We start from the raw sequence: 144,179 nt of genomic DNA, 5'->3' as shown, positions 1-144,179 counted from the left end.
CTGCACACTGGATCCAATTAACCTACCAACATATGCATCTGTAGGATGTGGCAAGAAGCCATAATATCCAGTGGAGGCACGTACTGGAAGAATGTGCAAACTGCATGCAGGATACACCCAAGGTCTGAACCAGATCCTCGGCAAATGAAGCAAAATCTTTGAAAGATTATTAGACAGAGAAAGTTGGTGGATAAGCCAGGCGTGGCCAGCACAATGAGCTAATCTCTAAGTATCAATGCTAACCATTTGGCTTTACATAAAAATTAGTAAGACATTGTTTTAAACGTGTGTTCATTATGGTTGGTGGTCGTCTGCCTCGAAGGGCAATGGGTGATGTTCATCATTATCACAAGCCTGAGCACAAGGTATGGAAATGCTGAGATGCCCAGTTGTCAAGATCCCTCTCTCGGCCTCACCAGTGTAGTCCAAAGAAAAGTTTATGAAGCAGTACGTTTGGCACCAGTTTGGCTGCAGGAGCTGCCGGAAGGATGTGCAATGATGTCCAGCCACCTTAGGGGCTCCATTCTTGTCTGGGTTTACTCCTGTAGGCTTTGTCTCTCCTGAGGCTGCCCACAAATGTATCGGATATCAGGTTCACAAGCACCAGGATGAATCCACACACTGGTGGGCCCGCGTGCTATGTGTGCAGTGGCTAGACCTCCTCCCTGTCCTCTGTAGTTCAGCTTGAGTCTGAAAGGAGATCAGTTCCCGTGTGTTGCCAGCGAGGAGGCACTACAAGAGGCTTGATGTTGGAGAGACTATGTACTGGCAGGGAGAGACTTACACACTCAGCTTTCCTTTTCACAAGACTGCTAGCCAGCGGTGGAAGTTGAAACAAGAGCCACAATTATTACCCACTACACTACCACACAAGATGCATGACAGCAGCCATTTTGATACCATGTTCACTATAACGTAGGGATTGTAGTGATGATTTGCAGTGGACTGAAAAGCTTGAGAATGTAGATAGTAAGGAAGAGGATGTGCTGGAGCTTTTGGAAAGCATCAAGTTGGATAAGTCACTGGCACCGGACGAGATGTACCCCAGGCTATTGTGGGAAGCGAGGGAGGAGATTGCTGAGCCTCTGGTGATGATCTTTGCATCATCAATGAGGACGGGAGAGGTTCCGGAGGATTGGAGGGTTGCGGATGTTGCTCCCTTATACAAGAAAGGGAGTAAGGATAGCCCAAGAAATTATAGACCAGTGAGTCTTACTTCAGTAGTTGACAAGTTGATGGGGAAGATCCTGAGAGGCAGGATTTATCAATGTTTGGAGAGGCATAATATGATTAGGGCAGCATGGCTTTGTCAAAGGTAGGTCTTGCCTTACAAGCCTGATTGAACCTTTTTGAGGATGTGACTAAACACATTGATGAAGGTAGAGCTGTAGATGTAGTGCATATGGATTTTAGCAAGGCATTTGACAAGGTACCACATGCAAGGCTTATTGAGAAAGTAAGGAGACATGGGATCCAAGGGGACATTGCTTTGTGGATCCAGAACTGGCTTGCCCACAAAAGGGAAAGAGTGGTTGTAGACGGGTCATACTCTGCATGGAGGCCGGTGACCAGTGGTGTGCCTCAGGGATCTGTTCTGGGACCACTACTCTTTGTGATTTTAATAAATGACCTGGATGAGGAAGTGGAAGGATGGGTTAGTATATTTGCTGATGACACAAAGGTTGGGGGTGTTGTGGACAGTGTGGAGGGCTGTCAGAAGTTACAGCGGGACATTGATAGGATGTAAAACTGGGCTGAGAAGTGGCAGGTGGAGTTCAACCCAGATAAGTGTGAGGTCGTTCATTTTGGTAGGTCAAATATGATGGCAGAATATAGCATTAATGGTAAGACCCTTGGCAGTGTGGAGGATCAGAGGGATCTGGGGGTCTGAGTCCATAAGATGCTCAAAGCTGCTGCGCAGGTTGACCGCGTGGTTAAGAAGTCATAGGGTGCATTGGCCTTCATTAATCTTGGGATTGAGTTTAAGAGCCGAGAGGTAATGTTGCAGCTATAAAGGACCCTGGTCAGACCCCACTTGGAATACTGTGCTCAATTCTGGTCGCCTCACTACAAGAAGGTCATGGAAACCATAGAAAGGGTGCAGAAGAGATTTACAAGGATGTTACCTGGATTGGGGAACATGCCTTATGAGAATAAGTTGAGTGAACTCGGCCTTTTCTCCTTGGAGCGATGAAGATTGAGAGGTGACCTGATAGAGGTGTACGAGATAATGAGAGGCATTGATCGTGTTGATAGTCAGAGGCTTTTTCCCAGGGCTGAAATGGCTAACACGAGAGGACATAGTTTTAAGGTGCTTGGCAGTAGGTATAGTGGAGATGTCAGGGGTAAGTTTTTTACGCAGAGCGTGGTGAATGCGTGGAATGGGCTGCTGTCGGTAGTGGTGGAGGCGGAAACTATAGGGTCTTTTAAGAGACTCCTGGATGGTACATGGATCTTAGAAAAATGGAGGGCTGTGGGTAAGCCTAGGTAGTTCTAAGGTAAGGACAAATTTGGCACAGCTTTGTGGGCCGAAGGGCCTGTATTGTGCTGTAGGTTTTCTATGTTTCTATGTTTCCATGTTTCTATACGGTCATTTAAAACCGATTAGCCCATTTCTGTTCTTGCAAGATCCGCAGTCAATGCATGGCTGATGTTGGTAACCCTGCGAAAGGAGGTGGGAGAAAGGCAGATAGTGTGCTGTAAACACAGTGAATCTGAGTAACTTCTGCAACCTAAATTCATAATCTCCATTTCTAAACTTCTCTGCTTCCCTCTTCTCCTTTTAAACACTGAAATATTAGTCAAATATAGGAATATCTCTCTCATTGACCTTATGCACATGTTGTTACATTACATGCCTTATGTCATACTATGCATAAGATGCCTTAAGATACAAATTGTTGCTCTTGCAAGACTCTGATTTTAAAACATTTAGTTGTTTAAAACAGATTGTTGACAAAATTAGATTAAAGATTTAAAACTTTAAAAATTCCAAAAGTATTTGTTGGTAGTTCTGCTAATGTGACTGGCAAAACTCCAACCTGTGTGTGTGTGTGTGTGTGTGTGTGTGTGTGTGTGTGTGTGTGTGTGTGCGCGCGCGTGTAACAGCATATGTTAACCAACAGTAGTGTGCAAAACTCTTAAGCATATATACAGTATATAGTACGGTGCTGCAGACCAACTGCAGAAGTATTGAGGCCATGATCACCCAGCGTCAGCTGTAGTACTGGGCACGTGATAAGAATGCCCCCATGTCGGCTACCCCGCAGAGTGTTATACGGCCAGCTACATCATGGTCGACGCTCAGCTGGAGGGCCGAAGAAGCGCTATAAGGATCAGATGAAGAATGCTTTATGGTGCAAGATCAGACCCGAGGACCTGGAGGACGTTGCTGCCGACTGTACCACATGACGACAGCTGTGTAGGGATGGGGTTCATATTCTGCAGATGGAAAGAACAACCAGAAGACAGCAGAAGAGAGCCAGGAGAAATGCAGCCATGGTTGCCACCACTACCATCACTGCCACCACCTACTACATATACATGTCCCACCTGCAATAGAGCTTGTGGGTCCAGGTTAGGACTGTATAGTCATCAAAGATCTCACCATTAAAGGAGGGGACGTCGTCGTCAGATTTCGATAGACAACCGAAGAAGACTGCTGCAAAAAAAAACAAATTTCATGAAATATGTGAATGATGATAAACCTGATTCTGAGGAGGGTCTGTATTGTGGACTGAGAGTGGGAAGGGAGCAGAGAGAGGGGAGGGAGAGGGAAGCAACAGAGAGGCGTTTTGTAATGACCAACAAACTAATTGTTTCTAATCAAATGACTCTGCCTGGTGTCTCAGGGCTGGGTGTGACTACACTCGTGCCACCCCCCGCCTAACCACTGGTACTCCTCTGCCACCTGTTCCGCACCCCTCCTACAATGCTCCACCCTCACCATTCCCAACATCCTTTTTTCCCGTCAGATTTACACACTCACTCTTCACGCCACATTGACAGATGTAGTACTGTACAAAAGTCTTAGATACCCCAGCTATATATAAGTGCCTAAGACTTTTGCATGGTAAGTTTCTGCAAAGGCGTCTTGAGAAACATTTGTAACATTCATTCACAAAGACCAAACCAGCAAAGTACAAGAGACCTGAGATATTAAAAAGTCTTCAGGATAAGATTGTGGTCTGTTTTTTTGTGAATGAATAATTAATATTAAGACATCAAACATTAGCATGTGCACATTTTAGGTTGTAGCCCTAGGCAGTCTGTGTGGGATATAGTCTAAACATCTGAGTACTGGTTTATAACTATCAGCTACCCACAGCAGTACATCGTAAATAGTTGTGACTATGTTATAACACCCAAATGCACAGTCTGGGACACTCTACAGCACACTCCAAGATCACAAACACAAATTAAAGGGCAATGGTTTTCATCAAGTATAGGTGGCTTAAATAGTGAGTAAGTGAGTACTTGCTTTATTGCATCCTTGAGTTGAATGTATGCATCCCTCACTTTAAACACACAGACATTGCAACGAATGGAAATAGGGTGAGGAGAGGTGAGTGTGAAATGAAATGATAGCTGGACAAAAAAATGGGCAGATAGACATGCAGAGACAAGTAGCAACTTATGACTCTTGTCAGCTAGAATGATTTTTTGCAGTGAATTTTGTCAATGTACATAGCTGAGTTAAGAATTTTCTATTCATATACTTTTAAGCATAGGCAAATAGATGTAAAGGGATTTCTAGGAACAGAATTGTACTCAGCCTAACCCTAAGGGCAATGGCTCCTACTATAACAGTGCAATTTCCAAATAGCTTCCTTCAGTAATGTCACTAGGTGCCAAGTGGTGTAAGGCTAGAGACAGCTCTGTGCAAGGCTCTGATGTATAATATTTGCCACATTCATCTCACACAGGACCTCACAGTCAATAAACATGGGAAACCTCATTCTGCCTGGGCCGAGGATTAAGGGTCAAAGCCTTGTCCAGTTCCTAATTCTGTTGTTAATGGCTGTTTCTTGTTGGCTGCTAATACTAATGAACACTCTGTTCTGAGACCTACTTTATCATATGAGACGCTCTTGGGATCAATCACATCTCCATTGGCTTGGAGTGGAATGAGCAGCATGTGAGGTCAGAACAGTACAAGCACAATCACAACCACTGCTGCCATTGATTAACCAACCGTGTGGGCAAGTGAGACAAATGATCCATCATAAAATCAATATGGAACATTTATATTGCCAGCAAAAGCTGCACCAAGTACTTGCATTTATATAACACCTTTGACATTGTAAAATATACCGAAGCAACTCGGAGGAATAGGGTCTAAGTGAAAAATGACACTAAGGCAAAAAAGGAATAGATTTTAGCGTGAATGACCAAAAGCTTGGTCAAAACAGCACAGACAGGGGTAGAAAGGTTTAGGAAGAGAGTTTCAGAGCTTGGACTCTTTAGTAAAGAGACATGAGCCAGGGTAGGATAGGGTGGGAGGAATGGACATTAAGATTTGGCAAGAGGCTGGAAATGGAGACTGGGTTTCGAAAATAATAACAGAAATCTGGCATGTGCATTCTTCATTCACTGTTCAATCTCGTAATCCAGCTAAATTTACATTTATCCAGCTCCCTGCTGATTATTTGGCCGTGAACATGTATACATCTATCTAGTTTTACCTAATGATTCATTCAATCTGTAGTGTAAGGATTATGTTGTCTGTCTGTTAACCCAGAGACAGCAGTGCCCTCTGTTGATCAGCAGAAAGCCTCTTATGTGTCAAGGTCAAAGGGTTCAGATGATTGTACAGTCATCAATAGAACTATCTAATTATTTGAAGTAACAAGAACACTTTATAATATCTGCAAAACGCAAGTGAGTATTGCTGAGACAGCTCAACACATTCATGGAAACCAGCCTTTGTCCACATGTCTCACTGCCAAAATAATCAAAGACCTCACTCAACTAGACATTTATTTTCTCCCCCCTTCCTACCAGTTGTCAGGGTAGAGTAGCAGTCAGCATAACACTTTACATGCCAGGAGTTCAATACCAGCTGCTGCCTTTAAAGAGTTTGCACGTTCTCCCAGTGAACACGTGGATTTCCACCAGGTGCTCCTGTTTCATTCCCATTCCAAACTTCAAAAGCTGAAAGTCAAAGTTCAAAGTAAATTTTATTATCAGAGTTCATGTATGTCACCACATACAACCCTGGGATTTATTTTCCTGCAGGCATACTCAGCAAATCTATAGAACAGAAACTATAGCAGGATCTATGAAAGATCAACCAGAGGACAACAAACTGTGCAAATATAAATAAATAATGAGAGCATGAAATAACAGGATAGAGAGTCCCTCGAATGAGATAATTGGTTGTGAGAACATCTTAATGGATGAACAAGTGAGTGTAGTTATCCTCTTTTGTTCAAGAACTTGATGGTTGATGGGTAGTAACTGATCCTGAACCTGGTGGTGTGAGTCTTGAGGTTCTTGCACCTTCTATCTGATGGCAGCAGCGAGAAAAGAGCTTGGGCTAGATGGTGAGGATCTTTGATGATATTGTTGCTTTCTTATGACTGTATTTCATGTAGATGTGCTCAGTGGTTAGGAGAGCTTTACCCATGATGTACTGAGCCTAATCCACTGCCTTTTGTAGGATTTTCCATTGAAAGGCATTGGTGTTTCCATACCAGGCCATGATGCAGCCAGTCAATGCACTTTCCATGACACGCCTATAAAAGTTTTATATATCATGCCGAATCTTCACAATCTCCTAAGGAAGTAGAGGTCCTGCCCTGCCTGCTATGTGCTGGGTCCAGGGCAGATGCTCTGAAATGGTAAGACTTAGGAATTTAAAGTTGCTAACCATCTCTACTTCTGATCCTCCAATGATGACTGGCTCTCCTGAAGTCTACAATCAGAAGTAGTACGGTTGGAGTTCGGGTTGGTATGTTATGGGCATGCTATGTTGGTGCTGGAAGCATGACGACACTTATAGGCTGCCCCTGCACAATCCTCATCCGTGCTGGTGGTTGACACAAGTGATGCAGTTCACTGTATGTTTCCATGTTTTAATGTTCATGTGACAAATAAAAGCTATTTCAAGAGGGGAGGGAAGAGAAATGTAGCTGTAATTGGGAAAAGATACAATTCTCTTTTGTAAGAATTGAGAGTCCCAAAAGATGTGTTGTCTAACTGGTGCCCAGCTTTGTGGTATTTCTTCAGACCTGCTGAGGAGTTTGGAATGGGAGTGGTAAGATCCAGTTGTCATGGTTACTGTGGGTACCAATGATATAGAAACAATAAGGAAAGAGATTCTGCTGAGGGACTTTGAGGAGCTAGGGACTAAATTGTAATGCAGAATCAAAAAGGTAAGAATCTCTGGATTATTAACTGAGCCACATGCAGATATAACCATATTACAGCACGGAAACAGGCCATCTCGGTCCTTCTAGTCTGTGCCGAATGCTTACTTTCATCTAGTCCCAACTACCTGCACTCAGCCCATAACCTTCCATTCCTTTCCTGTCCATATACCTGTCCAATTTTTTTTTAAATGACAAAATCGAACCTGCCTCTACCGCTTCTACTGGAAGCTCGTTCCACACAACTGCCACTCTCTGAGTAAAGAAGTTCCCCCTCGTCTTACCTCTAAACTTTTGCCCCTTAACTCTGAACTCGTCCTTTTGTTTGAATCTCCCCTACTCTCAATGGGAAAAGCCTATCCACATCAACTGGATCTATCCCCCTCATAATTTTAAAAACCTCTATCAAGTCCCCCCTCAACCTTCTACACTCCAAAGAATGAAGACCCATATAACCATATAACCATATAACAATTACAGCACTGAAACAGGCCATCTCAGCCCTTTTAGTCCATGCCGAACTCCTACTCTCACCTAGTCCCACGGACCTGCACTCAGCCCATAACCCTCCATTCCTTTCCTGTCCATATATCTATCCAGTTTAACTTTAAATGACAACATCGAACCTGCCTCAACCACTTCTGCTGGAAGCTCATTCCACACAGCTACCACTCTCTGAGTAAAGAAGTTCCCCCTCATGTTACCCCTAAACTTTTGCCCTTTAACTCTCAACTCATGTCCTCTTGTTTGAATCTCCCCCACTCTCAATGGAAAAAGCCTATCCAAGTCAACTCTATCTATCCCCCTCATAAATTTAAATACCTCTATCAAATCCCCCCTCAACCTCCTACGTTCCAAAGAATAAAGACCTAACTTGTTCAACCTAACTATGTAACTTAGGAGATGAAACCCAGGTAACATTCTAGTAAACCTTCTCTGTACTCTCTCTATTTTGTTGACATCTTTCCTATAATTCGATGACCAGAACTGTACACAATACTCCAGATTTGGCCTTACCAATGCCTTGTACAATTTCAACATTATATCCCAACTCCTATACTCAATCAACACACATAAAAGTTGCTGGTGAACGCAGCAGGCCAGGCAGCATCTCTAGGAAGAGGTGCAGTCGACGTTTCAGGCCGAGACCCTTCGTCAGGACTAACTGAAGGAAGAGTGAGTAAGGGAATTGAAAGTTGGAGGAGGAGGGGGAGATACTATACTCAATGCTCTGATTTATAAAGACCAGCATACCAAAAGCTTTCTTCACCACCCTATCCACATGAGATTCCACCTTCAGGGAACTATGCACCATTATTCCTAGATCCCTCTGTTCTACAGCGTTCTTCAATGCTTTACCATTTACCATGTATGTCCTATTTTGATTAGTCCTACCAAAATGTAGCACCTCACATTTTTCAGCATTAAACTCCATCTGCCATCTTTCAGCCCACTCTTCCAACCGGCCTAAATCTCTCTGCAAGTTTTGAAAACCTGCTTCACTATCCACAACGTCACCTATCTTAGTATCATCTGCATACTTACTCACCCAGTATACCACCCCATCGTCCTCTCCGTCCCGAACTCTACGCTTCCCCCTCCTCCCGCTCTGCCTTGTCCCGACCCACGTTCACTCTCTCTCCCCTCTTGCCTCACCCTCCCCGTCCACTGTCCCTCTTCCTCTCCCTCCCCCCCTTTAATTCACCCTCCCTTCCTCCGTTTCGCTCACTGCCCTCTCTTCCCACCTCGTCCCAACTCTTCTTCTCCCTTCTCTAGCTCTCTCCCCACCCCTCCAATCCCTACCCTGCCCTCCCCTCATTCGCCAGCTCACCCTCGTCAACCTCGCTGAACCCTCCCCTTTCTCCGCTGCCCCCCCGCCCTCTCCCCTCGTCCCGACGACGACGACACCCACCCCCTGACACCGAGGGATCAGAAACGAGATTTTTAAAAATTATTATTATTATTAGCGAGAACCCACGTGTTCACTCACCGGGAGACGGGGGGGGGGGCGGGTTGTGGTGGCCGGTGGGGTGGGGGACAGAGAGCGAGAGAGAGAGAGAGAGAGAGAGAGAGAGAGAGAGAGAGAGAGAGAGAGAGAGAGAGAAAGAGGGAGGGAGAGAAAGAAAAGGGACACACAGTCCGCAGGAGCAGGGGAGAGAGGGGTGGTGAGTGAGTGGTAGGGTGGGGTCAAGTGTGTTAAATAAGTGTCTGCCAAAGAGCCCAGTCGTCCCAGCTCGTCGTCAAGGCCCGTCGTGGGGGGGTGGGAGGGAGGAAACGACGGGGAAGTGAGAGGGTGGAGAGAGGGAGGGAGGGGAGGAGGAGAGGCTGGTTCAGAGGGGGCCGCAGAGGGTGGGTGGGGAGGGAGGACTTCCGTCGACGGGCCTCGCAGTCGCCCCACCCCCTGCCTCTCTCTCTCGGTCCAGAAGGGCCCCGCGGGTGGGTGGGAGTGGAGAGGAGTGGGGGGGGGGAGTGGGGCCTCAGCGGGAGGGGTGATCCGGGCCACTGGAATGACTGGCAGCAGGTTGACAGCCAACGTCTTGCTCAACCTTTCTCTGTAACTTAGGAGATGAAACCCAGGCAACATCTTAGTCTCCTCTGTACTCTCTCTATTTTGTTGACGTATTTCCCATAATTTGGTGACCAGAAACTGTACACAATACTGCAAATCTGGCCTCAACAATGCCTTGTACAATTTTAACATTACATCCCAACTGGCGCAGGGTTAATAAAATAACGGAGCCAAGAAACTTGCTCAAAGGCTAGTATGGGAAGAGTGAACATGAAATCATGGGACATCTGCATCATTATTGGGGAAGGGGAGAGCTGTTCCGATGTGACAGGCTCCACCTGAATCATGCTAGGACCAGAATCCTGATGATTTGCATAGCCAGGACTGTGGATAGGACTTAAGTAGTAAGCGGGGCGGGGGGGGGGAGGGGTTAACTGCTTGGAAAAGTAAGAATAAGGTGAAGGGTGCAGAGAGATAAAGGAAGATAATTGTAGGGGTTGGCATTGTTGAGGAAGCAGTGAGTTTGCAGAAGGACTTGGGCAGATTAGGAGAAAGCAAAGAAGGGGCAGATTGAATTTAATGTAGGTAAGTGTATGGTCATACACTTTGGTAGAAGGAATAAAGGAGTAGAATACTTTCTAAATAGGGAGAAAACTCACAAGTCAGAGCTGCAAAGGGACTGCTAGTGCAGGATTCCCTGAAGGTTAATCTGCAGGATGAGTCAGCAGTAAAGAAAATAAATGCAATGTTAGCATTCATTTCAAGAAGACTAGAATATAAAAACAAGGATATAATGATAAGGCTTGATAAGGCATTGGTCAGACTGCACTTGGAGTATTGTGAGCAGTTTTGGGCCCCTTATCTAAGAAAAGATGTGCTGATATTGGAGATAGTGCAGAGGAGGTTCACAAGAATAATCCTGAAATGAAAGGGTTAACATATAAGTATAAGAACATAAGAAATAGGAGCAGAAGTCGGCCATTTGGTCCATTGAGCCTGCTCAGCCATTCAATAAGATCATTGCTAATCAGTCCATGGACTCATCTCCATCTATCTGCCTTTACCCCATAACCTTTAATTCCATTACTATGCAAAAATCTATCCAACCTTCTCTGAAACATATTTACTGAGGTAGCTTCCATTGCTTCATTGGGTGGAGAATTCCACAGGTTCACCACTCTCTGGGAAAAGCAGTTCCTCCTCATCTCCATCCTAAATCTATTCCCCAAATTTTGTGGCTATGTCCCCTAGTTCTAGACTCACCTACCAGTGGAAACAACTTTCCTGCCTCTATCTTATCTATCCCTTTCATAATTTTTGTACGTTTCTATACGATCGCTTCTCATTCTTCTGAATTCCAGCAAGTACAGTCTCAGGCGACTCAATCTCTCCTCATAGTCTAACCCGCTCATCTCTGGAATCAACCTGGTGAACCTCCTCTGCACCACCTCCAAAGTCAGTATATCCTTTCTCAAGTAAGGAGACCAGAACTGCACACAGTACTCCAGGTGCGGCCTCACCAGTACCCTGTACAGTTGCAGCATAAGCTCCCTGCTGTTGAAATCAATCCTTCTAGCAATGAAGGCCAACATTCCATTTGCCTTCTTGATAACCTGCTGCCCCTGCAAACCAACCTTTTGTGATTCATGCACAAGCACTCCCAAGTCCCTCTGCACAGCAGCTTGCTGCAACTTTTTACCATTTAAATAATAATCTGTTCTTTAATTTTTCCTTCAGAAGTGCATTTACCACTTACCAACATTGTATTTCATTTGCCAGACCCTTGCCCACTCACTTAACCTACCCGTATCTCTCTGCAGTCTCTCCGTATCTTCTGCACAATTTGCTCTTCCACTCAATTTAGTATATTCAGCAAACTTAGAAACACTACAGTTGGTCCCCTCTTCCAGACTGTTAATGTATGTGGTGAACAGTTGTGGGCCCAGCACCGACCCCTGCGGCACACTGCTCTCCACTGATTGTCAACCAGAGTAACACACATGTATCCCAACTCTCTGCTTTCTATTGGTTAACCAATCCTCTATCCATGCTAATACATCACCCCCAACTCTCTGCATCCTTATCTTATGGGTAAGTATTGTATGTGGCACCTTATCGAACGCCTCCTGGAAATCCAAGTAAATAATGTCCAGCTGTGTTCCCCTCTATCCACTGCGCTCATTATATTCTCAAAGAACTCCAGTAAGTTTGTCAAACAGGATCTGCCTTTGCTGAATCCATGCAGCATCTGCCTGATGGATCCATTTCTTTCCAGATGTCTCGCTGTTTGGGTTGGGGATGTTGTGGATAGTGTGGAGGGCTGTCGGAGGTTACAGCGGGACATCAATAGGATGCAAAACTGGACTGAGAAGTAGCAGATGGAGTTCAACCCAGATAAGTGTGAAGTGGTTCATTTTGGTAGGTCAAATATGATGGCAGAATGGTAAGATCCTTGGCAGTGTGGAGGATCAGAAGGATCTTGGGGTCGGAGTCCATAGGACACTCAAAGCTGCTGCTCAGGTTGACTGTATGGTTAACAAGGCATACGGTTCATTGGCCTTCATCAACCTTGGGATTGAGTTTAGGAGCCAAGGGGTAATGTTACAGCTGTATAGGACCTTGATGAGACCTCACCTGGAGTATTGTGATCCGTTCTGGTCACCTCACTCCAGGAAGGGTGTGGAAACTAGAAAGGGTGCAGAGGTTATTTACAAGGATGTTGACTAGATTGGGGGGCATGCCCTATGAGAATAGCTCCTCTCATATCCCTTTTGCCAGTCAACTTTCCAGCTCTTAGCTCCATCCCTCCCCCTCTTGTCTTCTATTATTTCGGATCTCCCCCTTCCCCTCCCACTTTCAAATCTCTTACTATCACTTCTTTCAGTTAGTCCTGACGAAGGGTCTCGGCCTGAAACGTCGACTGTACCTCTTCCTAAAGATGCTGCCTGGCCTGCTGCATTCACCGGCAATTTTTATGTGTGTTGCTTGAAATTCCAGCATCTGCAGATTTCCTTGTGTCTGCCTTTTGCCAACATCCTTTTTTAAACAGTGGCATGACATTCACCGTCTTCCAATCTGCCAGGACCTGCTCACAATCCAAAGAATTTTGGTAAATTATCATGAAAGCATCTACGATAACCTCTGCCATTTCTTTCAGTACCCTGGGATGCATTCCATCAGGACCAGGGGACTTGTTTATCTTGAGACCCACAAGTTTGTTCTTTAGTGATAACTATTGTATCGATGTCCTCACCTCCCATCACATCCATATCATCTCTCTTTGGCATGTTAGCTGTGTCCTCCACCATGAAAACTGACACAAAATAGTCATTTAAAGCCTCGGCCATTTCCTCATTACCCAATATATACAGTGGGCTAGTCCTTCTTGTCCTCCAAAGGACCTTCATTCATCTTAGCCATCCTTTTCCACTTTATATAATTATAAAAACATTTACTATCCATTTTTATACTTTGTGCTAGCTTATTTTCATAATCTAGCTTCCCTTTCTTTATTGCTCACTTGGTGGCACTTTGTTGCTTTTTAAAGTTTTCCCATCTTCCAGTTTCCCACTACTCTTGGTGACTTTGTATGCATGAGCTTTTAGTTTGATGCCTTCTTTTATTTCCTTAGTTATCCAAGGCTGGCTCTCCCTGCCCTTACTGTCCCTGCTTTTAACTGGAATATACTTTTGTTCAGAACCATGAAAAATTTCTTTGAAAGTCTTCCACTGCTCCTCAACTGTCCCACCATATAGCCTGTGTTCCCAGTCTACACTAGCTAAATCCTCCCTCATCCCATTGTAGTCTCCATTGTTTAGGCATAATACACTGGTTTTAGATTGAACTATTGCACCCTCCATTTGTATAAGAAATTCAATCATACTGTGATCACTTTTTCCAAGAGGATCCCTAACTACAAGATCACTAATTTTACCTGTCTCATTGCACAGGACCAGATCTAAGATAACATGTTCCCTTGTAGGTTCACTAACATGCTGTTCAAGAAAGTCATCATGGATGCATTCTATGAAATCTTCCTCAAGACTGCCTCGAACAACTTGATTCACCCAATCTATGTACAAGTTAAAGTCCCCTATGATAACTGCTGTTCCATTCTTACATGCCTCAGATATGTCTCTGGTGGCTGATAGACAACTCCCACAAGTGTTTTTTTCCCATTACTGTTCCGAAACTCCACCCAGATGGATTCAACATTCTGCTCCTTAGATCTTATATCATCTCTCACTATTGCCCTGATCTCATCCTTAATTAAGAGCACTAGCTCACCTCCCTTACCTTCCTGCCTGCCTTTCCATATTACCTGATATCCTTTGATAGTTAATACCTATTTGTACTGATTTCAGCCATAAGTTCACTGACATTGTTTCAAATACTTCGGGCATTCAAGTAAAGTGCCCTGACACTCATTGTGCTTTTAAAATCTTCTAATCCTTTACTCTTTTGTAGTTGATTTTTCTTCACTCCACTCTTATTTTTCTCTTTTTTATCTTTTGCTTTTTCTTTATGTTTATCCATACTTTTCTTTGTTATGTTATCCATACTTCTCCAATCTGTTGAAACCACCCCCCTAATATTTAGTTTAAAGCCCTATTCACAGCCCTAGTTATGCGATTCACTAGGATCCAGGTCCCATCACAGTTCAGGTGGAGCCTGTCCCATTGGTACATCTCCCTCCTTCCCCAATTGTGGTGCCAATTTCCCATGAAATCAAACCCACTTCTCCCACACCAATCCTTGAGTTACACATTTAACTGTCATATATGAGGCTGCTTCACAAGATAAGAGCCCAAAGTATTACATGAAAGGTACTAGTATGGATAGAATATTGGCTGACTGGCAGGACACAAAGAGTAGGAATAAAGGGGGCTATTCTGATTGGTGCCAGTGACTAGTGGTGTACCACAGGGGTCGGTGTTTAAACTGTTTCTTTTCATGTTATATGTCAATGGTCAGGATGATGGTATTAATGGCTTTGTAGCCAAGTTTGCAGATAATACAAGGATAGGTATAGATAATAAAAGGACAGGTAGTTTGAGGAAGCAGGGAGTCTGTAGAAGGACTTGGGCTTGACAGGGGTCAGCATGGCTTTGTCAAAGGCCTTACGAACCTGATTGAGTTTTTTGAAGATGTGACTAAACACATTGATGAAGGTAGAGCCGTAGATGTAGTGCATATGGATTTCAGCAAGGCATTTGATAAGGTACCCCATGCAAGGCTTATTGAAAAAGTAAGGAGGCACGGGATCCAAGGGGACATTGCTTTGTGGATCCAAAACTGGATTGCCCACAGAAGGCAGAGAGTGGTTGTAGATGGGTCATGTTCTGCATGGAGTCCGGTGACCAGTGGTGTGCCTCAGGGATCTGTTCTGGGACCACTACTCTTTGTGATTTTTATAAATGACCTGGATGAGGAAGTGGAGGGATGGGTTAGTAAATGTGCTGATAACACAAAGGTTGGGGGTGTTGTGAATAGTGTGGAGGGCTCTCAGAGTTGATAGGATGCAAAACTGGGCTGAGAAGTGGCAGATGGAGTTCAGCCCAGATAAGTGTGAGGTGGTTCACTTTGGTAGGTCAAATATGATGGCAGAATATAGCATTAATGGCAAGACTCCTGGCAGTGTGCAGGATCAGAGGGATCTTGGGGTCAAGTCCATAGGACACACAAAGCTGCTACACAGAACTGACTCTGTGGTTAAGAAGGCATATGGTGCATTGGCCTTCATCAATCGTGGGATTGAGTTTAGGAGCCGAGAGGTAATATTGCAGCTATATAAGGCCCTGGTCAGACCCCACTTAGAGTACTGTGCACAATTCTGGTCGCCTCACTACAGGGGTGTGGAAACCGTAGAAAAAGTGCAGAGGAGATTTTCAAGGATGTTGCCTGGATTGGGAAGCATGCCTTATGAGAATAGGTTGAGTGAACTTGGCCCTTTCTCCTTGGAGTGATGGAGGATGAGAGATGACCTGTTAGAGGTGTACAAGATAATGAGAGGCATTGATTGTATGGATAGTCAGAGGTTTTTTTTCCCAGGGCTGAAATGGCTAGCAAGAGAGGGCATAGTTTTAAGGTGCTTGGAAGTAGGTATAGTGAAGATGTCAGGGGTAAGTTTTTTACGCAGAGAGTGGTGAGTATGTGGAATGGGCTGCCAGTGGCAGTAGTGGAGACGGATATGATAGGGTTTTTTAAGAGACTCCTGGATGGGTACATGGAGCTTAGAAAAATAGAGGGATATGGGTAAGCCTAGTTAGTTCTAAAGTATGGACATGTTTGGCCCAGCTTTGTGGGCCAAAGGGCCTGTATTGTGCTGTAGGTTTTCTATGTTTCTATGTTTCTAGTTTAGGAAAATGAACGAAGAAGTGGCAGATGGTATATAGTGTATAGAAAACACAAGAAAGTCTGCAGAAACTATAAGTCTACAGCAATGCACATAAAATACTGGAGAAACTCAGCAAGTCAGGCAGCACCTGTGGAAATTCAATGTTTCAGGCTGAGACTCTTCTTCTGGACTGGAAAGGAAGGAGGAAGATGCCAGAATAAAATGTGAGGTTGGGGGGAGGAGAATAGCTACAAGGTGAAAGGTGAAACCAGGTAGGTAAGAAAGCTAAGAATGAAACTGATAAGAGAAGAGATTAGACCCTGGGAGAAAGTAAGGAGGAGGGGACCCAAGACGAGGTGATAGGGAGGTGAGAAGAGTTAGGATGCCAGAGTGAGGAATAGAAGAAGAGCAGAGGCAGAGGGACTTTTTTTACTGGAAGGAGAGATTGATATTCATGCCATCAGGTTGGAGGTTACTCAGACAGAAAGTGTTGCTCCTCCACACTGAGGGTGGCCTCATCATGGCACAAGAGGAGGCCACAGACCAACATGTTGGAATGGGAATGGGAATTGAATTAAAGTGTTTGTTCGCTGAAAAGTTCTGCTTTCAGCAGGTGGAGCGGAGATTTTTGACGAAGCTGTTCCCCAACTTATGTCAGGTCTCACCAATGTAGAGGAGGCCACATCAGGAGCACCAGACACAATAGCCAACTCTAGCAGATTTGTAGGTGAGATGTTGCTTCAGCTGAAAGGATAGTTTGGGGCCCTGAGTAGAGTTGAGGAAGGAGGTGAATGGGCAGATGTAGCAATTTGGCTGTTTGCTGGATATGTGCCAGGACAGAGATTAGTAGTGAGGGATGAATTAACAAAGGAATCACAGAGGCAGTGATCCTTGCAGATAGTTGCGGGGGTGGGGGGGGGAAACGGCAGCAGTCATGGAGGATGATGCGATGAATGCAGAGGACCATTTGGTGGTAAGTAAAGACAAGAGGAACTCCATCACTGTTAAGGAAGATGGGGTGAGTGCAGATTTTTGGGAAATGGAGGAGACTAGACAACAGGGTGACCCGTTGGGGCACCCTTTGAGAGAAGGGTAGTGCAGTCTGATGTGACCAGAATGAACATTAAATTTTCCTGAATGCTATTGGTATCACTTTGCTTTGGAAATTGAAGAAGAAAACCTCAGTTAATTAAAGAAGAACGATGCATAGCAAAGCAAATATAGCTCCTTCATGTTTAATGAAGGACACTTTTGATGGCATCATTTCTGGTTGATCTGCCACGCTTGTGCCTCTTGCTGTCATTCTGGAGATGTGCAGTCCTTTCATCTGCCATCTCTTCATCTCTTCTGCTGTTTATTGTTTGTCTCTGATCTTGGAGACGTGCATTTCTCTGCTCCTTTGTCTCTTCTTCGCTCCTCCTTCTGTGCCTGGTTTTATCATTCTGGAGACATGCAGCTGTTTTATACCCTGTCTCTTCAACTCTTCTGCTGTTTGTTCTTTGTCTCTGATCTTGGAGACATGCATTTCTCAGCTTCTTTATCTCTTCCTCTGTCCTCCTTCTGTGCCAGCTTTTGTCATTTTGGAGATGTGCATACTTCCCCTCCTTTGTCTCTTCTTCTCTCATCTTTTTTTGTCCTAACTCTTTGATCCTGGGGTTGTGCAGCCCTGGTCTCATCCGATTCTTGTTCTCTCCCTCTCTTTGCTGCTTCCTGACGATGTCTGGCATCATCTCTTGACCATAATATCCCCCTTCTCTTTCCAAGTGGCATAATTAAGCTGACCATAATTTTTTATCCTAATGCTGGATAGAAGATACGAAGCAGTAACACCAAAGCCTCCAGGATGCTAATTATTCTTGATGATGTGGTTGGCGCTCTCCTAAATGGACGTGATATAGTCACCACAGTCCTTTGACTACAGCAAAGGGTTTGATGGGTATCGCGAAGTATGTCATTGCAATAAAATTTAATTAACTCATATTGATGGGTGGCGGTTTGACCTGTCCCAATCCTGCACATGCTGATGGTGATTAACAGAAAGTGACTGCTCGAAATAGAGCTGCCCTGCCCTTTTGCTCCAGTTGGTTTCACTTCTGAGGTTGGCCGTGTGCATGCGTCTTGGTGTCGTGTCGCGGTTTCCATCATGGCTAACATCGGCTCTCGGGTGAAAGTGGGGCTATTGATTTTGGCAAGTGAGCAATTTTATACCAATATATAACCCTGAACTTTGCCCGCATTCTGTAAGTTAGCACATTTTAAGTTGATTTAGCCAAAAATAGTGCCGCTGTAGTGCATCGTTTGCGCGAATTGAAGGTCACAAACTGACAAACAGAGCATGAGAGTTTTAGTAGTATATAGATGTGGATGAGGACAGCATCAATAGTGGAGGAAGGGAAATCTCATTCTGTGAAGAAGAAGGACATCTCTGACATCCTGGAGATGAAAGCTGCATCCAGGAAACAAATGTGGTGGAGATGAAGGAACTGGCAAAAGGGAATAGCATTTTTACAGGAGACAGGATGGAAAGAGGTATAGTCAAGATAACTGTGGGAAGAAGTAGGTTTGTCGAAGATAGAGGTTGACAGTTTGTCTCTTGAAATGAAGACAGTGAGATCAAAAGGGAAGGAGGTGACAGAAATGGATGGAGTGAAGTGGATGAAATTGATGAGCTCAGCATGGGTGCATGAAGCAGCACCAATGCAGTCGTCAATGTAGTGGAGGAAGAGTAGGGAAGGCTTCAAACATGGACTGTTCTACAGAGCCAACGAAGAGGCAGGTACAGCTAGGCCCATGCAGGTGCCAATGGCTACCCCTCGAGTTTGGAGAAAGAGGGAGGAGCTGAGGTAAAATTTGTTGAGGAAGGGCCAGTTCTGCCAGTCGGAGGAGGTTGGTGGTGAAGGGGAACTGGCTGGGTTTTTTAGTGTGAAAGAAGCGGAAAGCATTAAAGCCTTCTTGATGGGGCATAGAAGAGTACAGGGACTGGATATCCTTGGTGAAAATGGTCAGAGCCAGGGAATTGAAAGTTTCTGAGGAGATTGGGAGCATAAGATGTGTTATGGATGGTGGTGGGAAGGGACTGAACTAAGGAAGACAGAATGAGGTTGAGGAACATTACAGTGTATAATGTCGACAAGTGTATGTTCATGCACCTTGTGGAAGGAATACAGGCAAAGACTTCTAACTGTGCAGAAAATTCAGAAATCAGAGGTGAAAAGGGACTTGGGAGTCTTCGTGCAGGATTCCTAAAGGTTAATTTGCAAGTTCAGGTGGTGATAAGGAAGGTTGTTAGCATTCGTTCTGAGAGTACTAAGATATAAAAGGAAGGATCTAGTGCTAGGGCTTTATAAAGCATTGGTCAGACCGCAGGTGGAATATAGTAAGCAGTTTTGGACCCCTTATCTAGGAACACATGTTGGCATTGGAGAGGATCCAGAAGAGGTTCATGAGGATGATCCCGGGAATGTAAGGATTAATATATGAGGAGAGTTTGATGGTTCTGGGCCTATACTCACTGGAATTTAGAGAATGAGTGGGGATCTAATTGAAACCCATTGAATATTGAAAGGCCTAGATATAGTGGATGTGGAGAGGGTGTTTCCCATAGTGGGGGAATCTAGGACCAGATGGTTGATAGGAACAGTCAACAGAAAAGTCCATTCTTCTGGTGAACCTACCACGCATCCCAATTGGAAAACAAACAGATTTGTTAACTAATTGTTTGATTTTTGAACACCCTTACCCTTTCATAAAACTTTGTCAACTCTATTTAATCGGGGAAGTCTCTATTAATAATGAATTCCAGCATTTCCTTTGCAACTTATCCTAGTGTGACCCTCTCTCCCATTTAAAAAAAACAGAAGTCTTCAATTTTAAAAGAATATTTGTTTCTGATTTCAGCTTGATTTTCCTGTTGGAGTACTTACAATAAATTTCTGGATATCATTTTTTGATCAGTCTTTGAGCATTTAATCTCTCTTGACCTATACTCGATGGAGTTCAGAAGGTTGAGGGAGATCTCACTGAAACCTATTGGGTATTAAATAGCTTGGACAGCACTGACATGGAGATGTTTAATAGAATTTAAAATCCAAAGTCGCACACAGCCTCAGAATAAAGGGATATCTGTTTATTACTGAGATAAGGAGAATTTCCTTCAGCCAGAGGTAGTTCATCTGTGGAATTTGTTTTGGACAGTGGGTTGTGGAGGGCGAGTCTTCGGGTGTATTTAAAGCAGAGATTGATAGGTTCCTGATTGGTAAAGATGTTAAGAATTGTGGGGAGAAGGGGAGAGAATGAGGTTGAAAAGAAGCAGCTACGACTGAATGGCAGGATAGGCATGATGGAAGAAAAGGCCTAATTCTGCTTTCATATCTTTCGGTTTTATGATCTCAAGGGACTATGGGCAGTCCTGAAGGGTGAACATTTCTCTGTAAGGAGAGCATTGTCAATAGTCAGCATATTGGAGAATAATCTGGGACAAACTACAGATTCAAAAATGGTCATATGGGATACATGTATATAACTTACACTCAGCTGACAATTTTCCTTGGTGCTTATTGTGCTTAGATTTTATTTGGTGAAGGAACTGATAATTTCCTTCTATTGCCACATAACTGAATACAAAGGACAATGAAGGTTTGATTACAGCTTGGGAGGTGTCTGTTTGATGTCAGGCAGAGTGGCACCTTGGTCACATCTGCAGTCAGCTTACTATGTGGTCTTGTCAGCCATTCCAAACAATGACAAAACAAAAAGCTCTAACAAAACCAGGAAGGGAATTTGGGAGAACATTGATCAGTCCTCACTGAGGGATCAGCAGTGGAAAGGGTGAACAGCTTCAAGTTCCTGACAGTCATCATCTCAGAAGATCTGTCCTGGTCCCAACACGTTATGTAATTACGAAGAAGGCATATCAGTGACTCTTCTTCATTAGGAGTTTGAGATTTGGTATATCAACCAAGAGACTTGCAAATTGTTATAAACTTATGGTGGAGAGATTTCTGATTGGTTGTATCACATCCCGGTTTGAAGCCTTCAATGTACAGAATCACAAGAGGTTGAAGACTGTCGTAGACTTAGCCATACTCCATCATACCCCTACACTTGCCACTATCAAGGACTTGTTCAAGAGGTAGCGCCTCAAGAAGGCAACATATATCACTAAGCACCCACCTCCTCTGCACACCCTCATCTTAATACTACTGTCTGAAAGGAGGTACAGGAGCCTGAGGAGCCATACTCACTGATTCAGAGACATTGTTTTCCCCTCTGCCATCATCTGAACAGCCCATTTACCCGTAAATACCACTTCAGTGCTCTGCTTTGCACCATTTATTTTTGTAATTTATAGCAATCTTTGCACTGTACTGCTGCCATGTAACAACAAATTTTACTTCATATCAGTGATAATAAACCTGGTTCTGATTCTAATTCTTTTACAAATTCTCTAGTTAATGGTGGTGACAATACAGAAATCCACTGATCAATAGCATAGAGTTTCTCACTATTTTCCAAAGATTAAATCTTGGCCCTGATGCTTAAAAGAGCAGGAAAAAGGATAGGTTACCTCTGCTTTGAGCTGTCGTTTCTGAGGTGATGTCACATATTAAATTCTTAGTAAACCATTTACGAGAGGAAAAAAAACACAACTTTATATTCAATTTGACAGTGACACAATTCAGTCTGAAACCAAAATTTTGAACATAAAATAAAGCCAATTACATAGACATGAAAAATTGAGAAATTAACTTAAAACTTTTCTAGTTTATAAACAATGGAAAACAAGAAAAAACATTCATAACTCTCAATGAATGACATTTCTTTAGGGCATAAAATCTGAGTGAACAAATGTGGCTCACTGAAGAGATTTGAGATGGTATTAGATTAAAGGATGAAACGTATATACTGCAGTTGTCAAGCAGAGCAGTAAGCCTGAAGAATGGACACTTTTTAGTTGTTTGCCATTTATGACAGAAGAAATAGATAATGTTAACATAGAATCTGATAGCCACAAAAAGAAGTGCAAATAACTTTGCAAGATAAATTATAAAATAAAAATAAAATTTGAGTTCTTTGGGATAGAGGCATGAAAAAGCGTAATGTGGATTAATGAAAAGGTTGATGTATTAAGTGAATGTTTTGTTGCTGACTTCACTGTAGAAAACATCATTCCAGATGACACAAATCCAGAAACTGAGAGAAATCCAAACATCAAATTAGGACAGGAAATTCATGAAGTTATAAAGATGCCGCCCTGGCCACATGGTTCGAGTTATAAGGAGAGTTTGGAGAAAGTTTGGTTGTTTTCTCTGGAGTTGTTAGATTATAAGATTATGATAGACATTGATAGGACAGTAAATCAACATCTTTTTCACAGGGTAGAAATGTGAAATGTTAGAGGGCATTCATTTAAGGTGAGGGGGGAAAGGTTAAATTAGATGTGAGAGGCAAGATTTTTACACTGAAAGGAATAGGCTGAAACAGGTTGCTGGGAGGATTGGTGGAAGTAGATACAAAGGAGACATTTAAGAGGCTGTTAGACATTCACATGAATATGCAAGAAATGGAGGGATGGAGTCACGAACAGGCAGAAGAGATTTAGTTAAATTAGGCATCATGTTTGGTGCAGACATTTTGGACCGTAGGGCCTGTTCTATATTCTTTGTTCTAAGCATTCCCAAAGTAAAAATCCTGGAGCTATGAAGGGTCCTGGAGTGGACAAATCCCTCGGACCTAAGAACCATATGGTAGATTTCTAAAGGAAATCTTAAAGGAATTGGCTGCAAACTTAATAAAACACTAACATATTCATCAAACAGGATTTCCCTTTGATAAATCCATGTTTACTCTGCCCATTCCCTATTAATATTTCCAAATTCCTTGTACCACTTCCTTAATTCTAAATTTTAACATCTATACATATCAGGTTAACTAGTCAGAAGATCCCTATTTTTTTCTCTTCCTTCATTTATAAGTAGAGTGGTTACGTAGGATAAAGACGGTAAGACATAGATTACTCTAACCAGAGGGCATGCATTCTGTGAAAGGATTAAAGATTACAAGGGAGTTGTGAAAGATTTGTTTTATTCAGAGAGTGCTTGAAATCTGGAACACACTGCCTGAGTCCTGACGAAAGGTCTCAGCCCGAAATGTTATCTGTACCTCTTCCTATAGATGCTGCCTGTCCTGCTGCGTTCACCAGCATTTTTTATGTGTGTTGCTTGAATTTCCAGCATCTGCAGATTTCCTCGTTTTCACCTCACACTTATCTGGGTTGAACTCCATCTGCCACTTCTCAGCCCAGTTTTGCATCCTGTCAACTCTGACAGCCCTCCACACTATCCACAACACCTCCAACCTTTGTGTCATCAGCAAATGTACTAACCCATCCCTCCAATTCCTCATCTAGGACATTTATAAAATCATGAAGAGTAGGGGTCCCAGAACAGATCCCTGAGGCACACCACTGTTCACCAACCTCCATGCAGAACATGATGCCTCTACAACCACTCCTTGCCTTCTGTGGGCAAGCCAGTTCTGGACCCACAAAGCAATGTCCCCTTGGATCCCATGCCTCCTTACTTTCTCAATAAGCCTTGAATGGGGTACCTTGTCAAATGCCTTGCTAAAATCCTTATACAAAGCCATTAATACCATTATCCTGACCATTGACATATAACATGAAAAAAACAGTCTAAACACTGACCCCTATGGTACACCACTAGTCACTGGCAGCCAATCAGAATAGCCCCCTTTATTCCCACTCCTCGTATCCTGCCAGTCAGCCAATATTCTATCCATACTCGTACCTTTCATATAATACTGTGGGCTCTTATCTTGTGAAGCAGACTCATATATGACAGTTTGTTAAACGTGTGGCTCAAGGATTGGTGTGGGAGAAGTGGGTTTGAATTCATGGGAAATTGGCACCAGTATTGTGGAAGAAGAGAGATCCACTGAACCGTGATGGGACCTGGATCCTAGCGATTCTTCTTCTTCTCTCTTCACATCCTCAAAAAATTCAATCAGGCTCATAAGGCACGACCTGCCTTTCACAAAGCCATGTTGACTATTCCTAATCATATTATGCCTCTCCAAATGTTCATAAATCCTGCCTCTCAGGATCTTCTCCATCAACTTACCAACCACTGAAGTAAGACTCACTGGTCTATAATTCCCTGGGCTATCTCTACTCCCTTTCTTGAATAAGGGAACAACATCCACCCTCCAATCCCCCGGAACCTCTCGCGTCCTTATTGATGATGCAAAGATCATCGCCAGAGGCTCAGCAATATCCTCCCTCACTTCCCACAGTAGCCTGGGGTACATCCCATCTGGTTCTGGTGACTTATCCAACTTGATGCTTTCCAAAAGCTCCAGCACATCCTCTTTCTTAATATCTACATGCTCAAGCTTTTCAGTCCACTGCAAGTCATCCATACAATTGCCAAGATTCTTTTCCATAGTGAATACTGAAGCAAAGCATTAAGTACCTCTGCTGTCTCCTCTGGTTCCATACACGCTTTTCCACTGTCACACTTGATTGGTCCTATTCTCTCACGTCTTATCCTCTTGCTCTTAACATATTTGTAGAATGCCTTGGGGTTTTCTTTAATCCTGCCCGCCAAGGCCTTCTCATGGCCCCTTCTGGCTCTCCTAATTTACTTCTTAAGTTCTTTCCTACTAGCCTTATAATCTTTTAGATCTCTAACATTACCTAGCTCTCTGAACCTTTTGTAAGCTTTTCTTCTCGACTAGATTTATTACAGCCTTTGTACACCATGGTTCCTGTATCCTACCATAACTTCCCTGTCTCATTAGAACGAACCTGTGCAGAGCTCCACACATATATCGCCTTACTCCAATTAAATGTTTGCCTAACTTGTCTGTTTCTATCCCTCTCCAATGCTATGGTAAAGGAGATAGAATTGTGATCACTATCTCCAAAATGCTCTCCCCCGAGAGACCTGACACTTGACCAGGTTCATTTCCCAATACCAGATCACCTCTTGTAGGCTTATCTACATATTGTGTCAAGAAACCTTCCTGAACACACCTAACAAACTTCAATCCATCTAAATCCTTCAGTCTAGGGAGATGCCAATCAATATTTGGGAAATTAAAATCTCCCACCACCACAATCCTGTTATTACTACACCTTTGCAGAATCTGTCTCCCTTTCTGCTCCTTGATGTCCCTGTTACTATTGGGTGGTCTATAAAAAACACCCAGGAGAGTTATTGACCCCTTCCTTATTCCTTGTTCCAACTTTGCCCAAGGATACCTATCAATGAATGTCTATTGTTTGTTAGTATAGCCTGTAATAGGACTGGAGTTGTGAGTGTAAAGTATCTTCCTCCACATTCCACAATGAAAGGAGACAAGGATCTAGAAAAGACCTGTAGGAATGGATGTGATCACATTGGAGGCAATGCAGAAGAGATTAACCAAGATATTGCCTGTATTGGAGAACTTGCATTATGGGAAGAGATTAAAAAATTTGGGCTTGTTTTCCTTGGAAACCTGGAGTATGGGATGATCATCCAGGTTCCTCCTTCAACTTCATTAGAAAGTCCTGGGTCAATACCAAAAATCAAAACTTGAACGTCAGTCGGAAGTCTGGAAGCCAAGGCCCAATGGCCAAAGCCTGAGTTTACAGGTCTGCTGGGGATGGTTGAAGACAAATATATATAGTCTGCAAGTCCACTGCAGTTTGGAGGCTGGAGGTTGAGACCGGAGGTGGTTCATCATGGGGTTAGACGAGTGTGTGTATGTGTGTGGCTAGAAGGGAGGAATGGGATTTGTTTTACTGTTATTGCTTGTTGTGTTCAGTTCTGTTGTGTTCTATGTTGCTCTGCCAAGCACTGTTGGCATGCTATGTTGGCACTGGAATGTGTGACAATACCTGCAAATATTGCGAACACAAATGACATATTTCATTGTGTGTTTCAATGTACATGGAATATGAAACATAGAACATAGAACAGTACAGCGCGGTACAGGCCCTTCGGCCCACAATGTTGTACCGACCCTTAAACCCTGCCTTCGATATAGCTCCCCACTTTAAATTCCTCCATATGCCTGTCTAGTAGTCTCTTAAATTTCACTAGAGTATCTGCCTCCACCACTGACTCAGGCAGTGCATTCCACGCACCAACCACTCTCTGTGTTAAAAACCTTCCTCTAATATCCCCCTTGAACTTCCCACCCCTTACCTTAAAGCCATGCCCTCTTGTACTGAGCAGTGGTGCCCTGTGGAAGGGGTGCTGGCTGTCCATGCTATCTATTCCTCTTAATATCTTGTACACCTCTGTCATGTCTCCTCTCATCCTCCTTCTCTCCAGAGAGTAAAGCCCTAGCTCCCTTAATCCCTGATCATAATGCATACTCTCTAAACCAGGCAGCACCCTGGTAAATCTCCTCTGTACCCTTTCCAATGCTTCCACATCCTTCCTATAGTGAGGTGACCAGAACTGGACACAGTACTCCAAGTGTGGCCGAACCAGAGTTTTATCGAGCTACATCATTACCCTGCAACTCTTTTAAACTCTATCCTTCGAATTATGAAAGCTAACACTCCATAAGCTTTCTTAACTACCCTATCTACCTGTGAGACAACTTTCAGGGATCTGTGGACATGTACCCCAAGATCCCTCTTCTCCTCCACACTTCCAAATATCCTGCCATTTACTTTGTACTCTGCCTTGGAATTTGTCCTTCCAAAGTGTACCACCTCACACTTCTCCTGGCTGAACTCCATCTGCCACTCCTCAGCCCACTTCTGCATCCTATCAATGTCTGTCTGCAATCTTCGACAATCCTCTACACTATCCACAACACCATCAACTTTTGTGTTGTCTGCAAACTTGCCAACCCACCCTTCTACCCCAACATCCAGGTTGTTAATAAAAATCATGAAAAGTAGAGGTCCCAGAACTGATCCTTGTGGGACACCACTAGTCACAACCCTCCGGTCCGAATGTACTCCCTCCATTACGACTCTCTGCTTTCTGCAGGCAAGCCAATTCTGAATCCACCTGGCCAAACTTTCCTGGATCCCATGCCTTCTGACTTTCTGAATAAGTCTACAGTGTGGAACCTTGTCAAATGCCTTACTAAAATCCATGTAGATCACATCCACTGCACTACCCTCATCTATATGCCTGATCACCTCCTCAAAGAACTCTATCAGGCTTGTTAGAGATGATCTGCCCTTCACAAAGCCATGCTGACTGTCCCTGATCAGACCATGATTCTCTAAATGCCCATAGATCCTATCTCTAAGAATCCTTTCCAACAGATTTCCCACCACAGATGTAAGGCGTACTGGTCTATAATTACCCGGACTACCCCTACTACCTTTTTTGAACAAGTGGACAACATTCGCCTCCTTCCAATCCTCTGGTACCATTCCCGTGGACAATGAGGACATAAAGATCCTCGCTAGAGGCTCAGCAATCTCGTCCCTCACCTCACGGAGCAGCCTGGGGAATATTCCATCAGGCCCCAGGGACTTATCAGTCCTAATGTATTTTAACAACTCTAATACCTCCTCTCCCTTACTATCAACATGCTCCAGAACGTCAACCTCACTCATATTGTCCTCACCGTCATCAAGTTCCTTCTCATTGGTGAATACCGAAGAGAAGTATTCATTGAGGGCCTCACTCACTTCCATAGCCTCCAGGCACATCTTCTCACCTTTATCTTAATCGATCCTACCTTCACTCCTGTCAGCCTTTTGTTCTTCTTATAATTGATCTATGCCTTGGGGTTTTCCTTTACCCTACTCGCCAAGGCCTTCTCATGCCCCCTTCTTGCTCTCCTCAGCCCCTTCTTGCTCTTCTCAGCACCTTCTTAAGCTCCTTTCTTGCTACCCTATACTCCTCAATAGACCCATCTTATCCTTGCTTCTTAAACCTCATGTATACTACCTTCTTCCACCTGACTAGATTTTCCACCTCACTTGTCACCCATGGTTCCTTCACCCTACCATTCTTTATCTTCCTCACCGGGGCAAATTTATCCCTAACATCCTGCAAGAGATCCCTAAACATTGACCATATGTCCATAGTACATTTCCCTGCATCCCAATTCACACCCACATGTTCTAGCCTTATAGTCTCATAATTTGCCCTTCCCTAATGAAAAATTTTCCTTTCCTCTCTGGTTCTATCCTTTTCCACGATCATCTTAAAGGCCAGGGAGCGGTGGTCACTGTCCCCCAGATGCTCCCCCACTGAGAGATCTGTGACCTGACCCGGTTCGTTACCTAATACTAGATCTAGTATGGCATTCCCCCAGTCGGCCTGTCAACATACTGTGACAGGAATCCGTCCTGGACACACTTAACAAACTCTGCCCTGTCTAAACCATTGGAACAATTCAGGTGCCAATCAATATTAGGGAAGTAAAGTCACCCATGATAACAACCCTGTTATTTTTGCACCTTTCCAAAATCTGCCTCCCAATCTGCTCCTCTGTATCTCTGCTGCTACCAGGGGGCCTGTAGAATACCCCCAACAGAGTAACCGCTCCCTTCCTGTTCCTGACTTCTGCCCACACTGACTCAAAAGAGGATCTTGCTATGTTACCCTTTCTGCAGTTGCAATAGTATCCCTGACTAGTAATGCCACCCCCCCTCCCCTTTTCCCCCCTCTCTATCCCTTTCAAAGCACTGAAACCCAGGAATATTGAGAATCCATTCCTGCCCTCGTGCCAGCTAAGTCTCTGTAATGGCCACTACATCATAATTCCATGTATGGATCCAAGCTCTCAGTTCATCACCTTTGTTCCTGATGCTTCTTGCATTGAAGTACACACACTTCAGCTCTTCTACCTTACTACCTTTACATCCTTTATTCTGTTTCTCTTTCCTCAAAGCTTCTTTATATGTTAGATCTGACTTTACTCCATGCACTATGCTTGCATTTCTCGCATGACCTTTATCCTCCTCCATCTCACTATCTGCCCTAACACTCTGGTTCCCCTCCCCTTGCAAATAAATACATGAATCTGATTCAGATTCATATAAAATTTTGAGAAGCTTTATAATGAAAGCAAGGCAGTGCTTTCTTAGAAATTTGCGAAGACTTGGCATGGCATCTAAACTTTGACAAACTTCTATAGATGTGTAGTGGAGAGTATGTTGACTGGCTGCATCACAGCCTGGTATGGAAACACCAAAGCCTTTGAATGGAAAATCCTACTAAAAGTAGTGGATCTGGCCCAGTCCAACATGCATAAAGCCCTCTCAACCACTGAGCACAACTACACTGAGTGCTGTTGCAGGAAAGCAGCGTCCATCATCATGAAAGGACCCCTGCTATCCAGTCCACACTCTCTTCTCACTGCTGCTATCAGAAAGAAGTAACATGAACCTCAGAATCCACACTACCAGGTTCAGGAACAATTGTTACTCCTCAACATCCAGGTGCTTAATGCAGAGGGGATAACTTCACTCAACTTCACTTGCCCCATCACTAAACTTATGGACTCATTTTCAAGGACTTTAAATTTCTTGTTCTTGATATTTATAGTTTATTTATGTATGTATATATGTATTCATTTATTAACTTTATCTTATTTTTGTATTTGCACAGTTTGCTGTCTTTTGCACACTGGTTATTTTCCATCCTGCTAGGCATGTTCTTCCATTGATTCTATTGTGTTTCTTGGATATACTGTGCATACCTGCAAGAAAGCAGATCTCAGGGTTGTATTTGGTGACATATCTGTACTTCAATAATTAATATACTTTGAAGAGGACATAGGTTCAAGATGAGAGGAAGGAGTTTGAAAGGAAATGGTATTTAAATAATCAAGGAATAGAAGAACATAGTCCTAATGTGGAAAGGTGCAGTTGGTTTCGATGGGCGAAATAGATCGGCAAAGGTATTGTGGCTGAAGGGCCTGTTTCAGAGCTGTACAACTATATGATTGTAATACTCTCTAGAGAAGCATAAGGTTAAGTTCTGGGGTGTAGTATGTCAGTGTCATGGTCCGGTCCGTGAAGTCCGGATTCCGGTTCACGGTCCGGTCCATTGCTCCTTATTCCAAGTTTTCTGGTTTTCTCTTTTTTCTGTTGGGTACTGTAATTGAGCCAGGTGATTCATATTTTGGGCTGCCTACATAAATAACTCCTTGATTCAGCTTCAGTTACTGGATTGCTCCTGTCCAAACCTCCTGTCTGTATCCCTTCTCTGCCCCTTCCTCCTGAACCCTCGCCTCGCCTGGCCTCGTCTGAAGCCTTGCCTCGCCTTGCTTTGTCCGAAACCTTGCCTCACTTTGCCTTGTCTGAAGCCCTGCCTCGTCTGAAGCCTCGTCCTGCCTCGACTTGCCTCGCCTCACCTTGTCGGAAGCCTTGCCTCGCCTCTCCTCACCGGAAGACTTGCCTCGCCTCGTCTGAAGCATTGCATCTCCTAGCCTCGCCTGAAGCCTCACCTGAAGCCTCGCCTCGCACCTCACCTGAAGCTTCGCCTTGCCTCATCTGAAGCCTCGCATCTCTTCGCCTCACTGGAAGCCTCACCTCGCCGGAAGCCTCACCTGAAGCCTTGCCTCACCTGAAGCCTGGCCTCACCTTAAGTCTTGCCTCGCCTCGCCTGAAACCTCGTCCGAAGCCTCACCTCGCCTAGTCCGAAGACTCGCCTCGCCTCATCTGAAGCTTCGCCTCACCTGAAGCCTCTCCTCGCCTCGTCAGAGGCCTCGCCTGAAGCCTCGCCTCGCCTCTCCTCGCCTTGCCGGAAGCCTTGCCTCGCCTGAAGCCTCGCCTCACCTCGCCTCATCGGAGGCCTCGCCTTTCCTCACCTTGCCTCATTGGAGGCCTTGCCTCACCCCGTCTGGAGCCTGGCCTCGCATGGAGCCTTGCCTGGCCTCGTCGGAGGCCTCGCATGGAGCCTCGCCTGGCTTCCCCTCGCCTCGCCTCGTCGGAGGCCTCGCCAGAAGCCTCACCTCGCCAGAAGCCTCGCCCTGCCTGAAACCTCGCCTCGCCCTGCCTGGAGCCTCGCCTCTCCTCGACTCACCTCGCATCCCCTCGCCTCGCCTGAAGCCTCGCCTTGCCTCGACTCGCCTCACCTGAAGCCTCGCCCTGCCTCGACTCACCTCGCCTGTAACCCTTGCTTGCACCGCTGTTAAGTTCACCTGCTGGAACAAGATAAGGAGCTGTCTATCATTGTTTTGAATTATCTCTGTGTCCACGCCTTCAGTAGGTTAGTCCGGCCGTTTGCCGCTACCTAGTGTTGGGGACTGTCTCGTCGTGTTCAGCATTCTGTTTATGAGTCCCGGCCCTACATCCTGTTCCCAAGGAGGGTCCCGGCTCTGCGTTCCATGTTCCTGCGTTCCTGTCTCCCCCTCAACTGAGCCTCTGCGTTCCTATCTCCCCCTCGACCGAAGCTCTGTGTTCCTGTCTCTCCCTCGACCGAGGCTCTGTGTTCCTGTCTGTCCCTCGACCGAAGCTCTGCGTTCCTGTCTCTCCCTCGACCGAGGCTCTGTGTTCCTGTCTCTCCCTCGACCGAGGCTCTGCGTTCCTGTCTCTCCCTCGACCGAGGCTCTGCGTTCCCGTCTCCCCCTCGACCGAAGCTCTGCGTTCCTGTCTCTCCCTCGACCGAAGCTCTGCGTTCCTGTCTCTCCCTCGACTGAGGCTCTGCGTTCCCGTCTGCCCCTCGACCAAAGCTCTGCGTTCCTGTCTCCCCCTCGACCGAGGCTCTGCGTTCCTGTTCTCCCTCGACCGAGGATCTGTGTTCCTGTCTCTCCCTCGACCGAGGCTCTGCGTTCCTGTCTCCCCCTCGACCGAAGCTCTGCGTTCCTGTCTCTCCCTCGACCGAGGCTCTGCGTTCCCGTCTCCCCCTCGACCGAAGCTGTGTTCCTGTCTCTCCCTCGACCGAGGCTCTGCGTTCCTGTCTCTCCCTCGACTGAGGCTCTGCGTTCCCGTCTCCCCCTCGACCGAAGCTGTGTTCCTGTCTCCCCCTCGACCGAAGCTCTGCGTTCCCGTCTCCCCCTCGACCGAAGCTCTGCGTTCCTGTCTCTCCCTCGACCGAGGCTCTGTGTTCCTGTCTCTCCCTTGACCGAGGCTCTGCGTTCCTGTTCTCTCTCGACCGAGGCTCTGTGTTCCTATTCTCCCTCGACCGAAGCTCTGCGTTCCTGTCTCTCCCTCGACCGAGGCTCTGCGTTCCCGTCTCCCCCTCGACCGAAGCTGTGTTCCTGTCTCCCCCTCGACCGAAGCTCTGCGTTCCTGTCTCTCCCTCGACTGAGGCTCTGCGTTCCCGTCTGCCCCTCGACCAAAGCTCTGCGTTCCTGTCTCCCCCTCGACCGAGGCTCTGCGTTCCTGTTCTCCCTCGACCGAGGATCTGTGTTCCTGTCTCTCCCTCGACCGAGGCTCTGCGTTCCTGTCTCCCCCTCGACCGAAGCTCTGCGTTCCTGTCTCTCCCTCGACCGAGGCTCTGCGTTCCCGTCTCCCCCTCGACCGAAGCTGTGTTCCTGTCTCTCCCTCGACCGAGGCTGTGTTCCTGTCTCTCCCTCGACCGAGGCTCTGCGTTCCTGTCTCTCCCTCGACCGAGGCTCTGCGTTCCCGTCTCCCCCTCGACCGAAGCTCTGCGTTCCTGTCTCCCCCTCGACCGAAGCTCTGCGTTCCCGTCTCCCCCTCGACCGAAGCTCTGCGTTCCTGTCTCTCCCTCGACCGAGGCTCTGTGTTCCTGTCTCTCCCTCGACCGAGGCTCTGCATTCCTGCCTCTCCCTTGACCAAGGCTCTGCGTTCCTGTCTCTCCCTCGACCGAGGCTCTGCGTTCCCGTCTCCCCCTCGACCGAAGCTCTGCGTTCCTGTCTCTCCCTCGACCGAGGCTCTGTGTTCCTGTCTCTCCCTCGACCGAGGCTCTGCGTTCCTGTTCTCCCTCGACCGAGGCTCTGCGTTCCTGTCTCTCCCTCGACCGAGGCTCTGCGTTCCTGTCTCCTCCTCGACCGAGGCTCTGCGTTCCTGTCTCCCCCTCGACCGAGGCTCTGCGTTCCTGTCTCTCCCTCGACCGAGGCTCTGCGTTCCCGTCTCCCCCTCGACCGAAGCTGTGTTCCTGTCTCCCCCTCGACCGAAGCTCTGCGTTCCCGTCTCCCCCTCGACCGAAGCTCTGCGTTCCTGTCTCTCCCTCGACCGAGGCTCTGTGTTCCTGTCTCTCCCTTGACCGAGGCTCTGCGTTCCTGTTCTCCCTCGACCGAGGCTCTGTGTTCCTATTCTCCCTCGATCGAAGCTCTGCGTTCCTGTCTCTCCCTCGACCGAGGCTCTGCGTTCCCGTCTCCCCCTCGACCGAAGCTGTGTTCCTGTCTCCCCCTCGACCGAAGCTCTGCGATCCTGTCTCTCCCTCGACCGAGGCTCTGTGTTCCTGTCTCTCCCTCGACCGAGGCTCTGCATTCCTGCCTCTCCCTTGACCAAGGCTCTGCGTTCCTGTCTCTCCCTCGACCGAGGCTCTGCGTTCCCGTCTCCCCCTCGACCGAAGCTCTGCGTTCCCGTCTCTCCCTCGACCGAGGCTCTGTGTTCCTGTCTCTCCCTCGACCGAGGCTCTGCGTTCCTGTTCTCCCTCGACCGAGGCTCTGCGTTCCTGTCTCTCCCTCGACCGAGGCTCTGCGTTCCTGTCTCCCCCTCGACCGAGGCTCTGCGTTCCTGTCTCCCCCTCGACCGAGGCTGTGCGTTCCTGTCTCTCCCTCGACCGAGGCTCTGCGTTCCGGTCTCCCTTGACTGAGGCTCTGCATTCCTGCCTCTCCCTTGACCGAGGCTCTGCGTTCCTGTCTCTCCCTCGACCGAGGCTCTGTGTTCCTATTCTCCCTCGACCGAGGCTCTGCGTTCCTGTCTCTTCCTCGACCGAGTCTCTGTGTTCCTGTCTCTCCCTCAACCGAGGCTCTGCGTTCCCGTCTCTCCCTCGACCGAGACTCTGTGTTCCTATTCTCCCTCGACCGAGGCTCTGCATTCCTGTCTCTCCCTCGACCAAGTCAAGGCTTCCGGCTTTGTGTTCCGAGGTTCCTGTTTCCCAAGACCATGTCATGTCTTTGCCTAGTTCCGGAGTCCGAGCCCGAGTCAAGACCTAGGTTCTGGGTCCTTGTCCAGTCTCTGGCTCGGAGTCCGAACCCAAGCCTCATCATGTCCTCGCCTCGAGGAACCCAAGCCTCATCATGTCCTTGCCTCGAGGAACGCAAGCCTTGTCATGTCCTTGCCTCGAGGAACCCAAGCCACGTCCCGTCTAGTAGCCACATCATGTCCTTGCCTAGATCTGGGGTCCGAGCCCAAGTCAAGACCCAGGTTTCGGGTCCTTGTCCAGTCTCTGGCTTGGAGTCCTTGTCCAGGTTCCAAGTTCCCAGTTCCTTGTCCAGGTCCCGCTTTCCTAGTCATCTCCTAGTCTGTGTTCATGTCCCAGCTGCTAGTCTGCATCCAGTCACGTCCCTAACTCTAGTCCTGTCCTGTTCCTAGTACTTCAGTGTCTGTGTCTTGCATTTGGGTCTGCTCCCAGTGTCCCACTTTATGACAGTCAGGATCTTCAGTGGAAATAAGCCTCGGGCACTGGGTGACTTTTGTGACATTCTGATATAGATGGTGCTGGCTAGGTAGGATGAGAGGAAAAGTTAGTGTCGAGGTATACAAGCAGGCTGAGGTCAAGAAGGTAGTTTGCTGTTAATTGAACTCAAAAGTGTAAACCTCCTTAATGAAATGATTGACCTCAAATCCTTAGCAGAAAAGATCTGCCCACTCTTTCTACAATCTCTTTTTAACAAACTCAAAGGTAGGCTTCATTCTCAATTTCTGTATGTGTGGTTCATTCATTCAGGGATTGGAATGCACAAAAAATTGGTGTCGGCAGATGTGGAGAGCAGAAGGAGGGCTCGGAGATCAAAGTCATGGGAACTTTTTCAACTGGTGAATTATGCAGGGTCGGTGGGCAATGGGATTGGCTAGACTGGCCAAACCAATTTCAGCGAGTAAGATATTTGCCATCGAATGAGGGTTTGAGGAAGAGACAAAATGTGAAGTTATATCCATGTCCAAACAATGAGCAAAATTGTGGAGGGAGTAGTTGTTGGGAGTGAGGGAGAGTTCCATTTATCACTATGGATGCAATATGGGCTTAGATAAAAATTGGCCACTCACTTGGGAGGAATGAAAAGTTTTGGGTGAGGATGAGAAATGAGATAACTGGAACTGGTTCAAAAATAAAGAATACGTGGCCTCAGTTGGGGGTAGTATATAGTGGGTATTAATTAATCTCTGTGTGAACAGCATTGTTTAATCATTCACAATTCTACAGGTCCATAGACAACGTACTGAGAGAGTTCCGCCAGAAACTACAGAAATAGAGTTAACTAATGAGGGGACCAAATCTATCATCATTGACACAAATAAATACTGATAGTTAGCAGCGTTACATGGGGACAATTAAGTTATTCATAAACTTTACCCTTCAAAGTTTATATTTAATTATGTTTGTGGAGATTCCCTGATCAAATTTTTGGTGGCATCCATACAGTATTGAAGTAACTAATTATGTTAAGCTTTTTGTCAACTGGTTGCATTATACAGACGTTAGATACAGATAAATGCAAATGCTGCTAAATTGATTGATTCTCAGAGGCATTTCCATTTCTTTTGAAAATGGATGTTGCAACCCACACATCAATTTTGCTTTATAATAGATAGACTCACTCTTTATAAACTGGTATGTTAAGGCCAGAGTTTTGGACTTCAGGATCAGAGACTAGGAATCTGGGCGAGGAAAGTTGACAGTTTTAATGTACACATTAAATTAGATTCTGGACTAATTCCTGAGGATTGGAGGGTGGCTAATGTAACCCCACTTTTTAAAAAAACAAGGAAGAGAGAAACCAGGGAATTATAGACGGGTTAGCCTAACGTCAGTGGTGGGGAAACTGCTGGAGTCAGTTATCAAAGATGTGATAACAGCACATTTGGAAAGCGGTGAAATCATCAGACAAAGTCAGCATGGATTTGTGAAAGGAAAATCATGTCTGACGAATCTCATAGAATTTTTCGAGGATGTAACTAGCAGAGTGGATAGGGGAGAACCAGTGGATGTGGTATATTTGGATTTTCGAAAGGCTTTTGACAAGGTCCCACACAGGAGAATAGTGTGCAAACTTAAAGCACATGGTATTGGGGGTAAGGTATTGATGTGGATAGAGAATTGGTTGGCAGACAGGAAGCAAAGAGTGGGAATAAACGGGACCTTTTCAGAATGGCAGGCAGTGACTAGTGGGGTACCGCAAGGCTCAGTGCTGGGACTCCAGTTGTTTACAATATATATTAATGACTTAGATGAGGGAATTAAATGCAGCATCTCCAAGTTTGCAGATGACACGAAGCTGGACGGTAGTGTTAGCTGTGAGTTGGATGCTAAGAGGATGCAGGGTGACTTGGATAGGTTAAGTGAGTGGGCAAATTCATGGCAGATGCAATTTAATGTGGATAAGTGTGAGGTTATCCACTTTGGTGGCAAAAACAGGAAAACAGATTATTATTTAAATGGTGGCCAATTAGGAAAAGGGGAGGTGCAATGAGACCTGGGTGTCATTATACACCAGTCATTGAAAGTGGGCATGCAGGTACAGCAGGCGGTGAAAAAGGCAAATGGTATGCTGGCATTTATAGCAAGAGGATTCGAGTACAGGAACAGGGAGTTACTACTGCAGTTGTACAAGGCCTTGGAGAGACCACACCTGGAGTATTGTGTGCAGTTTTGGTCCCCTAATCTGAGGAAAGACATCCTTGCCATAGAAGGAATACAAAGAAGGTTCACCAGATTGATTCCTGTGATGGCAGGACTTTCATATGAAGAAAGACTGGATGAACTGGGCTTGTACTCGTTGGAATTTAGAAGATTGAGGGGGGATCTTATTGAAACGTATAAAATCCTAAAGGGATTGGACAGGCTAGATGCAGGAAGATTGTTCCCGATGTTGGGGAAGTCTAGAACGAGGGGTCACAGTTTGAGGATAAAGGGGAAGCCTTTTAGGACCGAGATGAGGAAAAACTTCTTCACACAGAGAGTGGTGAATCTATGGAATTCTCTGCCACAGGAAACAGTTGAGCCCAGTTCATTGGCTATATTTGAGAGGGAATTAGATATGGCCCTTGTGGCTAAAGGGATCAGGGGGTATGGAGGGAAGGCTGGTACAGGGATCTGAGTTGGATGATCAGCCATGATCATACTGAATGGTGGTGCAGGCTCGAAGGGCCGAATGGCCTACTCCTGCACCTAGTTTCTATGTTTCTATGTTTCTCCATCATCCTGACCTCTGTGCACAGTTTTACCACATGTCATTCCCTAATGTGAAGCTTTGTTCCATGAGCAATAATTCATTAAATACCCATTGTTTCCAAAGGAGCAAAAGCCACGTGTAGTAGCAGCTTGTAACTTGATAGACAGAGATGATCACGCATACAGAATGATCATTCTTTTCTTGGACCATGATCCCATCATAAAAGAGACTCAATTACCCAGCATTTGAATGCTATGTTAAGTTAGGTTGACCAAGACTTGTGCACATCTAAAGCTTGCTTCTTGGACATCCAGTAATTGAACATGGATCTCAGATGACCAAAGAACAATTGATGGCTAGCAAGGAAGTCAAACAAGGAAAGAATGAGGGAAGAAGGAATGGTTTTCTTTACCGTTTAACTGAAAGCCACAACAATCTTTGTACTTCAACAGATTTTATAGTGCATTTTGACAAAGGGCTATTTATTGATGTTATTACAGAATGAGAAAATACAAACTCTCAGAAAAATTGAATTGGGCTAGGAGATGGAGTGTGGGAAGTTCAGTTTGTTGGAAGAGTGCACTAGAATTGGTACAGGCAACTAACTGACAAACATAACAAAATGAAAGGCTTTTAAGAAAATACAGCATATCAAATCAGTGTCAAGGCTTCATGTCTTCCCAGCATGCAAACTGTTATCCGAATGCTTCTATTACTTTTGCATTGAACTGAGGTTGCTTATTCACATTTGGGTGTCACATTAACAGTGAGTTGTTGGGTTAAAGCAGATTACATCAAGAGCTGATCTCTGAAATGACAGCTCATTGTGTAGCTAGGACACCATCACATTTGACTATTAATCTCCTGAGGTCTTGTGTGTGTGTGTGAAAGGCTCAGAACATGTTTGTGTTTGTTTTAAAATTGGAACCTCCAGAGAGTGACATGGTTTTTCCTGTTTGAAACATGTCCTTCAGAAAAATGCAGATCTGACCCAGGCTCATGACTAATCCAAGTATGAAGTTCCATTGCACCAAGATCCCTCCCATTTACTCTTCCTGCACCGAATCCCTGCTCCATAATGTTCAATAAACAGCTCTATCTGGCTTCAAATCACATTTCAGCTCTTCAATGTTTACTGGAAATCATTAGCATCACTTACATTTATTTACTTAAATGAATTGCATGAGCTTGACATGGAACCAAACTGTTGTAAACAATATCATAACGGACCCAGATTTTAGCTTTATCTTACACATGTACCATCTCTAAGACAGCTCACTCTGATGCAACAACAATGGGTCCAAAGTTACCCCTGCAATCACTGCAATATTTGAAACTCTCATCCATGTCTTGGTTACTTCAAGATTTGACTATTGTACCAGTAGCTCAGTTCAGTTCAGCAACACTATGAACACTTTGACCACTTTGTATAACAACAGACTTTGTTTTTATTTTGTTCTAATTGTGTTTTTCCTTGTAAAGATTGTATATTATGTTCAATTCATGTTTTTCTTGTGATCCTATATGCTGGCAAGCTTCTCGTTGTACATCTGTATACATGTACTTGTGCATCTAACAATAAAGTCAGCTTTGACTTTAAATTGGACAAATTGTCAAATTAACAGCTTGTAAGGGCATTGACAGGAACTGGAATTGCAGATGACAAGATAGAAACCACTTCTGTGATGGGAGTTAGAACTATAGAAGGTATCCCTTAAACTGTTTACAATTGTTTTATGTTAACTCCTGTTAACTGCTTTCCAATGTTGATATGTTCCCACCACCAATGGACTCTCTTTCAAGGACTATTCATCTCCTGTTGTCAATATTTATTGCTTATTTATTTCATACAATCATAGAAATCTGCTGCACATTACAAGCCCTTTGGCCCACACTGTTGTGCCAACCATGAAACCTACTCGAGAAACTGCCTAGAATTCCCCTACCGCATAGCCCTCTATTTTTCTAAGCTTCATGTACCTATCTAAGAGTCTCTTAAAAGACCCTTGTTTATTTATATTATTGTTTCTTCTTTTTGCTTTTTATCAGTTTGTTGTTTTCTGCACTCTGGTTGAAAGCCCAAATTGAGTGGTCATTTATTGATTCTGTTATAGTTACTATTCTATAGATTTCACAGTTTTACTGTATATGGTAACATATATGTACTTTGATAATAAAACTTACTTTGAAATACATGAAAGCAATAACTAAAACAATTTCATACTTTACGCCAAAGGAGAATTTGGCACATGTGCAACTGTACTCCTTCAGGAACAGCAAGGAGCAAGCAAAAAGTTGATTGAAGTAAAGACAGCATTGCAAAATCTGTATGTTCCTGTCGTTAGTCTGAGCAGAAAGTGTAGATTGCAAGTCAAAGCAACGTCACATAAAGGCCTTAACTAGGATAGCATACTGCTCAAGCTGATTGAGTAAAATCATTGTCATTCTCAGAATAGAGTGATTGATGTGGAAAGACCAAAAGATACAGAGGTGAACAGAATCAGAGGGGATAATTATGCCGAAGTCATCGGCACTGAGACATAATTTGAGGTAGCAACTGAGGGAGAGACACATTGAGCCAATTGAAAAGTACAAGTCTCGTTGGGAATGAGTTTTATCTGAGCCAATAAAAAGAAGGTGTAAGTACAGGATTGGCCATTGTTGGACTGAGAGGCTTGAGCTCAACAGACTTTGGCAAAAATAGTCTTGGGCAAGCAGAGGCTTGAAATATGTTTCCAGCATTTTTAAAAAATTTTCTTCATCTTTCGGTATGTAGCTAGTGAACTGAGAATAGGTCCAGAGTTAGTGATATGTTCTTTGTGTGAGATGTGGGAACTCTGGGAGCCATCAAGTCTCCCTAATAAGTATATCTGCATGAAATGCATCGAGCTGTAGCTCCTTAGAGACCGTGGAACTGGAGCTGCAGCTGGATGACCTTTGGCTTACACAGCAGAATGAGAAAGTGATTGATAGGAACTCCAGGGAGGCAGTCACTCCTAAATTGCAGGAAGAAGCTATCTAGGTGACTGTCAGGAGAGGGAAAGGGAATAAGCAGCCAGTGCAGAGTTGCCTTGTGGCCGTTCCCCTCAATAATAAGTTTGAGGTCTTCCCTTGGCCAGGGTTGAGCACGGATGTTGTGATACGCAAACCAAGGCAGTATGATACAGAGAGCAAGCTGTTGCCCATGTAGCAGGCTCCCCTTCTCCACACAGCTGATGATTCCAAAGGAACAGCCGAGGTTGATACAGCTTGGCACCATCGGTGTCGCAGGAGTTCCGATCAGAGTTGAATACAATGTAGGACTGCCTTAAGGATGCCAGCTCTAGACCTTCCCTTGGGTTTACTCCTGAAGCCTTCACCATGAGTCAGTATAGTCACAAGGCAGTGGAGGTTTGAGATCAGGGTTTTCCTTCTCCTAGATGAGCTGCAAACTATGACTGATGAGCCCTATCTGCCCAAAGTGCCCGGTTTTACGGTGCCAGTAAAGCTGCCTTTGCTCCTTCTTCTGTCAGTAGAAACCATGCTACTGGGCCTAGAAGCTAGGAGCTGGACTTGGTTTCAGAAGCTATTTGAGACACACACCATTGGGAGCATTTAATAGGTAGTGGGAGCTTCTCCCCATTACCACCCCCAGCTGTAACAACCTTAAAGAACCAATAATAAGTACACTGCTTTGGAAACTGTTGGCAGAAGGCATGGCCTACTGGAGGAAGCAGCAATGACTGGGTTTCTGGCATTAATTCTAACTCTGTGGCTCAAAAGGGAAGGGTGAGAAGAGGATGCAGTAGTGATAGGGGATTCCATAGTTAGAGGGGCAGATAGTGATCGGGGATTCCATAGAGGGGCAGATAGTGACATGGGATTCCATAGAGGGGCAGACAGTGACAGGGGATTCCATATTGGGGCAGATAGTGACAGGAGATTCCATATTGGGGCAGATAGTGATAGGGGATTCCATAGTTAGAGGGGCAGATAGTGATAGGGGATTCCATTGTTAGAGGAGCAGATAATCATCGGGGAATTCCATAGTTAGAGCTACAGATAAAGACAGGGGATTCCATAGAGGGGCGGATAGTGACAGGGGATTCCATACTGGGGCAGATGGTGATAGGTGATTCCATAGTTAAAGGGGCAAAAAGGAGATTCTGTAGACATGAGAAAGAAACTCGGATGGCAGTTTCCCTACCAAGTCCTCAGAATTCTAAAGGGGGAGTGGGTCAGCAGCCAGAGGTTCTGGGACGTATTGATACCAACAACATAGGTAGGAAAAGCGAGCAGGTCCTGAAGAGAGAATTCAGAGAGTTAGGTAGAAAGCTGAAAAGCGGGACAACCATGGTAGTAATCTCTTGATTGCTGTCTGTGCCATGTGGCAGTGAGGGTAAGAATAGGATGAGCTGGCAGAAAAATATGTGGCTGAGGAATATGGTGCAGGGGACAATGTTTCAGATTTCTGGATAATTTGATCTCTTCTGCGGATGATATGATCTATAGAAAAAGGGTGGGTTACACTTGAACCAAAGAGAGACCAATATCATTTTGCAAACACGAGGAAATCTGCAGATGCTTGAATTTCAAGCAACACACATAAAAGTTGCTGGTGAACGCAGCAGGCCAGGCAGCATCTATAGAAAGAGGTACAGTCGACGTTTCGGGCTGAGACCCTTCATCAGGACTAACTGAAAGAAGAGCTAGTAAGAGATTTGTAAGTGGGAGGGGGAGGGGGAGATCCAAAATGAAAGGAGAAGACAGGAGGGGGGGGCGGGATGGAGCTAAGAGCTGGACAGGTGATTGGCAAAAGGGATATTAGAGGATCATGGGACAGGAGGCCTAGGGAGAAAGAAGCGGGGAGGGGTGAAGCCCAGAGGATGGGCAAGGGACAGGGCAGTGGGAGAAAAAGGAGAGAGAGAAAAATAATATATATAAAATAAATATAAATAAATAAAATAAATAAATAACAGATGGGGTACGAGGGGGGAGGAGGGGCAATAACAGAAGTTAGAGATGTCAATGTTCATGCCATCAGGTTGGCGGCTACCCAGATGGAATATAAGGTGTTGTTCCTTCAACCTGAGTGTGGTTTCATCTTGACAGTAGGGGAGGCCATGGATAGACATATCAGAATGGGAATGGGACGTGGAATTAAAATGTGTGGCCACTGGGAGATCCTGCTTTCTCTGGCGGACAGAGCGTAGGTGTTCAGTGAAACAGTCTCCCAGTCCGCGCCGGGTCTCGCCAATATATAGAAGGCCGCATTGGGAGCACTGGACACAGCATATCACCCCAGCCAACTCACTGGTGAAGTGTTGCCTCTTCTGGAAGGACTGTCTGGGGCCCTGAATGCTAGTGAGGGAGGAAATGTAAGGGCATGTGTAGCACTTGTTCCGCTTACAAGGATAAGTGCCGGGAGGGAGATCGGTGGGGAGGGATGAATGGACAAGGGAGTCGTGCAATGATTTACCAATATTATTGTGGACAGGTTTGCTAGAGCAGTTGGGGAGGGTTTAAACTAATTTGGGAAAGGGATGGTAATCCGACTGATAGGGCTGAGGATGGGGCAGTCGGTATACAAGGAGTGAAACTGTGAGGAAGGACAGGCAGCTGACAGGGTAAAATTGCAGTCAGTGAGATGAGTTAAAGGTAACATGGGGGCGAAATCAAAAAGGATGAAAATACAGCACTAAAGATGTTATATTTGAATGCATACAGTATACGGGATATAGTCGAAGATCTTGTAGCGAAATTAGAGATTGGCAGGTTGTTGCGGGTCGTGGCTGAAAAAAGATCATAGTTGGGAGCTTAATATCCAAGGACAAACATTGTATCACAAAGAACAGGCAAGTAGGCAGAAGGGGTGTGGTGACACTGTTGATAAAAGATTAAATCAAATCCTTAGAAATTAGAAACATGGAAACATAGAAAACCTACAGCACAATACAGACCCTTCAGCCCACAAAGCTGTGCCGAACATGTCCTTACCTTAGAAATTACCTAGGGTTACCCATAGCCCTCTATTTTTCTAAGCTTCATGTACCTGTCCAGGAGTCTCTTAAAGACTCTATCGTACCCAACTCCACCACCGTCACTGGCAGCCTGTTCCATGCACTCACCATTCTCTGTGCAAAAAAACACTGAGTTCACTCAACCTATTCTCATAAGGCATGCTTCCCAATCCAGGCAACATCCTTGTAAATCTCCTCTAGAGCCTTTCTATAGTTTCCACATCTTTCCTGTAGTGAGGTGAACAGAACTGAGCACAGTACTCCAAGTGGAGTCTGACCAGGGTCCTATATAGCTGTAACATTACCTGTCGGCTCTTAAACTCAATCTCACAGTTGATGAAGGCCAATACACCATATGCCTTCTTAACCACACAGTCAACCTGCGCAGCAGCTTTGAGTGTCCTATGGACTCGGACCCCCAGATCTCTCTGATCCTCCACACTGCCAGGAGTCTTACCGTTAATACTATATTCTGCCATCATATTTGACCTACCAAAATGAACCACCTCACACTTATCTGGGTTGAACTCCATCTGCCACTTCTCAGCCCAGTTTTGCATCCTATCAATGTCCCATTGTAAGCTCTGACAGCCCTCCACACTATCCACAACACCTCCAACCTTTGTGTCATCAGCAAATTTACTAACCCATCCCTCCACTTCTTCGTCCAGGTCATTTACAAAAATCACAAACAGTAGCGGGTCCCAGAACAGATCCCTGAGGCACACCAATGATCACCAACCTCCATGCAGAATATGACCCGTCTACAACCACTCTTTGCCTTCTGTGGGCAAGCCAGTTCTGGACCCACAAAGCAATGTCCCCTTGGATCCCATGCCTCCTTACTTCCTCAATAAACCTCGCATGGGGTTACTTGTCAAATGCCTTGCTGAAATCCATATACACCACATCTACGGCTCTACCTTCATCAATGTATTTAGTCACATCCTCAAGAAATTCAATCAGGCTCGTAAGGCACGACATACCTTTCACAAAGCCATGTTGACTATTCCTAATCATATTATGCTTCTCCAAATGTTCATAAATCCTGCCTCTCAGGATCTTCTCCATCAACTTACCAACCACTGAAGTAAGTCTCACTGGTCTATAATTTCCTGGGCTATCTCTACTCCCTTTCTTGAATAATGGAACAACATCTGCAAACCTCCAATCCTCCAGAACGTCTGCTGTTCCCATTGGTGTTGCAAAGATCACTGGCAGAGGCTCAGCAATTTCCTCCCTTGCCTTCCTCAGTAGCCTGGGGTACATCTCGTCTGATCCCGGTGACTTATCCAACTTGATGCTTTCCTAAAGCTCCTGCACATCCTCTTTCTTAATATCTACATGCTCAACCTTTTCAGTCCGCTGTGAGTCATCCGTATAATGGCCAAGATCCTTTTCCATAGCGAATACTGGAGGAAAGTACTCATTAAGTACCTCTGCTATCACTGCAGGTTCCATACACACTTTCCCACTGTCACAGTTGATTGGTCCTATTCCCTCATGTCTTATACTCTTGCTCTTCAAATTGTTGACATAGGATTGGAAGATGAAAAAGCCTTGTGGGTGGAGTTAAGAAACTGCAAGGGTAGAAAGTCCCTGATGGGTGTTACAGTATACACAGACCTCTGAACAGTAGCCAGGATGTGGGATTCAAATCACAATGGGAGATAGAAAAGGCATGTATAAAGGGCAACATTATGATAGTTAAGGGCGATTTCATTATCAGGTAGTTTGAGAAAATCAGGTTGGTACTGGATCGGAACAGAAGGAATTTGTAGAATGTAGAACAGCATTTTGGATTGGGAGTTGATTAATGAATCAGATTTGATTAGAGAGTTCATTCCAGACATCCAGGCTCACCCCCATCTTCCTGCTGCCTTAACAGGAATAGAGTTCCTCTTGTCCTCTCCTACCACCCCATGTGTTGCTGCATCCAACACATCACTCTCTGAAACTGCCGCTGTCTTCAACAGGATCCTATCACCAAAAACATCTTTACTTATCCCACACCCCCCTTTTCACTTTCTGCTGGGATTCCTCCCCCCATGACCCCTTTGTGCCCTTCTCCATTCATCCCTTCCTACTAATGTCCCTCCCGGCATATATTCCTGCTACTGAGGGAAATATTACACCTGCCCACTCAGCTCCTCACTCAGCTCCATTCAGGGCCTAAACCGTCCTTGCAGGTGAGGCACCATTTCATGTGTTAAGGTCATCTATTGTATCCAGTGCTCCTGAAACGGCCCCATCTGCAATGCTGGGATCCAATGTAAATTGCTTTATTGAGCACCATCCGCTGAAAGTAAAGTTTCCTAATGGCCAAATATTTTAATTCTGATTCCCATTCCCATTCTGACATGTCAGTACATGGCCTCTTCTTCTGCCACAATGACAGCAACTACTCATATTCCTTCTAGGTAGCCTCTGACCTGCTGGCATGAACATCGATTTCTCTTTCTGGTATTTTCCTTCTTCTTTTTCTCTTCCTCTTCCCCTTCTCTCTTCTTCCATTCCCCATTCTGGCCTCTTACCTCTTCCCTACACCTGCCTATCACCTCCCCCTGAGGAGAAGAGGCCAGAGTGTCCTTTCTTCATTCCTTTTTCCCACGGTCCACTCTCCTCTCCTATCAGATTCCTTCTTCTCCAACTCTTTATCTTTCCCACCTACCTTTTTTCACCTATTATCTTTGAATTCTCCTCCTTCCGCTCTGCCACCATTTTATCCTAGGATTTTCCCCTTCCTTTCCAGTCCTGATAAATGATCTCAGGCCAAGACATCCACTGTTTATTCATTTTCATAGATGCTGTCACCATGCAGTTTGAGAGGGAGAAAGTAAAGTCAGATGTATCAGTATTCCAGTGAAGTAAGGGGAATTGCAGAGATATGAGAAAGGAGCTGAGCAAAGGTAATTGGAAGGGGACACCAGCAGGGACGATGGCAGACAGCAATGGCTGGAGATTTTGGGGGTAATTCTGATCTCCTGAAAGTTTCCTGCTTTTTCTATTCTCATTCCAGTCCATTCAGTCTTTGTTGATATTTGTAATCTTTAACGCTTGATATCCTAATTTCAACTCTCTAATATCTTGGAAAACATCAACAAAATGTCCTCAGTTTAAATCTCATGCTTCTTGTGTAATTATGTAATCCAGTTTAAGATGGCAGTGTTGAAACCTAGCAATTATTTATTGGTTGCAAACAAAACAAAAAAAACAACTAAGTACATTATTAATACCACTTTTTCTTGTAAAATTTATGGTAAACGATCACTGCAAACAATGGAGAGGTGAGCGAAGGCGAGGCTAAGCTGAAGAATGAAGCTTGTAGGTGCAAGGCGAAGTTGAGGTCGAGGCATGTTAGAAGCAAAGTCAGCTGAGTTCAAGACATATTCGAGGCCAAGAGCGGAGTGGAGGAGAGATAGAATCAGGAATAAGGTTTGATCGATCTAATTTCCAGTTGATCTGGAAAAGTTGGTTAAAAGGGGCAAGGGTCAAGGTAGGTCTGCAAAGTTTACTCAGCTCTGCACTGAACTGAGGCTGAGGCTGTGGCCTTCTCCAGATGCTCCAGGCTTTGTGTCCAAGGGGTCTGTGACTTTTACTCGGCTCTGCACTGAACCAAAGCTGTGCCCTGCTCCAGGTGCTCCAGGCTTTGAGTCTATGGACTCACTTTTGTTCTGATTTCTATTTGCTTACTCTAATTGCTTGCACAGTTTGTTTTTTTTCCCTCTTCGCATTTGGTGTTTGACGAACTTTTAATGAGTTCTTTTAGGTTTCTTTGCTTTATGGCTACCTATAAGGAGACGAATCTCAAGGTTGTATAATGTATACATACTTTGATAATAAATGTACTTTGAACTTTGAACTTAGGCTACAGGCCACAAAAGTGAAAAACAAAATGCTCCTTTATGGTCTGCATGTATAATGAATCCGAAATTCACTGCTTCTGAAAAGATCTTTGATTTTATGAGATGCAGCAACCGGTACAGGAGTAGAGGCAGAATAAAATGCTAACCAAAGTCTGAAGGCAGTTATCTTTCAGAGTCCAACATTAGAGTCAAGTTGTTTGAGGATTGAGTTACTTGAACTGTCATAATATCATTTACTTTTCATTTTCCAATTCCTCACCTCTTCTTTTCTTGCAAAAGACACTGCCACCATTGTGGAATATGGCTCTGCAGATCTCTGAATTGACCGAATAAATCACTCGCTCCTTATCCCATTCATTTGTTCAAAGCCCAGCTCTCACCTGGCAACTGCACGTGTGCTTTGTGTTAACTGTGAAAGTAAAGAGATCGGAAACACAATGATTTATTCTTCCTTCTGCGCCCAAAGGGTTACTGAATCCTATTGTGGCAGTCCTGGCTGAGTTCAGCTGATTCAGCAAGGACCTGGAGTTGTGACTGCTGAGTTTTGGGGCTGTGTAGTTTATTTTCATTGGAGCTGCGGTAAGGGTGTAGTGTTGCTGAAGTTGCATGTAAGTCAGATGTATATGTCTCAGAATAATACATCTTGCGCCTCTACCTATTTCATTATACAGTTAGACAGAAATAGCTAGGGAGGAAATATTGAGAGGGAGAATTCCATCATTAGTTTTAATATTTGGTTTTAAAGCATTTAGTTTGATTTTTGTGAACTTGAATGTGAATTTTATTTCCAGACTTTTATCTTTTAGGACCCTGACTCCATCTGTGCAGTTTTTTTTTATTTCAGGAAATTTACTGCTGTGGTTTGATCTGGATCCACACACGAGACTGAGAAGGCACCTTAACTGGATTGATAATCAGTGCAAGCTCAGCAAAGCTTGTTAAAACAAAAACCTCGGCTAAAAGCAGATTATTTTTAACTTATTGGATTTGCAAGACCGGCAATGCACTGTTGCAATGGGGAGAGGAAGGAGATTTAACAGTAAATTTCAAAACTTGATTAAGAATTTCAATGAAGACTGCAGTGTTTTGGTCAAAAAGCAGGGCAGTGGGACTAATTGATGCTCTATCAAAGCAGAGATGCAAAGGGCTGAATGGGTCCTTTTCCCTGCCACATATTCTGACAAGCACTGAGTGTTCAGTCCCATGTGGAATTAGTTGGCACTGCAAACTAGTGAGCCACCCTAAAAAGGTTTTCATTAAAATGCAGTAATATTGCAGGTGCAAGGCGAGTAATCCTTACTTTACCTGAACCACCTGCAAATTAGACTGGGGTCAACACCACAAAGTAAAATTTAAGCCGAGAAAAGACTATAATTGGAATGTGAAGTCTGAGCAGCTTGGACATTTAAAGAGTCCCCAGACACATTCCTACTGCTCTTTATTGAAGAATGATTCTGGTAGCTATGCAGAGTTTTTTTCTCTGTCTCCATTGGGTGAAGTTCTGTTGAGTACTGCACATTGAGTTCTGTGGCTTTGCAGTCCACAGTCCCACTTTATCACAGTGTCAGTTTATCGCCTAATTTAACCTCCAGTCCCATACAGCTAATTCTTTGTTTTACAGAACTTCTGTCACATTCATTTCACCCCATCCATCATTCTCTTTATAGAGGGAGTTGAAAACATAATTTTTTTTTATAATTTAATTTTAGGCACATTGCTTTCCTTGTGTGTTACTCTTTTTTGACATTGCTGTGATTTATGCCTTGCACCAACTTAACCCAAAAGGTGGTGCATGAAAGAGATTGAATGGTTTCAATGTGAATATTCAGTCAAAGAAAGGAGAGAAATGGTGCGAAGGGAGAGCAGCTCAAGTTGACTAGGAGTGTACTCTGAGTCTAAAAAAGAGGAAATTCTTTGTGCCAGATCAAGTAAGCTATCGTTATTTCTCATTCCTTGCATGTCTATCCAGCTTTTTAATCTTGATGCCTCTATTCACACACAAATCCTTTCCGGGTTCCTATTTTATCAAAGCTATTATGCTGATAAGTGCAATTTCTACATCTCTCACACAAATCTGTCCAAACTTTCATTCCTGATGTCTCAGCTTTGCTCCCTTCCTCTGCTTTTCTTTCCTTTATTTTCTCTTACTCATTTGCTCTGTGTTCCCTTCCCTCTTTCTCTCTTTTTTCTCTCCGTCACTCCCTGCCTGCATCTTACTCTCTCCCTCAACATCTTTTTTTCCAGCTCTCTCTCTCTTTCACTCTCTCATTCCCTCTCACACACACACACACACCCATCAGGTTTTCATCCACTAAGGGCGGTGGCTAGCTGGCTGAAGGTGATCATAGCAGTGACTTTCATGTGCAGTTAATGGAAAGAAACCTCTTAAGTTGGCACACATTTTTAAGGTGCTCACAAGTACTGCATCTCTGGCATCCTCTGACATATCATCCCCTTTCCAAGCCTCTCTTTCTCTCACACTATCGACTGTTTTAATATCCTCTATTTTTCTCTCTATCTATCTCTATTTGTATTTTTCTCATTCTCTTATTAACATTCTGTCCAATCTAACATTGCACATTTGTAAGTGAATGTCTTCACAACTGAATTTGAGAACTTCATTAGGTGTACCAGCTGCTCCCTAAGTACTGTTACGTTCTACAGATTTTGTGCTGTCCTGAGTGCCACCAGCACAAAATCTGTAGATGCTTTGTAGCTCCCTTCTGCAGAGTTACTTGTGAGTGGCCATTAGAAAACACCTTTTTATGTAAAGTTTTGAAATGTTCAACACTGATTTTTTGTAACAACTTTTCTCTTCATGTCAGTAGTTTGGGGTTAAGCTGATGCTTATCCTTTTTGACTTCAATAAAGTCTTTGACCCATCAGTGTACGGGATTACATAACATCCTCCTCACATTAAGCCATTGGCAAAAGTTATCTCTATTTAACTTTGGCCTCACACTAGAGTGTGAACCACGATCTACATTGGAGCCAAACTCAGTTAATGCTGATGCCCCAAATAGTTCCTCAGTTATTCACTCTGCAGTGCTGCATCTCACCTCCTGCTGCTGCTCCTGGATGGCAAGTTCTACTCGGGAAAGAAAGAAGGAATGGGACTGAGAGATTTTGTCCAAAGAATATATATCTATATAGGACCCTGGTCAGACCGCACTTGGAGTACTGTGCTCAGTTCTGGTCAGCTCACTACAGGAAGGACGTGGAAACCATAGAAAGGGTGCAGAGGAGATTTGCAAGGATGTTGCCTGGATTGGGGAGCATGCCTTATGAGAATAGGTTGAGTGAACTCAGCTTTTTCCCCTTGGGGTGACGGAGGATGAGAGGTGACCTGATAGAGGTGTACAAGATAATGAGAGGCGTTGATCGTGTGGATAGTCAGAGGCTTTTTCCCAGGGCTGAAATGGCTAACACGAGAGGGCACAGTTTTAAGGTGCTTGAAAGTAGATACAGAGGAGATGTCAGGGGTAAGTTTTTAGGCAGAGTGGTGAGTGCGTAGAATGGGCTGTCGGCGATGGTGGTGGAGGCAGATACAATAGGGTCTTTTAAGAGACTCTTGGATAGGTACATGGAGCTTAGAAAAATGGAGGGCTATGGATAACCCTAGGTAATATCTAAAGTAAGTACATGTTTGGCACAGCATTGTGGGCCGAAGGGCCTTATTGTGCTGTAGGTTTTCTATGTTTCTATGTTAATAGCACAAACAATGAAGCTAATTCTATGCTGCAATACATTATTATTCTATATACAGAGAGATTGCTACAATAGAGCCAATGGGTGTTTTCTGCAACTGTACCAATTCAGACCAGAGGTTAGTGATTTATATATTGAGATACAGTGTAGAATAGGGACTTCCAGTCCTTCAAACCATACTGCCCAGCAATCTCTGATTTAATTCTAACCTAATCACGGGACGTTTATAATGACCAATTAAGCTACCAACCGGTACCTTTTTGGACTGTAGGAGGAAACCACGATACCTGGAGAAAACCCAGTGGTCACAGGGAGAACGCATCAACTTCTTACAGACAGCACCGGGAATTGAAACCGGGTCGATGGCACAGTAGAAGTTAGTGCTAACCACTATGCTATTGTGCCACCCCGTCTGGGAAGTTCATATCAGCACGCACCATGGTCCAGAGACCCAGGGGTTGCTCATCCTCCATTCTCTATCTTCCTACCTCCCCATGATTACAGGACCCTTGCTGGTTGGTAGCTGGCTGTGAGAAGAACATTCCATGGACTGACCTGATTGACTGCATTCTTATACAAAGGAAGTTCACTATCCTAATAACAAGATCTGCTTTATCTGACAGGGTGGCATTTATTTTTGGAATGAATTGGATTGACTTTATTTCTTACATCCTTCAGATACAAGAGTAAAAATCTTTATGTTACGTCTCTGTCTAAATGTGCAATGTGCAAATTATAGTAATTTGTAATAAATAGTATGTACAGTAAGATATACAACAGAACAGTCAATATAGCTTAGAAATACAATTGTATCAGTGTGAATCAATCAGTCTGATGGCCTGGTGGAAGAAGCTGTCCTGGAGCCTGGTGTTCCTGGCTTTAATACTGTGGTACCATTTCCCAGATGGTAGCAGCTGGAACAGTTTGTGGTTGGGGTGACTTGGGTCCCAAAATAATCCTTTGGGCCCTTTTTATGCACCTGTCACCATTAATGTTCTGAATAGTAGGAAGTTCACATCTATAGATGCACTGGGCTGTCTGCACCACTTTCTGCAGAGTCCTGCGATTGACGGAAGTACAGTTCCCATACCGGGCAGTGATGCAACCAGTCAGGATGCTCTCAACTGTGCCGCTGTAGAAAGTCCTTAGCAATTGTGGGTCCATACCCAAACTCTTGAGGTGAAAGAGGTGCTGTTGTCCTTTTTTCCACCACATAGCCGGTATGTACAGACCAAGTGGTATCCTCAGTGATGTGTAAACCGAGGAACTTGAAGGAACTCCATTCTAGTAATAATGCTTGCCCTCTTAAATGCCTAGGACTTTCATAGGGGGTTATAATGTAATATTCATAACTGTTTCTCAGCTACATTGGCAGATAAATGTGCAGTAAAGCTGGGGACAAGACTCGAAATTGCATGCTATAACCCTAAAACTGGTCTTCAATCACCTAGACAGACATTCCGACATGGATAGGAAGGTAGGAAAAGGAGAAAAGGGAAGAACTCATGCAATCTAATGCTTAAAAACCTGGGGAGAGCAGGAGTTGGGAAAGAGTGAGAATTTCAAAGGTTTTGTAGACAGTATGGCCGATCTTAAACCAAAAACCTATTGGAGGAATCAGAATCAAATTCTGGTCTAATATCACTGGTATATGTTGTAAAACTAGTTGTTTTGTGGTGGCAGTACAGTACAATACATTAAAAAAACTATGAATTACAATTATACATGCAGAAATCTGAAGCTGTGCCTCCTTGATGGTAGCAATGAGAAGAGAGTACGTCCTGGGTGATGGGGGTCCTTAACGATGGATGCCATTTTTTTTTGAAGCATTGCCTTCTCAAAGTGTCCACGATGCTGAGGAGGCTAGTGCCCATGATGGAGCTGGCTGAGTTTGCAACCCTTTGTAGCTTTTACCAATCCTCTGCAGTGGTCCCTTCCTCACCAGGTGCTGATGCAACCAGCTAGAAAGCTCTCCACGATACATCAGCAGACATTTGCTAGAGTCTTTGATGACGTACCAAATCTCCTTATAGCTTTCTAAAACTCCTCAACTTAGCAGGTCAGACAGTTGCTGTAAAAGGAATTGGACAGTTGCTGTTCTGAATCTAGATGTCTTATCTTGAAGCAACACACATCAAAGTTGCTGGTGAACGCAGCAGGCCAGGCAGCATCTGTAGGAAGAGGTGCAGTCGACGTTTCAGGCCGAGACCCTTCGTCAGGACTAACTGAAGGAAGAGTGAGTAAGGGATTTGAGAGTTGGAGGGGGAGGGGGAGATCCAAAATGATAGGAGAAGACAGGAGGGGGATTGATAGAGCCAAGAGCTGGACAGGTGATAGGCAAAAGGGGATACGAGAGGATCATGGGACAGGAGGTCCGGGAAGAAAGACGGGGGGGGGACCCAGAGGATGGGCAAGAGGTATATTCAGAGGGACAGAGGGAGAAAAAGGAGAGTGAGAGAAAGAATGTGTGCATAAAAATAAGTAACAGATGGGGTACGAAGGGGAGGTCTAACTTCTCTAACTTCCGCTAAGGCCCCACCTGCCCCTCGTACCCCATCTGTTACTTATTTTTATGCACACATTCTTTCTCTCACTCTCCTTTTTCTCCCTCTGTCCCTCTGAATATACCTCTTGCCCATCCTCTGGGTCCCCCCCACCCCCCCTGTCTTTCTTCCCGGACCTCCTGTCCCATGATCCTCTCGTATCCCCTTTTGCTTATCACCTGTCCAGCTCTTGGCTCTATCCCTCCCCCTCCTGTCTTCTCCTATCATTTTGGATCTCCCCCTCCCCCTCCAACTTTCAAATCCCTTACTCACTCTTCCTTCAGTTAGTCCTGACGAAGGGTCTCGGCCTGAAACGTCGACTGCACCTCTTCCTACAGATGCTGCCTGGCCTGCTGCGTTCACCAGCAACTTTGATGTGTGTTGCTTGAATTTCCAGCATCTGCAGAATTCCTGTTGTTTGTGTCTTATCTTGAAGCTTTATTTGGAGACTTCCAAAGGTAGCCAGGGTAAAAGGTTAGATAAAGAGAAATGGGCAGAGACTCACACAGTGCACAAGCATCAGAGGGGTTGAATTTCAGCACTGAACATTTTTGAAGAACAGTTTTCCCGGTGTTGTAAATCCATCACTGGACAGAAAGCTACAATATGATGGAGAAAGTGAGCTAGTGAGTGAGAACGTAAGATTGAGAAAGAGAGGGGGAGAGGAGGCTGTGTGTGTGTGTGTGTGTGTGTGTTAATGTGTGTGTGAGAGAGAGGGAACTGCATTGATGATTATGTGTCTGAGAGAGTGTGAGTGAGAGAAAGGAGAGAGAAAGGACAAAGGAAAAGACAATGCGTGAAGGATTAAATGTGTGTTTGTCAGAGTGAGAGAAGAGAGTAAAGGACAGGGTCTGTGTATGTGAGTGTGTGTAAATGTGTACGCATTAGAGAGAGCACGTGTGAGAGGGAGAGGGAGAAAGGGATTCAGAAGAAATGTCTAAGAGTAAACTTGTAAAGTGAGAAAGTGATTCAGTGTGTAAAGATTTTATGTGAGTGTGCAGTGTTTGTGTCTGCGTGTAAGCAATCAGTAAGTAAGTGTGAACGGGGTGATACAAGTGAGAAGAGAAGAGCTGCTGTGAAAAAGTATTGCACTCAACCAGTCCTGAACGTCGCCTGCTAATGTGCTTCTAGGTTTAGTGAAATGGGAAGAAGATACCAGAAGTGCAATAAGTCTACTGACTTGTGGGAATCTCTGGCCCATGTCCAGTCAAAGTGGCGAAGACACCTTCAAGGTGGTATTGAGAACCTCATGTCCAAGCATTGGAAGGACCCAGAGGTCCTGCTGAAGTAGCAGAAGAAGTGACTACCTCCCGAACTACCCACTCAAATGACCAGTCAGTTATCTCCTGCCCAATTTGTAGAAGTGTCCGCCTATTGTCTTCAGTTCCCTCAGAATACAGAGTGGAAGCAAGTCCCGAGGCACTGTCTAAGAGGAAGAAGGTTTACTAATATCAGAGGGTGAGTTAACTGTGGGACTCTAGGGTGTATCAATCAGTCGGTAGTAGACGGAGGTGGGGGTAGGGTGGGTAGAATGCTGGTACAGTATTAAGTAAGGGTTGTTGAAGCAAATGCAGCATATGTGAGGCCAAAGCTTCTGCTCCAGAATAATAGAATTCCTTGGAAAATGCAATTAGCCAAAATGAATATTTTATTTGCAACATTTTGCTAATTCCAGTTTACAAAATGCAAATGGCAGCCTGCTTACTACGACTGCCATCTGTGTTTTTAGTGAGAGGGGAGGGAGTTATTATACCACCTACATTAATTATTTAAACCAGTCATTTAGGAATTGCATCTTCACTTGCTGATATTGTGAAATAAATACATTTTGAGTGAAACTGGTGTCACCAAAATATTAAGACAGCAGTGGATAAACAGATCATTTACATTCTGTTCCATTATTTTTAAAAGATGTAAACACAACCCAATTATCTCCTGCTTGCTGGTTTGCTAAAAAAAATAAAACGGCAGCCTTTGATTCAAGGCAAGATTTACTTCTGTGTTAAAATCTCAATTATCTTCAACTCTCTGGGTAATGAGTTCCCATTTAGTTTTCTGAGGTGAGATTACTGCCCGTCCACAGACACAGAGTACATTTCAGAGTAAATTGTCATGCTTCAAGTGGCCCTGGACTTATTTTGGAGTTCAGGTGTCTTTGTTAATTAAACTGCTAGCTGGCAAGCCAAACAGGCACAAGGGGCCAAAGAGCATCCTTTGCAACTCCCTCACTGATGATCTTTCATCAGTGCTCATAAGGACTAAAGAGCCAGATCTATTTTTACCTCTTACAGAACAAAGAGCATGCAAGAGCATAGCATAGAAACTGGCCCTTCAGTTTACCGTGGCTGTGCAGGCCATGATGCCAATTTAAACTAATCCCATTTCCTGCACCTGCTCCAGATCCTTCCTTTTCACGTGCTGTCTAAATACCTCGTAAACATTGTGATCATATGTATTTCCACCATTCCCCCAGCACCCACCACTCTGTGTAAAATCAACTTGTTCTGTACATGTTGCTGAGCCCGAGATAAAGTTTTTAAAAATGTTCTCAAATGTCCTAAGGACTTCCGTATAAATTAATTACTTTTAAATAAATATGCAAATGGCAGCAGATGGTGGAATCTGGAACAAAAGTGAACAGCAGGAAAACTCAAGCAACATACATCAAAGTTGCTGGTGAACGCAGCAGGCCAAGCAGCATCTATAGGAAGAGGCGCAGTCGACGTTTCAGGCCGAGACCCTTCGCCAGTCCTGACGAAGGGTCTCGGCCTGAAACGTCGACTGCGCCTCTTCCTATAGATGCTGCTTGGCCTGCTGCGTTCACCAGCAACTTTGATGTATGTTGCTTGAATTTCCAGCATCTGCAGAATTCCTGTTGTTTGAGCAGGAAAACTCAGCATTTGTGGGGAAAAGTGGACAGTTGACATTTTGCAATGAGACCCTTCCTCTACACTTCAAGAAGATCTAATCCAGAAGAAGTGTCTTGAGCCAAAACACTGACTGTCCATTTCTCTCCTGAGATGCTGCCAGACCCACTGAGCTTCCTGAGTAGTTCATAGCTTACTCTGAAATAAAGCCCTGGCAGTGGGATTACACACAATTTTGGATGGAAGACCACATGGACTGTTTTAGTGAGGTTGATCAAAGGAGAAATGGAGGACATTGAAGGACTACAGTGCTTCAGCTAGTAGAGCTGCAGGCTTCCAATGACCTAGATTCAATCTGGACCAACAATATGGTGTTTAAATTTGCATCCTGTGACTTGCCCTGGGTGCTCTGCTTTCTACCCACATTTTAAACTCATGTGGGTTGGTAGGTTGATGTGCAGGTGAGTATTTGAATTGATGGAAATGTAGGGAGAATTGGTCACTGGGTCAAAAACTGGAGGAATATGATTGCTGTGAGGGCTGGCATAGACTCAATGGGCCAAATGATCTTTTTCCATTTATGCAAATAGGCACTGTCTTTCATCAAAGTTGCTTGAATTTCCAGCATCTGCAGAATTCCTGTTGTTCACTGTCTTTCATGCTCGGAAGAGGAGGAGCTAGAAAAGATGGCACCTGCATTTTCTGCAGGCCCGGGTGACTTCTTCCAGTTCATCCACGAAACAGCTTATTCTTCGTCTCTTATGTCTTTGTTTTCAAGGTGGTTGGGGTTCTGTCAGACTTTGTGATCTACAGTTCAAACTGCAGTTCTTTGCAAGTGGTGGGGTTTCAGACCGGCTGTGCAGCCTGGTGCTTAGCTACCTCCAGCATGGCCTGGGAGCAGCCCTGTGGATGACTGGTTCCCCACCAATTTCACCTGCAGAAGCGTAATGGGAGAATGGAACATCAAAACAGCAGGCGGTGTGTGCTGCTGTCAGAAGAAGGCCCCTGTACTTGAGCTCTCTCTCTCTCTCTCTCTCTCTCTCTCTCTCTCTCTCTCTGTCTCATCTCTCTCTGTCTGTCTCTTTTCTCTCTCCTTCCTCTGTCTCTGTCTCTCTCCCTCTCTCGCTCCTCTCTGTTTGCCTGTCAGTCCCTGAGTTGGGGAGCTTGGAGAAGCGACGTGGAAGATTGTAACATTGGAACAGTGAGTTGCTGGTCTTTGCTCTCGTTGTTGCAGGGACAACCTCACTCTCTCTCTCAATGGAGAGAGGGAGAGGATATCTGAGATACCAAAGTGCTGGGTTATGGACTGGAGATTTTTGAAGGACTCTGGATCAAGGTCTCTTTGGGTGCTTTTGCTGTTGCTTGCCTGGTGGCGGGGGTGGGATGTGGGACGCGTGGTGGCGGGGGTGGGGTGTGGGACATATGGTGGCGGGGTGGTGTGGGACATATGGTGGCGGGGGTGGGGTGTGGGACGCGTGGTGGCGGGGGTGGGGGGTTGGGATGTGTGGTGGCGGGGGTGGAGGGGTGGGACGCGTGGTGGCGGGGGTGGGGGTGGGACGCGTGGTGGCGGATGTGGGGGTTGGGACATATGGTGGCGGGGGTGGGGTGTGGGAAGCGTGGTGGCGGGGGTGGGAGGTGGGACGCGTGGTGGCGGATGTGGGGGTTGGGACGTGTGGTGGCCGGGGTAGGGTTGGAACGCGTGGAGGTGGGGGTGGAGGGGTGGGACGCGTGGTGGCGGGTGTGGGACGCGTGGTGGCGGGGGTGGGACGCGTGGTGGCGGGGTGGGGGGTGTGGGACGCGTGGTGGCGAGGGTGGGGTGTGAGACGTGTGGTGGCGGGGTGGGGGGTGGGACGCGTGGTGGCAGGGGTGGGACGCGTGGTGGCGGGGCTGAGGGGGTGGCACGCATGGTGGCAGGGGTGGAGGGGTGGGATGCGTGGTGGCGGGGGTGGGAGGTGGGACACGTGGTGGCGGGGGTGGGGTGTGGGACGCGTGGTGGCGGGGGTGGAGGGGTGGGACGCGTGGTGGCGGGGTTGGAGGGGTGGGACGCGTGGTGGCGGGGGTCAGGGGTGTGAGACGCGTGGTGGCGGGGTGGGGGGGGGTGGGACGCGTGGTGGCGGGGGTGGGGTGTGGGACGCGTGGTAGCGGGGGTGGAGGGGTGGGACGCGTGGTGGCGGGGGTGGGAGGTGGGACACGTGGTGGCGGGGGTGGGGTGTGGGACGCGTGGTGGCGGGGCTGGGGGGTGGGACGCGTGGTGGCGGGGGTGGGGATGTGGGACGCGTGGTGGCGGGGGTGGGAGGTGGGACGTGTGGTGGCGGAGGTGGGGTGTGGGACGCGTGGTGGCGGGGGTGGGAGGTGGGACGCGTGGTGGCAGGGGTGGAGGGGTGGGAGGGGTGGGACGTGTGGTGGCGGGGGTGGGGTGTGGGACGCGTGGTGGCGGGGGTGGGGTGCGGGATGCCTGGTGGCGGGGGTGGAGGGGTGGGATGCGTGGTGGCGGGGGTGGGTTGTGGGGCGCGTGGTGGAGGGGTGGGACGCGTGGTGGCGGGGTGGGGTGTTGGACGCGTGGTGGCGGGGGTTGGAGGTGGGACGCGTGGTAGCAGGGGTGGAGGGGTGGGAGGTGTGGGACGCGTGGTGGCGGGGGTGGTGTGTGGTACGCGTGGTGGCGGGTGTGGGGTGTGGGACGCGTGGTGGCGGGGGTGTGAGGTGGGACGCGTGGTGGCGGGGTGGAGGGGTGGGACGCATGGTGGCGGGGGGGGGGTGTGGGACGCGTGGTGGCGGGGGTGTGGTGTGGGATGCGTGGTGGTGGGGGCGGAGGGGTGGAACGTGTGGTGGCGGGGGTGGGGTGTGGGACGCGTGGTGGCGGGGCTGTGGGGGTGGGACGCGTGGTGGCAGGGGTGGAGGGGTGGGACGTGTGGTGGCGGGGTGGGGTGTGGGACGCGTGGTGGTGGGGGTAGGGTGTGGGATGCCTGGTGGCGGGGGTGGAGGGGTGGGACGCGTGGTGGCGGGGGTGGAGGGGTGGGACGCCTGGTGGAGGGGGTGGAGGGGTGGGACGCGTGGTGGCGGGGGTGGGGTGTGGGACACCTGGTGGAGGGGGTGGAGGGATGGGACGCGTGGTGGCGGGGATGTGGTGTGGGACGCGTGGTGGCGGAGGTGGGGTGTGGGACGCGTGGTGGCGGGGGTGTAGGTGTGGGACGCGTGGTGGCGGGGGTGGGGTGTGGGGCGTGTGGTGGCAGGGGTGGAGGTGTGGGACGCGTGGTGGCGGGGGTGGGGTGTGGGGCGCGTGGTGGCGCGGGTGGTGTGTGGGACGCGTGGTGGCGGGGCTGTGGGGGTGGGACGCGTGGTGGCAGGGATGGAGGGGTGGGACGCGTGGTGGCGGGGGTGGGGTGTGGGGCGCGTGGTGGCGGGGGTGGGGTTTGGGGCGCGTGGTGGCGGGGGTGTAGGTGTGGGACGCGTGGTGGCGGGGGTGTAGGTGTGGGACGCGTGGTGGCAGGGGTGGAGGTGTGGGACGCGTGGTGGCGCGGGTGGTGTGTGGGACGCGTGGTGGCGGGGCTGTGGGGTGTGGGACACGTGGTGGTGGGGGTGTAGGTGTGGGACGCGTGGTGGCGGGGGTGGGGTGTGGGACACGTGGTGGTGGGGGTGGGGTGTGGGACGCGTGGTGGCGCGGGTGGTGTGTGGGACGCGTGGTGGCGGGGCTGTGGGGGTGGGACGCGTGGTGGCAGGGATGGAGGGGTGGGACGCGTGGTGGCAGGGGTGGAGGTGTGGGACGCGTGGTGGCGGGGGTGGGGTGTGGGGCGCGTGGTGGCGGGGGTGGGGTGTGGGGCGCGTGGTGGCGGGGGTGTAGGTGTGGGACGCGTGGTGGCAGGGGTGGAGGTGTGGGACGCGTGGTGGCGCGGGTGGTGTGTGGGACGCGTGGTGGCGGGGCTGTGGGGTGTGGGACACGTGGTGGTGGGGGTGGGGTGTGGGACGCGTGGTGGCGCGGGTGGTGTGTGGGACGCGTGGTGGCGGGGCTGTGGGGGTGGGACGCGTGGTGGCAGGGATGGAGGGGTGGGACGTGTGGTGGCAGGGGTGGAGGGGTGGGACGTGTGGTGGCGGGGGTGGAGGGGTGGGACGCCTGGTGGAGGGGGTGGAGGGGTGGGACGCGTGGTGGCGGGGGTAGGGTGTGGGATGCGTGGTGGCGGGGGTGGAGGGGTGGGACGCCTGGTGGAGGGGGTGGAGGGGTGGGACGCGTGGTGGTGGGGGTGGGGTGTGGGACGCCTGGTGGAGGGGGTCGTGGTGGCGGGGATGTGGTGTGGGATGCGTGGTGGCGGAGGTGGGGTGTGGGACGGGTGGTGGCGGGGGTGTAGGGGTGGGACGCGTGGTGGCGGGGGTGGGGTGTGGGGCGCGTGGTGGCAGGGGTGGAGGTGTGGGACGCGTGGTGGTGCGGGTGGTGTGTGGGACGCGTGGTGGCGGGGCTGTGGGGGTGGGACGCGTGGTGGCAGGGATGGAGGGGTGGGACGTGTGGTGGCGGGGGTGGGGTGTGGGACACGTGGTGGTGGGGGTGGGGTGTGGGATGCCTGGTGGCGGGGGTGGAGGTGTGGGACGCGTGGTGGCGGGGGTGGGGTGTGGGACGCCTGGTGGCGGGGGTGGAGGGGTGGAACGCGTGGTGGCGGGGGTGGGGTGTGGGACGCCTGGTGGCGGGGGTGGAGGGGTGGGACGCGTGGTGGCGGGGATGGGGTGTGGGACGCGTGGTGGCGGGGTGGGGGGGTGGGACGCGTGGTGGCGGGGGTGGATTGTGGGACGTGTGGTGGCGGGGGTGGGGGGTGGGACGCGTGGTGGCGGGGATGGGGTGTGGGACGCGTGGTGGCAGAGGTGGGGTGTGGGACACGTGGTGGCGGGGGTGTAGGTGTGGGACGCGTGGTGGCGGGGGTGGAGGGGTGGGACGCGTGGTGGCGGGGGTGGGGTGTGGGACGCCTGGTGGAGGGGGTGGGGGGGTGGGACGCGTGGTGGCGGGAGTGGGGGGGTGGGACGCGTGGTGGCGGGGGTGGGTTGTGGGACGCCTGGTGGAGGGGGTGGGGGGGTGGGACGCGTGGTGGCGGGAGTGGGGGGGTGGGACGCATGGTGCTTCTGCTGGCCCGAGTGGGGAGGAGGGTCGCTGCTGCCACTGTTTGTGCAATGGAAGGGTAGTGGGCCGGGGGAAGGGGTGGGGGTTTCTTCAGGATCCTGATATTTCTATCATTCATTCTTTGAGGTTTCTTACTTTCCGGATGTCGAGCGTATGAATTTCAGTTCGTACAATGTATACATTCCTGATATTAAATTGAACCATTTGAAGCTGTTGTTTCTAGTTCTGATATATCACCCGCAGAACAAGAGCCCAGATCTACTGGGGCACCCAGAATCAGGGTGGAAGGCATTAGTGTCACTACCACTGCAGGTTGCAGCGGTGTCTGAGTTCTTGTATCTCAGCTACACAAAAGCACAGCACTCCTCAAATTATATAGTGCAGTTCTGTAAATGGTGGCTGTCCTGTTTGAAGTCATTTTTTAAAATTGTACAATGAGGAGAAAACTGTGTTGGGTAGCTGAATTTTGAACTGAATTAAAAGTTGTCAGTGTTCTTACGAAGTTCCAGCCTTGGTGTTATTATCACATTCCTCCATTTGATAGACTCAGAGATTGGATTCCTTAATTTTTCGAGATCAACTTAAAATAGCAATGTCCTCAGGAGGAAGAACAGCATCTGGAAACAAGATTTAAAAAGCATATTGCTCTCCATTAAACCAGCTAAATAACACAAAATCATTTGTTTCTAATAGTAACTGTATCTGGTAATGTTAGAATTCAACCCTGGTGGACCACGAGGAAATAATTTGGGCCTCCAACACAATAAATTGAATAGGGACTTGATCTCGACTAAAAGCTGAAACTGCTCCAATTTAAGCAAGTTTTATATATTTATGTTTTGGCTTGTTCAGTCTACTGTTTATTTTTCAATTATCTTTCTATTTACTTTCCTCTGAACTATATCTCCAGGACTGAAAGGCATTTGGTTGCAGGGACATTATCCCAGATGGATGTGGAATATCCTATTTAGTCTAAGAAAATTAACCCTTGGCCTTTCATCTTCCAAATTTCCGCTGTTAAATGCAACACATCAAGGTAAAGGTTGTGTCGAGCTGCTGGAAGAGGTCTCCACAGTTCACTGGTTTGTAAGTCATCTTATTGTAAACAGTCTATTGGAAAACTGTTCCTACCATAATATACAGGGGAGTTTTTGCCAATCACACAGTGGGTTTTACAACAGCAGGAATACAATAGGGGACAGAGGGACAACTTAATCTTGGCTGCCTCCATTTTTGTTCACCCAACCACAAGCTTTCCCAAAATACAGAGTGGATCTAGACACATCAGCCAGACAAAATTAGACCAAAGAATGTTACCCTCTGTCCCTTTTCTCTCTCACCCTGATCTACCCAATCCCCATCATCCAGCTTTGCTTCTCTCCTCTCCTTATTTCATATACCCATAACCACACACACACCTCCCACTGTTCCCCAAATGAGAGAAAATATGCAGATGCTGGAAATCCAAGCAACACTCACAACACACAACACTGTTCCCCTCTGCCCTCTACATCTCCCTTACTTGCTTCCAAGCTCCACATTAATCTCCAAACAGATCCCATCACCTTCAGCCCTTTATTTCGACCAAACACCTCACAGCTGTCGATATTCCCGCTCTCCTCTTCTCTGCCTACCTTTCACCCCTCCTCATTAGAGTCTGCTTGTCACTTGCCAGTTCTGTTTCCATCTCTTCCTTTCATCTTTTATACTGGTTACATCTCCATCTATCTTTCAGTCCACATGCAAGGTCTCAGTCTGAAATATCAACTGTCCAGTTCTCTCCTGGTCCACTGAATTCCTCCAGTATCTATGTGTTGCTCCAGATTTGAATACCTGCAGTCCTTTCTGTCCTCAATGAATATGGGAAGTGAACTCATGGAGTCATAGAGAAGTACAGCACAGAATCAGGCCCTTCAGCCCATCTAGTCTATGCTGAAACCATTTAACCTGCCTACTCCCATCAACTTGCACGGGACCATAGCCCTCCATTCCCCTACTATCCATGTACTTATCCAAACTTCCCTTAAACGTTGAAATCGAGCTGGTAGGCACCACATGTGCTGACAGCTCTTTCCACGACCCTCTGAGTGAAGAATTTCCCCTCACGTTCCCCTTAAACTTTTCACTGTTCATTCTTAACCCTTGATCTCGAGTTGTAGTCCCACCCAACCTCAGTGGAAAACGCCTGCTTGCTTTTACCCTATCTATAACCCTCAAAATTTTGTATACCTCTATCAAATTTCCTCTCATTCTTCTATGTTCTAAGGAATACAGTCCTAACCTATTCAATATTTCCCTATAACTCAAGTTCTCCAGACCTGGCAATATCCTTGCAAATTTTCTCTGTAATCTCGCAACATTGTTTACATCTTTCCTGCAGATAGGTGACCAAAACTGCACACGATACTCCAAATTAGTCCCCACGAACGTCTTATACAACTTCAACATAACATCCCACCTCCTGTACTCAATACATTAATTCATGAAGGCCAATATGCCAGAAATTTTCTTTACAATGCTATCTAACTAACTTTTATGGCACTTTCAATGAATTATGGACCTGTATTCCCTGATCCCTTTGTTCTACCACACTCCTCAGTGCCCTACTGTTCACTGTGTAACACCTACATTGGTTGGTCCTATCAAAGTGCAACACCTTACACTTGTCTGCATTAAATTCCATCTGCCGTTTCTCGGCCCATTTTCCCAGCTGATACAGATCCCTAGGCAAACCGTGATAGCCTTCCTCACTGCCTGCTATACCCTCAAGCTTGGTGTCATTCTCAAATTTGCTGATGAAACTCAACCCACCGTCGAATGGTTATTGCCACACCAGTTTATTACACTTTGCACCATGACACAGTTGCTTCAGGAGAATCTTTAGAAAGCCAACTGAAGGTTCAGTCTGACAAAAGGTCCCTGTACCTGAAACACTGACTGTTTCCGCTTCCACTGATGCCACCTGATCTACCAGGTGTTTCCAGCATTTTCTCTCTTACTTTGAATTTTCGGGACCTGCAGTTTTTTTGGTTTTCTGAAGGTACTGCCTTTTAGGTGAGGTATTAAACCAAGTGAATCTAAGACTGGTGTAAGAATTTCAATTTGAGACTTGAACAAGAGAAATGATGCTCTGGCCAATGATTACCTCTCTAGCAACCACACCAAGAAAGATTGAGTAAACTGGGCCTCTTTTCTCCAATTTTTAAGAGTGTAAGTAACCTCATTGGGATATACAAAAGATTTTGAGGCCTGGATGAAGCACCCATGTAGTATGTATGTAGGCTCTCCCAGAGCAGCTATTGTAGTGAGCTCGGTAATCTTTATCAGTTCACCTCTGATGCAGTATTTACCTTTAACTTGTTCAAAGGGTTTAAGGTGTTTCTAAAATTATATAAATGCAATGTCATGGATAATCACAAAGCTCAAAATCCGCAGAGATGCTGTCAAATTCTTTAAGATGTGGGAAGGTCAGAACTATGGTATGCTATTGTGAACACATTACCAGGTCACTGTGTGGCAGCTGACTGTCGGCCCCCCACTGCTTTGCAACCAATAGTTGATGGTATTGAATTGGTGCCACATTTCATCCTTTGCCTGCTGAGGAGTGTGAAATGGAAACTGCGTATTCCGTCCAAGACAAAGTTGAGTTTATTGTCATGAATGCACAGGTGCAATGAAAAAACTTGCTTTCAACTCTGGCATAGCAGACACATAGCATCATATAAACAGAATTCATAGAGAAACATAAATTGTACACAAATTTTACATGAGCACAATAAGAACAAATCATTTTTAAGGCAAAGTCATCGAAGTTGTCATAGTATTGCTAAACTATAGTGATTAGGGTTGCACTGGTTGGTTGAAGGGAAGTAGCTGTTTCTGAACCTGGCAGTATGGTATTTTAGTCTTCTATTCCTCCTGCCCAGTGGTAACTGTGAGAAGATTGCACAGTTCAGATGGTGGGGATCATTGATGATGGATGATGCCTACTTGAGGCGATGCCTCCTGTAGTTACTATTGATATGAGGAGGGATGTGCCTATGATAGTTTGGGATGAGTCCACTACTCTCAGCAGCTTCTTTCATTCCTGTGCTTCCAAATTGGTGCACCAGATCATGATGCAACCAGTGACTGGGCCCAAGAGCAATGGAGATGAAGGGAGAAGTGGATGGAGACCCAGTGATGGGATGCTAGATGTGGTTGACACCATGAGACCATTGTTAGGTGATCAGGAATGGCAGGGGTGGAGGACACATTGGAGAGTGAGGTTCTGAGTCAATCAAGTGGTGAGTGAGTGTGAGACTGGTGGATGATAGGAGAGCTGGGCTGGTAATGGGTTCAAGACATACAAGGTAAGCCTGATAATTAGGGTCATTGCCAAAGAGTACAAAGAAACCATTGTTGTCTTTGAAATGATGAAGAATTATTGTATTTCTTTGCCAATTTTTTATGCTTTTCCAATGGTATTATTTTTCTGTATTAGATCTTCATTTTTCATTTATCCTGGCTTGTTACCATACCCAGCCTTTACACTGTCCATGCTGAGTCAGTCTGTAGACACTAAAAGCCTTCAGAACGGAGTTGGCTATCATCCAGTTAGTCTGAAGTTATGCACAGGCCAAACATGGTAAGAAGGCTGAAAAGCAGAATGTGAAATGGTGGAGCTGGGGGACAAACCCTATTATCAAGAGGATTTGGAATTGGTTAGTTCTGTTCGTTGATCTTTGAAAGTTTTGCATTTCTTTCCTTCTTTTATTCTGTCTCTCTCCTCACAATGAGCAACTGTGATGGGGACTATTCCATTGTTTACAGTAGACAGTAGCTTGGCCCAGACCCAGCTTGCCTGCAACTAGAGCACTGCATAAAGCAAAATGCCAGCTCTGTTGATGCAGGGCTTTGGCGGAACTTTAAGGAGAGGCACCAATAGATTTTCTATCCACAACCATACCCCTTCAAACCTGGCTGGAGTAAGGACTTCCACCCACTCCAGATATGAAGGTCAGGAAAGTGATTGACTTACGTTATGTTTTACTTAAACTCGAGGGAAACTTTATTGGGTACTGTACCTCCTGTAACAAATAAAGTGGCCATGAGTGTATATTTGTGATCTTCTGTTGCTGTAACCCATCCACTTCAACATTTTGTGAGTTCAAAGATGCCCTTCTGCACACAACTGTTGTAACCCATGGTTACCTTCCTGCCAGCTTGAATTAGTGTGGCCATTCTCCTCCGACCTCTCTCGTTAACAAGGTGCTTTTGACTACAGAACTGCCGCTCATTGGATGTTTTTTTTTTGTTTTTGCACTGTTCTCTGAAAACTCCAGAGACTGTTGTGCACGAAAAGCTCAGAAAACAGCAGTTTCTGAGATACTCAATTCACCCCATCTAGCATCAGCAATCATTGCACTGTCAAAGTCATTTCCATCGCATTTCTTCTTCATTCTGGTGTTTTGCCTGAACAACAACTGAACCTCTTGACCATGTCTTCAAGCTTTTATGCATGCTTTTTCTGCCACATGATTGATTGATCAGATATTTGTATTAACGAACAGGTGTACACTGTGATCCATCATTTTAGGATGATTTTAAATAAATATGTTTTATAAGAATATTTACAATTTTTTCAATTATTTGACTTAATATGAATTGTTTTTGCTTCTGACAGAAATATTTAGAAGCAGTTCCGAAGGCCTCACAATCCATCAAAGGCAACTGAGCAATTCTGAGACGAGACCTGAGAATCCATAAGCAGATGCCACCAGATCTCCGGGAAGCCTTTCAAGCATAATGTGGAGGAACAGAAAGAAGTATTGTAACACTCTGGTAAAGGTTTCACTGCTGACATGGTAGGGTATTTCATGTAATGGTCCTTCTGTGGAAGCAGTATTTGGGTTATGGTTAGAAATAATGGGTGCTTCGAAATGTGAGCCATCCAATCAGGGGAGAGGGGTTTCTTATTGTTGGCCTTTGTTCGGTGGGAGATGAAGAGATAAAATGTTTAAGCTCAGTGATAAGCTCTTTACACAAAGAGTGGTGGGTCTGTGGATGCCCTGCCAGGTGGGATGCTAGAGGCAGATACTTCAGGAGCTTTTAAGAAACTCTTCGGCACATGGATGATAGAAAAATGGAGGGTTACTCAGGAAGGAAGGGTTAGATTGAACTTATGGTAAGTTAAGAGGTCAACAAGACATCATAGGCTGAAGGGCCTGTACTGTGCTGTAGTGGTCTATAGTCTATGTTCTTATGGGTTAATAACTGAAAATCAATGTGAACTTGTTAAGGGCAACTTTGTCTTTAATATTCAAGATGGTACTGAGTGTCGGTCCCTGTCAAAGTCATGGCTCGGACAGTTGATTTTTAGCTGTTTGTAGGGATGGTTTTGGGGACAGAAAGGGTTGTTAGGGTTTAAGGACAGGGATATGGGGGAGTTAGAGGTCAGGACAGAGTCTAGGCCTTCGCTCCGTCTTCTGCTGTTGAAAGCCAGCAACGTGGATGCGTGATAAAATACACCAGTGGTCGGATGTCAGACAGCAGATGAGTGAGGATGAGGGTGGGTGGGGGCTGATGCATCCCTCCCTCCCCACCCACCCCCAGGTCAGCAGTCATCAGTGAGTTCTGGGATGAGAATTCTATCAGTGACAACATCCCCCCACCCCACCACAGGTATGTGAATTGTTGAGGTCGGACTTTGAGTGAGTAGTCTCAAGCACTTTACAAAGAGGGTGTGTGATGTGGAGTGCATAACTTGGATTTATTTTCACTGAGCTATATGCAGATACATGAGCACATCTTGAAAGTCTTGGCGGTCATCTGAAACTTAAAATACATTAGAAAATGAGAAGGATAATGCTAGACCAGCACATGAGCAGGTCAGTTTAATGAAGAGACAGTTTTATGTACAAAATAAAATTTATTCATAATAAAAAGTACTTACAAGAATAAACCATACAATGTATTTTTTACATTCAAAGTCAATTCTTTCAGTACTGTTCTATTACATTCTAACACATCCATACCACTGCTGTCACTTACGTGACCCCCTGGGGTCGTATTCTACTACAATAATTGAAGGGCTTCCTCCCCCAATCCGGCCCCTCCCTCTCCAGTAATAGAAGAACCCTATAGTGGTCCTTCCCCATAGAGGCCTGCGGTGGCTGTACCAAGCTTGAGTGAGTCCGTCAGCATGTATTCCTGCAGCCTGGATGTGCCAGTCAGCAGCAGTTCTCCATGCATATCTCAATGTGCTGGTCTACCGCCAGTTTTCGAGCAGACCAAAGGGCATCCTTCACTGGGTTGATAATCTGCCACTAGCACTTGATGTTCATCTGTGTGCGTGTCTCTCCCAGGGAAAGCTCATCGATCAGAGAGTCCTGTGTCACACAACGGCTCGGAATGAACTGTGACAGAGGCGCTTTTACCTTTCTCCACACCCTCTTTGCAAACCCATAGTCTGCAAAGAGCTGAGCTACCATCTCTTTTCCACTACAGTCATCCGGCCAGCACTGTGCTGTGAGAGTGATGCTCTGGGCATGCAGGAAGCATTTGACTGGGAGGGTCCATCTCACCATCAGCCTGGCAAGGTATTGGCATTTAATGAGCACACTTGCAAAAGATTAAGGAAACATAAGATTTACTTTGAAAGGATGAATGGGAAGAGGTAACATCTGCTGAATAGAGATTTTAAAATGAACATGTGAATGAGGGTGAAGGTGACAAAAAGAGGTAAGAGAGTGCTTAGAAATATGCTCAGGCCACTAAATCAGTCATTTAATAAGATTATGAGTGGTCTGTGACCTATAATAATTTCATTGACTCTTCTATATCCCTTAATACTTTTTATAATCAAAGCTTCATTAAACTCTATTTTAAAATTAGCAGTTAACCTATAGCTGATTGCTGTTTGCAGAAGTACACCCATGACTTCGATGAGACTCCGCATGTACAAATGGATTTTAACCTCCTTTCTGAAGGACCTGGCTCTGAATCTTGGTCTGGCTAGCTATTAGAAATGGTCTCCTCTTATCTATCCAATCAGAATTCCTTATTATCTTAAAATCCCTGCGGGATCAAATGCTTTATTAATGGAGGAGTAGAGTTATGGTAAAGCTTTCTAATTCACTGATTAGGCCTCAGCTGGCAGTTTGTTCAAGAGGTCAATGACCAGCTGCATAAAAGAAAGGACTTCCAGATCCTTAACTGTTTTCTGTGTGCACGCCCACTCTTCCTGTCCTAGTTCTCACGTTGTAACTGAATAGCTAAAAATCTTTTACTATGGAGTCACAAATATTTGTATGCAGTATGCAAAAGCTTTATCAGAAGCCAGATCACAGAACACGTTCAAATGCTTGTCTATAAACTAGACTTCTGTGAATCTGCAATGCTTATTTTGACATCATGTGCTAATAGCTCTACACAATCTAGCATTGCAAATGACACGTCATGTTTTGTAACTGCAAAACATAAAACCAAATTGAGAGTCTTGTTTTTACTTCTAGCGAGCCACACGCATACGGTGTGGTGGTGTGATGATGTATGCCATTCACATACTTTTATATGTAACCCACAATGAATTAATAAACAACAAAGAATGCTTAATTGAACAATATATTTACAATCACGAACAAGAGAAAATCTGCAAATGGTGGAGACTGCTTCGCCAAGCACCTACAAAAAAGCGGAATCTCCCAGTGGCCACCAATTTTAATTCCGCTTCCCATTCCTTTTCCAATATGTCTATCCATGGCCTCCTCCACCATCTTGATGAGACTACACTCAGGATGGAGGAACAACACCTTATATTCCATCTGGGAAGCCTCCAACCTGATGGCATGAACAATAATTTCTGGAACTTGCAGTAATGCCCGCCCCTACTTCACCATTCCCCACCCCCTTTTCTTTCTCTCATCTTATCTCCTTGCCTGCCCATTGCCTCTCTCTGGTACTCCTTCCCCCTCTTGTCTTTCTTCTATGGCCTTCTGTCCTCTTCTATCAGACTCCCTCTTTCTCACCCTGTATCTCTTTCACCTATCACTTTCCCAGCTCTTTACTTCATCCCTCTCCCTTCAGGTTTCACCTATCACCTTGCGTTTTTCTCTCCCCTCCTCCCACCCTTTAAATCTACTCCTCAGTTTTGTTTCTCCAGACCTGCCGAAGGATCACGACCCAAAACATCAGCTGAAATGCTGCCTGGCCTGATGAGTTCCCCCAGCATTTTGTGTGTATTGCTTGAATATATTTACAATATTATTCAAATACTGTATTACTGAAATATTAAAAACACAATACTTCTCACTTCTTAGCTATAAGTTCCAGCTCAGTATAGAATGCAACTCAATTTATATACACACAGTTACTACAGAGTGGGAAGATGTGGCATGGACAAAGCAGTGTGTGGTGACCTTCCAAAACACAAGGGAAATGGTGACTCCCGACACTCTACTCATATTTTGTTCCACAACGTCCAGTGAAGCTTGCCTGTATCACCTTGCCTTATGGCATAGGTGCCGTCATATCACATATTATGAGGGATGGAGGTGAACGCCCCATAGTTTTTACATCATGTTCCCTTACCGCAGCAGAGGAAAAATACGCACAGGTTGACAGAGAGTCATTGAGTCTGGTTTGGCATGTAAAACTTTTCAGCTAGTACTTGTATTGGAGAGAGTTTACCCTGATTACTGATCAACAAATAGTGGGGTCTATTATCAATCCACAGAAGGGTGTTCCACTGACAGCAGCAGCACAAATGCAGAGATGGGCTCTGTTTCTTAGACCATAAGACCATAAGACAAAGGAACAGAAGTCAGATATTTGGCCCATCGATTCTGCTCCACCATTTTATCATGAGCTGATCCATTCTCCCATTAGTCCCACTCCCCCACCTTCTCACCATAACCTTTGATGCCCTGGCTACTCAGATACCTATCAATCTCTGCTTTAAATACACCCAATGACTTGGCCTCCACTGCTGCCCGTGGTAACAAATTCCATAGATTCACCACCCTTTGGCTAAAAAAATTCCTTTGCATCTCTGTTGTAAATGGGCACCCTTCAATCCTTAAGTCATGCCCTCGCGTACTAGACTCCCCCAACATGGGAAACAACTTTGCCACATCCACTCTGTCCGTGCCTTTCAACATTCGAAATGTTTCTATGAGGTCTCCCCTCATTCTTCTAAACTGCAAGGAATGCAGTCCAGGAGTGGAAAAACATTCCTAATATGTTAACACTCTCATTCCCGGAATCATTCTAGTGAATCTTCTCTGTACCCTCGCCAACGTCAGCACATCCTTTCTTAAATAAAGAGACCAAAACTGCCCACAGTACTCCAAGTGAGGTCTCACCAGCGCCTTATAGAGCCTCAACATCACATCCCTGCTCCTATACTCTATTCTTCTAGAAATGAATGCCAAAATTGCATTCGCCTTCTTTACCACCGACTCAACCTAGAGGTTAACCTTAAGGGTAACCTGTACGAGGACTCCCAAGTCCTCTTGCATCTCAGAACTTTGAATTCTCTCCCCATTTAAATAGTAGTCAGCCCGTTTATTTCTTCTGCCAAAGTGTATAATCATACACTTTCCAACACTGTATTTCATTTGCCACTTCTTTGCCCATTCTTCCAATCTATCCAAGTCTCTCTGCAGACTCTCTGTTTCCTCAGCACTACCGGCCCCTCCGCCTATCTTCGTATCATCAGCAAACTAAGCCACAAAGGCATCTATTCCATAATCCAAATCATTGATATACAATGTAAAAAGAAGCGGCCCCAACACAGACCCCTGTGGAACACCACTGGTAACCAGCAGCCAACCAGAATAGGATCCCTTTATTCCCACTCTCTGTTTCCTGCCAATCAGCCAATGCTCTAACCACATATGTAAGTTTCCCATAATTCCATAGGCTCTTATCTTGTTAAGTAGCCTCATGTGTGGCACCTTGTCAAAGGTCTTCTGAAAATCCAAATATACAACATCCACTGCATCTCCCTTGTCTAGCCTACTTGTAATTTCCTCAAAAAATTGTAATAGGTTTGTCAGGCAGGATTTTCCTATAAGGAAACCATACTGAGTTCTGCCTATCTTGTCATATGCCTCCAGGTACTCTGTAACCTCATCCTTGACAATGGACTCCAACAACTTCCTAACCACCGATGTCAAGCTAACAGGCCTATAATTTCCTTTTTGCTTCCTTTCCCCCTTCTTAAATAGCGGAGTGACATTTGCAATCTGCCAGTCCTCCGGAACCATGCCAGAATCTATCGACTTTTGAAAGATCATCGCTAATGCCTCCGCAATCTCCACAGCTACTTCCTTCAGAACACGCGGGTGCATTCCATCTGGTCTGGGAGATTTATCTACCTTTAGACTATCCAGCTTCCTGAGTACTTTCTCTGTCGTAATTGTGACTGCGCACACTTCTCTTCCCTGCCACCCTTGAGTGTCTGGTATACTGCTGATGTCTTCCTCAGTGAAGACTGATGCAAAATACTTGTTCAGTTCCTCCACCATCTCCTTATCTCCCATTACAATTTCTCCAGCATCATTTTCTATTGGTCCTATATCTACTCTCACCTGTCTTTTACTCTTTATATACTTGAAAAAGCTTTTAGTATCCTCGTTGATATTATTTGCTAGCTTCCTTTCATAGTTCATCTTTTCCCTCTTAATGACCTTCTTAGTTTCCTTTTGTAAGCTTTTAAAAACTTCCCAATCCTTTGTCTTCCAATTAATTTTTGCTTCCTTGTATGTCCTCTCTTTTGATTTAATTTTGGCTTTGACTTCTCTTGTCAGCCACGGTTTCATCCTTGTCCCATTCAAAAATTTTTTTCTTTTTTGGATTATACCTTTCTTGCACCTTCGTCACTTCTCGCATAAACTCCAGCCACTGCTGCTCTGCTGTCCTTCCCACCAGTGTCCCTTTCCAGTCAACTTTGGCCAGTTCCTCTCTCATGCCACTATAATTTCCTTTACTCCACTGAAATACCGACACATCAGACTTCGGCTTCTCTTTTTCAAATTTCACAGTGAACTCAGTCATGTTATGATCACTGCCTTCTAAGGGTTCCTTCACCTCAATCTCTCTAATCACCTCTGGTTCATTACACAATACCCAATCCAGTACAGCTGATCCCCTAGTGGGCTCAACAACAAGCTGTTCTAAAAAGCCTTCTCGCAGACATTCTACAAATTCTCTCTCTTGAGATCCAGTGCCGACCTGATTTTCCCAATCCACTCGCATGTTAAAATCCCCCACAATTATCATAACACTGCCCTTCTGACAAGCCTTTTCTATTTCCTGTTATAATTTGTAGTCCACATCACTGCAGCTGTTTGGAGGCCTGTATATAACTGCCATCAGGGTCCTTTTACGCCTGCGATTTCTTAGCTCAACCCATAAAGATTCTGCACCTTCCGATCCTATGTCACCTCTTTCTAATGATTTAATATCATTAAATGATATTTAATGTGTCCTCTTGGAGGACACAATTGCAAGATTGAATTAAAGAGGATTCAATACATTATAGACATCCACGGCATAATATATTTTAAATTATCCCATTCAGGCCAAAAGATTTATTCACAGTGGAGGAGGTCTTACTCCTGTAGGAATATATTTTTCCTGACAAGGAGGTTGGGTGCACTCTGGTTAGCAGGTGAAACTTGCAGCTGTGAAACAAATCGCAGCTTTTGGGGCCCCTTCCATGGTGGTTGTAGGAATCAACTCTTGGACTGAAAGAAGTAGCTCTGACAGCTCTGAACATCTTCTCCAAGATGCTCTTGGCATCTTCTGGACATGGTGGCATCCTGAATAGTGCATGGGCAAGCTGCTCTATCTGCTAATTTACCTCAGGCCACCAGACAACACTTTGAGCCAAAACTTTCATTTTGGCCACCCCTAGATGACTGGTACGTACAGTAGCTCCTCCTACACTTTAGCTCTCAGCTTGAATGGTACAACAATTCTCAATCCCCACATAAGACAGCCTCTGTCAAGGGCAAGTTCATCCCAATGCTGGTAAAAATGGGGAACTGAGATTTCTGCTGCACATTACAGTCATTTGGTGAGGCCATGTAGACCTGAGACCGTGTAGGGACTTTTCTGGTATCCTTTTCTGTTGTCTCCGCTGTAATAGTGAGACTTCCGATTTGCATTAGGGAGAATGCGGCAAGAGGAGTGTTCTCTCTTGTAAATGTATCAGGTATTTCCATTACCAAGTGTAGACAGAACAATCCATTAGCATTTTCCTGGTTAGTTGTCCTCTTGAATTCAATCTTGTAATTGTGTCCTCCAAGAAACAGAGCCCATCTGTGTATTTGTGCCGCTGCTATCAGGTGAGATGTCACTGGATCATATTGTGTGAGTACAGTGTTGGGAGTCACCATTTCCTTTGTCTTTTCAAAGCCACCTCACACTACTTTGTCTATTGCCATTTCATCCTGATCTGTAGTAATGAGTTCAAGGGGCAGCCAGGTTTGGCGGGAATCTGTTACAGTAATTGACAAATCCTAAAAAGGACCACAACTACAACACATCCCCTGGCCTCGGGGCATCCACCACTGTTTGGATTTTCTCAGCACACATTTATAATGCTTGTGCATCAATAGTGTGAACACAGTAAGTGAAACTTGGTTTAAAGAATTCACACTTGCTGCATTGTGTCTGAGCCCATCATCTTCTAATATTTTTACCACTGTTTTGAGATTTTGGAGATATTCCTTGTCATCCTCACCTGTAACAATGATGTCATCCAGGTAACACTGAGTGCCTGGGCAACCATACAGCACCTGGTCCATAGCTTCCTGCCAGAGTGTAGGTGCAGATTCTACTCTGAAAATAAGCCTATTATAGTGATAAAACCCTTTGTGAGTGTTTATGGTGAGATACACTTCGAATTCTTCTTCCATCTCCATCTGTAGGTAGGCCTCAGCAGGGTCCACTTTGCTTAAGTGTTTTCCTCCAGAAAGGCTTGCAGTGATATCCTCTATCCTTGGTAGACGGTATTGATCTACTTTCAGTTCTGGGTTGATGGTGATATTAAAGTCACCACAGATCTGGGAAAATGCATTCTTCTTGGTGACTGGGACCACTGGGCCCAATTCAACCTTGGAAAGAATTCCTTCATTCTCCAAGCAATCTAGTTCACTGGCTACTTTATCACAATGGTAAACACAAAATAATCTGCAAATGCTGGGGTCAAAGCAACACTCACAACACACTGGAGGAGCTCAGCAGGTCGGGCAGCATCCGTGGAAAAGATCGGTCGACGTTTCGGGCCAGAACCCTTCGTCAGGACTGTAGAGGGAAGGGGCAGAGGCCCTATAAGGATGGTGAGGGGAGGGTGGGAAGGAGAAGGCTGGTAGGTTCCAGGTGAAAAACCAGTAAGGGGAAAGATAAAGGGGTGGGGGAGGGGAGGCAGGGAGGTGATAGGCAGGAAAGGTGAAGAAAGAATAGAGGAAAACACAATGGGTAGTAGAAGGAGGCGGAACCATGAGGGAGGTGATAGGCAGCTGAGGGAGGGGGGGCAGAGTGACATAGGGATAGGGGAAGGGAGGGGGAGGGAATTACCAGAAGTTGGAGAATTCTATGTTCATAAGAAGGGACTGGAGACTACCTAGACGGTATATGAGGTGTTGCTCCTCCAACCTGAGTTTAACCTCATCATGGCAGTAGAGCCGGCTGCCCAAGGATGGGAGCTCAACGTTCAGGGATATTCAATATTCAGGAGGGATAGACATGAAAGAAAAGGAGGTGGGGTGGTATTGCTGGTTAGAGAGGAGATTAATGCAATAGAAGGGAAGGACATTAGCTGGGAGGATGTGGAATCGATATGGGTAGAGCTGCATAACACTAAGGGGCAGAAAATGCTGGTGGGAGTTGTGTACAGGCCACCTAACAGTAGTAGTGAGGTTGGGGATGGCATTAAACAGGAAATTAGAAATGCGTGCGATAAAGGAACAGCAGTTATAATGAATAACTTCAATCTACATATAGACTTGGTGAACCAAATTGGTAAGGGTGCTGAGGAAGAGGATTTCTTGGAATGTATGCGTGGTAGTTTTCTGAACCAACATGTCGAGGAACCAACTAGAGAGCAGGACATTCTGGACTGGGTATTGAGCAATGAGGAAGGGTTAGTTAGCAATCTTGTCGTGCGAGGCCCCTTGGGTAAGGGTGATCATAATACGGTGGAATTCTTCATTAAGATGGAGAGTGATATAGTTAATTCAGAAACAAAGGTTCTGAACTTAAAGAAGGGTAACTTTGAAGGTATGAGATGTGAATTAGCTAAGATAGACTGGCAAATGATACTTAAAGGGTTGACAGTGGATATGCAAAGGCAAGCATTTAAAGATCGCATGGATGAACTACAACAATTGTTCATCCCAGTTTGGCAAAAGAATAAACCAGGGAAGGTAGTGCACCCGTGGCTGACAAGGGAAAATAGGGATAGTATCAATTCCAAAGAAGAAACATACAAATTAGTCAGAAAAAGCAGCACACCTGAGGACTGGGAGAAATTCAGAGTCCAGCAGAGGAGGACAAAGGGCTTAATTAGGAAAGGGAAAAAAGATTATGAGAGAAAGCTGGCAGGGAACATGAAAACTGACTGTAAAAAGAAAAAGAAAAAGATTGGTTAAGACAAATGGAGGTCCCTTACAGTCAGAAACAGGTGAATTGATCATGGGGAACAAGGACATGGCAGACCAATTGAATAACTATTTTGGTCCTGTCTTCACTAAAGAGGACATAAATATTATTCCGGAAATAGTAGGGGACCAAGGCTCCAGTGAGATGGAGGAACTGAGGGAAATACATGTTAGTAGGGAAGTGGTGTTGGGTAAATTGAAGGGATTGAAGGCAGATAAATCCCCAGGGCCAGATGGTCTGCATCCCAGAGTGCTTAAGGAAGTAGCTCAAGAAATAGTGGATGCATTAGTGATAATTTTTCAAAACTCTTTAGATTCTGGATTAGTTCCTGAGGATTGGAGGGTGGCTAATGTAACCCCACTTTTTAAAAAAGCAGGGAGAGAGAAACTGGGGAATTATAGACCGGTAAGCCTGACATGGGTGATGGGGAAAATGCTAGAGTCAGTTATTTTTAAGATGTGATAACAGCTGTGACAAGAATACACATAGATTACGATGTAGCTGTCCTGTGCTGGCACCAGTGGAATCAGCAGTTGGTCTGCCACCTGCTTCAGGAGAGAGAGAGGTAAGGAAAACAATGCAGCAGCATTTGGAGATGTGTAATGAAGGGAAGGAGAGCTGTCAAGAGCGACTCCTCCTTTGTACCCTGAACTGTTTGAAGTGATGGACAGGCGATACCCCAGCAGGGGGATAAAAAGGGATAGGTTCGCTAAGGCAGCACACACACGACACCCGAGGTAACAAGACCCTGGAAGCGATGCGTCTCTCACAAGTCGGTGGGAAGTACCGGGCCATAAACACACAGGGTGGAAAGGCACGATTGGCGGGAACCTGGTGTGTGTCCACCCTTGCCTGGGTGCCAGGTTCAGCGCAGGGAAACGATCGTATCTGGAAACGGAGGGGTCACGGTCGGTGACCTCAGATGACATCACAAAGGACTCGCCCGAAAGCTGACTGCGAAGGTCTGTCTGGAAACCTTGAATATTCATTCGTTTGCTTTCTCTCTCCTTCCCCCCGCTGTCCATAGCCACGGCAGTGATTACTGCGAACTGAACTGAACTAAATTGAACTGAACTTTGCGTCACTTTGAAACTGGTCATTTACCCCTAGACAACGATAGAGCTTGATTAATCCTGTTATCTTAATTCTGTATACATGTGTGTTTATCATTGCTGAACTGTTGCATTTATTATCCTTTTGATTAGAGTACTGTGTTGCTTGTTTCTTTAATAAAACTTTCTTAGTTCTAGTAATCCAGACTCCAACTGAGTGATCCATTTCTGCTGGTTTGGCAACCCAGTTACGGGGTACGTAACACAGCACTTTTGGAAAGCGGTAAAATCATTGGACAAAGTCAGCATGGATTTGTGAAAGTAATAGTCATAGAAATTTTTGGGGATGTAACTAGTAGAGTGGATAGGGGAGAACCAGTGCATGTGGTATATTTGGATTTTCAAAAGGCTTTTGACAAGGTCCCACACAGGAGATTAGTGTGCAAAATTAAAGTACACGGTATTGGAGGTATGGTATTGATGTGGATAGAGAATTGGTTGGCAGACAGGAAGCAAAGAATGGGAATAAACGGGACCTTTTCAGAATGGCAGGCAGTGACTAGTGGGGTACCGCAAGGCTCAGTGCTGGGACCCCAGTTGTTTACAATATATATTAATGACTTAGACGAGGGAATTAAATGCAGTATCTCCAAGTTTGCGGATGACATGAAGCTGGGCAGCAGTGTTAGCTGTGAGGAGGATGCTAAGAGGGTGCAGGGTAACTTAGATAGGTTGGGTGAGTGGGCAAATTCATGGCAGATGCAATTTAATGTGGATAAGTGTGAGGTTATCCACTTTGGTGGCAAGAACAGGAAAACAGATTATTATCTGAATGGTGGCCGATTAGGAAAAGGGGAGGTGCAATGAGACCTGGGTGTCATTGTACACCAGTCATTGAAAGTGGGCATGCAGGTACAGCAGGCGGTGAAAAAGGCGAATGGTATGCTGGCATTTATAGCAAGAGGATCCGAGTACAGGAGCAGGGAGGTACTACTGCAGTTGTACAAGGCCTTGGTGAGACCACACCAGGAGTACTGTGTGCAGTTTTGGTCCCCTAATCTGAGGAAAGACATCCTTGCCATAGAGGGGGTACAAAGAAGGTTCACCAGATTGATTCCTGGGATGGCAGGACTTTCATATGATGAAAGACTGGATCGACTAGGCTTATACTCTCTGGAATTTAGAAGATTGAAGGGGGATCTTATTGAAACGTATAGAATCCTAAAGGGATTGAACAGGCTAGATGTAGGAAGATTGTTCCTGATGTTGGGGAAGTCCAGAACGAGGGGTCACAGTTTGAGGATAAAGGGGAAGCCTTTTAGGACCGAGATTAGGAAAAACTACTTCACACAGAGAGTGGTGAATCTGTGGAATTCTCTGCCACAGGGAACAGTTGAGGCCAGTTCATTGGCTATATTTAAGAGGGAGTTAGATAAGGCCCTAGTGACTAAAGGGATCAGGGGGTATGGAGAGAAGGCAGGTATGGGGTTCTGAGTTGGATGATCAGCCATGATCGTACTGAATGGCGATGCAGGCTCAAAGGGCCGAATGGCCTACTCCTGCACCTATTTTCTATGTTTCTATGTTTTCTTCACCTTCCCTGCCTATCACCTCCCTGCCTCCCCTCCCCCACCCCTTTATCTTTCCCCTTACTGGTTTTTCACCTGGAACCTACCAGCCTTCCCCTTCCCACCCTCCCCCCACCTTCTTTATAGGTCCTCTGCCCCTTCCCCTTACAGTCCTGACGAAGGTTTCCAGCCCGAAACGTCAACCGATCTTTTCCACGGATGCTGCCCGACCTGCTGAGTTCCTCCAGCGTGTTGTGAGTGTTGCTTATCAGAATGGTATAAGGAACCGGAAATGCTTTGTAAAATTTAGGTGTGGCACTTACATTTAACACTATTTTACCCTTGATAAGTTTAGTTTTCCAAAGCCATTCTTGAAGACAGCTGTGGCATCATCCAGTGCCTTTCTTACTTCGCTTTCAGTTGACTCTGATGCAGGGGATGTGGCATCGAAATGGTGGATGGATCTTCAATCACACTGTAGTTTTCTCAGCTACTCATAACGTTGGCCCTCCTGTTTTTACCACAGACAAGTTCAATGTGGCTTGTTGGTTGTTGTATTTCACTGTTACAAATGTCATCCCGACAGTAGTTATCTTTTCTCTAGTATAAGTTCTTGGCTGGATATTTGCAGGCTTAAGTTTGGTTTCTAAAATTGTCATTCAAACTCATTTTGTGGAATGATTGTAACATCCGAGTCAATGTCCAATTCCATCTTAATTAATTTGCCATTCATTTCTGATATAAGCCCATTGCTTCTCTATTGTTAGTTTTCACATAGTAAATCTCAGGGATACTCAGTCCTGTGTCACGCTAATTGTTATCAGCTATTTCATCAGTAGCCTACAGATTAGTGCTCTTTTTGAAGCTGTAACTTGACTTTTAGTTGTTTGTTCTTTCCTGTGGAGTCCATTGATTTTTGTTTGCCCAACATACTCATTATATGTGTCATACTTTGTTGCATTTTCTGCAAGTTTTACCTTTTAATCCTGCCACAATGGTAATATAATTTGTTCGGCCAAGCTGATTCCTGTTTAGACGTTGTGATTTTGTTCACATGCACTTTCAATCCTGACTCCAATTCAGTTGCATCTCTATCTGCAATTTCAATTGATACAGCTATCTCAACTGCTCTTTTAAATGTAAGTTGTGCTACAGATAGGAGCCATTTTTGAATACTTTCTGGTAAGATTCCACAAATGAAATAATCTCTCAGCACATCATTAAGCCATTACTGAATTGACAATGCTCAGACAGCTTCTTCAATTCAGCAATGTAAACTGAAACTGACTCTCCTTCCTTTTAATTCTGTTTATGAAACCTAAAGTGGTTCTGCAGTCAACAATGGTTTGGTTGCACATGTTTCTGCACCTTCATGATATCAGCAAAGCTAGTTTGATTGGAGTAGTTAAACTCCTAAGCTCTGATTCTCTGCTGACTCGCTTATGGGTATCTGATAGTACCCACTCCTCAAGTCCAGCACACTGAACCACTTCACCCCTCTCAGGCATGCCAACATGTCCTTGATCCTCGGAACTGTGTATCGGTTGGGGACTGTGCGTTGGTTCAGTATCTGATACTGAACACACTTCCGTACCTTCCCATTTTTTTCCTCACCACCACTATTTGGAATGCATAGGAGCTCCTGGACAATGATGGTCCCACCTTCCTTCAGCTTCTGCAGATGCTGCCAAACATCCTCCAACTTGGCAGGTGCCAGTCGCCGTGACCTTTCTCTGAACGGGGTGTTCTCTGTCACCCTGATGATTTGGTGAGTGCTCTTGGAACAACCCACATCAAGCTCGTCAGTAGAAAAGACATCTTCCAGCTTCAACATCTTCTCTGTCAATCTTCTCTTCCAACCTCCAGGTATTGAGAAGTCACCAAAGTTGAATGACTTGGCTGTCAATTTTCCCTTTCCTGGGGAGGTTTTCTCCCCGCTTGTCTCACAGGAACACGAGATATCACCATCACTGGAAAAAGGTGCACCATCAGCATCCCCCATCTGAGAGTGACCTCTCTCCCTGAGGTGTTCCTGACACTCACTGTCATCCTGTTCACCTGTACAACTAAGGGCTTCTGCAGTTTGGGCCTCACCAGTACCCCAGCAGATAAGCATGACTCCTCTTCGTGGTCTTCCAGACCATCCACCAAGAGGGCCTCAGTATCAGACATTCTGGGAAATCAGTGGTTTCCCATCACTGCAGCTCTCCAGCTACTTCCCCAGGCCGTAACACAATTGGTTTGACTGAGTGTACGTTTATGCTCATCATTCAGCCTAGTGTGGGCACGCACTTCCTCAAAAGCAGCTCACAACACAGGGTGAATGGACAATGTTTTCAGAAAGTTCTCACCAACTTTCTCCTTGCAGGCACCCACTAGCCTCCTCACAATAGGAGTATTTGTTCCCACAAGAATTGAAGCGTTGCCCTTCTCAACCGGGTTCAGACAAACCAGGACTAATGTATCAAGTACCTCAACTACTCCGAAAACTCCAGCTTCAATGACAAGTAACCATCATACGGATAGTCATCCATACTAAAACCCCAGATCTCTAGCGCACCAAGTGGCATCAATGGTAGATTAGATTAGATTATGAGGACACTTAGTCCTCATTTATTGTCATTTAGAAATGCATGCATGAATTAAGAAATGATACAATGTTCCTCCAGAGTGATATCACAAAAAAAAACAAGACAAACCAAAGACTAACACTGACAAGACCACATAATTATAACATATAGTTACAGAAGTGAAAAGCAATACCATAATTTGATAAAGAACAAACCATGGGAACGGTTAAAAAAAAGTCTCAAAGTTCTGATCAACTCCCAATAGTCCCCGATAGCAGGCGGCAGAAGGGAGAAACTCTCTCTGCCATAAACCTCCAGGCACTGACAACTGTCAATGCATTGGAAGCACCCGACTATAGCAGAATCTGAGTCCGTCTGAAAACTTCGAGCCTCTGACCAGCCCTTCGACACCAAGCACCAAGCACTATCTCTGCTGAGTGCTTCGAACCCGTCCCGGCCCCTGAGCAACAAACAAAGCCGAAGATTCGGGGCCTTCCCCTCCTGAGATTCTGGATCCCACAGAAACAGCGGCAGCGAAAAAGGCATTTCAGAAGTTCCTCTAGATGTTCCTCCGTTCTCTCACGTCTGTCTCCATCAAATCAGCATTGTGCACGGCACCCTACTTGACAAATTACAGATATCATTCACTGGAGTGGCAGCGCATGCTGCATCGTGCCGCCATCTTCTCCTCCTCCTCCTAAACGTCTAAAACAATGCATCAAGTATTAGTTGTAAAACAAATGGTACAGCAGAGTAACCTGAGAACCAGTCTCAAGTATGGCTCTAGCATAAGTACCTTCGATCCATAGCAATACATTGGAGCTTGGCCCCACTAAGCCTTCAGGAATAGGATTTTTTGCTTTAGTGTGTTATTTGATATATTGACTGGAATGTGTTCCCTCTGAGACACCAGGCCGTTCCTTCACTGAGTCTCTGCTAAGTTTTCAGACGTTTCTCTCGGCTTAGGTACCTGGGGGCTCACTCTCCAAAGGTCTTCCCATCCTTCACAGTCCCACCTGAAGTGCCCCTCTTCACCACGGTTATAACAGATAATACTGGTCACTCCCCTCCTCACAGGACTGCATTTAACCACAGCCCTCTGCTTATTCTGTCACTTCAGTGGTCCGGTTGCCTGTTGGCTTTGTCATGCTTGGTGGCCTACAGTTCTGGGACTTCAAGGATCTCACTAATTCAGTAGCCGGACCTCTCAGACTCTCTAACAGTCACTACCTTTTCACATTGTTGCCACTCATCCAGCATCTGCGAGGTCTGCTCTGCTCAAGTTTCATATTTCTCCTCCTCCTCGGGGGTGGGCTTTTTCCCCCAAGAACATCCTCAGCTTACAATAACTGCAGGTGCAGGTGCACTTGACCATTCATTCACCAGGGAGGTAAGGGCTGATGCCAACTCAAAATTCTCACTCCTTTCTGGAGGACTCATTAGACCTTCCAGATCAGACCACTCCTTCCCTCACTCCGTAGAAACGAGAGCAATCTGACTTTAAAGTCTCCGCCCCTAGCTATGGGAAATTTGGCTTCTGATTCAGCACCCTCGCCTACAGTTATCTCTTTTTGGAAAGTTTGGGCAGCCTAAGGCACCCTCCCCCAACTCCCAGTGCCCCAATAGTACCAAGCAGATCCACTGCCATTACTTCAGTGCTAGTCTGAACTAAAACAAAGTCTTTGCTCACCACTTTGTCAAAACTCTGTTCCATGATTGTAACTGTTCCTAATGCTTTAGTGGTCTTAAAGTCCGAATTAACAATTCAGCTGGACTACGAAAGTCCACTCAACTCAATATATATGCATTAGTTACCGGTAACCCCCTGGATTCACACCACCACTCAACCCCTGTTATGTCCATAATCACCTATCTTAATCATTTTATCCTTCCTTCCAATTACCTTAAAATTATGCCCCTTGTATTAGCCATTTCTGCCCTGGGGAAAGTTTGATTAATGCCCCTTTTCATACAGTACACCTCTTTCAAGTTGCCTATCGTCCTCTTTCACTCCAAAGACAAAAACCATAGCTCACTCAGCCTGTCTTCGTAGGACATGCACAAGCTTCAAATACTACAGGTTGACAGAGTGGTGAAGAAGGCTTTCATCAGTCAGTGCTCTGAGAGTATGTTAGAATGTTGAAACTGTACAAGATGTTGGTGCGGTTGCATATGGAGTATTGTGTGCAGTTTTAGTTAGCCTGTTATAGAAAAGAAATTTAGCTGGAAAGAATGAAAAAAAACTAGGATATTGCTATGACTTAGGGAGAGGTTGGGGTGGTAAGGTCTCTATCCAGTAGAGAATACGAGAGTCAGGGGTAATCTCTTAGAGGTGTATAAAATCATGAGGGTCAGATAGGGTGAATGCACACAGATATTTTGGAGAGAAAGAGAATAAAAAATGAAGAGCATGGATTCAAGGAGAGAGATGAAAGATTTAAAAGGGACTTAAGGGGGAACTTCTTCACACAAAGAGTGACGCATATATAGAACAAGCTATGGAAGATGATATTGAGGCAGGTAGAATAATAACATTTATAATATATTTGAACAGGTACATAGATAGGAAAGCTTCAGAGGCATATAGGGAAAGTAAAAGACTAGTTTAGGCGACATCTAGGTCGACAAGTTGGTTTCTGTTCTGTGAGAAATTACCCTTCCTTTGTTGTCAGTCTGTCTGACCTGTGATGTCTGAAATTATCAGACTGCCGTTTGTAGAATGGGCATGTAAAATCCTTCACAATGCTGCTTCCTCTTTGATAATTAAAGAGTATGAGGTGATTGTGTAACAGCAGTTGGCACTGTTGTTACCTTACAGCTCCAGGGAACATTAGATTAGATTAGATTATGAGGACATGCAGTCCTCCTTTATTGTCATTTAGTAAAGCATGATATCACAGAAACACAGGACAGACCCAGACTGAAAAACTGAAAAAAACACGTAACTATAACATGTAGTTACGACAGTGCAACAATACCATAACTTGATGAAGAACAGGCCATGGGCACAGTAAAAAGTTCAAAGTCTCTCGAAAGTCCCACATCTCACGCAGACAGGAGAAGGAAGAAAACTCTCCCTGCCATGCCTGATCACTGTCCGACTCTGAGTCGTCTGAAAACTTCTAGCCTCTGACCAGCCCTCCGACACCGAGTACCGAGCACCATCTCTGCCAAACACTTCGACCCCAGCCTCGGTCGCCAGCAACAGGCAAAGCCGGGGATTTTGGGGCCTTCCCGCTGGAGATTCTCGATTGCACAGTAGCAGCGGCAGTGAACCGGGCATTTCAGAAGTTTCTCTAGATGTTCCTCTGTGCTTCTCACGTCTGTCTCCATCAAATCAGAATTGTGCATAGCATCCTACTTACAAATACGATATCATTTCACCAGAGAGCTGCGCGTGCTGTGTCGCGCCGCCATCTTCTCCTCCTGCCTCATGTTTCCTGCTGTCTCTGTGGAGTTTGCATGTTCTTCATGTGACCATGTGGGTTCCTCCAGGGTGTTCAGCTTGCTGGGAAATTAATTGTCCGTGGCAAATTGCCCCTTCATGCAGGTAAGTCGCAAAGTAATCCAAACTATCTTTTAAAGATCTTATGAAAGAGAATACGGCTAAGGGAAATGAGACTGATGGCATTGATCTGATGAGCCAAATTGATTCCTAAGTAAGTGACCTCTGCAATTTTCACACTCAGGTTCCTGAATAAACTTGGATGCATCCTATATGCTCTATTTGCTAGTTTTGTGTGTTCTACACTGAAATATTTTTCCATATTCTTTTATTTCATTTGATTTACCTCCCCTGCACTGGAATCATCTTCTTATTCAGGTAATACAAAATGCTCAATAATTTCTTTGGAAATTATCTTTGTCTCCATGAGTAGATTGTAATCCTTACTCTGTCCTTTTTTTCAACTTTATTTAAAATTTGTACATTTATAAAGGAATTGGGTGTTGCTCCATTACTTATACTCAGATGTTTATCTGCTTTCATGGTTCATTCCCCTGTGTTTTATTTTTTAATTTTATTCTCAACTGAAATATGAAGTTAACATTTATTAATATTTAATATATGAAATTAAAATTGTTGACGTTGAGATTGCAGACTTGCTTGTTGAATTAGAAAACTTCAGACATGATTCGAGATGAGAGATAATTGTTTCTACACAAACATTGTGGAATCAGGGATCACTGTCTCAAAATAAGACGCTGGCACAGTTGATGAGAATTTGTCAACAAATACACTCAAAAACCTCTACAGATGTACCTTGGAGAGCATTCTGACAGGCTGCATCACTGTCTGGTATGGGGGGACGGGTGGAAGAGGCTAATGCACAGGACCGAAAGAAGCTGCAGAGATTTGTAAATCTAGACAGCTCCATCTTGGGTACTAGCCTACAAAGTACCTGGGATATCTTCAAGAAGTGGTGTCTCAGAAAGGCAGCATCCATTATTAAAGACCCCTAGCACTCAGGGCATGCCCTTTTCTCACTGTTACCATCAGGTAGGAGATACAGAAGCCTGAAGGCACTCACTCAGCGATTCAGGAACAGCTTCTTCCCCTCTGCCATCCGATTCCTAAATGGACATTGAACCCTTGAACACTACCTTACTTTTTAAATACATATTATTTCTGTTTTTTGCATGATTTTTAATCTATTCAATATACATATACTGTAATTGATTTACTTATTATTATTTTCTTCTATGTCATGTATTGCATTGAACTGCTGCTGCTAAGTTACCAAATTTCACGACACATGCCGGTGATAATAGACTTGATTTTGAATTATAACCTTAAAATACTGAAACAATTAGAAGGTGTTTCTCTGGGAACAGATACAGAGTTCACATCTCAGATCAGGGACCTTGAGAGGAAATATCATCAGCCAAAAGACGGTGAACAAACTCTCTACCCTAGAGAACTCTGGAGAATCAGTCACCGAGTATATTTAATATAGGTACCATTATTTAGACTTTCAGATAGTCAAGAGAATTAAGGACATGAGGGTAGTTCAGGAAACTTGCAGTGAGCTTAAAAGAGCAGTTCGTAAGATGGGCGATTAGACGGTCAGGACTGAGAGCATACTTCTGTTTCTTTTTCTCATGGTTTCAAGTCAACTATACATTTACAATCAGGAGTAAATAGAAATTGTGACTCAAGAGATTGCAGATGCTGGAAAGCTGGAGAACACACTTAAGTCAGGCAGCATCCATGGATGGAAATGTACAGTCGATGTTTTCGGCAGAGACCTTTCATCAGGATAGGGGATTCTGTTGATTCACAAAACAATTCATGTTCTAATCAGCTTAACCATAAACTCAGGATCTCAGGGTCAGATCAGAACTAAATAAAAATTCCCTTGAATTTTATTGCAAATTTCATTTACATTAGAATTGCTTCTTAACTTAAAAGCAATGTTACATTAAAACGAATATTGAGCCATTGGAATGATGACAAATGTATCATTCGTATTTTCATTTATATTTATTCCTTTACTTTCATTGATATTTTGCTTTTGAATAAATGTAATAATCTCCAACATGCTGTTCACATTTAAAAAACATCCCGAGCTTTGACACAGTGGCAGAGCAGAAAGAGATTCCGCCACACAGCTTCAGTGAGGAAGGTTCAACCCCGACCTCGGCTGCCACCTGTATAGAATTTGCACATTCTCCCTGTGACCATGTAGGTTTCCATCAGGTGATCAGGATTCCTCCCATTTTCCAAAGGTTAATTAGCCCCTGTAGTTTTACCCCTCAGTATACAGAATGTGTGTGATAGTGGAATCAGAAAGGAGGTTTTGGGCACTTAACAGATTATACTAATGTACCAGATGTGGATGAATATTCAGAGAGCTGGCATAGATTCAATAGGATGAACAGGACTCCTTCTGTGTCATAAGATCATAAGAGGCAAGAATGGGTTGATAGATTCAAAATAAAAAATAGGAAATTGCATCAGGCATTAATTTAAATTTTCTAGTGTGAGCTCTGAGGCTGTGATATAAAACGTCCTAAAGCAAAAATTTCCATCAGGCAGATGGTTAGTAGAAATGAAGGACTCAAATCTGCTGGTTCAGTTTCTCAATCCTCTTATTCTAAATCTGGGACCGTGTACAATGATGAACAGGAATAGCTTTATGTCAAACCAGGCAAAACAAGGGTGTTAAAGGCTTGTAGGCAACTGGAAAATAGAGCTTGAAGGCAAGAGTGGATGCAAAAGATAATTACAGATTACAGGATGAATCCTGCTTGTTAAGGAATTTACATTCTTGTAAGTTTAACAATAAAATCATCGTATTTAGTGGAATTTATTATTTTTTATAGGACTTAAGCATTGCATTTTCTCTATTGTTACTAATCAAAAAGTACATGGATTCCAGATAATTGGGCCATTGGTTAATCGGGGCAGCTGCTCATTTGGGACAACTCTTAAAGAATAAAAACTAATTGAGAAAATAGCCAGGATTCCTTTGTTAATTTTGGACACTATGCCATTAAGTTGGGGGACAGGAGTCTGTTGCTGAACAGTTTCTGACTAGCGTCAGTTGTGTGCACTTGTGTGGCCCTTATACACTACACCGTGCTTAGGGAAACCAGTTTTTAAATAGTGGAGCAACTCAGCAGGCCAGGCAGCATCTACGGAAAAAAGTATCCAGCCAGGGTTTCAGGCCGAGACCCTCCATCAGGAGTGCAAGAAAAAAGTCAGGGCAAGAAGGTGGGGGGAGGGTAGGAAGAAGCTCAAGGTGGCAGGTGATAGGGTGAAACTGGGAGAGAGGGAGGGGTGAAGTAAAGAGCTGGGAAGCTGATAGGTGAAAGAGATAAAGGGCTGAAGAAGGGGGAATCAGATAGGAGAGGGTAGAAGACCATGGAAGAAAGGGAAGGGATGGAACACCAGAGGAAAGTGATGGGCAGGTAAGGAGAGAGGAAAACAAGAATGGGAATGTTGAAGGGAGGGCTAATTACCAGAAGTGCCCCTACATCATCTCTCTACTTTCTTGCTCTAACTTCTCATCTATTTTCCCAGTCCTGATGAAGGATTTTGGCCTAAAATGTTGACAGTTTACTTTTTTCCATAGATGCTGCCTGGCCTACTGAGCTCCCCCAGCATTTTGTGTGTGTGGCTTGGATTTCCAGCATCTGCAGATTTCCTCTAGTTTTTAAATAGTGTCAGTTTTGTCCTGGTTCTGTAATTTCAGAGGTAACTGATGATGTCTCCTACTGATGGGCAGGGAGGGGCCAGACACAGCTTCTATTAGAGCCGTTACTGGTGAAACAGCATGTTCAGTGTGAATAGGAATCAAGTTAATCAACTCCATAAAGTAAGAGATGTCCATACATATAATGGACCCTTTTAAAATATGGCTGTGTAGCTTGTGAGCTGGTGCATTCCTTTCGCCACTGAAAGGACTCAATTGTAAAACTGAGGATGTGCTGCTGAGCCTTTGTAAGTCTTGATCATACCATGTTTGGAATATTTCGAGCAACTTTCTGGCCCAATATCTAAGGAAAGATGCACTGGCACTCGAAAGGGATGAGAGAGGTTTCACAAGAATGAAACCAGGAATGAAAGGCTTAATATATGGTGAGCATTTGATGGCTTTGGACCTCTACTTGAATGATGGAGATGTTATTGAAAAGCACCAAATGAAGTGGACATGGAGAGAATATTTCCATCAGTTCAGGATCCAAGGGCAGAGCCTCAGAATAAAGTGATGTCCCTTTAAAACTGAAATGAGAAGGTACTTCTTCAACCAGAGGATGGTGTATTTGTGGAATTTGATGCCAAAGAAGGTTGTAGGGGCCAAGACATTGGACATATTTAAGGTAGAGATTGATAGGTGCTTGATTGATAAGGGGTTGAGTTACAGAGAGAAGGCAACAGAATGGGGTTGAGAGAAAAAAGAAATCAGCCATATCTGAATGGCAAGCAGACTTGAAGAGCTGAATGGTCTTGTGGTCTTAGCACCTTATTCATGGCTTCTTTGTGTCCCTGCTCATATTATTCTGGATGCTACTGGCTATAGGCCAAAGTATCTCTGGCGGGGTGGGGGTGGGGCGTTGTATTTCTTCAGAGGCATTGAGAACATTGTTGAATCTTTCCAGTGATCTGTTCCCATCATAAAATGGTGGTTACAGAGAGATGCAGCATGGAAAGTGAGTCTGGACTGACCACCAGCAATCCATTTACACTAATCCCATTCCCTCCACATGCCCACTCACTTACATACAGGGGGCAATAGACCGTGAGCAACAGCCCACCGACCTACAAACCTTGGGGTGTGGGAGGAAGCTGGAGAACCCAGAGGAAACACATGCAGTGACCGGTAAATAATGAAGTCTCCTCGGAGACAGACAGAGGTCAGAAGTGATCATTTGTCTCTGACACTGAGAGACTGTGGGACTACTAGCCACTGTGCTGCCACAGGAAAAGAGTAAAATGTCTGTTTCAGATTTCTGTTGTTGGGTGGATGGTCACCTGAGCCTAACTAATGACAGTGAGCTTGTCCTGGACGTTGAGGATCCTCAGTAATGGGGCCATTCTCTTGAGGCACTGCCTCTGGAAGATATCCCTGAAGGTGAAGAGTGTCATACCTATGATGGAGCTAAAATATCAACAATTCTTTTCCTCCCACAAATTCTGCTCGACACGCTGGCTTGTTCCAATAGATTGTTGCTCCACATTCTGTCTAGAGATTGCTGCACACCGTGGAGAGAGTATTAAAGGAACAACACACAGAGTCCCAATGCATGTTTCCCATAGGTGCCCCCTGAAGCTGCCTTCCATTGCATATTGGCTCCTTTCTTATCACAATATGAGAATCTACTACAGTGATAAAACTAAATGAATATAGCCCTAAATCTGGCTCGGTATGTGGTGAAATATAGAACATTAATACATTTTACTTTCTGCTGTTCATGTGGTCTGCCACTGGAGAGATTGAAGACTGTTCACTTAAACAAGGCAGAAATATCCAATTCAGGCCAGAAGAGCATATTATTATTACACTCTCAGGTTATACCATTGTATAAGTAGATATAGGGCACTGTGGGTCAGCACCCATAAAGATGACTTACATAAGCTGCATGTGAAACGACTCAGGGCTTTGAATCAGGTGAGGTACATGTAATTGATACAAAATTCAAACAGAGTCATTGGAGAAGCCTTCTGTGAATTTTAAAGCTGGATCAGGGACCATGTCCGTGTCTGGAAGAAACCCAGGTTGGCAGAACTAGGAACCAATGGGGAACCTTTATTCTAAACTGATTCAAAAAGAAATTATCCCATGAAAGAGGAAGGGAAAACTGATGAATTTAGTAATCAGCAAAATAGGCACGCAACACTTTGAAACCTTAGAGACACAGAGCCTGCAGATGACTGGAATCTGGGCAATAAACTATCTGCAGGAGGAACTCAGTGGATTGTGGGGTAAAGAATTGTCAAAATTCTGCTTCAGGACGTTGCAAACTTATTGCCATGAGCCACTGACGGGGAGCAGGTACTGCCTGCCTTTCTTAACCATAAATGGAGATCTTGTAACTTACATGATTATGTAATTTGTAAAATTAGAGTAACTTATTGAAGAAGTGGGACAAGGAGTTCTCAGTATTCTCAGGAGAGAGAGTGAGCAGCTAGATGTCGTGGTCCACGTGGGGACCAATGACATAGATAGGAGTAGGGATGAGGTCCTGAAGAAGGAATATAGGGAGTTAGGAAAGAAGTTAAAAAGCAGGACCTCAAGGGTGGTAATCTCGGGATTGCTGCCTGTGCCACAAGACAGAGAGGGTAGGGAAAGGAAGTTATGGCAGATGAATGCGTGGGTGAAGAGTTGGTGCAGGGGGCAGGGGTTCAGATTTCTGGATCTCTTTTGGGTAAGGTTTGACCTGTACAAAAAGGACAGGCTGCACCTGAACTGGAAAGGGACCGATATCCTGGCGGGCAGGTTTGCTAGAGCTGTTGGAGAGCATTTAAACTAGTTTGGCAGGGGCGTGGGAATCAGAATGTGAGTTCAGAGATTAGGGTAGAAGGACAAGGGCATGATGCTATGTGTTCTGAGTTGGTGAGGAAGGACAAGCAAGGGACAAAACATAAATGTAGCCAGTTGGAGGGGTTGAAATGTGTTTATTTCAATGCTAGGAGTATTAGGAATAAAGGGGATGAACTTAGAACATAGATCAGTACAGTACGTGGAACTACGATTTTGTGGCCACTAAGGAAACTTAACTGGAGGAAGGGCAGGATTGGCTGATGCAGGTACCGGGGTTTAGGTGTTTTAAGAGGAATAGGATGGGAGGTAGAAAAGGGGTGGGGGGTGTAGCATTACTGGTCAGGGATAGTATCATGGCTATAGAAAGGGAGGACGCTGCAAAGGGAGTGTCCACTGAGTCGGTGTGGGTGGCAGTCAGAAATAGGAAGGGATCAATCACTATGCTGGGAGTAGTCTATAGGCCCCCAAATAGCCCTCGGGACACCGAGGAGCAGATTAGCAGGCAGACTTTAAAATGGTGCAGGAAATACAGGGTTATAGTTATGGGTGATTTCAACTTCCCTCATATTGACTGGCATCTCCTGACTGCAAGGGGGATAGATGGGGGCTGAATTGGTCAGGTGTGTTCAAGAAGGATTCCTGACACAGTATGTGGACTGGCCAACGAGAGGAGAGGCCATACTGGATCTCGTTCTGAGTAATGAACCTGGTCAGGTGGCAGACCTCTTGGTGGGGGAGCATTTTGGTGAGAATGACCACAACTCCCTTAGCTTCAGCATAGCTATGGAAAAAGATGAAAACAGACAAAATGGGAAAGTGCTTAACTGGTGAAGGGCTAACTATGAAGGGATGAGGCAGGAACTAGCTAGAGTAAATTGGAAACAGATGTTCAAGGGTGAAAGTACAGAAGTAGTGTGGAGGAAGTTTCGAAACCACTTGTGCTGGGCTCAGGATAGGTTTGTCCCACTGAGACAAGGAAAAAATGATAGGAAAAGGGAACCTTGGCTGATGAAACACATGAGGCAACTCATCAAGAGGAAGAAGGAAGCATATGTTAGATAAAAGAAGCAGGAAGCAGGAGGGACTCATGAGAAATATAGGGTAACCAGGAAGGAGCTTAAGAAAGGATTTAGGAGAGCTCGAAGGGGCCACGAGCAGGCCTTGTCATGTAGGATTAAGGAGAACCCCAAGGTGTTCTGTGCGTATGTGAAGACCAGAAGGATGACAAGAAAGAAGGTGGGGCCGCTAAAGGATAAAGAAGGCAACATGTGCCTGGAGGCGGAGGAGGTTGGAGCAGACCTAAATGAACACTTTGCTTCAGTATTCGCAAGTGAAAAGGACCTTGATCAGGGTGAGGTCGAAATAGAACAGGCCTGTGTGCTGGACAATGTGGAGATTGAGGAAGAAGAAGTGTTGGATTTTCTTAAAAACATCGAGATTGATAAGTCCCCAGGGCCAGACGTGATATACCCAGGTTGCTGTGGGAAGTGAGAGAAGAGATCGCTGGAGCAGCAGCTATGATCTTTGAATCCTCTTTGGCTGCAGGGGAAGTGCTGGAGGATTGGAGAATGGCAAATGTAATTCCCTTGTTTAAAAAAGGTAATAGGGAGAATCCTGGGAACCATAGACAGATGAGTCTTACGTCAGTGGTCTGCAAACTATTGGAAAGGATTCTTAAGGATAGGATCTATGAGCATTTGGAGAAGTACAGTCTACTCAAGGATAGTCAACATGGCTTTGTGAAGGGAAGGTTGTGCCTCATGAGCCTAATTGATTTTTTTGAAGAGGTAACAAAAGAAATTGATGAGGGTAGGGTGGTAGATGTGGTCTACATGGATTTTAGCAAAGCATTTGACAAGGTCCCCCACAAGAGACTCATCCAGAAACCTTGGCTGTTTGGATAAAAAATTGGCTTACAGGAAGAAAGCAGAGGGTAGTTATGGAAGGAAAGTATTCTGCCTGCAGGTCGGTGACTAGTGGAGTGCTGCAAGGATCTGTCCTGGGACCCCTGCTCTTTGTGATTTTTATAAATGACCTGGATGAAGAGGCGGAAGGATGGGTGAGTAAGTTTGCGGATGACATGAAGATTGGAGGAACTGTGGATGGAGCTGTAGGTTGTCGAAGGTTACAAGAGAATAGACAGAGTTGGGCGGAAAAGTGGCAGATGGAGTTCAATCCGGATAAGTGTGAGGTGATGCATTTTGGAAGGACGAACCAGAAGGCTGAGTACAGGGGTAATGTTTGTTATTTAAGAGTGTGGATGAACAAAGGGACCTTGGGGTTCAAATCCATACATCCCTCAAGGTCGCTGCACAGGTTGATAGAATAGTTAAGAAGGCCTATGGGACGCTAGGCTTCATTAATAGGGGGATTGAGTTCAAGAGTAGAAAGGTCATGTTGCAAATCTACAAATCTCTTGTGAGACCACACTTAGAGTACTGTGTTCAGTTCTGGTCACCTCATTATAGGAAGGATATGGAAGCTACGGAGAGGGTGCAGAGGAGATTTACCAGGATGTTGCCTAGATTGGAAAACAAGTCTTATGAGGCAAGGTTAGCAGAGCTGGGACTTTTCTCTTTGGAGCGGAGAAGCATGAGAGGAGACTTCATAGAGGTCTACAAGATTATGAGAGGCATAGATAGGGTGGATAGTCAGTACCCGTTTTGCATGGCACGAATAGCAAACACCAGAGGGCATATGTACAAAGTTAAGGGAGGGAAGTTTAGGGGGGACATCAGGGGTAAGTTTTTTTACACAGAGGGTTGTGGATGCCTGGAATGACCTGCCTGGGATGGTGGTGGAGGCTAAAACATTAGGGGTATTTAAGAGCCTCTTGGACAGGCACATGGATGAAAGAAAAATAGAGGGTTACGGGGTAGTGTGGGTTTAGTACTTTTCTTAAGGAATATATGGGTCAGCACAACATCGAGGGCCGAAAGGCCTGTACTGTGCTGTAGTATTCTAGTGTCTAAGGCTTGTGTCTGTATCACATATTGGTAGCTGCCTGTCATTTTGAATGAGGTGACATAGTTACAAGATTATGGACCAGTTAGTCACAATCAAGGCATATAGAAATTCCTTCTTGCAGAGGCTGGTTGTAGAGATTGCGTCTCTGGGGACATTTAAAGGGCAAGTAGGTACACCTTTGGAAAACAGGAAAGTGAAGGCTGCAGGGAACTGGCACAGAAGAGGAGATAAAGCCTGGGCCAGAACAGCCATGACCGCATTGAATGGTGGGGCAGGATGGATGGGCTGAGTGGCCTACTCTTCCAAGTTTCTTGTTTTCTGATGTGATCATCAGATCTCCAGAAGGATGAATTTTACTTACGTGAGAAACAAGCATTTTTCAAGATTTCAAGAAAAGTGATCAGTTAATCTGCCTTTGCACATATATGAACATCATTATGTAACTAAAATCATACTTACTTGAAAGTATTTAAAATTATCAGAAGCCTAAAACAAGAATACAACTTAATATGCTCAAGAAAATTGTAATAAAGATGTTAATTTAATACAGTATAGGAAATTTTTACAACAGCACTGGAATACTAGAGCAAAGAACCTGCTTCATCTATTTTAGTTCTAATTTTTTTGAAGATTCTTTTAAAAAACATTCATACTCTTCCACAGGGAGACCAAGGTGTCGCTGTCCTGGAACTTTCTCTTCCACTTGGGCTGCAAAACACAACCTTCTGAAACAGAGGCAGAAGCGTGACTCGTCCATGCCTGGGAACAAGTCCTCTACATTTATAAAACAAATAACCATTAATTACTGTTCTTTTTAAAATACCATCTGAATTTGGATAGGTGATTAGAGGGGTGGGTCTTAGAGGGATATGTGTGGAACACAGGAAGTTGGGATTAGCTGGGTGGGCGCTGGTCAGAATGGACATGTAAAGCTGAAGGAACCATATCTATATTGTATTGCTCTTTGACTCTGTGACTCTAATGTCAAGTCAAGTTTATTGTCATGTGCCCAAGTGTGGTGAGGTATAAGTACAATGAAAATCTTGCATCAGTATCTCAGGCACAGAGATTCAGACAATGCACAGACATAAATGACACATGAACTATACCAACCAATGAAGAGAAAAATAAGTATAAAACAAAATATTAGTGAAAAGAAAACAGAATCAGAGTATGGCAGTGCAAGAGGTAATCCATGTTGCCCTATTGCTGAGGTAGGGTTAGTGTTGTGCAAGTCAGTTCAAGAACCTGATGGTAGCTGAAAGTAGCTGTTCCTGATGGTGGTGGTGTGGGACTTCAGGATTCTGTACCTCTCACTTGGCAAATGTTTCGAATGGGCCAAAAAAAAATGGAAACAGTTTGCAAATCTGTAGCAGTATTTTTTGATAAATTCATTTCAGAACTCTCACACAATTCAATAAGTTTCTAAAAAAATTGACATATTCACTTCATTCTTTAATCATTGTAGCACTGAAAAGTGAAAAACTGTGCCAGTATTTGTAATTAATAGTCCCTGGCTAACCACTTTAGAGACATGGTGGAAGTAATGAAATTATTTAGATGGCCTCCAATCCCTTCCGAGACTTACCAGTTTAATATAATTACTAAAATATTCTGCCTTTTGGCGAGATTCATTGTTCCTTTTGGTTGCCATCAGTAAGAAAAGGTCTGATTTTTTTTTACAGATTTCCCAAAATACAGGAATGTTTCTGTAAGGGAGCGATTGTGAACAGCTGCCCAAGTTTTTTGCTTATATGGAAAAGACAGGTAAAGTAAATGCTAACATATTCAGATTAGCAATTGGAACTCTGGCGTGAACTGGTACCCAGCCACATTTCCAGGAAGCAGAATTTTGAGGCAGCTTGCTTTAATTTAAAAAGAGACACATAATGCTTTTCAATTCCTTGATAATTACACACTATATTAACAGTAAAGATTATACAAGAATGTGCTATATGATATTCCAATTGACCTTCATATCTCAATTTTCTTAAGTACCTCTTTATCTTCCAATTGACTACATCAGAAAAATTCAATGGTGCGTGATATTTATGGAATATGAAAGTTATCAATTTAAAGGTTCCCCTCATGAGTCCAGCTGCTGCCATTTGTTTTTTCAGTGTGGGTATTATCAACTTGCCCTGTTAATACTTTTGCTTTTAGATCGGCTGATTTTAACTTTGAGTTCCAACATATAACTAAAGCTGCTGAGCCGACACAGCCCACTTAACTAAAATGTTCTTTTGTTTGAAGAGCAGTAATGCCCCAAATAAATTGCCTCAAAATATATGGTCTGCATGATTAATAATACCAATGAAGTTCGGAAATTTCAGATTGTGAATGATAGCCACAATAGCCAAAACAATAGTGATCACTGTCATTCAAATTGATTCATTCATCTGTACACCACAGGAAGGAACTATTCAGTCCATTGGACAAGATACTAGTTGTTTGATACTGCTATTCAAGGATTTCCCTTCATTCATAGTAGTACGATTATCTTCTTTCCACATGAACATACATAATAAAAGCATCATAGTGGTGACAGTTTTATTACACCCACTGCAGAGTGACATGGAGTCAGACAGCCATACAGACCCCTTGCCCCAAATCAACTAGATGCCCATCTGAGCCAGTCCAATTTGCCCATGTTTGATCCATAACCCTCTAAACTCTTCTTATCCACGTATCTGTCTAAATTATCTTTTATGTTTGATGAAAAGAAAGAATAGCTGCTCAGGCAAAGACCACATCCTGGGTCCATTAAAACCTTAAAAAATTTAAAATGAATTTATTACTTGGACCAAAAATTTTCTTCAAAAGTTGGGAGTGATACTTCTGCTGTATTATTAGTAAACTTCTCGTCATGGCACCATCTCAATCAAAACCTGAGAGACCTTCCCTCGATTCACTCACAGGCCCTCACTTAAATGAGCAGTGCTCAGCATTCCCAACATGTCAGTTCCTATTGATTTGATTTCCCTACCTGCAAACATATCCATGGTCTTTCCACAAAGGGGGGTGGGGGGGGGGGAGAAGATGGCAGCGCGTGCAGCCGCTCGGAATGATATCGTATTTGTGAAGTAGGATGCCGTGCACAATCTTGATTTGATGGAGACAGACGTGAAGAAGCACCGAGGAACATCTGGAGCAACTTCTGAAATGCCTGCTTCGCTGCCACTGCTACTGTGTGGTCAAGAATCTCCGGAGGGGAAGGCCCCAAATCCTCGGCTTTGCCTATTGCCTGTTGCCAGGGCCAGGGTCGAAGCGCTCGGCAGAGATGGTGCTCGGTGCTCAGCGTCGGAGGGCTGGTTAGAGGCTCAAAGTTTTCGGACAACTCAGAGTCGGACTGTGGTTGGGTGCTTCCAGGATGCTGCATTGGCAAGTTTGCGGCGCTGGAAGCTCATGGCAGGTAGTTTCTCCCTTCAACTGTTTGTGTGAGATGATGGGACTTTTGAGAGACTGTGAGACTTTTTTATGTACCCATGGTCTGTTCTTCATCAAATTACGGTATTGTTTTGCACTGTTGTAACTATATGTTATAATTATGTGGTTTTCGTCAGTTTTTTTAGTCTTGGTCTGACTTGTGTTTCTCTGATATCATTCTGGAGCAATAAATTGTATCATTTCTTAATGCATGCATTACTAAATGACAATAAAAGAGGACTGCGTGTCCTCATAATCTAAAAAAAGTAGATCCCATGACGAGGGTCTGTCTCGAAGTTTGCTCGACATTCTAAGATGCAAAGACATGGTATGGTCAGTGTCTCATTGGCATTGGCTCAATGTGCCAAAAAGATCTCAATTTGTGCTGTATCTTTGACTTCAGTGAATCATTATGAATTGCAATGATTGCCTTTTGGTTGGTGACTAGCACTCCTTGCCCAAGGTCCTAAAGTCAATGCTGATGCTAGTGACCTAGACATTATTCTTTGATGCAAACATTATGATGTCAAGTTCTCTCCCCTGGTTCCTCTACAGTAAGCCCCTGCCAGAATCTTGGGTGCAACCTTGTCTTCTGTCAACAATATCATTGGCTTTAACGATGTTTCCACATCTTCAGCATTCAATGACTTTTAACACAGACTATTAAGATTAAAGCAAATGATTTAAAAATATGAAAATAACTAAAAGCACTTGGAAATAATTCATAATGTTAATGCAAAGTAAGCCAGCTTCTATAATTATAGCCCACATTATCCATTGAAATTAGTGCAAGATCTTTGATGCAGTCTTGGTAAGACCAGACTTTATGCTATATGCCTTGAATTTTATAGCTTGTGGGTGTAAGTTTAGGAATTGTTTTTTGCTATTTATTCATTTTCAGGAGCTGGGCATTGCTGGTAAGGCCATTATTTGTTGCTCATCCCTAATTGCCCATAAGAAGGTATAGTGAACCACAGTCTTGATATGCTGCCCTCCTTATAATGAATGCATTCTCATAGTCCTGTTGAGGGAGGAGTTCCAGGATTAGGCCCAGTGATGAAGAAGGACTAATCATATATATTTCCAAATCAGATTTGGAGGGGATTCTGCAGGTCCTGTTTATCTGCTGCTCTGGTTCTTCTTAGTAAAGGACTAGGCAAGTAATACTGAGTACCTGCAGTTCATTTTGTAGATAGTTCACATTGTTGCCACTCTTTGGAGGAGCTGAATACTTAGGTGGTTGATGCAAGCAGTCCAAATGGGCTGCTTTTTGCTGGATGATATTGGGCATTTTGAGAGTTGTTGGAGCTGTACTCTTCCAGGTAAGTGGAAATTGTTCAAAGGTGAGTCACCCATCCACTGACCTGCTTTCATAACCAGGGTATTTAATGGGATGGTCCAGTTGAGTTTCTTTTACATTGGTGACCCCCATGGTACTGATGATGTGTGATTGGTGATGGGAATGCCAATGGATGTCAGGGATAAGTTGCTAGACTTTTGTTAGAGGTGCTTATTGTCCCGTATGTTCCTGGTATGGCTGTTATCTGCCACTTATTAGTCCATGCCTGAATGCTGTCCATAGCTTGTGACATGTAGGCAGAGATATTTCATTACTGACTGAAAAGTTGCATGTGGAGTTGAACATTGTGCAATTATTGAGCATCCCTAGTTTCATCTTATAATGAGGATAGCTAAAGATAGTTAAACCTTGGACACTCCCCTGAGGATCTTCTTCAGTGAAATCCTGGGGCTGATATGACTGATCTTGAACAACCACAAGCATCTGTCTTTGTGTGAGTATGATTCCAGTCATTATTTTTCTCATCGATTTCAGTTTTATCCAGACTCCAAAGTGTCACAGTCAGTCAAGTGTTGTCATTGGCTGTTACTCTTACCTCTGGCATTTGGTTCACTGGTCTATGACCCAGGCTGTGATAATATCTGAAATTGTGGTCCTGGTGAGACACAAACTCAATGACTTGAGCATGTGATTATCAGTGAGTGTTGTTTGCTTGCACCGATGATGACAATTTCCATTACTTTGCTGATGATTGCCAGTAGACTGATGAGAAGATAATCAGCCAAATTGGATTTTCTCTGCTTTATTCTGGGCAGAACATATTTGGGCAACTGTCCCCATTGCTGGGTAGGGGCCAGTGTTGTAATTGGACTGGAATGGTTTGGCACAGTTAACGCAAGACACATATCTGATCCCAGATCCATTATTGTATCCAGGGTACAGTCACTTCTTGATATGATGTGCAGTGAACTCAACTGGCTGAAGCTTGGACTTCATAACTTTGGAGGTCTCAGAAGCAGGCCAGAGTGGGTCACATAATCAGCACTTCTAGCTGAACACAAGTATGAATGCTTCAGCCTTGTCGCCAGCACTCACATGCTTGACTTTGTAACTATAACTCTACAAGCAGAAGTACCACCAGATATTCAGGTTTGATCTTGACCTCTGGTGCTGTTGGTGTGGCGTTTGTACACTTTCCCTATGATGGACTTGGTTTCTCTCATACCCCAAAGTGCAATTTGTAAACTCATTGTATATTGAAGGGGATGGGAAAGGTGAACAAAGGAAAAAGAAAGTCAGGCAGGTGGCTGGGTGTGTGTCGGAAGAGGGCAGCAGAGTATGGATTGACTGAAATTAGAAAAATCCATGTTGATGGTTTTGCGTCCATCAGTCTTAAGCTTGGTATTCAGGCTTTCATTGGATTACCTTTAAAGTGTACTCATGATAATTATTCAAGTAAATTAATTTATTATCAGGAAATGTCGCATAAACATTAATGAAAGGACGGAGCAGGTGAGCTGTTTCCCTGATTATTAGTTGAGTGAGTGATGTTGGTAAGGAGATTGCATGTTCAGCTTTCACATCCAGGTCTCTCATGTAACGCAGTACCCAGGAAGAGGCACGCCCAGTGAAGTGTCAGTCAAGATTCTGGTTTCTAACAAAGAAAAATTTGATCCAAGCCGTTACATAAGGACATTGGGAAGGCCTGTGTTTTTGCAGTGAGGAAGAGAAAGCATTAATTATACTAACTATTAAATAATTGAGAAACGTCACAACAATCAGAAGTTAAAACTGGCAGTTACTTGAGGAAAGTCCATGGTCATAAACCAAAATCCGTTTAAAATTTTAATGAGTACCTCTTCCATTCAGCTGCCTTTCACATTCAGGGGAGGGTGAGTTTCTGCCAATAGTGTTGCTTCCTTGCAGCTCATACACAAGGACAGAAGATATGCAGTAGGAATAGAATGAGGCCATTTGTCCCATCCAGTCTGCTCCATCGTGGCAGATTTAATATTTCTCAACCCCAGTCTCCTGCTTTCTCCCTTTAACTTTTGATGCTCTGACCAATCAAGAACCTATCAAACTCCACTTTAAATATACCCAAAGTTTTGACCTCCACAACTGTCCGTGGCAATGAATTCCACAGATTCACTGCACCCTGGCTAAAGAAATTCCTCTGCATCTCTGTTTTAAATATATGTCCCTCTATTCTGATGTTATGCCCTCTTGTCCTAGACACGCCACTACAGAAAGCATCCTGTCCACATCCACTATGTCTAAGCCTTTCAATATTCAATAGGCTTCAATGGGATCACCTGTCATTTTTCTAAGCTCCATCAAGTACAGGTCCAGAGCCATCATACATTAAATCTTTCATTCCCAGTATCATTCTCGTGAACCTTCTCTGGACCCCCTCCAAAGTCAGCACATCTTTTATTAGATAAGTTGCCTAAAACCGCTCACAATATTCCACGTGTGGTGTGACCAATGCCTTATAACATCGGTCCCCAACCACCGGGCCGCGGACTGGTACCGGGCCACAAAGCATGTGCTACCGGGCCGAGAGGAAACGATATGATTTGGCAATATGAGTCAGCTGCACCTTTCCTCATTCCTTGTCACGCCCACTGTTGAACTTGAATGCACGCGAGGTCATTACGCGCATGTCATCCATGTCAGCGCGGGAAGAAGATCAACTCCTCGAGCTTGCAAATGACGGTGGGCTGAAAAGTATGTTTGACATAACATCTCTGCCAGCATTCTGGATCAAAGTCAAAGCTAAATATCCTGAGATAGCCATGAAAGCACTGAAAACGTTGCTTCCATTTCCAACATATCTCTGCAATGAATGCAACGAAAACTAAATTGCGGAACAGACTGGACATAAGGAACCCACTTAGAGTATCGCTGTCTCCCATCACTCCTCGATAGGACCGTCTTGTTGCAGGAAAACAAGTATTCAGCCCAGGGCTCCCACTCATTCAGTGATATTGGTGCGTTGCAATGATTTTATGTGTTCATACGGGGAAAATATGCGCTGTGTGTTTAATATCCAAATGTTACTTAAAATGTTATGATGCTATTGACTTATAAGTGACTTATAAAACCATATAACAATTACAGCACGGAAACAGGCCATATCTGCCCTTCTAGTCCGTGCCGAACGCTACTCTCACCTCGTCCCACTGACCTGCACTCAGCCCATAACCCTCCAATCCTTTCCTGTCCATATACCTATCCATTTTTCCTTTAAATGATAATATCAAAGCTGCCTCTATCACATCTACTGGAAGTTCGTTCAACACTTACTTCAAGTTCCCCTGATAATTGACTTATCACTATATCCGTGCGAGGAAAATATGCGCTGTGTGTTTAATATTAAATTCGTTAGATAAACCCTTTTAGAAATTAAATTGAGTGCATTAGCTACGTATCACCTATATTCCGGTCGTGATTAACAATCCCCGCCTACCCCGCCGGAACAGAATCGCCAAAAATGAATTGTGGAAAAAATCAGCACGTACATGCATGCGCACCAGTGCCCGCGCAAGGCTTCATGGTCATGGTAGTCTTTCTTGGGGTAAACACAACGTATTTGACTGCTACTCTTGTCCGTTGGCAACCCTACCCACCCCCGGTAGGCCAGTACGCAAGAATATTGTCAATATTAAACCAGTCCACAGTGCAAAAAAGGTTGGGGATTCCTGCCTTATAAAGCCTCAGCGTTGAATCCTTGCTTTTATGTTCTAGTCCCCTTGAAATGAATGCTAACATTGCATTTGCCTTCCTCGCCACCCACTCAGCCTGCAAGTTAGCTTTCAGGGAACCCTGCACAAGTCCATTAGCACCTCTGATTTTTGAATTTTCTTGTAGATAATAAAATAGTCTATGTCTTTCTTTCTTCTACCAAAGTGCATGACCATATACTTCCTACAATATTGTGGCGAGCATTTGGTCCATAATGACAGACGATGAAGCACGTACAACCGTTTTATTTTGATAGACACAAAACTGACCCAGAGAGAGAACAGCTCAATTTCATACTGACGGGATAGGTGACAAACACACACCCCGGTTACAGTTAGGGTGACCTGCAAATACACAAACAAATAACTGTATAACCCAAGCTAAAATGTAACAATAAGTGAACTGGAACTTCCCACCATAATCCCTCAAAAGTATTTTAAAACAAGAACAATAAACAGTGCTGGGTTATTAGAAATGCAGGGGCCTGCTGTCAATCATGCCCGCTACCCCAGCGTCACACTGCCCCACCTGAGGGTTCAATCGTCCTCAGCAACCCCAGAGTCCATAACAAAGTCCAAAAGTCCCGCTGAGGGCTCGTTGCTGCGGCCTGGGGCACTGGGAAGTGCTGGAGCCTGCTGTTTGTGTGAGGCAAGAGACAGGGCACCTGGAGTGTCACTGCCTTCCTCCAGCCTCGCCAAAAGCCGACAAGGTGCCAGCCAGTCCTGGGGCAGCATAATTGCCTTCCATCGCTCAGGCAACCACATCAGAGATGTAGTCGAGCACTTCACAAGCCCCTACAAGTGGCTCCCTGCCTGGGGGATAGTCCCTTCTTCCAGGAGGAGCAGTAAACCATACTGGAGCCCCCACCCTGTACTGCTTCACTGGCGGCTCAACCCCCCCCCTAGGATGTGCACGAACAGATCCACATCCCGCTTGTGCCCAGGCCAGCAGATGCGTTTGCGCAGCCTGCCTAACGTCTTCGCATCTCTGAGATGGCCAGCCGCCACTGGCCTGTGTACGGACCGCAGTACGGTGGCGTGGAGCTCCCGCGGGACCACCAGCTACAAGAGATGCCTGTCATCGTTGGACAGCTGCCTCCACCGGAGCAGCAACCTACTGCTCACCTTCAGCGTTCCCCACTGTGAGTACAGGGCTTTGGTCTCTGGGCCTAGGGCGGAGACCCCTGCCCACTCCGGCCGTCATCCCACACAGCCATTCCCTTATCAGGGCCAGCACAGAGTCGCTCACCTGCTCGCAGCACAGCTGTCCGTGGTCCGTAGTGGGGAGGCCGTCGCTGGCATCGTTTGCCCGTGGTTCGGGTGTGCTGTACTCTGCCGCGGGTTGCTGTGAGACCGGCGGTGGCTGTTGCTCCGCCATGCCTTCCCCTTCCCCCGGAGTGTCACAATACATTCCTTTTGCCACTTCTGGGCCTCTTCTCCAAATCTGTCTTAAGTACTTCTGCAGAGTCCCTGTGTCCTCAACACTAGGTGTATAGGTGTATAAGATGATGAGAGGCATTGATCGTGTGGATAGTCAGAGGCTTTTTCCCAGAACTGAAATGGCTAGCATGAGAGGGCAGAGCTTTAAGGTGCTTGGAAGTAGGTACAGAGGGGATGTCAGAGGTAAGTTTTGTTATGCAGAGCGTGGTGAGTGCGTGGAATGGGCTGCCGGCGACTGTGTGGAGGTAGATTTGATAGGGTCTTTTAAGAGACTCCTGGACAGGTGCATAGAGCTTAGAAAAATAGAGGGCTATGGGTAACCCTAGGTAATTTCTCAGGTAAGGACATGTTCTGCACAGCTTTGTGGGCCAAAGGCCCTGTATTCTGCTGTAGGTTTTCTATGTTTCTACTACCTGCCCCTCCACCTATCTTTTTATCATTCACAAAGTTGGCCAGAAAGCCATCATCAAATCCATCATTCAAATCACTAGCATATAATATAAAAAGAATCCCTTCTAATACTGACCCCTGCAGAACACCATTTGCTAACCACTAAAGGTTCCCTTTATTCATGCTCTTTGCTTTCTGCCAGTCTATACATTCTAGTAGCTTTCCTGTAATAGCATGAGCTCTTACCTTGTTAAGCAGCCATGTGTGACACTTTGTAAACTGCCTTCTGGAAATCCTGGTTTCCTTCTTCTACCTGGTTTGTTATTTCCTTGAAGAATTCAAATAAGTTTATCAGGTTTCCCTTAAAGGAATCTGACTTTGGCCTATTTTATCAAGTGCCTTCAAGTACCCTGTAACCTCATCCTTGATAAAGGACTCCAACTTCTTCCCATCCATTGAAGTCAGGCTAACAGGCCTATAAATTTCTTTCTCTACCTCCCTCCATTCTTAAAGACTGGAGTAACTTCTGCAGTTTTCCAGTCTTCAGAAACCATTCTAGAATCTGGTGATTCTTGAAAACTCACTACTAATGACTTCACATTTTCCTCAGCTACCTCTTTCAGAACATGGGGGGTGGTGTGGTCCATCTGGTCCAGGTGACTTATCTACCTGCAGACCTCTCAGCTTCCCAAACATCTTCTCAGTAATAGCAACAACAGTCACTGCTGTCCCTGACACTCGAATTTCTGGAATATTGGTCGTGCTTGCCACAGTGAAGACTGACACAATATACTTACTGTTCATCCGTCATTTCTTTGTTTCCTATTACTACCTCTCCAGCACTATTTTCCAATGGCCTGATATCCACTCTCACCTCTCTCTTATTCTTTATATATCTGAAAAGAAGTTCAGATATTTCATTTTTTCTCTCCTTATGGTTTTTTAGTAACCAATCCTCTAACCTCCCACTAATTTTTGCTATATTATGTGCCCACTCTTCTGTTTTTATGCAATCTTTGACTTACCTTGTCATCATGGTTGCATCACCCTCCCTTTAGAATACTTCTTCATCTTTGGGATGTATCTATCCTGTGCCTTCCAACTTGCTCCCAGAAACTCCAGCTGTTCATTCTGCTCATGTCCCCTTCCAATGAACTTTGGCCAACTCCTCTCTCATGCCTCTGTAATTTCCATTACTCCACTATAATACTGATACATCTGACTTTAGCTTCTGTCATTTAATGATCACTGCCTCCTAAGTGTTCCTTTACCTTAAGTTCCCTAACAAATCTGCTTCATTGCACAACACTCAGTTCTGAATTGCCTTTTCCCTAGTAGGCTCAACCACAAGTTGCTCTAAAATGCCATCTCGTAGGCATTCTACAGATTTGCTTGCCCTCAGCATCAACCTGATTTCTCCAATCTACCTGCATATTGAAATCCTGCATGACTAACATAAAATTGTCCTTCTTACATGCCTTTTCTATCTCCCATTGTAATATGTATCCACATGCTGGCTACTGTTCAGAGGCCCGTATATAACTCCCATTAGGGGTTTCTTTTCTTTTAACCCTTGCTGTTTCTTAACGCTACCCACATGGATTCTACATCTTCAGATGATATGTTACCTCTTTCTATGGCTCTGATTTCACTTTTTACGAATCCACCCCTTCTACTTGCCTATCCTTTTGATATAACATGTATTCTTGGGTGCTACGCTCATAAATAAGATCTTTTTTCAGCCACATTGTTTATCTCCTGATATTGAGCAGTCACAGTTCCAGTGCCTGCCATAACAGGCCCAAGATAGGATATCCAAAGGCAAATGACTTGCATCCTGTTTGATTTTGCCAGTAACTCCAAGATCCAGGTTGAAAGTGGGAGCGAATCTTATCCAATTTGCCTGGATGTTGTAGCAATGTTCAAGAAGCACATACCACCCTGGAGAAAACAATGTACCATGGATAAAGGATATACAATGCTGAGATTTCATGAAGTTATTTGATCAAATATCTGCATCAAATCCTAGACTGTAATGTTCAAGCTCATGGTGTAGGAAGTAGCCTATTGCAATTTATAAAATTTATAAAGGTGACTCAGTTGATGACATCAAATATTGTTGACATTTTTTAATTATACAAAGATAGGCTAAGAGAAAATTAAAAAGTTTCGGAGGAATATTGATAGGTTACATGAGTGGCAAAAATATAAGCTGGGAAGCAGCTGGATTATTCATTTTGACTCTCATCAGGCCATAGTTCCCACGTACGTTAAACTTAGCAAGTTCATTGGAAATGTTGTTGTAACACAATGTAACATTTAAAAATAAAATGTATTAATAGTGTGTTAGTGTTAATAATATTGAATAGCCAAAGCCTGCCAATCTGGCATCATAACTCTGAATCATCAGTTTTATTGTGGTAATCAGTGAAAGCCAATGAATGCTGGTCTTACCAGGACTACCCACATCCCATCCAATATCCACATCCAGAAACTTTGGGGGAATGCAGCATTAATTTTATGACTGACTGTTTTATTCATTATGATGGAACATCAGTACACCTTTTGGTTTTCAAATCAGCCCAGTACTTCACTATAGATCTGAAAGAGTGCTACACTGCTAAAGGTGTAATCTTCAAGAGGAGAGTTAAATCTAGCCCCCGCCTGTCTCTCAGGGAGCTGTAATCAATCCACTGACACCTCATCAATGAAGAACAGGGAGTTCTGCCTAGGTAAAGCTTTATCCAGTATTGCCAAGTAAATTAATAAACAAGACTATTTGATCATTAACTCCATGTGGTATTTGAGACCAACCTGGATACTAAATGCCACATTTTTCTTTCATTATAATGAGGTTTACAATTTTTAAAGAATCATTAATATGTTGTAAAGCACTTTTGGGAGTTCCTGAATTTGTTGAAAGCAGCACTTAGATGCCTTTCTTTTCCTTACAAATTGAACTAAAAGCAGTACAATCATTACAATAATTCAGATTCACTGGACTGTTGCCTTAATGTTGCCTGTATTGAAGGAGTTCAGTTATGAGGAGTGTGGATAGACTGGGCTTGTTTTCCTTGGAGCGAAGGTGGTTGAGCGTTGATACAGGTATATAAAATAAGAAAGTGCACAGGTAGTCTGAAACATTTTCCCATGTTAGAGGTATCAGAAGCAAAAGGCAAAGGTTTAAGGTGACAGTCGGGAGTTTGAAAGGGGAACTGAGGGGAATGTTTTCTTACACAGAGGGTCGATGATATCCAGAACTCATTAGAGGCGGTGGTGCAATCAGTTAAAATGACTAAATATGAGATGTTTAGACAGACGCCTAAATTAGCAAGGCATATGGACCTAATAAATTCACGTGGGATTCATGTAGATGGGTAAAATGATCAACATGGATGTGATGGGATGAAAGCATGTTTCTATGTTGCAAGGCTCTGTAACTCTGAGAATTGTTTACTGCTGAGAAGGAAACCAAGAGGTGGAAACAGTCAGAGCAACTCTTATTTATATGTACAGTGCCTTTAGCCAAGCAACATCATTCCCATTCAACTTCCATATAAAGTTATCAAATGAAAGCTTGACTCCATTACGAGATAGTGGCCAAAAGTTTGGACAATGGAACACCTTAAAGAGAAATAGAGAGAATGGAAAGTTTAAAGAAGGACTTCCTCTGAAATTCCCTTTGTCTCTGGAGCAGAAAAACATTGAGGATAATCAATTAGTTTGGTTCAGAGGGATGCTGTTGCACATAGAGTCACCAGGATGTTTGGCTTGAACATGAAAAGATTTGGATAATAATTTTAAAATTGCATGTTGCTTGAGCCAGTGGATAAATAGGCCTAGTTTAGGTTTGTAGCAGGAAGGAAGGGAGGGATAGGAGGCAGAGGAAGCTGAAAATTGAAGAGTGTGGTTCCTTATACAGAAAAGGAGCTGGGGGTGGCAGAGCAAAGGACTGTGAGCTAAGGGAATGGAATCCAAGCAATAACACTGCATTTCCTCATCATTGCAAGAAAAGTCATTAATATTCTTTCAAGCAATCAGTGATGTATAACCAAATGAGAGTGGAAGTGAGAAAATAAATCAATGAAGGTAGAGTGGGGGGTAGATTTTAGTAAGGTGTTTGATAAGGCACACCACAGTATGCTCATTCAGAAGGTCAGGGGGCAAGGGATTGAGGGAAACTTGGTGTCATGGATTCAGAATTGACTTTCCCACAGAAAACAGACACTGATAGTAGATGGATGGTATTCTGCTTGGAGGTCTGTGATCAGTGGTGATCCGGGGGATCTGTTCTGGGACCCCTGCTTTTTGTGATTTTTATAAATGACTTAAATGAGGAATGGCAGTGTGGGTTGGTAAGTTTGCAGATGATGCAAAAGTTAATGGTGTTGTAGAAAGTGTAGAAGGTTATCACAGGCTACTATGGGACATTGTTAGGATGCAGATCTGGAGTGAGAAGTGGCAGAAAAAGTTCAATTTAGAGAAGTGTGAAGTGATACACTTTGGAAGGTTGAACTTGAAGACAGAGAACAATGTTTACGGTAGGATTCTAAGCAATGTAGAGGAACAGAGGTATCTTGGGTTTCACATTCATAGATCCCTCAAAATTGCTATGCAAGTTGATGGGGTGGTTAAGGAGGCATATGCTGTGTTGACCTTCATTTTAATTTAGATTAACTTCAAGGGTCCTGAGGTAATGTTGAAGATCTATAAAACTCATTTAGACCACACTTTCGGAAGGATTTGGAAATGTTAGAGAGGCTACAGAGGATGTTTACTAGGATGCTACCTGGATTAGAGACCATGTCCTATGAGGAAAGCTTGAGGGAGCTAGGACTTCTCTCTTTGAAGCAAAGGAATATGAGAGACGGCTTGACAAAGGTGTATAAGGTGATAAGAGCCATAGATAGAGTGGATAGTCAGTGTCATTTTCCCAGCGTGGCAATGCCTAATATGAGGCATCATAATATTAAAGTGAGTGGAAGAAAATATAGAAGAGATGTCAGAGGTAACAAATAAACTCTTGGTCTTCTAGCTCGGTACAGGTATCAATTGTAACCGACATTTCAATGGCAAACTGTGCCATCTTCATCAGGGATGATGCCTGGCCATATCTAGACTGATGGTATTTATATCCCCATAGTCCGTCCCTCCTGATTGGTTAGTCCTCATCTAATCAGGTTTCTGCTCTCCCACTTTGTTTACAATCGAATTCCAGTTTTTACTAAAAGTGAAACCTTTATCTTTGTTAAAATTCTTTTCCTTTAGTTTTATTTCAATGGCTTCTTTTACCAGGCGGTCCTAAAAGCCATTGTTAATCTGGTATTTCTTCAGATCCTGGTGATCCTTCCAGAAGCTGTGAAATATAAGGAAGTCAGGCGGTAGTGGCAGGTTCCTCCTCGTTGTCAGGTTTCCTGGTTTTAGCGATATCTGGAGAAATCGGCAGGAGCAGAATGGCCATAGGATTGATCGACGGAGCAAAACTACTGTGCCTCGCCAATGGCTTTTGGGACCGCCTGGTAAAAGAAACCATTGAAATAAAACTAAAGGAAAAGCATTTTAACAAAGACAAAGGTCTGTCTAAGTAAGAACTAGAATTCAATTGTAAACAAGGTGGGAGAGCAGAATCCTGATAGGATGAGGACTAACCAGTCAGGAGGGGCAGATGACGGAGATATAATTACCACAAGACTAGACATACCCAGGCATCATCCCTGATGAAGATGGCAGGGTTTGTCATTGAAATGTCGGTTATAATCGATACCTGCACCCGGCAGGAAGCCCAAGAAGAGTTTGTTCGTTGTATACGTTTTCAAGGTAGAGGTAGTTTTTTTTTCAAAGGGAATGGTAAGTGCATGGAACACATTTCCAGAATTTGGGGCTGAGTCACATATATTAGGGACATTTAAGGGACTCTTAGTCAAACACATGGACGAAAGAGAAATGCCTGGCTATTTGAGAGGGAAGAGCTGGTTTTACCTTGGTTCTGTGTTATGTTCTAAATAGGAATCCAAGAACTTTGGGAGCATGGTTTCTTGGCTCCAGATTTGTAGACCTGTCAGTTTTAAAGGAGCTGCAATTTGGAAAGTAACTACAATCAAAATCGACAGCCAGCATAGTTCAAAAAAGAGGATGAAGTTTTGACATCCGTATTATATTGAAAAGCTTAATGTTTGATGGCTAATGTCATCTGACAATATAAAATAAAAAAAATGTGCACTTAGTTCCCATTAACTCCTCCTTCGAAACTCATTTTGAAAGTGTGTTGCCTCGCATAGCTTTCAGGCAAGCATTTTAGATGCCACTTCATCCTGAAAAGGCATATAAATCTGTATATATTTAAGTTCTTTGTATGCATTTTCCTAATTTTATGTAAATTAAATTCTACCTATTATTCAAACATAACCATTGCAACACTGAGGAGCTCCATCTTTTGGATGAAACATTAAATCTTGAGAGCATCTGCCCTGCTTGAGGTTCATAAAAGATTGCAGGAAAGCAGTAGTTTCTTCCGGGTCCATGCCAATGCTACTTCCTCAATCAATATCTCTACAATTACCTGGCTATTTATGGGAGCTTGCTAGATTCAAAATGGGGGCCATATTTCCTATATTATAATACTGGCATCAATGTGGAGGTATTTTGTTGGCTGAAAAGTATTTTGGGATGTGCTGAGATGAGGGAAGGTAGCATATACATAAATATGTTCTTTATTTTTTACATGCCTCTCATGACACCAAATCTGGTTTTGTACAAATATAGTAAACCAGCACCCATTGAAGATGGCTAATCACTTCTGCTTGCCCACTATCACAAAGTAACAAAGGGACCAAGGGCAAGAACCTCATTTCGATTGTCACCAGCATTGGGTCCTTATCTTTAGCTTTTCCTCCTCTTCACCATCCTTTCACCTCTCTGCCACATTTATCACACTGTTAACCGCCTACAGAAAGGTGGTTAAAATGACAGATACTGTCATTATATATTAATGAAATCATGTCGCAGTTCAAAGCCATGCAGGTGGTTATGTGATATCATGTTGAGATATTTAGATTGGAAAGGAGGAGGTCAATCCCCCCTTTCTACTGCTTTTGGGTGTCATGTTCCCAAGGCAGCTCAGATCATTATCTGGCTCCTCCTATCACCCACCAATTCTGTCCCAGTCTCCCAATGTTTACCCCTTCCCCACCTGGGTCAATCTGTCCATCATTTCCCTCTTCATGTGATTCCACCTAATGCCTATGACCCCCTGCCTCAATCCTCCACCTTACTTGTTTTTATTGGCTATCTTCCTTCTGCACTCCATGTTGATGTAAGGTTTTCTACACAAAATGTTGATCACCCTTCTACCTCTGCAGATATCACCTGGTTCACTGAATTCTTCCTGCAATATATTTTTTGCCTTTGTTAGGCTATGGTATTCAGAACTAAGGGTAAAGGACAATGTGTTTTTGCATTGTCTTACATTAACAATGCTAAATACTAAGTAGCGTGAGATCAGGCTTTCAATGGGATGAACTAGTTATCTTTTCTAATTCCAAGGAATATTCACTGGTTCATTAGGTTAACTCATAGCCATTAACTTCAGGAAACGAGGTGGAGCGCATGCCTGTATCAATGGTGCTGAGGTGGAAACGGTTGAAAGCTTCATATTTCTCAGAGTAAATGTCACCAATAACTTATCTTCCTCTGGTGATGCACAGTGAAAATAGTCTATTAGCTGCAAGCGCCAAGACCAGATAGGTTGAGAGAACTGCAGCTCATTATTATTGTTCCAAAGGTCCATTCAGGAGACTTATAACAACAGAGTAGAAGTTCAGTGGTACATGCCTTCTGGCTTTTGTAACTTCTTCCAATGGAAGGAAGAAGATTGTGCTGACTGTTTTCCCAAGACAGTAGGAAAAGGCAGTAGAGCAGAGGCTGGTTTTCACAATGGACTGGGCTCTCTCCACAACCCACTGCAATTTCTTGCAATCTTGGGCAGAGCCGTTACTGCATCTGGATGTTTTCTATGATGCAGTTTTTAACACTAGTGAGAGTCCTCGGGGACATACCAAATTTCCTTTACCTGCTGAGGAAGTAGAAATATTGGTGTACTTTCTTGTCTATAGCATCCATATGGCTGGAACAGGACAAATTATTGGTGATATTTACACCGATGAAGTTGAATCTCTCCTCAACACCATTGATCCTTTATCACCCTCCCGTAAATCCCATCGAGAAATTGGCAGTGAATCACTGTCTTGAACAAACAAGAAAAAATCTGCAGATGCTGGAAATCCATTACTTCTGGTAGTGCCCCCCTCCTTTCACCATTCCCCATTTTCGGTTCCTTCTCTCACCTTATCTCCGTACCTGCCCATCACCTCCCTCTGGTGCTCCTCCTCCTTTTCTTTCTCCCATGGCTTTCTGTCCTCTCCCATCAGATTCCTTCTTCTCTAGCCCTGTATCTCCTTCCCAGCTCTTTATTTCACCCCTCCTGATTTCACCCATCACCTTGTGTTTCTTCCTCCTCTCTCCCCACCTTCTTACTCCAACTCCTCATTTTTCTTTCTCCAATCCTGATGAAGGGTCTCAGCCCAAAATGACAACTGTACACTTTTCCATAGATTCTGCCTGGCCTGCTGAGTTCCTCCAGCATTTTGTGTGTGTTTCTCCTTGAACAGTTCCAGTTTCTCCTGGCAAAGATAGTCAATTACAGGTAAACACAAAATACTCTGCAGATGCTGGGGTCAAAGCAACACTCACAACACACTGGAGGAACTCAGCAGGTCGGGCAGCATCCGTGGAAATGATCAGTCGGCGTTTCGGTATGGAACCTGATGAAGGGTTCCGGCACGAAATGTCGACTGATTGTTTCCACGGATGCTGCCCAACCTGCTGAGTTCCTCCAGCGTGTTGTGAGTGTTCCAATTACAGGTAAAATCTGGTGCCTCACATGAATAAATTGAGATAATTGCTAATGGATCTTTCTTGCACATGGCCATGGGGTTACATCTCTCAAAAGAGGTTTCATCTCATTAACTAGGCCTAACCAACTAAAGAAGCACAATGGTAGCACCTTCATCAGGTTGCTATAGTTGGAGAAAGTAGCTTGCCACCAACCTTCTCAAATATTAACTAAGGATGGGCAACAAATGTTGGCCATACCAGAGCTAATTTCATCCTAAAAATGAACAAGCGTTGATAAGTGATGTGGATCATAAGTCTGTGTGAGACTTGCGGGAAAATATTATTGGCTCAAATTAATTTCAACCATTAAAACTGTCCATAATGATTGGCTAAAGTATCTGATTAACAAAATACAAATAAGAACCATTTTTATTCTTTAAAAAGGTACAGTAGATAAGCCACATTAAAAATCAAGATTTCTGTAGATTATAAATCAATGTTCCAATATTAAAAATATTTGCATCTTTAAAGAACACAGATTTTGAGAAAAACCCAGGTGAAATTTCACTTCAGCCTTCTTCACTGAGGATGTACAGCCTCTAGTTCTTCGGCATGATTGAATTCTGATGATATTCTGTTAGACTGCAACTAAGAGAGAATGAATGTATTGTACATTTATTTACTTCCTTACATTTGTACTGTTATGTCAAGGAAACAACACCCTCTCAGATTTTCATTAACTATCAGTCTGGATTATGCAACTAAGCACCCTGAAGTGGTCTTGCCTTTGTTGCTTTCACATCTTGCAAGGAGTCAACACTTAACAAGGTGATGAATTGACACCACTACACCACTATACATCAGAAACAGGTTTAATATCACTGCCATATGTCATGAAATTTGTTGTATTTGTTGCAGCAACAGGACATAATAATAGGAAAAATAGCTGTGAATTACAGTGTGTGTATGTGTGTGTATATATTTATAAAATAGTTAAATTAAGTAGTGCAAAAATAGAAATAGAAAATGTAGTGAGGTAGTGTTCCTAGGTTCAATGTCTGTTCAGAAATTGGATGGCTGGAATCACTAAGTGTGTCCAATAACAGTAAATAATTAAAAATAAAGTGTTAGTTGTTTTTATTAATTCTAGTGAAACTTCACCCAGTTGAAATTTTGACTTTGCTGCTTAACATGTATGCTTCTATCAATTTTTGCATTTATCATTAAAAATGACATTAGAATTTTGCCCACACTTTACAAGATCAGGTCACAGACGCTGGCAGAGCAGTATTACTTGAATTGAAGTTTCATGTGTTGTCACTAAAGGATTTTGCTCACAGTTAGGTGCTGATAAAGAACAAGGCAAGGTCTTACTCACAGGAGAAATGGCAATTGTTCAGCACTGAATAAATGGCTGTTTAGCATCAGGTACTGTATAATTTTACTGCAGCGAGAAAGGAAGATAAAATTTTTTGACATGTAACTAATTGAGAAAAAAAGTTTAGGAAGAAACAAGCAACCTTAAACAATTACAGTATACGTACTTGATAATTTTGAAACAAGTGTTTGAACAAATTGAATTTTTGCTTCCCTGAACCCTTCTATAATGCTGAGATTGTTCTCTGTAAATGTTGGAAACTCTATTTCAGATCCTATGTTGCCCATATCCATGTGAAATCTCTCAGTGCTTCCCAATTTGAGTCTCTTTTTTCACAATAGACATGTTTCCTGAGAAGTGGACTGAGTTTGTTCTCAGGTCCTTCCATTCATGAACCAACTCTGTGAGAAGATTGCCAGCGTGCTGTTATTATTGACAATTGAATCCACTGAGTTGCACTGATTTATTGTGATATGAGAATGGGGTAAAATGAGGTGCAGAGAAAGATAAAGAAAAAGATACAGAATAAGGTAAATGTGGGGAAAAACTGTTGGAGAAAGAGAAAATTAGTGTAGAGTGCATCAGAGAGAGCTTGTTGAAAAGTGAGGTAGCAGGTAGTGAAAGATGAAGAGAAATAGTTACAAAGTATTGCAAGAAAGCAACTTCTGACTTGCCTCAGGAGGTAGACAAGAGAGTGAACACTTCTTTGGTTATGCAGCATAAAATTTTAAATACTGACATAATAAATTAGAACAAATTAAAATCAAACACTGGAATGTATGAGCTGTGAACTAGCCGTCATAAATATTTGCAACAATTTTTGTGTTTGTTGTGTTCTGTGTAAACTTCACTCCAGGATGTTGATCCATTCTCATTTTGTTTCGTTGGACAGCTAGTCAAGCACACAGTCTCAGTTGAAACCTTTGATGCAAACTGTTAAAAGAAAATCCCCAAGAGGAGACTAATTTGATTGAATTTCCCATGCTCTCAGCAAGGAGACTTTGAGGGTGACAGGCCTGTCAACAAAGGTATTGTATTCTAATTATTCTTGATGTATTTTGTGCTAATTGCCATTGCAAAAATAAAAGTGTTCTCAAAAGATTATGGCAGCTTTTACAGATAGCAATCAACAGATCCCATGCCCTGTTATGACAGAGATTTCCCCAACACCTCCCTACAATCCCACCCCAGCACATCACAGATAATAAATACCCCTCTTTTCCTCATCTAAATGAAGTTTCCATTTGGCAACATCGCGTAGATTAAACGGGGGTTAATTCATGTGGCCTTGCAAGATTAGTTATTTTGCCTGACACCAAGGACATGGAAACACAGCCTAAACCAATCAGAAGAAACTGATTTTAATTAATTCTGCCACTTATCTCCGTGCATTTGTAAAGGGGTCATACGATGCTTTCTGAGCAAACTTTCTTTATTGACATAAGCAACTTAGTGATGCAAGTTACAGGCATAAACCCTACAGTGTATTCAATATTTCAATAATAATCGAGCAATATTGCTTGATTAAGCATTCTTTGTTTGTTTACATAATTCATTACATAATATGTAAGAAGTACGTGAAAGGCATACATCAATACACCACCATGTCCTATCTGAGCACCTCACTAAACTAAAAGGAAAGAATAACTAAGTAGACCAGTATCTTGACTCCTGTATTTTTCTTTCAATTAGTTTATGGAGTTACAAAACATAAAAAAGCCGCACTTTTACCCAGATATATCCTACAATGAACAAATACTTAATATTCCAAGGCTGAAAGGTTAACCCCTTGCGTGGAGCAGGTGAGAATTAGGAGCAACAAACAAATTGCTGGAGGAACCCAGGTGCGGACTAAGCTCAAGACTTGAAGCTAGAAAGTAACGACAAGGATTTATTCGAAGAACATAACTAATGACTCAGAGCGTGCTTACTTGAGAGGAATGGAGTACACAGAACGTCACTTCACTCAGAACCCTATTTCAGACCTAGCGATGAACACCAGTCATGATGATCTTAAATAGTGCATATAGCACAGGAATCCCATGCGTATCAAAGTCAAGACTCAATAAGCTAAAAACAGGATGCATGAGGAACCCACAGTCACAAAAGCAACGGCACAAAAAACCACAAGGAAAATTTAACGACTAAATCAGTCACTTCATAAGTTCTAGTTGAAACAAATCAATGATGTTGAGGTGTGCTGGAACACTGAGGCCTGATGCTCTCCAGCGCCTCACATTGGTCCGAAGGGTTCATGACAGGAAATCACTTCCTACGGCCGGTGCCTTACAGCCCATGGCGATCTGGGTATCTGCTATGATAGTCCATAATTAACTGAGGATCCAAAATTTTATGGGAGAGGACCCAGTATCTCTTGTCTGGACCACAAGCCTCCCATTCTATGATGTACTGTAATCTACCATGAACAAACTGAGAATCTAGTAGTAACTGAACTGTGTAGAATTGTGAACCATCAACAAAATGAGGAGGTGGAGGAGACTTGGAAAGAGGGAGCAAGGAACTTGAAAATACAGGTTTAGGGTGGGAAACATGAAAGTTAAGATGAATGTGCAAAGTTTGTGGTAACTGTAGACAGTATGATAATGGATTCATTCTCTGTAGAACTGTAAAAGGAGTGATGTATTTAGGGGCCAATTTCCAAGATTCCACCCAAATAGGAAGATCTTGACTGGAAAGCCAAACCCATTGGTCTGAAAAAACAAAGGTCCTGTTCACCTTCGACGATTAGCCTGATGCTGTTGCTGTTGGGAATTGGCCACTAAAATTGATCTGGCCTTTAACCACATCGGCCTGCTCCTCTTAACAAACGTGTTAGCTGCAAGGACACCTACCTTGGACTTTTGCTCTGGGAATAGAGAAAGATTGTAGCCAAACTGACATTTAAAGAGTGACATCCAAATGGAAGAGTGTAAAAGATTATTATGTGCGAACTCAACCCAAATTAAGTTCACTTCATGTATTTGGGTTTCCTGAAACCAAGCACCTAAGGAATCTTACCAAATCCTGGTTCACTCTCTCTCCGTCTGCCCTTTGGTTTATGGATGGACCCAGAGGATTGGCTAGTGCTAGCCCCAATGAGTTAATGAAATGCCTTTCAAAATTTAGAATGTAAGTTGTGCATCACACTGCTAGAAGTTATCCCAAGGAAAGCTGTGTACTGTATCAGGAAGATATTTTGTAACATAAGATCAGCCGTCTCCGAAGTGATGGGAAGTTTGGGAAGAGCAACAAAGTGGCATGCCCTCAATAATCAATGCACCACAGCCATAAGAACAGGATTCCCCCGGGATGGAGAAAAACTAGTCATAAAGTTCATCAAAATATAAGACCAGGGTCAAGTGGGAATAGGTAACGTTTGTAAGAGACCTTGAATAGTGATCTAGGTTCCTTATTTCAGGCTCATACATTGCACGCCGAAACATAGTCGTTGATGTCCTGAGTGTCCAGCCATGATAGAGGCATGCCCCCAATTCAATACCTTGGAGTGAACCACTTCGGGGAAGAAGATATGACTGAGAGGCCCATTGCCTGGATTGGCCTCATGTTCTTCCTGGGCCTTTCACACAATAGGGACGATCTCCCGTCAAATAGGATCCATCAGCCTTGAGCTGGGGGGATGGTATCTGGTACTTCTTCCTTATTGGGTGTACCAAACTGTCTTGAGAGAGTGTCCGGTTTCTGATTCTTGTAACCAAGTTTGTAGTTTATAATAAAATTAAACCTATTAAAAACAGTGACCAACATATCTGCCGGAGTTCAGCCCCTTGGCATCTTGGATGTAAGCTAAGTTTTTATGATCAGTCCAAACCGCATAGGGTTGTTTTGCCCTCTCCAACCGCTCTTCAAGTGCCATCTCCCTGTTGCCAATGTCATAGTTCATCTCGGCAGGAGAGACATTTGAAAATAAGGCACAGGGGTGTAACTCCTGGTCAGAGGGTTTGTTGAGAGAACACAGCTCCTACTCCGATATCCGAGGCATCAACCTCCACTACAAAAGGTAGATCCACATCCAGGGAGATCAAATACAGGTGCTGTAAAAATTTGTTTTTAAGGTTGCAGAAAGCAGCTTCTGCCTTTGAAGTCCAACAGGAAGACCCTGCAGACCTTTTAGTGAGGTTGGTAAGTGGAGATGCAATAGAACTGAAGTTGTGTATGAACCAACGACAGAAATTAGAAAACTCTGAAAAGAGTTGGAGCTGTTTAACTGAATGATATAGGCTATGGCCAATTCCATACACCTTTGACTTCTCAGGGTCCATCTGTAGGTTCCTGTTGGACAGGAAAAATCTAGGGAAAGAAACATTGTGAATGTGAAACTGGCTCTTCTCAAGTTTCATAAGAAGTTAATTCTCCAACAGACATAAAGAACACTCTGTACACATTAGACATGTTCCTGAAGTGATCAAGAAAAAATAAGAATATCATCCAATTAAACAAACACTAAGTAGTTGAGCATTTCTCAGAGTACGTCATTGATTAAAATTCAAAAGACCACTGGAACATCACCAGATACTCATAATGTCTGGTGGGAGTGTTGAATGCCGTCTTCTATTCAGGTTGTAAGCATTTCAGGGATCAAGTTTCATAAAGACCATTGCTTCCTGTAATAGTTCTAATGCTGTATTCATAAGAAGGAGTGGATACCAATTTTTAATAGTAAACTTATTCAGACCCTTGTAATCAATACATGGTCTTAGTCCAATATCCTTCTTGGATACGAAAAAGAAACCTATTCCAGCAGGTGAAGTAGACAGATAAATAAACACAGATGCCAAAGCCTTCTTAATATACTCCTTCATGGCTGGTCTCTTTGGAGTGGATAAGGCAAAGAGCCTTCCCCGGGGAGGGCAAGTACCTGGTAGCAAGTCGATAGCTCAATCATCGTCTCTATGTGGAGGATGCATTGTGGCTGTCTTCTTGCTAAATATCTCCAGCAAGTCCGAATATTCTGGATGCACTCTGGACAAGCCCAGATGACTTAGAGTCCAGTTCTGAGGAGTCAGAAGGCAACTCGAGATTTGCGAATGAAGATGGCATAATTCACTCCAGGTATCTTGGAAATTCAGGATGGCATCTTAGAAATTCATGTTTGCATCTTGGAAATTTGGACTGGCCGCTCGGAAACATGGGCTAGCAACTCAGAAACAGAGGCTTGTGCTGGCCTCTCAGAGCTGGAACTGCCCTCAAAACCTCTGACTGGTCTCTCAGGAACCTTAGAAAGACAATTGCTCTGGTAAAGGGTTGACAATCACTGAACTGTACCAGAAAACCAATCAATACACAGATTATGAAAAAGTAATCACAAGTAACCAAGGATTAGGGGAGTATCTGGGCAGGGAATAAGGTGGAATCAAATTGTCTCCTGTGTTTACCAATTGTTAAGTTGAGAGGAACAGAAAGATAAGAAATTCGTCTAGTTACTAATGGTCTCCTGTCCAGGGCCTTAGTGCTGAATGGTTGTTCAAGAACTTGAATCTTCACAGCTAGTCCAAGATCTAAAATATTCCCTGCAGAACTAGAGTCTACAGATGCCCCAAGACAACAGGGAAGATAAAACCAATCCCAAATTTCTTGAACCGGGAGAGAGACTAGAGACTGTCACAATGTCCCCTCACTGTGTGCATGTTGGGAGTAAGCCATGTCTCAGTCAAATGTACAACACAACAATCTCACATTTCCTCTGATACAGCAATCTTGCCCTCATGTCCTTAATTTGAGTCCAAGTTCTTGAAACTTATTGATTAGTTTTGAAAGGATGATGGTATTGAATACTGAGCTGTGGTCGATGAAGGGCATCCTGATGGATGCGTCTTTGCAGTCCAGATGTTCCAGGGTGAGTGAAGAGCCAATGAGATGATATCTGCTGTGGACCTGTTGTTCTGGTCGGAAAACTAGATCAGATCCAAGTTGCTTCTTGTGCAGCAGTTGATATCTTTCATCACCAATCTCTCCAAACATTTTATCACTGTCGATGTAAGTGTGACTGGACAAAGGTTATTGATCGTGCAGGTCCCTACACAATCGCTCCCTACACAACTCCCTTGTCCATTCGTCCCCCCCATCCCTCCCCACTGATCTCCCTCCTGGCACTTATCCGTGTAAGCGGAACAAGTGCTACACATGCCCTTACACTTCCTCCCTTACCACCATTCAGGGCCCCAAACAGTCCTTCCAGGTGAGGCATCACTTCACCTGTGAGTCGACTGGGGTGATATACTGCGTCCGGTGCTCCCGATGTGGCCTTTTATATATTGGCGAGACCCGACGCAGACTGGGAGACCGCTTTGCTGAACATCTACGCTCTGTCCGCCAGAGAAAGCAGGATCTCCCAGTGGCCACACATTTTAATTCCACATCCCATTCCCATTCTGACATGTCTATCCACGGCCTCCTCTACTGTAAAGATGAAGCCACACTCAGGTTGGAGGAACAACACCTTATATTCCGTCTGGGTAGCCTCCAACCTGATGGCATGAACATTGACTTCTCTAACTTCCGCTAGGCCCCACCTCCCCCTCGTACCCCATCTGTTACTCATTTTTATGCACACATTCTTTCTCTCACTCTCCTTTTTCTCCCTCTGTCCCTCTGAATATACCTCTTGCCCATCCTCTGGGTCACCCCCCCCCCCTTGTCTTTCTTCCCGGACCTCCTGTCCCATGATCCTCTCGTATCCCCTTTTGCCTATCACCTGTCCAGCTCTCGGCTCTATCCCTCCCCCTCCTGTCTTCTCCTATCATTTTGCATCTCCCCCTCCCCCTCCAGCTTTCAAATCCCTTACTCACTCTTCCTTCAGTTAGTCCTGACGAAGGGTCTCGGCCTGAAACGTCGACTGCGCCTCTTCCTATAGATGCTGCTTGGCCTGCTGCGTTCACCAGCAACTTTGATGTGTGTTGCTTGAATTTCCAGCATCTGCAGAATTCCTGTTGTAAAGGTTATTGAGGCAGGTTACCATGTTCTTCATGGGCACCGGTATCATTGAAGCCTGTATGAAGCTGGTGGGTACCTCAGACTGCCAAAGTGAGAGGTTACAGATCTCAGTGAATATTCCAGCCAGTTGATCAGCACAGGTCTTTAGTACTCGGCCAGGTACCCTGTCTGCACCAGATGATTTTCATGGGTTTTCTTAGAACAGATGACATTTGATTGTTGTTCAAGGTCAGAGAAGACAACTTCAACAAAACAACCACATAGGACCCTCGTTTTGGGTCTGATTGTCATATTGGACGTGCTGGGAGTAGGCCATGATGCATTCAAATGTAGAACACAACAATCTCTCACTTCCCTCTGATACAGCAATCTTGCCCACAGGTCCTCAGTTTTGTCCTCCAGCGACTTCATGTTTGCTAACAAGATGCTGTGTAGAGGAGGTCTCATTCCTCTATGTTTCACCTTGGCTTCAAGATCCCCCCCCCAAACCTTTTCCAATCATTGTAATGAAAATTCATCTGTCTAAAGGTGGCATAACTTCTTGCTTGAGAGTTAAGTTGGCTGAGTCCTTCATAAGGTTCTTAAATCTGTAGTTCATTAAGTCAATTTAAAAGTGCATTGCTTAAAGGGAAATTATGTACTGCATATTGCAGTGAGAGTAATTTCAAAGAGGCATATTTAGAAGTTTTGTACGTGACCCGCAGAACATCGCCATGGTTTGTCGGCACCACTTTCACTGAGAGCTGCCCTCCTCATGTTTCTTACAAATAAATTGATATTAAAACACCCAGGAGAGTCCTTCTCCCATAAGGCTGTTGCCCATGAATGGGCCGTACCCGAAAGGAGGGAAATTACGGAAGCTACCTTACTCCTCTCCCAGAGCAACTTAGCAGGTTGTAACTCAAACACTAGAAAACACTGATTTAAGAAACCACAGCAACACTTGGGGTCTCCACTGCACTGCTCCAGAGATTAATTGATCCCTCACAGTAGTTATAGGCAATCATAGCAGGACATACCAGTGAATGCTCAGAGCCAGATCCATCCCTGAAGAATGTAAATCTCACCTACCCGTTTCAGAGCATTTCTGCAATGATGCTAGTATCTTCTGGATTAATTGTTCATGCTGTCCAACTGCCTTTCCTTGGTAGGCCAAACTCTGTTGGGTCCATGATGCCTGAGTCTGGTTGTAACGAGTTGTTCAGGCAAACAAACCCAGGCATGGAGTAAATTCAAGACTAGGAGGTAGAAAGTAATGATAACGATTTATTCAAAGAACTTAACAGCGGAATAACAAATGACTCAGAGTGTACTCACTCGAGAGGCCAGAGCACACAGAGTGTTCATTCACATGGAACCCAAATTCCAGACTCAACAATGAACGCTAGTCATGATGAACTTCAGTAATGTATATAGTACAGGAACCTCGTACCTATCAAAGTCAAAACTCAATAAACTAAAAACAGGATGCATGAGAAACCTGCAGTTGCAAAACAAGCGGCACGAGAAACACAAAGAAAACTTAACAACTAAACCAGTCACTTAACAGGTTCTAGTGAAAATGAACCAATGATGTTCAGATGTGTTGGAACACCCAAGGCCTGACGCTCTCCAACGCCCCGCACTGGTTCAAAGAGTACCTGACAGTAGCAGCAAGAGCTTTAAAGACTGGAGAATTTCAAGGCACAACAACAGGTCTCCCCATGTTACCAGGAGATGTAAGAGACTGCAGATGCTAGAATCTGGAGCAACAACCGATCTGCTGGAGGAACTCAGTGGTTCTAGCAGCATGTGCAACAGGAAAGGAGTTATCAATGCTTTGCGTAGAAACCCTGCATCAAGATATCGACAATTCCCTCCCCTCTACAGATGCTTCTCGACCCACTAAGTTCCTCCAGCAGATTATTTTGTTGCGCTCCATTTTACCAATTGATGGCACACATTTCTCCAAGTCAGTGGATTTTAGTTTCATCTCTTGCTCTATGCTGTCACTCCAGAGCAGGATTGAAACAGAGCCCTACTTTTGAATGAATTGCACCAAGATCCAGTGGAGATAAAATATTCCTTTACACTATTTCAAAGAACAGCAGGAGAGCATTCCTTACTATCCTGGTCATAATTTTAACTTGAACCAACAACACTAAAATAGACTGTCTGGTCACTTTGCTGCACCGAAATCAGGCACTGCGCTTGCTATATCGTATTTCAAGTTGGTTATAATGCACCCTAGGCATCAGAAGGTCATGAAAAGCAATACATAAATCCAAGACATCTTTTTTTTCTGTTTCCAATGGTTCTATACATATTCAACATTGTGTTGTTTTCACTTAAAGAAAAGAAAAATGAAATGAAATCTTTCCATCACATACTCAACTGCTCTTTGAAATGCAATGAGCTGTAGTTGGGAGTTTCGGGTGTCGTGCACACTTCCTTTGATCAGGTGATGGTATGACTGTCTCCTGCAGCAAGGGAGTTAGACTTCAGGGGGAAAATGAAGTCTTATTCACCATGGGACTTCACTCCACTGCAAGCCTGGTTCACTAATGGGCTGGATTAGTGGAGAGGATGAGTACTATCTAATTTCATGAATAAATTGTTCATTTCTGTGAAGGAAGCTGGACCAAACTTTACTGTGAGAGTCTGTAATAACTTTCAATGCTTTCAGATAAAACAAGTTAGCAATTTATTGTACTGGATCACAAAGCAATTCTAATGTTAGCTTGATACCACTTTGTCAAAACCTCACACACACACACACACACACACACACACACACAACATACAAATGTACACACACACATGCATGCACAGACACACGTAAGAAGCATATGCACTGATGCATGCATACACAGGCACATTTACAGGCACACAGGATCATAAGCAGGTACTCACTTATGTAAATAAACTCACACCACAACAAATACATACACACACACACACACACACACACACACATGCACACACACACACACACACAGACACACACACACACACACACAGACACACACACACAGACACACAGACAGACAGACACACACACACACACACAAATACACACACACAGGCATACACACACACACACACACACGCACACGCACGCGCACATTCACTCACTCACTCCTATTTATGAAATATGTGTTTCTGTCCTGTGTTGGTATAACTTTCTTTGGGAGGGTGGCAGTACAAATCAGACATGATCAAAGGAAAACTTGTACAATATTCTGTGCCAAACTGCTGTGTAAATTATGTGCTTACATTGGAACCTGTACAACAGCTTTCAATTCACTTGAGTTGGAGGGAGCAATATTAGCAAAGATTCTTCTTTCAGTTACTCCATTTGCCAGCAGCTTCTTGCCGGTAGTAAGTACATAGATAGCAGCCAGGTAAACATGATTTCTGTTTGAGCATGATGATACTTGCAGTTGAACAGCCCTGTGTTCATATCAAATATAGGAAGGTCACTTGTGAGAAGAAACAAAGTAGTGCTTTATTTTAACAGTGATCAATGAGCACGTACCATCAATGTTGCCACTTCAATGTGGCTTTGAGGCATGGTGGATACCTTGCAGATTCACCAGGTACGGCCAGACACACCTTGTAGGCAGTAGTGCTGCATATGCCTGATTGATCATTGTCTTCACTGTAGGGAAGCCCTCAGTGCAGCCAAATGTCTGTGTGTTCCTGTAGACTGAGGGAAAAGTAGATGAAGTCTCCCCTCCCAAGCACAAATTCCCCCAAGCTGACCTTCCTGGCGCAGCTCCAAGTAGCAAACTGTGAATGTGGCAGAGAATAGGAACAGCAGCCTGAAATGGTCCAGAGATTGGGAAGCTAAGGTTGAAGCTGGCCATGATCTCCGTGGATAAAGCAGGCACACAAGTTCAAGGCTGTGTTTGAGGTCACAGTTCACATTGAAGCAGCTTGACAGCCCGCCCGTTTTAAGAGCAGTTTTGGAGGAAAAAAGTTCTGTAAAATCTGGTTCTTCTGTCCGTAAATATGAACTACAGTATTTCAGAGCGGCGAGGTTGAAAATTCATGCAGGAATGAATGTTGTATGTTGAACAGTTGCTGGCAGCATTTTGAGAAGTTTTGTATAAGGGAAGTATGTGACATCAAAAAACAAAAGCCTGCTTAAAAGGTTAGGTGTCAGATTTCATAGGGGAACGTCGAGGGGTGGGGAACATCTACTTAGAGCATGAGAGGCCTGCATCCGGCATTTTCATGCCTTGCAAGGTACAGATTGGAAGTCTGTGTGGGGCGCCACTCCTAACATGTTTAAAACAGTCCAGAAGTGAGCTCAAAATTGCCTTACCCTTGTTTAAACCAATATTCAACTTTGAAGTTCTCTTAGCTTTTGGAGATATGGAGAAGAATTCCTTGGCCTTTCATTTTTCATACGAGGGGTGATTGATAATTTCATGGCCTAAGGTAGGAGGAGTCAATTTTAGAAAACCTAGCACATTTATTTTTCAACATTGTCCCCTCCTACATTTACACACTTAGTTCAACGGTCATGGAGCATATGGATCTTGGACCTCCAGAAAGTGTCCACAGCAAGGGTGATTGATAAGTTCGTGGCCTACGGTAGAAGGAGATGAGTTATACAGCTCTTGTTACATGCACGTGCAGTTCAACTCTTTGTGTGATTATGCAGAATGTTTGAAGTTAATAACTCATCTCCTTACATTAGGCCACGAACTTATCAATCACCCTTGCTGTGGACCACTTCCAAGACGCTGACTTCTACAAAGAAGGGATCAGTATGCTCCACAACCGCTGGACTAAGTGTGTAAATGTAGGAGGGGACTATGTTGGAAAATAAATGTGCTAGGTTTTCTAAAATTGACTCCTTCTACCTCAGGCCACAAACTTATCAATCACCCCTCGCAACTGATATTAAAATAAGGTGCCTCTTCATGATGGAAATAAAGAAGAAACTACGGCAGCAAACAGGATGAAAATCTTCTGAGCTCCTGCTTGACAGCCATTCTTCACCCACCCGACAGATAAACTGCTTACATATCTCAATATTGTCGGTGGGAGTTTCCTGGATTTGCCACATTTGTCTATTTACTTCAGAGAGCAGCTTCAAAAGTAGTTCATTACCATAAAGCTCTTTGGAACATCCCAAGGATTTGAAGGACTTTGTGACAGCAGGTATGTTCTTTCTTCTATTCAAGAGCAGAAAAAAGGAATAAAATTCAGAGGGAAATCACGGCTACTTCTATTTCTCAATCTGTTTATCATCACATCAGTAATATATCCAGTTTCCATCAGTCCATTCCATTAATTCTCAGAGGAGATAACTAACATGTGAGACCATAGCCTGAATATATACTTTGTGGTTGTACCAAGAGTGTAAAAAATTCCCATCCCATTCCTCAGTCTGCTAAAGCTACTTCAACGAGCATGCTCATTCATGTAATCATGCTCTGCTAAGAGAGGGGACAAAGCAATTTGATTTGAATGTGTCGAGTTGTTATTCAACATCATATAGTATAATTTCCAGTCTCATTTTTGTTGGTTTCAAAAACAAGGTAATTACTTGGTTCCCTTATTTGAATTCACATTGTTTTCAGTGTGCATCTTTGATGACAGCTGATAGATTAATTGTGGCTGTTGCATCACAACATATCATTATCTTAGTCACTTTTAGCAACAGATGCTCTGAGTACTCTTCACATCTGGTGTCTGATCAAGACAACTGAGTGGGAATGATGGCAGATCCCTAATGAGTTGGCTGAGAAATGTACTCTCTGAATGTGGTATCATCGGGTCTTTGGATTGTAATCAGGATGATATTTCCCTTCTCTAAGCAGGGTGTGATAATATATACTTATGACATAGGCTGGGTGAGATCGGTAAGCTAGAATATCAACCTTTCATCCTTCTCATTCAACGAAGTGAAATTATTCAAGGGGGGTGGTGGGTGGGGCCATGTTTATTTTGAATCACCCATCTTGTCACCTACATCGCACATGATCTTAATTAGTAAACTGATTATCAAATCTATTCAAGTGAAAAAGATAGGTCAAAGTGGTTTAGGTCCACAATGGTTCAAACGTTTAAAAAAAGAGAGAAATGCTTATGGAGGTGGAATCATTCCACTTAACTGGTGGTGAAATGTGTGCATGGTAGAAGCCCAGGGGCTGCACAGCAGTGACATCCTCCACAAGCCAAACATCAAACCAAGGACACTGATGTCAAGGAGAAGGGAATGAGGAAGACGAAAAAAAAAATACAACTTAAGAGCTCAAGAGTTGAGAAGTTATGTTAGTCAGGAGGCATCTGGAGTATTGCATGCAGTTCTGATCACCCTATTACAGGAAAGATGTAGAGACTCTGGAAAAGTCACAGAAGAGGTTTACCAGGATGTTGCCTGGATTTAGAGGGCACGTGCTATTAGGAGATGTTGGATAAACTTGGGTTGTTTTATCTGGAGCAGCAGAGGCTAAGGAAGAATCTGATAGTGCTTTATAAGATTATAAGAGACATAGAACAGACAGGGTCAAAATATATAATGTAGAGGGCATGCTTTTAAGGTGTGGGGATAAGTTTAAAGGAGTTGTATAGGGCAAGTTTTTTTTAAAACAGAGAGTGATCAGTGTCTGGAATGCCCTGCCAGAGGTGGAGATACTATAGATATGCTTAACGTGCTCTTAGATGGGCAGTGAATGTGCAGAGAACTGAGGGTAGGCAGAGGGGAATAATATGGTTTAATTAGTTTGGCACAACATTGTGAACCAAAGGGTTTATTCCTGTGCTGTACTTCTATGTTTTTGTTCAGGTTCCTATCTACAAAGAATGTAAAATAGTTTTTTTTTCTGAGCCTGATCTTTACTGATTCTAATTGTACACATTTAGCTTTATTTGTCAACTCTGTTTCAGCTAGTGAGGTACAACAAGTAGCCTAATTGTACAATATACTCAGAGTGAAGAAACGAAAGCCACTTTTATCTCCTGCTAAAACAGGGTTTCTTTTCCAGTAGAACACAGTAGGCAGAGTATGATTTCATGTAAATTATGAGAGTAAACATTAATGACAATCACCAGAGGAGAGTGCTCACAGATTTGATTAGAAGGAGAATTATCCAGTAATTGACCCTCTAGCTGACAGTAGCTTTGCCAATATTAGCTGCCTTATTGTGCACTTGGAGATGCACTCAATGCAGAAATCTCAACATGACTCTTAATTCTAAATATAATGTGGCATCCCATTCAAATGCAACGAAATGTGATGGAGACCACAGTAGCATTCTCAACTGAAGATTTGGGTTCAGAGCCCGTAGGCACAGACCAAGGCACTGGGTTAGAATCCTGAACTGGTCAAGGGGGCTGGGGTAATGTCCGCATACACAGCACTTAGATAGTTGCATGGGATAGGAAATGTTTAGAGGGATATAGACAAAACACAAAGAAATTGGACTAGATCAACTTAGTCAGCATGAATGTGTTAGGCAGAAGAGCCTGTTTCTAACCTGTATAACTCTATGACCCTATGCCTATTTCACTAAAAATTCCAATATTCTGGCACACTTAGGATTTCTGTGATGCAAGAACTGCAAACCTGTTGGAATAGCGGATGTCACCTCAGTTGTTGCCTCCAATGTCCCTGATGACTACAACTGCGAGACAGCTGCAGCTTCTAACAGTCCACATTCAGGAGTTGGAGCTGGAACTGGATGAACTCTGGATCATTCGGGAGGCTGAGGGAGTGAGAGAGAGGACATAAAGAGAGGTAGTTACACACAAGGCACAGGACACAGGAAACTGGGTGACATTCAGGAAGAGGAAATGGGTTAAGGAGCCAGTACAGAGTAACCCTGTGGCCAGCCCCCTCAAAAACAGGTACATCACTTTGGATATTGTTGGGGGAGGGCATTGACCTAACAGAAAGTCACAGTGGTCGTGTCTCTGGCATTGTCTGACTCTGTGACTCAGAAGGGACAGAGGACGAAGAGGCAGGCTGTGGTGATAAGGTATTTATTAGATAGAGGAATGGGCAGGAGGTTCTGTGGGTGAGAACAAGATTCCCAGATGGTATGTTCCCTCTTGTGTGCCAGGGTCCAGGATATGTCAGATTGAGTCATTAGCATTCTTAAATAGGAGGGTGAACAGCCAGAAGTCGTGATCCATGGGTAGGATGAGTGACAAGTTTCTGCACGGGGAGTTCAGGAAGTTAGGTGCTGTTAAAGGGCAGGACCTCCAGGGTTGTGATCTCGGGATTGCTACCCATGCCACTTGTTAATGAGGCTAGAACTAGAAAGATTATATAGTTTGATACGTGGCTAAGGAGTTGGTGCAGGAGGGAGGGCATAAGATTTTTGGATCATTTCGGGGAAGATGGGACCTGTACAGAAGCGATGGTTTGCACCTGAACTGGAGGGGGTCCATTATCCTAGTGGGAAGGTTTGTTAATGCTGCACAGTGGGATTTAAACTAGAATTGCAGGAGGATGGGAATGAGAGTGTCAGAACAGTTAATAGAGAGGTTGTGGAGGCAGGTGTTGGTAAGACCTCAGACAAAGTTAGGAATCAAAAGGTTGAGCATGGTGCGGACAAAATCAAAAAGGGTGAATACAGGACTGAAAGTGTTGTATCTGAATGTATATGGAATAGGGTAGATGAACTTGCAGCACAATTGCAGATTGGCAGGAATGATGTTGTAGGCATCACTGAATCAGGGCTGAAAGATTATAGCTGGGAGCTCAATGTCCAAGGATACACATTGTATCGAAAGGGATAGGCAGGAGTGCTGAGGAGGTGGTGTTGCTCTGGTAGAAAATCAAATCAAATCATTAGAAAGAGGTGACATAGGGTCGGAGGTGTTGAATCAATGTGGATAGAGCTAAAGAACTGCGGGGGTAAAAAGACCCTGATGGAAGTTATTTAGATTATGAGGACACGCAGTCTTCTTTTATTGTCATTTAGTAATGCATGCATTAAGAAATGATACAATGTTCCTCCAGAATGATATCACAGAAACACAAGACAAACCAAGACTAAAAAAACAGACAAAAACCACAAAATTATAACATATAGTTACAGTAGTGCAAAGCAATACCATAATTTGATAAAGAACAGACCATGGATATGGTAAAAAAGTTCAAAGTCCCTCGAAAGTCCCAACATCTCACGCAGACAGTAGAAGGAAGAAAAACTCCCTGCCGTGAGCTTCCAGCGCCGCAAACTTGCCAATGCAGCACCCTGGAAGCACCCGGGCCACAGCCGACTCTTGAGTCCGTCCGAAAACTTTGAGCCTCCGACCAGCCCTCCGACACCGAACACCGAGCACCATCTCTGCCAAGCACTTCGACCTCGGCCCTGGCAACAAGCAAAAGGCAAAGCCGAAGTTTTGGAGCCCTCCCCTCCGGAGATTCTCGCTCGCACAGTAGCAGCGACAGCAAAGCGGGCATTTCATAAGCTTCTCCAGATGTTCCTCTGTGCTTCTCACGTCTGTCTCCATCAAATCAGGATTATACATGGCATCCTACTTACAAGTACGATATCATTTCGGAGCAGCCGCGCGCGCTGCGTCGTGCCGCCATCTTCTCCTCCCCTCGCTTTTATATACAGGCTCCAAACAGTAGTAAGGATGGGGTTTACAAATTACAATGAGAGATGGAAAATGCATGCCGGAAGGCTATGTTACAATAGTCATGGAGGGTTTCAATATGTAGGTAGATTGGGAAAACCAGGTTGGTGCTGGATTCCAGAGGGGGAATTTCTAGAATGTCTACAAGATGGTGTTTTAGGGCAGCTTGTGGTTGAGCCCACCTGGGGATCAGCTATTCTGGATTAGATTTTTTTGCATTGAACCAGAATTTATTAGAGAGCTTAAGGTTAAAGAATCCTTGGGAGAGGTGATCATAATATGATCAAATTCACCCTGATATCTGAGAAGGAGAAGCTAAAGTCAGATGTATCAGTATTAAAGTGGAGTACAGGGAATTACAGAGGCACAAGAGAGGAGTTGGCCAGAATTGACTGGAAAAGAACACTGGCAGAGATGACAGTTGAGCAGCAATGACTGGAATTTCTGGGAGCAATTCGGAAGGCTCGGGATATATACATCCCAAAGAGGAACCGTGGCTAACAAGAGAAGTCAGGGCCAACATAAAAGCCAAAGAGAGGGCATATAACAGAGCAAACATTATTGGGAAGGATTGGGAGGCTTTTAAAAACCAACAGAAGGCAACTAAAAAGTCATTAAGAAGGTAAAGATGGTATACAAAAGTAAGTGAGCCAGTAATATTAAAGATGATACCAAAAGTTTCTTCAGATACATAGTGTCAAAGAGAAGCAAGAGTGGATATCGTACCGCTGGAAAACTATGCTGGAGAGGTAGCAATGGGGGACAATGAAATGGCAGATGACCTGATAAGTATTTTGCATCAGTCTTCACTGTGGAAGACACTAGCAGTATGGTTCAAGTTCCAGGTGTCGGGGGCATGAAGATTGTGAAGTTACCATTATTAGAGTGAAGGTTTTTGGAAAACTGGAAGGTCTGAAGGTAGTTAAGTCACCTGCACCAGATGGTGTCCACCCCAGGGTTCTGGAAGAGGTGGCTGAAGAGATCGTGGAGGTTTGATTTTTCAAGAATCATTAGATATTAGAATGGCTCTGCAAGACTGGAAAATTGCAAGTGTCACTCCACTCTTCAAGAAGGGAGAAAGGCAGAAGAAAGGAAAGTGTAAGTTAGTCTGATCTCAGTGGTTGGGAAGATGCTGGAGGTCATTATTAAGGATGAGGGCAGGCTTTGTGTAAACCCTAGCTCATGAGTGAGCTGGATGCCCAACCAGATTATTGGAGTTGTACTATACCCCTCTCCCAAATGCATAGGTGAGGTATTTTCACGCTGTTGGTAGCTCCCCTAAGGAAAGATCGCTTAAAGTTAACAGGCCAGAACCACGTGTCCAGGAACTGACATTGGCCACTCATACTCCACTCAACCCAAAGCAAGCTGAATGCTTGTATTAATATTTCTGTTACTAGTTTTAATATTTTTGTTTTGTTCATTTTTTTCATTGTTCTGATTTTTTGTAATAATATTCCATTTTTTCTTCTTTAGGTTTTAAATATGGCTGGTTATCAGAAATATTTAAACACAGTTCAAATGTCTTTGACAGCAAGGAGCTGGTTCAGGTCTAGTATGATCCAGTTCTGGAACCAGCAAGTAAAAGCTCTTCTCTAGCCTCTGACAAAGAGTCATTGGCCCAAAACCTTAACTCAGTGTCCCTCCTCACAGATGCTGCCTGACTTGGTGAGTGTTTCTAATATCTTCTATTTCTGTGGCCACACAGAGGTATGCTTAGTTGTGCAGCTGCCTTACAGCTCCAGTGGCCTGGGAATCGAGCCACTCCTCCAGAGCTACCTCTGTAGAGTTTGCACATTCTCCCTGTGACCATGAGTGTTTCTCCTGCATGCACCTGGTTCCTCCCACATGCCGAAGATGGGTGGTTGGTAGGTTAAATGGCCACTGTAAATTACTGCAGGTTTGTAGAGAGGTGGAACCTGGGAATGTGAGGTAAATGAAGTTGGATTCGTCAATATGCAACACAGAACAGTGCAACACAGGATCAGACCCTGTGGCACACGTTGACTGCATCGAACGTGATGGTGAATTAAATTAATTTTCATCTGCTTCTACGTGATTCATACCCACCCGTGCCCTGATGTTCATGTGTCTATCTAACAGCATCGTAAATGCTACTATCCAACCTATTTCCACCTTTCTCCTCAACAGCCATCACTACTCTGAGTAAAAATAACTTGGTCTTAATATTTCCTTTAAACATTCACCCTCTCACCTTAAACCCTCCAATACTTGTCATTTCTACCTGGGAAAAAGATTCTGACACTGTACCCTATTTACACCTCATAATTTTATAAACTTCTGTCAGGCTGCCTTCAGACTTCAAAACTCCAGACTAAACAACCCTGTTTTTTCCAGCCTCTCCTTATACCCTCATGATGGTGTGCTTGGTGGATGGAAGGATCTGTTTCACTGATGTGTCGCTCTGTAATCCATCAGTCTGTGACTCTGTCCAGCTATCCTGCTGTCGTGAAAAGTCTCATGTCTACAACTTCAGTGGTAAGGCATGTTCTGGAGTTAACGGAATATAACAAATATTACTTTTAACAGCGACCAGTCTTCAGATCTGAACGTGAATTGTAGATTGAATTTAAAACACAGTTTAGAACAGTAGTCTTCCTGGAGCTGCAGACTGGAGTTGATTGCAAACTAGGAAACACCCCATTCACCTGAGATGTCTGCATATGCATGAATGCAGCTCAGAGACAGTGGCGATTAACACTCATTCTGGATGTGTTGGTGTGAAGATCTAGGTGTTTGAATATTATGTGCCACTCAAAAGAAGTATTATAGATGCATAGTAACTGCAGAAATTGTCCTGTTGTGACCTGTGCTCTTTAACATATGAAAAATATGATGTAATATTGGGGTTAGGGAACCCTTCCAAAAGTGTCTCCTTGGTGCTGAATGAAAACTTCCATATCACCAGCTTCAGTGTTTCTCCCCTGACTTTGATCACAGTCACCACACTCAGGAAGGACCTAGCCCAAGATAGAGCACAATGGATCAACAATAAACTGCAGGGAATGGGGCAAAATGGAGACTGTTGCAGAAAAGTTGTCTATGGTTAAATAAGAGGAGATACAAGTGGCTCTTTCTAACACAACCCACCTCCTCACAGTGCACCCTATCACATCAGACCCTAAGTTCTCCTCCCACATTATGATCAAGCATCCTCACACCACGTCAGCCTGTGATAAGGAGAAGTGTTTGTGGGTCAAAACCAAATACACATTAGGGAATCTGATGCAGTTCTTCCATTAATCTTTGTGCAAGAACATGCCTCCCAAATTATGGTGTACATGAGCATGCATTTGGCTGAAACTGTATTACTGCAGCTTGATCAATTGTTCTATTATTGGAGGAACAGTGTGCAGATGTAACTGGATATGGTTTGTACAATAGGAGGAAATAACACTGCTATATTTAGACTAATGTTCCATCATAAAGTGTTTTAAACCTGGCTTCAGTTTAGCGCAGTTATGGCTTTATCAAAATAAACTTGCGCTGCTTCACAATGAAGAGGAAAAACAAGGGCGGCAGAGTGGCGCAGTGAGTGGAGCTTTGGTTCAACCCTGACCTTGGGCGCAGTCTGTGTGGAGTTTACATGTTCTCCATGCGACTCTGTGGGTTTCCTTTCACATCCTAATGACATACGAATTGGTAGCTTAATTGACCAACGTGAATTGCCTGATAATTGTTAGCATCTAAGGGAGGATTTTTTAAAAATGTCTTTATTGAGATAAAGTGCAGAATAGGCCCTTTTGGCCCGTCGAGTCATGCCACCCTGGAATCCCATAATTCAATGCTAGCCTAATCATGGGACAATTTACAATGACCAATTAACCTACCAACTGGTATATCTTTGAACTGTGGGAGGAAACTAGAGCACCTGGAAGAAACCCACATGGTCTCGAGGAGAACATACAAACTCCTTACAGGCAGTGGTGGGAATTGAACCTGGATCACCTGTACTCTAATTTGTTGTGCTGACCACTACGTTACCAGGCCGCCTGGTTTTTGACAGTGTAGGTAGAATTTTTCAAAAAGGATTAATGTAAGATAAATGTAAAATGGGTAATTGTTGGTGAGTGCAGAGATCTGTATAAAGAGTAAAAGAGAGATGAGAGTGGATATTGAACTGTTGGAAAATGACACTGGAGAGGTAGAAATGGGGAACAAAGAAATGGTCAATGAACTTAATCAGTATTTTGTGTCAGTCTTCATTGTGAAAGACATTAGCAGAATGCCAGAAAGCCAAGCATGTCAGAGGATAGAAATGAGTGTAGTTGTTATCTCTGAGGAGAAGGTGCTTGGGAAGCTGAAAGATCTGAAGGTAAATAAGTCACCGGGACTAGATGGATGACACTTCAGATTTCTGGAAGAGGTAGCTGAAGAGATTGTGGAGGCATTAGTAATGATCTTTCAAGAATCACTCGATTCTGACATGGTTCCAGAGGACGGGGAAATTGCTAATGTCACTCCACTCTTTAAGAAGAGAGGGACACAGAAGGAAGAAAATTATAGTCCAATTAGTTTGACTTCAGTGTTCGGAAAGAAGTTGGATTCATTTATTAAGGATGAGGCTTCAAGGTACTTCGAGGTACGTGATGAAATAGCCAGTGGTAGCATGGCTTCCTTCAGGGGATATGTTGCCTGACAAATCTGTTGAAATGCTTTGAGAAAATTACAGGCAGGATAGATAAAGAAGAATCAGTGGATGTTGTTTACTTGGATTGACAGAAAGCTTTTGACAAGGTGCCACACATGAGGCTGCTTACAAGACATGTGTTGTGTATTTATTATTTCATTAATATTTGAGTAATTTTGTAAATATATTGTTTGATTAAGCATTATTTGTCATTTACATAAATCATTACAGATTAGATGTAAAAGTTCATGAATGAAATATGGCATTATGCCACCATATCATATATGCGAGCCTTGCTAAAGTAACATGAAGCAGAGATACGTTATTGCCTGCAGAATCTTTTTCTTTTAATTAATTTTATGTTTTGGAGTTAGAAAACATAACCGTGATGATGAAGAAGATTTAAAATGAACCTGAGACATCTACCTACCTGGTGTAGTGCAGCAAGATGTTTAACTTTAAAAAAAAGTGCAGCTTGCTTCCTTTGCAAGAGGAAAGAAATGACCAATTTTTAGAAAGAGAGCAGCATGTGGTTTCTTCAGAAAAGGAGAGCAGTGGTCAGGTGAAAAAAAGCTGGAAAACAGACAAAACTCTTGGATTCATAAAAAGAGGGTACTGGGTGATGACAATAAATAAGAAAAACAGAACTGGCCGGCTACTTCAGAAAGACAGATGCATTTGATTGCACAAAAAATAACCGGATATTGTATACTGAGTGAATTGAGCAGTATTTTAAAGCAAGTGAAATACTCAATGCAAAGTGAGTCCCAGTTTTGTTGATAGCTGTAAGTGGATGAGCATAGAGTTTGCTTAGAAGTTTGACTGCTTCAATCATATCAGCTGAAATTAGGTTGCTGCTATCATAAAAGTAACGCAGGAATACTTAGAATCAGAACCATTGTTGGTAGCAGAACAATTTAGGTTTCATATGCAGAATCAAAAGGAAAAGGAGTCAATTTCATCATACGGTATGTGGCTGAATTGAAGACATTGTCTGAGCATTGCCGGTTCAGTGATGGGTTTAATAATGCACTGAGAGATTGTTTATTGTGTGGAAGCATATTAGAGAGCATCCATAAAGGACTCCTAACTGAAGCAGAACTCTCATTGAAAAAGCAATTGAAATCGTTGTGTCAATGGAAACAGTCAATAATAATACATTTGAGTTCCAGTCAGGAATGAAAGGAAGTGTGATCAAAATTGCAACATCTAACCAGGTACTTTCCTGGCCAAAGAAAATGTGATACCGTTCCCATTACTAGATCTAAGTAGGTTTAAAGCTTGGAGACATCCAACTAAGAATTTATACTGCAGAAGAGATAACTCCTGTGGGAATGGCATTTGTAACAATGAAGTACAACAACCATCAAGCCAGCATTGTGGGACTGTGATTGGCTGAGCCAACTACAACTTGATTGGAGATCCATCCACCATTTGCATGCCATATTCCCTGCAAAAGAGTCAACTGAAAGCGTATTAAGAAAGGTATTGGATAATGCCAAAAGATGTGGTCAAGGATGGCATTGGAAAACTCAAACATATCAAGGGGTAAAATAGTGTTAAATGAAAATGCCACACCCAAGTTTTACAAAGTCTGACTGGTTCCTTATACAATCCATGATTAAGTAGCCAGTGAACTACATCACTTGGAGATTGAAGGGATTATTTCCAAGTTTGAGTGGAGCCCATGGGCATCAGGATGTGTCCATCAGTATCTGTGATGATTTTAAGGTCACCATCAACCCAGTACTGAAAGTAGGTTAATATCCTTTGCCCAGGTTAGAGGATATCTTTGCAAACCTTCCTGGAGGGAAACAGATGGAGACAGAAAAAGAGTCCAAAGTGTTTCTCACCATAAACACTCACAAAGAGCTGTATTTCTATAATAGACTTACTTTTGGAGTAGCATCTGGATTTGCCCTCTGGCAGAAAGCTATGGACCAGGTGCTACAAGGCTACCCAGGCAAAGATACTTGGATGTTACCAGTGAGATGACAAGGAACATCTCCAAAATCTCAGGACAGGGTTAAAAGGATTAGAAGATCGTGAGCTCAGATCACAAAGTAACAACCTCAGAATAGAGGGACATCTATTTAGTACAGAGGTGAGGAGGAATTTCTTTAGCTAGAGGTTGGTGAATCTGTGGGTTTCATTGCCAGGGACGGTTGAGGAGGTCAAGTCACTGAGTACATTTAAAGTAGAGCTCAGACCTGTCAAATGTTACAGGGAGAAGACAAAAGAATGGGATTGAGAGGGATAACAAATCAGCCATGATGGAATGGCAGAGCAGACTTGATGGGCCAAGTTGTCTAATTCTGCTCCTGTGCCTTAAATGGAATAACATACCCAATCTGAAACAGTTACTTATTTCAATTTTGAGTAAGAAATGGAATATTAATATAGCTTGTGCAAAAATGAAGAACGCTTAAAGCAAGAGACTCGGGTTCAGTAAAAATCAAAATACTTCAGCTATTGGATAACTGAAAGCTGATCAAAAAACATCACTGGAGAAAAAAAAGAGTTATCATTGTAAGCATAATCATAGAATGGTCACAGCACAGGAGGCCATTTGCCCCATCATGTTTGCATCACCAATGATATCTCACCAGAAGTGGAAAAGCGAGAAAATTTATGCTTCATTGCACAGTGAGCTGGCTTGGTGGAGGGAGTAAAGGGAAGGTTTGGAGCTGTGGAGGGCAAGATTGTCCAAGAGACATAGTGTATTCCGTGGTGTCCAAATGAATCTGGTGAATCGGGTGATCTGGTAACACAAGGACACTGGATGTTGAGATATAGAGCTAGAAGAAACAAGCTTCTATAGGAATTCAAAAGTACAGGCTGCATCTGTGGAGGCAGAGGGATGGCTGACTTGAAATGTCAACTATCCCTTTGCATCCACAAATGCAGTTTGATCCTTTAAGTTCCTCCGCAGTTTGTCTTTGTTGTATGTTGTGTGTTTAATATTTCAGTAATATTTGAGTAATGTTGTAAATCTATTGTTTAATTAAGCATTCTTGTTCATTTAAATAATTCATTGTGGGTTAAATATAAAAATACATGAGTTGCATCTGTTATGATGCTATCACGTGATACGTGCACATCTCACATAAAGTAAAGGCGAACTAAGGTTCTCTTGTCTTCCTTTGAACTAAATGCTTTGATGTTACAAAACATAATAGTGGCAATGAGGTATTTTTTAAATGAACCTTAGACGGCTATCTATTGAAGCACAGTGAGACGCTTGAGTTAAAAAAAAAGCAGCACAACACATGTTCTTCAGGAGGGAAGACCCAACTGAATGAGTACTAGATGATAATAACCAGAAAAAAGAGTAGAAGTGGTTGGCTACCTTGGAAAGATAGACATGTTTGATTGCTCAACAGGTAACTGGCACATGTATACTGAGCTAAATGAGCAATATTTTAAAGTAAATGGAATAACCAATGAGAAACCAGCATCAGTTTTGCTGAGTGTATTTGGTTTAAAGACATAGAGTTTGTTTTGAAGTTTAATTGCTCCAACTATACCAGCTGATATAAGCTTTGATATTGCGAAAGTAATGCTGGAACATTTAGAACAGAAACCATTGTTGATTGCAGAATGCTTTAGGTTTCATATGCAGAATCAAAAGGGAGGGGAGGCCATTTCAGCATATGTGGCCAAATTGAAGACATTATCTGAGCATTATCAGTTTGGTAATGGGCTAAATGACGCACTGCGATATCATTTAGTTTGTGGAATTGGGAGAAAGCATTCAAAAATGCCTCTCATTGTAGCTCAACTTATATTGAAAAGAGCAGTTGAAATATCTCTATCAATGGAAACAGTAGACAGACACAATTGAGTTGCAGTCAGGAATGAAAGTGAGCATGAATGAAATCGCAACATCTATACAGAAACATGCCTGGCCAAACAAATTGTGTTTCTGTTATGGCAGGGGCTCACGTACACCAGACTTAAAGCAAGCTTAAAGGTGAAACTTGCAGAAAATGCCACAAAGTAGGACACATACAAAGAGCATGTCAGGCAGACAAAAATAAATGGATTGCACAGGGAAGAGGAAAGGCTAAAAAGCCAGGTTGCAGTTTCAAAATGAGCATTAATCTGCATGTTTTTCATGAAGAATCAGATAATGATGAGAATGACACAGGACTGGGTGGCCTTGGGATTTACAAATTGACAACTAACAGGAGACAAGCAATGTGGCTTACACCGGAAGTGAACACCCGTAGAATTTGCATCACGTTCCCTTACCACTGCAAAGAAAAAATACACACAGATTGATAGACCTTAAGTCTGGTTTGTGGTGTAAAACATTTCAACCAGTACTTGTATGGGAGAGAGTTTACCCTGTGACAAGAATACACATAAATTAAGATGTTAGCTGGCCTGGGCTGGCACCAGTGGGATCAGCAGTTGGTCTGCCACCTGTCTTCAGGAGAGAGAGAGATAAGGAAAACAATTGAGCAGCATTTGGAGATGTTAATGAAGGAAGGAGAGCTGTCAAGATCGGCTCCCCCTTTGAACCCCGAACTGTTTGAAGTGATGGACAGGCGATACCCCAGCAGAGGGATAAAAAGGGACAGGTTCGCTAAGGCAGGACACACACGACACCCCGAGGTAACGAGACCGTGGAAGCGGTTCGTCTCTCACAAGTCAGTGGGAAGTTTTGGAAGGCCGGTTGCGGGACCAGGCCATAGACGCACAGGGTGGAAAGGCACGATCGGCGGGAACCTGGTGTGTGTCCAGCCTTGCCTGGGTGCCGGGTTCACCGCAGAGAAACGATCGTATCTGGAAATGGAGGAGGTCACGGTCGGTGACCTCAGATGACATCACAAAGGGCTCGCCCGAAAGCTGACTGCGAAGGTCTGTGTGGAAGCCGTTTTTTGAATATTCATTCGTTTTGCTCTCTCTCTCCTTCCCCCCGCTGTCCATCGCCACGGCAGCGATTACTGTGAACTGAACTGAACTAAATTGAACTGAACTTTGCGTCACTTTGAAACTGGTCATTTACCCCTAGACAACAATAGAGCTTGATTGATCCTGTTATCTTAATTCTGTGTACATGTATGTTTATCATTGCTGAATTGTTGCATTCATTATCCTTTTGATTAGAGTACTGTGTTGTTTGTTTCTTTAATAAAACTTTCTTAGTTCTAGTAATCCAGACTCCAACTGAGTGATCCATTTCTGCTGGTTTGGCAACCCAGTTATGGGGTACGTAACATAAGTGGGGGCTCGTCCGGGATTTTGAACGCTAAATTTGGGACGGAGTAAATTGATTGGGTCAAAATTCCCGAAAGAAAGAAAAGACAAACAGCAGAAATGGAGGCTGAGGAATTTATAAAGGCGCCGACCTTGGAGGCATTAGAGGATGCCAGGAAATCGGAATTGGTAGCTGTGGCCAAATGGTTGAATCTTGCTAAGGGGAAGTCGACAATGAGGAGAGAGGAGATACACAGAGCTATCGTAGAGCATTATGTATCTAAAGGTGTGTTTCCCCAAGGCGAGCTGGAAGTGGTGTCTATTGAAAAACCTGCCGGAGACGCGGTACAGGTGCAGCTTGAAAAACTGAGACTCGAGCACGAGTTCCGGGTACGGCAGTTGGAGCGAGAACAGAAAGAGAGGGACAGACAGTTGGAGCGGGAAGAGAAGGAGAGAGAGTTAGAAAGGCAGGAGAGAGAGTTAGAAAGGCGGGAGAAAGAGAAACAGTTAGAAAGGCAGGAGAAAGAGAAAGAGTTAGAAAGGCAGGAGAGAGAGTTAGAAAGGCGGGAGAGAGAGAGAGAGACAGTTGGAGTGAGAGGAGAAACAGAGGGAAAGGGAATTTGAGCTGGAGAAGTTAAGGATAAGGGCAGAGCAGGGGCCCGTGCCGAACCAAGGTGGAGGGCTCCGGGCGACGCAGGAGGTTAGGCTGGTTCCCCCATTTGATGATACCGACGTGGATCCGTACTTTCTCCATTTCGAAAAAGTTGCTACAAGTCAGGACTGGCCGAGGGATAAGTGGGCTGTTTTGCTTCAGAGTGTACTGAAAGGGAAAGCCCAACAAGCTTACTCAGCTTTGTCCGCGGAAGATGCCCAGAGGTATGAGGTGGTGAATGAGGCCATCCTCAGGATTTATGAGTTGGTCCCGGAGGCATACCGGCAGAGGTTCCGGAATGCGAGGAAGCAGTGGGACCGCACGTATTTAGAGTTTGCCCGTGAGATGCAGACATATTGTGATCGTTGGTGTGCCTCGAAGGGGGTAGAGGGGGATTATGACAGACTGCTCCAGCTGATCCTGATTGAGCAGTTTAAAGGTTGTGTCCCTGAGGGTATGAGACCCTACCTAGATGAGAAAGAGGCAGCCACGTTAGCCGCAACTGCTAAGTTAGCGGATGAGTATGCGTTGACGCATAAAATGAAGTTTGCCCCGAGTAAGGGCTACCAGAAGGGTAGTCAGGACGGCGGGGAGAGTCCGCCAGAAAAGTCAGAAAGTAAGCCAGGGACTAGTGAGAAGGATAAGGTTAATAACACATATAAAAGGAACAGAAAATGTGATGGCTGACTGTCTGTCAAGGTGTTGACAACTTCAAATTCGCTGTATTAGCCAAATAGCTGATAAAGATGTGTATTTGTGTGTATCAAATAATGTATTCATGTTTGTAATTTTTACCACGGTAAAAATCCTTAAAGGGGGGAAGTGTGACAAGAATACACATAAATTAAGATGTTAGCTGGCCTGGGCTGGCACCAGTGGGATCAGCAGTTGGTCTGCCACCTGTCTTCAGGAGAGAGAGAGAGATAAGGAAATAAAAGATAAGGGGATAAAAATGGACAGGTTCGCTAAGGCGACACACACGACACCCGAGGTAACAAGACCCTGGAAGCGGTGCGTCTCTAACAAATCGGTGGGAAGTTTTGGAAGGCCGGTTGCGGGACCAGGCCATAGACGCACAGGGTGGAAAGGCACGATCAGCGGGAACCTGGTGTGTGTCCACCCTTGCCTGGGTGCCGGGTTCACTGCAGAGAAACGATCGTATCTGGAAACGGAGGGGGTCACGGTCAGTGACCTCAGATGACATCACAAAGGACTCGCCCGAA

This window comes from Mobula hypostoma, chromosome 7, assembly GCF_963921235.1.
Source record: "Mobula hypostoma chromosome 7, sMobHyp1.1, whole genome shotgun sequence".
In the NCBI taxonomy this organism is placed as follows: domain Eukaryota; kingdom Metazoa; phylum Chordata; class Chondrichthyes; order Myliobatiformes; family Myliobatidae; genus Mobula; species Mobula hypostoma.
The sequence above is the reverse complement of the archived record's forward strand: the minus strand, read 5'-3'. Positions refer to the sequence as shown.